General features: G+C 46.4%; 2 protein-coding genes across 2 annotated transcripts; both read right to left on the reverse strand.

The window, feature by feature from the left end:
- Positions 1-2,838: 2,838 nt before the first annotated feature.
- LOC144163973 (uncharacterized) lies at positions 2,839-38,432 on the reverse strand. Its single transcript, XM_077694608.1, has 7 exons — positions 38,421-38,432; positions 37,998-38,149; positions 37,166-37,230; positions 35,820-35,906; positions 7,821-7,946; positions 4,677-4,817; positions 2,839-3,147 (listed from the first exon to the last, which is right to left on the reverse strand). The coding sequence occupies exons 1-7, from the start codon at positions 38,430-38,432 to the stop codon at positions 3,029-3,031; spliced, it is 702 nt and encodes a 233-aa protein (XP_077550734.1). The 3' UTR covers positions 2,839-3,028.
- A 10,649-nt stretch (positions 38,433-49,081) lies between these two features.
- On the reverse strand, positions 49,082-58,600 carry LOC144164164 (uncharacterized). The gene is made up of 5 exons (XM_077694682.1): positions 58,244-58,600; positions 55,368-55,519; positions 54,682-54,746; positions 51,616-51,702; positions 49,082-49,220 (listed from the first exon to the last, which is right to left on the reverse strand). Exons 1-5 carry the CDS (start codon positions 58,511-58,513, stop codon positions 49,093-49,095), a joined length of 702 nt encoding a protein of 233 aa, XP_077550808.1. The 5' UTR covers positions 58,514-58,600; the 3' UTR covers positions 49,082-49,092.
- Positions 58,601-144,179: the final 85,579 nt, after the last annotated feature.

Genomic DNA, 144,179 nt, shown 5'->3' on the forward strand with positions numbered 1-144,179 from the left:
CCTGAAAAGTTTACTAATTTATATTAATTGCTGAACAAATCCATTAAGGAGGATGGGCACTCCTTGAAGAGGTACCAGGACCTTTTTCAACAGGGTGCCGCTAAATTTGTGATTTTTCTGATGTCTACAAGCGTGGGGTAAAGAAGGGGTTGGTTCGTTCATCAGCTATGTCGGATCGACACGGACACATGTTATAATACACGTGTGCATATTCTTTTGAAATAAGGAAATTCTGTGACGTGCAGGCTGGTTCATGTCAAACAGAAGGCGTGAGCCTGTGGTTTATACCTTCCGAACAATGCGTTGGAGCACAGGAAGTATGAGGCCGTGCCTCAAAGATTTGCTTCGGCAGGACTGGACGCTCCCAGTGTGCTCCTTCACATTCACTCCAGTGTCGAGCACAAGCCCTCGTGTTTTAAAGCAAAGCCTTACAAATCTCCTCGAGCGGTTTCGCCGTCGCGGAGAATTTGACCTTCATTTGACCGCAGTTGGTACCCTTAGTCACGCATCACGTTATTCGCTGGGCCTTGTTCCACTGCGACAGCCTCATTCCCTGTGCCTTAGGCGCCGCCCCCACTGCAGGCTTCGCACATGCGCTTTCTGCAGCTGGGTCGCCGCCTGGTCACGTGACTCGCCGCGTGCATGCGAGCTTGGCCATGGGTGAGAGCGGTGCCAGGCCGTAAGGAGCTTTAGGCTTTGAGCCGCCTTCAGCAAGCGGCGCCTGACTACCCCTCCGATATCGCCAGGCGAGCTGCTTCACTGGAGGAATGCTAAGCGTGCAAAGCTAGCCCAGCAGACTGACAAAGAGCGAGCCGTTCTGCTCGCAAAACACCGGAAGCAGCACCACAACCGTAAACAAAAGAAGTCCTTGGACAAACAGTACAGTAATTACAATTTAACCAAAGGTTAACCAAGCTAAACCAAGACTTTTCCAAGCCAAACCAAGATTTCGGTTTGCACGTATATGCCGCGGCCACTTTTCAGAACTCAGAGCTTCTTTCAAAAATAAGGTCTGGGGCGCATTCATTTTTGACTTGCGCAACACAAGAAATGCGATTCTTGAAAACGGGAAAGCGAGAAAAACCGGACCGAGAAGTAAGCCGCTGATTTCACGTCTGCGAACTTTATGAGTCCCACTGCACACGGAGACCGTTTTAAGTGGACGATAGGACTCATGCGTTCGCCCAAGAAGATTGCTCTTCTTTTGTTATTATTCTTACGCATAAGTTCTTTTTCTTTTAGCAGAGAAAACGACTTTGAGCCATTGGAACTGGAGCTTCCCGTTCGCGTTTCTCAGCCAATTCAAGCCGCCCGTTTCTAACACAGCGCAAGGAGACCGGTATATCTCAGGCGTATTACTGCAGTTTAGAGTCACCTTCCTCCATGTTCGTCCAAGTGATGTGGCTACATCTTAAATCAACGGTCTCACGAAAGCAGGCGTCGGGCACAGGAAGGAAATTTTGAGTCAAGCTATGACCAGTGCATTACGCAGGCCTTATCTTGTCACCATATATGATACACGGTAATTATTCCGTAAATATTGATCTCATATACAAAGTCCTTACAGGAGTGGATTACTCGAACTCTGTAGTGCGGATATACGCTCCGTAGCGTCGACAGAGGGTGCTTCAGAGCCGCTTCTTATATTTCTTTTTCCAGGCCGCGTAGAGATTCAAAGCAGAGGTATACGTCTGGTAGACGTGAACTAATCTTTAATGTACACGGTGATTAAGGCCGTTCTTAAAGTGAACTGCGCCATTCCTGCAAGCATCCGAATAAGCATCACATCCGAAGCATGTCGCAAGTCAAAATGTGCAATCAATTAGGGCATTCAAAGCGTCCCCACAACAAAAAACCGGTACATCCACCCGGGTCATCCGCATCCACTGTAAGTGTACATCCATTGTTCATAAGTGTTCATAAGTGAACATCCACTATAAGTGTACACGCAGAAGTACTGATATGACTGCTTGGAAAATCCCATCATCATGGACTCACTATCAACAGCAGCTACAAAGTGTGCACTTCCCAACACGCTCAATTATTTTCAAAATAGGAAATTGACATTCTGGTAGTTAATGATGACCGCATTCTAGATATGCTTATTCAGGCGCGTACATTTGTCATTTTTGTTGTACTGAAATTATGTATAGTCTTTTTTCTCAATATACGTCTTAAGCTTCCAGCCTGTCACTGCTGCGTCGGCGGACGGTGCTGTCAAGCTGCATGGTTGTAGCTTTTTCCCCGTCTGTTTTTTCACCTCTGTAGCAACATTGGTGGAAATGAAACCTCATTGATTGATTGATTGATTGATTGATTGGTTGGTTGATTGATTGATTGATTGATTGATTGGTTGATTGATTGATTGATTGGGTCACTACATACAACACGTCAATACATGAACCAGAACGTCTATGAATGGCTCTCTAGGCTCATCGAATGTCGAAACGCTTGATCAGGGTGGTTGATTTGAAGGATTAAGGAACACAAGGGCGATCCTGTGTACTCTGTTGTGTCCACGTCTTCCAGTTGTTTTAATTCCATAAATAATGACCCAACAGGCTCAGTTGTCAAATTTACAGGTGAAGGAGTTTAATCTGCGCAACGATCCTGAACACCCCACGTGGGTTGGCCCTTGGCGCTAGCAATTGTTTTATGGGTGAATATCTACGCGGCGATACCAACTTTAGCCGATTGTCACTGTTGTACCTCGCGCAGACCAGCACAATTCCTGCATCGAAGAGACCAACATACATTTACTGTTTTATTTTCTTTTGTGCCGTATATGCGCCACTTACACACAAAAGAAAAACACCAAAGAAACACAAAGACCGCTGCGTACGAGATTTTTGCCATATTACTTTTGTTTCTTGATGCTTTATTATTATTGGCAAATTAAAAAAAAATGGTACGAAATCGTTGCAAAAGCACCAGTTGAAGTCCTTGAGCATCAACTTCTAGAGGACGCAGACCAAATACACAGGAAGCAGGCGTCGTTTTTTTTTAAGGAATGGGCGCAGCCGTTGAGTCAGGGCAACGCCACGTACTCCATGCAGAGGCAGGTGCGCTTGTTGCAGAACAGCCCTGGCCCGCACTCCCGGAGTTCGTGCAGGTCGGACGGCCTGTTGGAGCAGTCGCTGCCCTTTCCTGAAATGAATGAATGAATGAAAGAATTTAATTTAACAGGATAGCGTTCTGGCCTTTGGGGAAATAGGGGAGTAAGTTAGGGGTTAGGGGTCGACAAAGTTGGTGTTCGGTCGATGAGGTGAGCCTCTCAGTTCACGAGGGACCAGAGCTCAAGCAGCACGTCGTTGGCATCATGATTTGTGTATGGTCAGTATTGCAGAGATATGCGACCCCACGGGGCTTGTGTCTTTTTCGGATCCCTTCGAGGGCCGTACATAACGGCAGCAAGTGGCTGACTGTCGGTCGATATTGGTGGCACAGGTAGCACAGGAGCCGGTCTGGTGAAGATTGTGTGTTCTTGTGTTGTCGGTAGTGTTCCCAGCGTTCCCAGCGAGCTAAGATGTCTTCTGTGAGAGCAAGAAACGGCTGCTAGAAAAAATCAAGAAGCAACTCACATCAATAATTCCCGAACTACTGCACCCTATACCTCGCAACATCCCTTTCATGAAAACAAAATCGTGTTCATTGTATCCCGTTGTCGGAGCTCTGAAATGCCTCTTAACATTCGGCTAGTGGGAAAGAACTTGCGGGATAAAGAAGTCCGTATTTATCTTCCTGCTTACTAACTCTGAGAGGTTGTAACGCGAGTTTACTACTTTTTTTGTTTGCAAACCAGGAGCAGGTCTATATATGGAACAAGCAACCATTCTCCACCTCAACCCTGCGTGCATCGAGTCTCTGTTAGAGCGCAGATTGCCTCTACTCAGCAGCCAGTGGAATGGTGGGTATATGAAGCTTCTAGAGGAAGCAGTTGTAGGGACTCAAAGTCATGGGTAATAAGGCTGAGAAGGAAAGTTTGACATCCACCTGAATTTAGCCATACGGCTACAATGGAAAACTATAAAGCTTCCTCAGAAACTCCGCAGTTGAAAAATTTGTCCTGGTCCAGGATTCGAACCCGGGACCACCGCTTAACCGGAACAGTCACTCTACCAACTGAGCTAACCAGGAGGCTAGTCGTTTGTAGCGAAAGAACGAATTGATCAACAACTTGAAATAAAGGACAAGTGTTAATCGACCAGATCAACTTTGGGGATTTCCCCTAAATCTGGTCGAGTAATAATGATCTGTGAAGATGGCACAGTGAGTCTACTACACCACTCTCCACTGTGATGGCCTGGCCATACAGGCCGTGCTCTCCTCAGTTTCGCTTTCAAAATCTCCGACTTTTTATGGTCGTTTGCGTCCCGGATACGCGTATTTCAGCTGTCATATTTTGTATCTTGCAGTCTTCTGAGGTAGACAATACGGCAATAACGTTTTCACGAGGTTGAAATTTTGAGAGCAGTTGGCCTTTAAGTAATTGTTTAGCAAAGTTCAGATTTTGCCCGCGAAGCGCAGCGCCAACTCTTGCCCTAAGCAGCTACAGTAAACCAGGGGTGCTCGAACGGACCTGATTCTGAAGCGACGTTTCGCAAGTAATGTATATTGAAAAATTCAAAGAAAGGCTATAGCCTACAACGGAAACGTAACTGCACCGCGTGCCTCACCCAGGTGCGGGACGCAGGCCTCGCAACAGCGGCACCTGTCGGCGTACGGGCGCACCGTCCCTCGGCACGTGTCGTTGTCCACCGGGGCAGAGTCGCACTGGGCCTGTTCGCAGGGCTTTCCCGAGCACACGTCCACGCGCTCTGCACGCCAGAATAGAGACAGTTTGTTGACAGTGAAAGCGCAGTACGTTGGGGACGACAAATGATCCGGGCGATGTGGCCTGCTGTGCTAAAGTGTACAACAGCCAGCACAACTTGTAGGCCTACGGGCTATGCTAAGATCAGTAGAACGAGCGCCAGTGCACTTCTGCGGTAAAAAGCATGCAGAAAAAATGCTTGATCAGAACAAAAAAACCACGAAAAATCTGAGTAGTAATGCAAGCAAGGCGACGGCGGTAACGTGGTTCATGGGAATGTACTCGAACTTCCTCGATATATTGCAGGGATCAGTTGCATTCAATTATTCTGGAGACCAGTGTGTTATCCTAAAGTGTTTCGTTTCGAATTACTTTGAGCCTGTTTTCACTGTTGGAAACCCTAAGCAGTCTTTACAAGCCCTTGCACGCTGATGCGCCGGTACGCTGAATGTACAGCGGGAACGCTTGAGCAAGCATGGCCGTAAAAGAATAATCCTTTCTGTTTATGGCTGTCGCCGCATTCCCCGTGGTACAGTATGAAAAATGCTATTGTTATGACATGAAACTGTGCACTAGTAGTAGTAGTAGTAGTAGTAGTAGTAGTAGTAGTAGTAGTAGTAGTAGTAAAAGTAGTAGTAGTACTAGTAGTAGTAGTAGAAGTAGTAGTAGCAGCAGTAGTATTAGTAGAAGTGCTAGTAGTAAAAGTAGTAGTAGTAGTAGTAGTAGTAGTAGTAGTAGTAGTAGTAGTAGTAGTAGTAGTTGTTGTTGTAGTAGCAAAGAAATGGGTATGGCTCCTCAGTGCTCGAGCCCAAGGGACGTTTGGCGACCTACACCCTGGAGACCAGTAGTTGTTGGTTTGTAAATACTAACGGCCGTGGCTGACAGATGAGAGCCGGTAAAGGAATTGCCCCGGTTTTTTAAAGAGAAGCTGTTTGTGTCTAACGGATGGCGTCGGCGTGCGAGTAAAACGCACCGCAGAAAAGCCCGTTTTACACAGTGGGTCTCACAAACCGATGACGATGATGATAAGTGAAGGCACATCAAGCGCACCAACAATAAGAACGCTTCCCGTGGTCCCAGTAGAACCTGTGTACCTCGCGTTATGAATTAGCCGGTGTCTATCCGATTGCGCCATTCTGGCATGGTGGGAGCAGTTTGGGTCTTGGACTTCAACTGAGTCGTGTTGCACGGAAGAAAGCTCCGCGTTTTAATTATCTTTTTAGATGGAAGGCATCTCATTCACTCGCCTTGTCCCTGCATCCGGCGGCGTCGTCGGCGTCCACCCCTCCCCCTTTCTCCTCGCCGCGCCAGCTGCGCTCTCCGCCGCTCACCCCCTCTCCTCTCCGATAGCGAACACTCTCTCGCGAGGGGCATTGGATTGGATTCTATTGAATTGGCTTGGCTTGGATTGGATTGGACTAAAGTGGATTGTGTTGGATTGTGTTGCGTCCTAGCCGCGGCAGACGCACTGGCGCCGGCGCGTCCCCTCACCGTTATGCGCGCTATAAAACGCGGTGCCTGCGCCGCTCCGCTCCATCGTTCCAGCGCCGTTCCTACGCTGTCCAACGCTGCAACGTGAACCCCCTATGCGTCGCATCTACACAGGGGTTCCCGTGAGGGGAGGTGGGAGTTTTTTCGTAAGAAAGGGGCTTTGGTTTGGTTTTCTCGTTTCCATATCGCACTCCTTCCTTGTATCGGGCCCTCCTGTCTTTCCCCCGGTGGCTGAAAACATAGCGAGAGCCAAGGTCTAGCGGATCGGGAGTTACGCGAGATTCCGTTCCCCCGTGAGTACAGACCAGACACTTTCTGTATGACGTGGCGCCATCTACTGGTTCGCTTTAGACGCTCCCGCTCTCCTCTTGAGAAACTCGTAAAGGGTACCCTGCGTTCGGCCTCTGCGGTCTGGGGTAGAGTTCTGGCACCTGCCCAGGACGGCCTAGGTTCGAGCCCCGTTGGTTGTAACTTTTTTCCATTTTTTATCATGAATGCGTCTTCTAAGATACTGATGGGCGCCCACCGCCGTATTGTCCTTATTGCCAACAAAAAGTATCGTGTGACGTTCACCAGCTCGCGTGCTGAAGGTCAGTGTGCAGTCCTTTCGCGCTCCAACGACAGGACTTGTTCCATCATGTCCCTCTAGACAGCAGTGGCGGTCCCAGAGGTAGAGAAAGGGGGGCGGGGGAAGGTGAAGGGGGCGACCCCCCCCCACACACACACAAAGAGGTCCTCAGCTTCTTATTTTTTGTTTTTTAAGCATCCCACTCGTGCGAGGTCGCAAACGTGTTGCGACCGTCAGAAATGCGGGCTCCAGCCAGCCGTTGCACCGCCTAAGGGGCGCCAAAAACCAATTGATTTGTGCGCAAGCGGGTTACACCGCATACGTGCACACGCCGCCATGGTTATCACCTCCTCCGCAGAAGGAGGGGAGCGGTTCTTTATTCGCTAGCGCCCCCCTCCCAACCCCCGCCCCCCAAAATTTGCCCCCCCCCCCCACCCAAAAAAAACCAATTTCTGGGACCGCTACGGCCAGACAGAGACGCTCTACGTCCTCCTAATCACGCCAACGATTTCCTTGAAGTACTAGGCAATTTTAGTACACAGCCTGGCCTTGCGAAATTGTAGTTCGGATGTGACTACCCATCCCGAGGAAAGCCCTCACAGCCTGGATAAAAAATGAGTGCTCAAAAATACATTCAATTGTTTGACGAAGATCTTTGCTACTTCCTCACCCCTTCGCTTCTTATTCCCCGTACACGACCTCCGGGCCCGCCCTTTCCTCCATTAAAGGCTTGAATCAATCAATCAATCAAAGATCGACTTTACGCGCTCTTTTCGTTAATAAGGATTATTTAAGAACCCTTACGTCGACTTATTTCGGGGCGCAGCCTTATGACTGCATAGCGGCGGAAGTGGCGGGCTTCGATCTACGCATGGTAATGGAATCTCGCGCAACACATCGGGAGAGAGGAACGGCCTTTCGCGCGCGGCTCGCACGTGGTGCACTCACTGGCCGGGTCGACGTGGGCCCTCCAGTCGGGCATCTCTCCGCAGTCGAGGACGCTGTCTTCTGTCATGACGACGAGCACGGCCACGATGCTGGCCACCAGCACGCACACCAGACTGGCCCCGAGAACTAGGAGCCGGGTGCTCTGGGAACGCGCGCGATCAATCACGCGCCCGCGACGGTCAACCGCTACCATTTCGCTCCGTTAAGAAACAGTGTGAATCAGAAGATAATAGATCAGGGGTGCCCAAGGGCGTCCTTCGAATCGAATGAGCATTGGAATGTTGCAAACTTAAGCTGCTACTGGATGCATATTTTTGGGATGCGACAACGTTAACAAACGGATGCAAGACAGTGGCCACATTGTTGGCGTGTGCTTGATATTGAAATCGACTACTGAACCACCGTATTTCTTTTTAAATGAAGTGACGGAAATACCAAAAACAGTAATGACTACTTTTATCCGTTTTTAAAGCAAAGCTTTTTACCTCTACCCCCAAGGATTCTTTCGCGACCGTTGGTGTGAACAGAAAACTCCCGTGAACGAATTCACCGGCACCGCCAAGAATCGAACCTGGAACTAATAGAGTAACAAAGCGGTAGCTCGTTGTCTTACCGATTTAGCTACGAGCCCACGCGGAGACGGCGAAGACAGGTGGTGCACTCACCAAGCACATCTTTGGGTTTACCTCCTGCATTCTCGCTGAATGCCACGTGATAGCGTCACGCGACCTCTCGCGCCGCTGTGCACTCCGCCCACGGTATGTCTAGCGGCCATGCGCGTGCCTTGCGCGTGTGGTAAAAGCTACAAAAATTGAAGGAAGCTCCCACCAACGCATGGGAATCTCACTTCTAGTACGCCAATGTGCTACAGCCTGTGGCCTCCAATATTCACGTAACAAATCACAGCTCCTTGCCTTCCGCCCTCACGCCAAATGGCACATCAAGAAACGCATTCAAATACTGCTTGATGGCCAGAATATCAATCTAAGCCCAAGCATCAAGATCCTGGGCCTACATTTCCAGGCCAACGCCATGAGTGACGTATCCTTGCAGCGCCTCAAACACAGCATCAATGAAATCATACACATGAACAGGCGAGTTGACACCAAGAAGTGAGGCCTCAAAAAATCCGATACCATTCAATTAATTCAAGCTTTTGTCCTCTCGAGAATCACTTACGTAAACCCCCCGTCTTCTTGTCGGCAAGGAGGACCTAAAGATGCTTTATATAGTGATTAGAAAGGCGGTTGAGCAGGCCACTGGTCTTCCCATGAGTGCGTCCATAGAGAGGCTGCTTAGCACGGGGCTCCACAACACGGCGGAAGAGTTTATAGAGGGTCATCTTTCCAACCAGAACCTCCGAAGGAGCAGAAGTGCGGCGGGTCGCCGCATTCTTTACCATATTGGTTGTGCAGCATACAATGTCACTCCGCTTGATGTACTCCCGGACCCTTTGCGACAAGAACTAAAGATGCTCCCTTTGCTTAGAATTATGAACCCCTGACTCGACAAGGGTCGCCGGCAAGCACGGGCTCAAGCGCTCAACACCACCCTCGGTGGGCATCACGCAGTTGTCTATACAGACGCCTCCCAACATCGAGGGCGGCAGTACGCCATCATCGTGGCTACCTCCAGAACCAACCTCAATGTGTATGCCTCACTCAAGACCCAAGACATGACGGCAGCAGAAGAGGCAGCCATCGCCTTGGCTCTCACTCAACCAGGTATTCGGAAGTAGTCGTAGTCACCGATTCCGAACAAGCCTACCAGAATTACCAGTCGGGTTGGCTGTCCTGACCAGCGTGTGCTAAAAAACCACTACCCCAACTGGACACCCGCTCACGCTTCCATGGAGGGCAACGAATACGCCCACCAACAAGCCGGCGCTTTTACCCCCATGCTATGGAGCTGCACGAGGACAGTCTCCCGCTTGTCCCGTTCAGGGACATAACCCAGCATTATCGCTTTCATAGACAGACCCTAACTCGCCTTACCCTGACCTTTCCAGAGAACGACAAACTACCCTACGGCTCATACAATCCGGCTCCTTCCCACACCCGACGCGTCTTCACTTAATGCACCCGAATCTCTACGACGCTGAATGTAAATTTTGCTCAGAAGTAGGAATACTCCGCCACATAATGGGGGTGTGCAACTTCATCCCTGAGCACCCTCCTCTCTTTCCGTCAGCTACCCAACAAGAGCAATGGGAGATGCTGCTCTTCAGCCCCTCTCTTCCTATCCAGCTTCAGCTGCTGAACAGAGCACAGGCGGCGCGGACTGCATATGGGCTCCAGGGAAGAAGGAACCACTCCCCTGGGCCGCACTCTGGGCCGTTCAGAAATTTGACTACAAGTATTTCCTCGGAGTTGGCTTCCCGAGTCCGGTGCCTACAGTTGCGGCTTGTTTTATAAGCGTGCGACGCTGCACGGGCACTGCGTTGCGCAACGGGCCGCACGCGTGCCGTGCATGTCCGGTTGATAAGCTTATCGCCGAGATTATGGTCGGTACAATGCCTGGAGATGGAATTGTGCTCTAACGATATTTAACATTTGCCATAAGAAGCGAAGGTATACGTATACACACTGGCCGCCTTAGTCAGGAACTTGCTCTTTCAAAGACGCTTACCTTGGCAGCTCCAAGGCCGTCTTCGATGATGCTCCTGAAAATGGCGCATTGGTTGAAGGTAGGTCAATAATGTCCCATTCTTTCAGTCAGCACCGCGTCAAACGTCAATACAATTTTAAAAGAAAAAAAGATTCTGCAGAAATTCAGAGAATTATCCACTAATGCGTAGCATTCTTATGCCGCCTGTCTTGAGTGTGTTTTTTTTCCAGCCAAATTTTTGGTTTTTCAAAATCCTGTCCACCCAATTATCTCCGATTACGCTATTAAAACGATTACCGGTGAAACTTTCGCGGAATCTACTTTATTTGGAAATGCCATGCGTTATACGTACGTTTTGCCATTTTCCGTTATTTTGTAGTTTTTTTGTTATTTTTTAGTTTTACAAAATTGCGCTCGACAGTATCTTCATTTGCGTTATTGTAACGATTAGATTTGGAACTTTCACGAAATCTGCAATATTATGGAAATGCTGGGCGTTACAGGGTTCGCCATTTTCCGTAATTATTTTATATATTTCTTATTTTTTGGGTTTTCAAAATTTCGTTCAACCAATGAAGTCCATTTACACAATTATAACGATTACCGGTGAAACTTTCGCGAAATCTTAATTATTGTGGAATTGCCATGAGGTATACGTTGTGTCATTTTCCGTATTTTCTTATATTTTTGTTATTTTAAGTTTTTCTAAATTTCGTTGCCCTAATTATCTCCATTTACGTTATTCTAACGATACATTTGGAGCTTTCGCGAAATCTGCATTTTTGTGGAAATTCAGGGCGTTACACGCTCCTGGCTGGGGGGGGGGGGGTGTACTTGGCAAAGAATGCTACGCATTAAAAAATTCACGCATCTCCACGAAGTGAATCATGACGAGTGGGCGAAGCACTGGGGATCGTTCTTACCGTAAATCACCCGTGGCATTGCCCACTCGGGCATGTAAATGAGTGTCAACGCGTGTGTACAGTGTATACAATTCCAATACAATCCAATACAATCTAGTCCAATCCAATCCAATCCAACGCTCCTCGCGCTTGCGCAACACTGTGTACCCGGACGCCAAGGGACAAGCTACGGACAAAGCGATGTCCTAGGATTCTTCGCCCCTAAAAAATAGCAGGAACTAATGGCCGTGTTCCGAGCACGACCAACTATACTTGGTCGTGATTCCGAGTCTGTACTCCACACTATGTGCTCCCTCGACTCGGCTTAGTTGAGGATGCCGCAATGCATTTACTTGCGAAAATCACTTTCAACGATCTCCTTGACTGGAGTCTCCAGTGCAGGAGGGATTCAGGATACGGGTGTAAGGCTAGGTAAGCGCCAGAAAAATCCGCGAAGGGTATAATGTGAATACGCGCTGCTGCATTCACGAAACTGCGTTGCTGGTTTTGCCATTTCTTTCGTGTGCAGGATCCACGAGTTTGTACGCCATGTTGCTTTGCCGGACTGCGCCTCGTCGCCGTCTCGGTTGATGCGTCACCGGTTGTCGCTTTGTCACCGTGTTATTGCATACCGACTGTAAGCAAATTTAGCTCGCAACTCCTGCTCGATGCTAATCCTGGGTAATTATAGGGAAGCCTTGGTCCTGCCTTCATACCGTAGCATTCATAAAAAAAGTACTTCCACCTCCCCTCGCGGGAACCCCTGTGTAGATGCGACGCATAGGGGGTTCCGTTGTTGTTTCCGTTAAGTGGATTCTCCCATCGCGTGAAACGTGCCGTGAACCCCCTGCCGCGGCTATGACGCAACACAATCAACTTTAATCCAATCCAATCCAATCCAATCCAAGCCAAGCCAAGCCAATCGAATCCAATCCAATGCCCCTCGCGAGAGAGTGTTCGCTATTGGAGAGGAGAGGGGGTGAGCGGCGGAGATCGCAGCTCTCGCGGCGAGGAGAATGGGGGAGGGGTGTGGACGGACGACAACGCCGTATGGAGGGACAAGGCGAGTGGATGAGATGCCGTCGCATCTAATACATGGGAAAGTCGAGTGTCGGAACGCGTCCCGGGCAGTGCAGGGATTGTCCACGACTGATACTTGCGGATACCTATTTCATAGAATACGCCATTTCCGGCATGCCGTCATTGCTGCCATCTAAGAAGGTTGTCACTGAACTCCCCCTCCCAAAAGAAAACGACTTCCTGCGGAGCCAGGACTCTTGGCTGGCCTATGCGGTCACGTTACAGACAGCTCCACGTATTTACGGATGCACAGAAAGGGCCATGCTGGTTACATCGTCGCCGATATCTAGGTTGCATGAACTCTTGCGCTATGGATATGTAATTAGTTCACGATGCGAAGTTAACTGGCTTCTGACCTAGTTGTAGTCCATGTTTGCTCTGTTTCCAATTTGCGAGCACCACTTGGGAATCGTGTTCCACAGCAGTGTCCTCGGCAGAGGGCCTTGCGGTTACTTGGAACTTGTGCACGTGTAGTCTAGTGCCACAGAGTGTCATTGGCACGTGATGCATAAAGGCAAGGTCTTTTATAAAGTTTTATGGCGGAAGCCATTACGTGTGTAAACGCGGCTTTCGATACTGTTGTTGCTGAATTTTTCCCACAGAGGAGGTTTCCACGTGCACGCCGAATGTGCCGCGCGCTGCGCAGCTAATTAATATATCAGGAAAGCCGTAATCATGCTTCGTAACCCGAGATTTGCCCCTCACATGTCTGCGGCCCATACTGCCGCACCATACAGAGAAGTGTGGCGGAGGATTTTACGTCCTGAACTCAACCTTCGCACCTTCACTGATGCCTCTTCCTATGATCTCTTCCTTGGCAGCACTCGGCCTAGCACGTGACCTGTTGGATATTTCTGTTGGAGTTTTGGGTATGCACTTCTGTTTCAGTGCGAAAGCCACGGATCGGATCGGATCGGATGTGTTGGCAGACTTTGATTTCACATTTATTGACTGGGCTACAAGCTGGTCACCGGAGTGAGCACGATGTCAAGCGGCAGCGGCCGAACGCGGCGAAGGGAGCCAGATCAACCAGAGGCGTGGAGTAGCCCACCACAACGAAAACCCACAGTAGAGCAACGGGGATGGCGGAGAGGGGGTGCGACAGCGAACATGCTGAAGCTACTGCGACCGACTACGACGCGTCCGCCTCAGCAGCAGCTGTGAAACAACTGCGACCGCACGCAGCTGCCAAAGCAGGTGACGGGCAAGCAGTCATATGTCGAGGTGAATGAAGCGCGCCAGGACGCAGCCCACGCTACCGGCATAACGAATCAACCAGGGGCGTATAGTCACAGGGAGTGTTTCGGTTCTTAAAGCCGGAAATGGCTACAATAATGTTACAGATATCTTTGTGTTCGTTTTTACCAGTGGCCTAAAATACCCCCGAGAAATATTTCTGGCCACGCCATTGCATTCTGCAATACAAAACTAATGCTTGCTCATTCATTGCATCATAAGGAGTGCTTAGGTTGACTCAAATATGCTTACTTTTTGCAAAATATACCAGAGACGATGGCTGACATTTTTATTCATAGAACTACAGAAAAGAAATGTCACCTGACAACATGCGCACTTGTCCACTACATGCTTTTAACAACGGAGGTGTTGTACACGCCATAAGTTCGCCGTTGCAAGAAAAAATACCAAGAACTTGTCGGGAGCTCATAAGAAGGTTCCTCGTGGCGACCGCCGAGTCCCCGGCTCGCGAAGTGCTTTAGCGAAAAAAAAAAAAAACTGCAGCGCTGTTGTCGAGCGATACTGCGCGTGTAAAAAAAAATCCAGTGCAAATGCTGAAAGACACCGTGCTTGGTAGAGTTCACCGCGGCGGCCTCATTCTCTAGAAGCCATTATGTATAATGGGAGACATGGCTACCAGTGTACCATGTTTTTCCGAGACGAGTTGCAGAACCAGCCACCGGTGCCTCGAGTCGATGACGAACAGCTGGCGGTAGTCTATAATGCTGTAGATGACTTTGTATCCGCCTTGAAAACAGGTTAAAAGCGCGTCGTCCTGTGTATTTCCTTTCTTGGTCAACGTCTTTTCCGCGCCTGTTTTCAAGATGAATGAACACCAACTCGCCCGACTTTCCATCCCGTTAAATTTGTATCCACCATTCGCCGCGAAGACGACGACCTCTTCAATGCATATGACGGCGATTACTAGCACCGCGACTATGAAAATAAACAATGATCAAACTTAAAGACACCATGCAGACAAAACACAAGTTGGGTTCATTCGAAAGACTGACTCGTTAGAATCATACTGGCACCACTTTTAACGTACACTTCGCTCAAATAAGCTATATAGTTACGAAAAAAAATTATACCATCTTCCTGAGGGGAACCGTGAGGTGCTGCGAAGCATCGCAGAGTTCCAATCCAATCCAATCCAATCCAGTCCAATCCAATCCAAGCCAAGCCAAGCCAAGCCAATCGAATCCAATCCAATGCCCCTCGCGAGAGAGTATTCGCTATCGGAGAGGAGAGGGGGTGAGCGGCGGAGAGCGCAGCTGGCGCGGCGAGGAGAATGGGGGAGGGGTGGACGCCGACAACGCCGACAACAACGCCGGATGGATGCAGGGACAAGGCGAGTGAATGAGATGCGTCGCATCTAAAAAGGAATGGCCATGCGACCCACAAGCTCATCTCCCGCAAAAGAACCTATGATGCCATATGTGCCCAGCTGTGCGATTGGCTCAAGCGGGCAATAGGAAACTCAAATTAGGTATGTCTTATTAGCTGCCGAACAAACTATTTGCGCTTAAATCTAATGCATATCCATTTGACAGCAGCAAGAGTGATGCGGTAAGCAATGAAAGTGGCGAAAACACACGTAAGCATAGAAGTACCGATGCGCACTGCTGTTGGTACTGGCGCATTATGCTCGTTTTAGTTGCACAGCACTCCGCCTGTTTGAAGTTGTCTTACACGACACTTGCCGATTGGCGTAAGCGACGTTGTCTTGCGTACCGCTGTTTGTCGAGCATACCCCATGTTTCACGAAACCGTTACTTTCTGCAGTAACAATAACAAGCCAGGGGCAAATACGGTCAAAAACAAAGCAACGGCTGTCAACGGTCCGTGGATGAGTATAGTAGCGCCATCTGGGAGGACTGACCGCAAGCAAGGCTGCGGTGCCGAATGGCGCAGTGGAAGTTCATTTGAATACGCGCAATTATAACTTCATTGCTGACGTTCCGAAAACACACCATTTGGCGGGAGAATCAAAATTCATTTATTTCTTAATTGATTAATTTCTAAAGGAATACGGCATCATTTCCTGCCGGACGAGCGCTGGAGGCACTATGAAACGCGAAACCTTTCAAATAAGACAAACTTGTATTTTGTCTGGATGGCCCCTTTAAGTATGTGTCCGGCAATGCTCACCTACAACAGCTTCCCCATTCAAAGTCTTGTGCTTGAGTGCAAGCTTTCCTGAAATATATTAAAGGCAGTACTTTGTGTGCTTTTGAACTGGCAAAATTTTACTCTTTCTAATTGTATGCCCGTCTGAGAAGCAAATTTATCATCACGCAATTCCCGTACTAATATGTAATACACAGAGAAAAATTAACCCCGAAGCGCTGATTCGTCTGTTATCAGAACACAAAGGCTAGCAGTAACAGACTCACGCAAACAATTTACGGTTGGTTACAAACAAAAAATTGTCTGTTGACTCAATCGCCCCGAAAAAAATTAAAAAGCAATTGAGGAAAACGTTTAAGCGAGCAAGCAACTATAAATTGAGTAAATGATTCATTAAGAGGACAATATTAACCTTATTTGGCGACAAACGTCAATACATAACTATCAACAACAATCTAATTAGTGTCGCATCATGGCGGTGATAGGAGCAGTCATAGTTGATTTAACCGAAGCGGCCGAACCGCAGCCGCTTACTGACCAGCCAGAGTCACTGTTAATTATTATTAATGACTCTGGCTAGTCAGTGAGGGGATTAGGTTTCGCCGGTTGGGCAAAATTTCGACAGAATGATCAGTTTGCAGTTGCGAAACGGCACTAGCGAGGATTGCTGTATTACATAAGAGCAGTCTGTCTTGATTTTTACCCAACATTGACTCTGGCTAGTCAGTGAGCGGAAGCGGTTCGGCCGGTTGGGTAAAATCAGCTATGACTGCTACCATCGCCGCCATGACGCAACACTAATTAGATAATTGCTCATCTGATATTTGCGATGTTCCCTTGATTGAAAGTAGGTAAACGCTCAGTTTTCGCGAGAGCAAATGAAGGAATTCGCGCTGAAAAACAATGTTCTAACGCGAAAATACAGACAAAGCTGGCACCCGATGCTCGTGCTCGTGGCTCTGCCGCTAAGCTCCCACAGTCCCAACCAGTGGTGCGCCCGCAGAGCGAACGCTGCCATACTGAACTCTGCTAACCCCCAATGGGCGTACTAGTGTCACTAGATAAGGTCTGGTGACACTAGGGTGTACTGAGACCCAAGGGGAACAGTGCAGGTGGGCGGATGTGACGGGATAGGTAGTCACGTGGCAGTGAGGCAGAAGACTATTGTCTTTCGATGACATTTGCAACGACGCGAGTAGATGTGCGGCAAAATGTTTACTCACTAGTGTGGTGCATATTTTTAATGACGAAACCCCTTTTACAGATCTGAACGGAGCCCTGTGCTGTATAATGTGCATCTAGTTGTCGCGGAACGACAGCTGCCTCGAGGAAAGGATCAGGCACGAAACGAGGTGGCCGCGTGTGCTTGTGTTTTTTTTTGTGGCGCTAGGATAGCTAATTTACCAAAGAGTGCCATTTTACGGATGGTACAAAACTGAAATGTGGCTTGAATGTCGAGCAACCCAAGGAGGTCCTGGTGGAATGAGGACTGCAGGCGGGCGTGAGAGGCCCAGAACAAAGCGTGGGGTGTCCTTCGCGGGTACCCCACGTCGGATAATCTCATTTCTTTTAAACGGCAAAGGCTTTTGGGAAGCGTGTGAATCGTGAGGCGAAAAGCGGGAGTTGGCGCGCTTTCCTCACTTCCATCAATTCATACACAGACACACACAAAGTCTGGACACGAATACGAAAACTAAAAGGACAACGGACACACATCCTGCCCCTTGTAAGTGCTACAGGGGACAACACTGGAAGACCAGGCTAACATACTAGCACAACAGTTCCAACAGGTGTCTGGTTCAGCACACTACACAAACACTTTCATGCAACACAAAACATATGCAGAAAAGAAGCCGTACGTGACGAGAACAAGTCGAATTCTGCCTACATCTCTGAATTCACACTTCATGAGCTGAAGGTTGCTTTTGCCACTTGTAAGCCTTCAGCTCCAGGGGCAGACAGCATTACATACACTATGACACAACACCTACACGCAGATACTCTTGAGATACTCCTACACCTATACAACCAGATATGGCTTTCGGGGCAGCTTTTTGGAGGGAGGCCATAGTTGTGGCCTTTCTGAAGGAGGGGAAAGATCTTTCCTCTCGCGCCAGCTAGTACCCATTGCCCTGACAATCTGCCTGTGTGAGCTCCTCGAGAAGATCATAAACCATAGGTTCGTGTACTTTTTGGAGTACAACATTCTTCTCGAGGGCTGCCAGGCGGGCTTCAGGGCGGGGCGATCCACCAACGACCAGCTGGTTGGTTTAGAATCATACATAAAAGATGCCTTTATACACAAGCAGTACCGCATGACCGTATTTTTTGAAATAGAGAAAGCTTGTGATACGGCATGGCGTTACGGCGTTCTTGCAGATATAAAATCCTATGGTGTAACAGGTAACATGTAAAACTATCTGGATAGTTACTTGTCCGAACGAACATTTCGTGTCAGAGTCGGGTCGGTACTTTTGAAAGTTCACATTCAAGAAAATGGCGTACCTCATGGTGGAGTTTTGAGCTGCACGATGTTTATTATCAAGACTAATTCTCTTCCGAAGGCATTGCCTCCATATCTCCTGTTTAGTCTATGTGGATGATGTAGAAATATCTTTTAAATCTGTTAACATGTCCATATGTGAACGTCAGGTACAGCTTGGGTTATACAAACTTTCTCGCTGGGCAGACGAAATGGTTTCAAACTTATCCTGCGAAAAGTACCTGTGTCGAATTCTCAAGGCAGTGATGTGATGGCTGCGCTGATTGCGCCTAACAGCGCCGACAGGCAAATCCTGCTACATCCTGCTACAAGGACTCTGATTTCAAGCAATCTGCGCCAATCTTGCGCCGAAGCTTCGTTTCGCCGGGCTTCCTGGATGTGGCGAACTCTTTATGCCACGAGCGTTGAAGAAGAGGGAATCTTGGAGTGTTTTCTGCTCGCGAAAACGCGCCGCGCACGCCACAGGCTCGCTGACGCTGCCGCGGAACACCCGCACGCTGCGCGCGGCGCGGCCGGCGGCGGCAACATGGCGGCGGCTTCGGCCGCGAAGTGGTGTGGGGATCTCGAGCGACTGCGTCTAACAGCGCTCTAAAATGCTGCTCAAGGCACACACGAAGTTGCTTGTGCGGTAAAAGAGCTTATAATGGGGGCCAAAATGGTACTATAAACCATCATCCACGCCGCTAGTGAAAGCGCCCATGCAATATCTGCCGGTGTAGTAAGCCTAAACATCTCTGCCTTAGGCAGCTGGCTGTTTCGAGCGCTTCGAAACTTTCGCCATGAGTCGCACGCCTCCCCATTGGGGCAAGTCGGCAAGCTTTACCCGGTGTCGCGCGCGTCGCGAGTTAGTTTCTGACCGAGGTTGAAGGTGCCGCGGACGCGATATCGTCGACGCGGGCGTGAAAATATCGGGCTCGCAACGCTGACGCGCACGAATCGCGTGTAAAAAAGCGCCATGTGGTTCACGCTTTACTATCTGCTTTGCAATAAAGCTCGGCGAGTTAGCACAGGACCGCAATAATTGAAGATTAATAGGAGAGGCCTTTGCCCTGCAGTGGGCGCAGATAGGCTGATGATGATGATGATGATGATGATGATGAAAGCTTGGCAGGAGTTCACGTGACTAACTTCGAGGGGTCGAGATGGAGAGGGCATTGCAAGGGTAGCTAACGGGAAAGGGGAAAGAGATGAAAGTTCAAGATGTCTTAATTTGGGACCGGCCGGTTCATTGAACAGTTTAGAGCTTCGAAGAAAGTGATCTTGCCTGACTCAACATGTCGTTTAGGAGGAACGAATCGTGAAGAATGTGGTCGACGTTTTCACTCATTTTTTTTGTCTTCGTTTCAAATAACTTAGCCATCATAGGTGACCCTATTTCACAAGCCGGGTGGGCGCTTCATGAAGACAGTCTTATCGCTCAAAAAGCAGAGAGTTTTTGTTGTTGCAAACCTAGTCCCCTGAAAATGGGAAAGCGAGTGTAGAAGTCGGAGAGAACATGTAGCATCATTCTGAGAACCCGCAGAGAAACAGGCATTTAGGCTGCGCGCTAGAAGCTTTTACATAAAATGCACTCAGTACATTTTGTCGCATGTCACTGTGTTCTGTTCATTATGGTTTTACGAAACGTTCTGTAGCCTACCGATTGGAATGGTACCACGATAGTCATTTTTAAAATGAAACTTCAAGTTTTTTCATGATCTGTTGGCTCATGCAGTGAATGCATGTACACACTCGCACGAACTTTTTCGGTGCCTGTCTTGAGGCATTTCATAGTCACTGCTAAAAGACATCTGTGCAGCAGAAACTCGTCTGCACCGAAGGCATTTTACTTGTTTAAACATTTGTGTGTGTCCTGGATGCTGCTTTTGGGGCTCCTCCCGGTTGTTTTACTGCCCTTCAAGCAATATTATTCAAATCTTAAGGCTCGTTCTGGCTGCTCCAAAAGCCGATTTTGCTGTTCCAAAACCTACTTTTGGCTGCTTCAAAAGCTGCTCCAAAATGGCTCGCCCTAATTACATCACTGTCAGGGAGACGCGGCGTAAAGACCGATCCTGTAATGAATCTCGATGGTGACCCAATTCCTGTTGAAAAGGAACACAAGTTTTTGGGTGTGGTGATGGACGAAAAACTCACATTCATCTCTCACATCAAACAACTCAAACAAAAATGTCCAAAAACAATGAATATGCTGAAAGTCCTATCTCACCAATCATACGGTGCAGATAAACAACTCCTACTGCGCCTTTATACAGCTTTGGTAGGGTCTCGCTTGGATTACGGAAGTGTTATCTACGGGCCGGCCACAAAAACAACGCTAAAAATGCTCGACCCAGTGCTGCACTTGCGGATTAGCTTTTCGTGTGGTGCTCTCCGTACAAGCCTTGTCCAAAGTATGTATGTGGAACGCGACAAATGGGACCTGGAGTACAAGCGAACTTAGGTTGATATTTTATATGCTTGCTAAATCTCATCAATCGATAACCATCCTTTTAACTTGTTTTTATGGATGGATCCACATCAAAGCTCTTTTTAAATCGCCCATCTCTTTCTGTGCCTTTCTCACTTAGGGGGAGAGGGAAAGCTTTTGAACTGTCAATTACCTTCTTGGACACGTTCAAAACATCTACTATTGATTTTATAGCCCCCTGGCAATATCGCCCTGTGTCGTGTTATCTGTCGTTTACACAATTACAGGAAAATATGGTACCACAAATAGCGATTTTGCAGCATTTTCAGTATCTGCAGCAAAAATACCAGGCTGCAGAATTTTTTAGCGATGCATCGAAAACTGCCATCGTGATGTCTTGTGCTGCGCACGGACCAAACTTTAAGGCCTCTACATCAATGCATGTAAATACGAACATCTTCACGGCGAAAGCATATGGCATTTTTCTTGTTGCTGGTCCTGTTGTTCAACTTTAGATTCAAAAGTCAGTCATCTACCCAGATGCACTCAGCGTTGTATGTGAATTAGCATCCCAAAAGCCTTCCAAAAATCACGTCATACATCTAGTTTTTAAGACTTTAATGTCAGCGTATGCCAAAAATCTCGAAGTGATTATATGTTGGGTACCGGGTCACTATGGGATTGCAGGAAATGAGACCGCGGACCAAATGGCCGCTGCTGCGGCACACACACAGTGGACATAACAAAAATACCCTACACCGACCTCAAGCCACACATAAGACAACACCTTCGCAGAACGTGGCAAGCCAACTGGAATACACAGACAGACAAGTTACACCTAATGAAACCACACATAGGACCATACACTACTGACTCACAACAGATTCATCGAAGTTTCCCTAGCTAGATTACGGATGGGCCACACACACGCGACACACTCCCATCTGCTCACTGGATCTCCAAGACCCATGTGTAGCAGGTGTGGGGAGGGCCTGTCCGTAAGTCACATTCTAATTACACGCCAAGCACTCCACACAACAAGACGCAAATACTTCCCTTCACTATACAGACAACCCGTTCCACTACACCCAGCATTATTTTTAGCGGATGACCCCATGGTTCCTCTACAACGCACTTTTACGTTTCTTAGTGAAATAAAACTTTTACACCTCATTTCCTATCACGCATAGTCTTTTAGACCTAATTTTATACCACGCACTATCACCAGCTGGCCTTATACACCAGCCATCATCACTATCTCTTACTGATTTCACTTCCGTTTTTTGTTGGATGATTTTAGTTTGTCTTCACCCCTCATACATAACCACTGTTTGGCGCTTTTTGCCCTAGTTGGCCTTGCGCCATAAACATCCAACCATCATCATCATCATGAAATGTGGCTGAAAAAAGAGTGCGGTGGGTAGGATGCGATGAAAAATGTGCGGTGGGTAGGATGCGATGAAAAGTGATTTGCGGACCTTGGCCCGTAATTGCACCTAAAGGTGCCGATAACAAATGCTGATGATGATGCTAAAAACTGCACAGAAGTTTTGGCTGACACGAAACGAAAACGTAAATTATAATAAATGTGCTATCATGTCTGTCTCTAACAAAAAACACCCTCTTCTTTTTAACTACACCGCCGATGGTAAAACATTAACACGGGTCAAAGATTTCAAATACCTCGGTCTTATCATATCCGATGACCTCCATTGGGACAAACATATTGATACCATATCCAGCAAAGCAATGTCGGCACTTGATTATTTAAAACGATCATTACATAATGCTTGAAGTGACACTAAGCTCCTCGCATATTCTCCCTTATTCTTCCAATTATGGACTATGCAAATATCATCTGGGATCCTTACACTGCTGTTAATCTTCGCAAAGTAGAAAGGGTACAAAATAAGGCAGTGAGGTTCATCTTCAACAGCTATGGAATAACATCGGTTTCTCAGTTAGTTGCCAGAGCAAGCTTAAAACCAATTTCAGCGCGAAATCGTGTTTGTCGATTGCTTTTCATGTTTAAACTGGTGAAAAGGAGGCTCCACAGCAGAACATCGGACTATGTTGAGTTGTCCTCAGGGTACGCAACAAGGCAACGACATGCGTTCAGTTTAGTACCATTTAAGAACCGAAAAAATGTATTTAAGTACTCTTTTATTCCTCGGACCATAATAGACTGGAATGACCTAAATGCACACGTAGTTACAGAAAATGACATTGACAGATTCCAGATTCATCTTGAAAGTTGAAATTGCTGCTGTCAAAGTGTATCACTGCTTCAATTTTGTCCTATTGGTTAGTAGATGACTGTTCGTACATACATTCCTGAAAAAAAAAACATATCTTGCTTCTGATCCATGTTCCTCGCGTTGTGTGATAAATGCACTTTAGTTCAATCTCGAGGCCGAGCTCGAGAAATCGCTGTATTGTTTGCACGGAAGTACTGTGATGTTGTTTTGATGTTTTCTCATCCAAACGTGTACAAATGTATCTATGTATTAACCACTCTGCTACAACCCCTTTCATTGGGGTTAGCAGTAGGGCTGTGCGAATATTCGAAACTTCGAATATTCGATTCGAATTTTTTGGTATTCGATTCGATTCCAACGACACTTTTACGGTTCGAAATATTCGAACCACCCAAAACAAAAAAAAAATAATAAATTCAGAGCGTGTCTCAGCAGCAAAATCACGAATCATATACACGGCGAACGGTACGTGCTTTCGCAGACTGTATCAGTTTTTATTCGTAGTTACAGTGGACTCTCGATGATACGATTCTGGGGGTGCGAATTTCGGGATGATACGAATTTCTGAAAAGTCCCGGCGAAATTACATTTTTTGCAATGGGAAAAATTTCGGCTGTTAAGCGGGATTCACACGACGGAGAAAACCTCTCACGGAGGCGGACGGATATGTGACGTCAACACCACGTGACCGGATTTTCCGTCTTGGTGGCGCATCCACACGTGCGGAGCTGCCCGGAGTGACTAGCAGACGACAGCGCGGAGGAAGCGAGGGCGAGGCTCGCTTCCTCCGCACGAGCCACGCCCTGTGTGCCAAAAACTGGTTCCATTCCCTACGGAGGGCCGCCGCCGCCGAGCGAAAACATGCGGTGGCATTTTCTTTCCCGGAGCATCCGCGGGCGATCCCCACCGAGGGGCGGAGCCTAAAACCGGTCACGTGAGCGGCTCCCGCGGGCCAAACAGAGAGGGGTTCTCCGCCGTGTGCATCCCGCTTTAAGCGGGATTCACACGACGGAGAAACCCTCTCACGGAGGCGGGCGGATATGTGACGTCAACAGCACGTGACCGGATTATCCGGCCTGGCGGCGCATCCACACGTGCGGAGCTATGCGGAGTGACTAGCAGACGACAGTGCCGAGGAACAGGTTCCATTCCCCGCCGAGGGCCACCGCCGTCAAGCGAAAACATGTGGAGGCATTTTCTTTCGCGGAGCCACCGCGGGCTATCCCCACCGAGGGGCGGAGCCTAAAACCGGTCACGTGAGCGGGTCCCGCGGGCCAAAAAGAGAGGGTTTCTCCGTCGTGTGAATCCCGCTTAAATACGAACGGATTTGGGCCGCCCGGTGGAAGATATGAACGAGCCGGCGAGGCACCCGACTGCCGAACGAGCAAGTGACGGCTTTCGCTCCCCTGTTTGTCACTCCTTCTCCAGAAACGGCCGGGCTGTTGTTTTCTGCTCGCGAAAACGCTCTGCGCACGCCCAACGCGCGCTGACACCGCCGGGAAACCACCCCCCGCTGTGCGCGGCGCGGCCGGCGGCGTCAACATGGCGTCGGCTCCAGCCGTGAAGTGGCGCGGGCACTCGTGCGACCATTTCTAAACGCTCTTTAAAATGCGGCTCAAGGGAGACACGAAGCTGCTAATGCGGTAAAGGAGCTGATAATGCACGCGAAAATGGTACTATAAAACATCATCCGCGCCGCTAGAAAGCGCCCGTAAATTATTTGCCGGGGTGCTAAGCCTAACCATCTCCGGCGGAGCAAAGCCGGGTGTCGATCTCATCGCAAGTAGTCAGGCTCCTTCGTTCTGCCGCGCGCGTCGTGGCGCTACTGCGGGCGCGAAATTGTCGATGCGGCCGTGAAAATACAGTGCTCGCAGAGCCGAGGCGAGCGAATCGCGTGCAAAAACGCACCATGCGGTTCACGCTTGGCTGTTGCGGCGTGTAGCGAGCTTGGGCACAGCGAGTGAGGAGACGAGCGCGAAGCTTTACGTGCTCCAGAAAGGACTGCTTTGCGACATGGGGGTTAAAAAAAGCAGAAAAAATCACGAATTTCTTCACGCGAAAGTAAGAGAAGAAATAAACGAAAACTTTTTTCAGCGCTCAATGTTTTGGTCTGTGTTGGTTCATACGAATTTCGGATGATACGAATATTTTTCGCGGTCCCGCGAGATTAGTATAATCGAGATTTTACAGTATCAGCGCGCGGCAATGTGCACGGGCTCGGGCATGCCAGCCACTAGTGTCTCAAGTGAGCGGCTGCTTTTGGTATCTGGTGGAGTCGTGACGAGGAGGTGGTCACTGCTCCCCGAACATGTCGAGCAGTTAACCTTTCTCCATGTTAACATTTAAGTGAATGCAGACCTTAACCTGTTGAGTGCAATGGTATTGTGTAATTCCTAATTTTACTTTGTATAATTTGTTGTGCAATAAAGCTGCACTTTTTGTGTCTCTAGATGGTGAAAACATTAATTTTACAAAAAACAATAAGTATTTGTTTTCGAAAAATATTCGAAATATATTCGATTCGATTCGCACTTTGTTTTATTATTCGAATTCGCTTCGAAATTAAAAAATTGATATTCGCACACCCCTAGTTAGCAGTATTACTAAATAAATAAAATAAATAAATAAAAAGGCAATACCAGGCAAAGGGTCGAATATGTGTTCGTATGCGAAGTTCGTCGTAAAGAAAATGTGCTCGACTAGTGTGTCTAAAGCCCTGTGAAATGTTAGCTCCTGGCAGCGCCGCGTTCTCAGCACTCGACCAGGACAAGCGGTACAAATGCTCTGCAGAGCGGGCCAGAAGGCGCTGCGGGTTGGTATGGAGAGGGGAGGAACGCCCCCATTGCAGCTTCCGGAGACGATAGCATGTGACTTAGCTTTGCCCACGTGATCCGGCGGAAGTTGAAAGGCGGTGTGGGCAGGCTGGGATGCCGAAACACCCGCCCAACACACGATTCGCTTGGAAGGTGTTCGTGTAACCAAACTTCGTAATTTTGAAAACGGCAGAGGAGCAGCGCCGCTAAGTGCAGCGAATGGGGGTAAAAGAGAGCAAGGACACTATTACACTCGATTTTAAGTTTGGAGCAATGACGCTATGGGAGACAGTGTCGAATGGAAAGGGGCACAGCCTGTCGGCTTTGTTCATTGCGTATTTATGAGGTGGTAAAATTAGCAGCCCTGATGTTTTCGTGTTGTGCTGTCGTAAGAAAATTACAGTTACGTCTAGCAAACGGCTCTTCTTAAAAGGTGTGTGTTTTTGCTGGACCATTTATAAATGTTTCTTTTCTCTAAAGGGCATCACAAACCCTTCAGATACTTCGTTGAGTAAAGTAAAAATTTTAATGGCAAAGCCACCGAATGTTTTTGCTTCGTCTTTGTCATGCTTAGAGTCAGTACGTCCGTGTCTTCGTGTAACCATTTCGGAGTTTTCAAATTGTGGTGCCCTGCACAGTAAAAAACGGCAAGAACGAACTAAAAAACAATATGTCGGTGAATATACACAAAATGTTTGGATGCTCTGTAGCTGCCTTTCGCTTCCACATAAACGTGGAAGCAGTGAGTCGGGAGGTAGTTTTTGTAAAGACAATATAATGACTCGCCGAAAATCTTTCCTCCAGACAGCGCCGTGGGATCCTAGGCTTCATGTCACTAGTCTATATTCATAAATGGAGCAGTAAACCTGCTTTTACCGCTTACCATAGGCGCCGAATTGCTAAGTTTCGGATCCGAATTTATTGCACCGAAGCCACTATATTATAAAGGGCGCAGTGGAGGGCTAGGGAATAGTAAGGACAAATGATGATGATCCTTGGAAGTTCAGTCTCTTGATAATGCGAGTCTTTTGCATCCGTGAGAGAAAGATTTACAGCAGCTAGGGATGAAACCGCAGACGTCACAGGAGAGTACGACGCCTTATGATTGTACAGCGCGGAGCGACGTTGTTGAATTAAGTTTGAGTCGACGCGCCATTCGTACCGGAGGCTGGAAATCTGGTTGATTGTCCTCGTCGTCATTGAGCTTGTAGAAAGGTGCGCGCGGATAAAGTGACAACTGCTGAAAATAAGAAAAACCGGAAAAAAGTGGTTAGCCCTGCCGATGGCATAAAAATCACACAAAATTGCAGTTCACAAGAAAAATCCTTCGCAGTAACAATAACGTTCAGCAAGCACGCAACAAAGAGCTACAAAGGCTGCTACAACCGTTAATCGAGGAGACGATCCGGTGTGCGGCTATTAAAATAACCAGCCAACTGAGCGTGTGTTCAAAACGGCGTCGTCATCGCATGAGGAGCCAGCCTTCAGCAGAAGTCCCAATACGAAATTTATTGTGTGCTGCTACGGAAACGTGATGCTCCAACATGGAAGTGTCTCTGCAGCTTGGGCATGCCACTCCGCTCTTATTTCTAATCCCAATACCAAGAAAACAAATAAGCGCGTTGTGTTTCGCAGTTACCGACGCGCAAGTGGGGTGTGCACCTCCATCGTTTTAAGCGCTGCCTGGTAGCGAGCGCCGACGTTTGATAGAATGTTAACAAGGCAGCACTACATTGCGGTATTGTAAGCAACGTTACACTTCGTGTTGAACAGCGCCAGCTGATGTTACACACTGCTTTGCGCTGCCCTCAATTTGCGGTCGCGCGCTGAATCCAGGGAAAAATCCAGCGGCCGAACAGGACACGCATTTTCAATACCGACAGCCAGCGCGGCATACGGGGCGCGTCCTTTAATGACGTGATAGCTTTACGACCAATCAACTAAGGGGTGCAGGCGGTGCGGGTCTGCTTGGGCGAATGGCGCGAACCTTACAAAAAACATAATTTCCATTCAACCGGGATAAATCAGCATTAAATTCGCAATCGGCGGTCAGGAAGTGTGAGAGGTGCCTTCTGACCGAACTTTCTTCAAATGGGATAATCTTTCTGTTTGTTTCGGTGCGTGTAATATTACAGCTGACTGCAATAATTGGCTTGCGCTGCCTTTCCACCATTCAACAGCTCTACCCCCAATTGCGAAACATTGGATCTAAAAAAAAGAATTAGGGGTGTTAAGGAAAGCCTAAATTGTTTATAGCGACCCAGAATTATTCACTTCTTCAAAGAATTTAAAACCAATATTCCGCGTGAGAGGCACCAGTAATTCAAAATATAGGTTTTCTTTATTGAAGTGTTCCTTTTCTCCCCAATAACAATGACTACAATGTTAAAGCTAACTTTAAAGGGACGGACAACCGATTTTTGTCGCGTATATGTTCTCTAGCTCATATGAAAGCCAGCGTTTTATGTAGCCCGGTAACCACAAACCATTTCTAAACGAGTGGTGGAAATAATTTTAATTTGGCCGCAAACTTCCTGAAATCGGAAGGGTGGCGGTTCGTAGTGTCGAAACTTGACACGACAATATGTGTCCCTGTCACGTGACCTGCACACCTAGCAGCTACTGTAACTGCTAAAACGTTTATTTACGCATTGAAAACATTTCAACACGAGTATTTGTACAAAATGAAATTGTATATGTATTTCTAAACATTATTTTGAAAATTTTAAAGACACGCCGCCCGCCGTCGCTGGGGTGCTCTCAACTGAGCCTCCATGCCCAGAATCAACGGCAGCGTTCAGTAAATAGACCCAGTGAAGGAGCTTTGGCGATTCTGCCTGACTCAGGGGCGTTTGTTCTGCCAGAATATTTGATTTCAGTTTCCAAATACGGCAACGGCAGCTTAAAAAAAAAAAAGTTGCCCCCGGGGACAATCGAACTTCCCACCTCCACAACGTGAAGCCAGATTCTACGTATTGTCTATCCCAACAGATGGCGCGTTCGTGCAAAATAGACCGTTTCATTAAAAAAAAAACACGTAAAGGAACAGGAAAGCCTTGCGATTGAAACTTTTTTAGCTGGGGACAAGTTTTTAAATATCGCTTTTCATTTCGCACACAGACAAAAGTATGTTGCCGAGCTACTCTGTCATGGTTGCCAGCATTATTTTTGGGAGGGACACATACGGCTCGTAGATCTAAAAAATCCGATTTAAAAGGTTCTTGGGCGTTATCAGCAACACCGTTTCTCGTCAAGGTGCTTTGAGTAATGCTCTTTCATTTGGGATAGAGAATATAGACTCGACAAAAATCGTTTGTTTGTCCCTTTAAACAATTTTTCTAAATACTGAGGGAAACAGATGAAGCAAGGATGACTATCCAGCCACATTGTCGCTCAGCCTTTATTGTAATTTCCAGCCGCCAACCAGCGTGACCACGAAGAACTGTATGTACGATTGCATCGGTGCTTTTAATCACGTTTGTTTGTGCTCCTCGAATGTCAAAATAAAGTAAAAACATATCAGTTTTTAGAACTTTTATATTACGCTACCGCTGGCTTTGTGCAGCATACAAGGTTTTCAATATTATGTTTATTTTACGAAAACAATGTTCTTCGAGGTCAAAGAACAGTTGATTGATTAATAATTAGGGTAGTACTTTAGAATAAAACACGGTAAAACTGAGTCTTCCTTGGCTCTCTGTGAGCAGGAGTGGCGGTGTTTTGTGTGCGGGGATTTCATAGCGTACAATGCGTTCCACTGTGTTGAGGGAACGGGTAAGTTCATTTCTTACGGTCGCACAATGCACCTTAAAGCTAACGTAAATGCGCATTGGTTGCCTCCCGCGGTGCCGAGGACCAAAGTTTTGCGGCACACCCGTCTTCACACCTGCGTGACAGAGTTGGCAGACTTTCTGAAACACGCGGTCTTTTCCCCATTAACAGTGGACCGTACTGTACAAAGGGATTGACTTAAGCTGGTTGTTAGAAAGACTGAGTTGTACGAAGTTTAAAGTTATAAATAAGATCAAGGGGGCAGTGCCACTATATGATTATCGTATGACTGCTTATCTTGATTATCTTATGTAGGAATATTTTATTATGAATAACACTCCCCAGTCTAAAATTACAACAGGAATACCACAGAAATGTAACAAGAATTCCTGTCGTATGACAGAAAACTATGTTGAGACAACCAAGCGATCTGTTGAGACAACCAAGTGATACGACACACATTTATGTCGTAACGACAAAGTCAATTTTCTCAACGACAAACATTCCTGTAGTCACAACAGAACTGCCTGTCGCTACGACCGCCATCATGCTGTCGTGACATAGCTGCAGCTTCCAGAATCACGACACAGGAATACGGCACGACACTCAAAAACACGACAAACTACAGGAGTTTTTCTTGTCATTGTCGACTGGGTGGTAGCGCTGAAATTTTATTTTTTTGTGAGCCTCCGACTAACCGCCAGAAAAGCCGACGGTGGCGTCCATGCAAACGTTTTCTTATGAAAGCAGACGGTTAGGCTTCACGGGCAGCACAGCTTCGATCATTCAAAGTGAGGCCGTAGTGAAAGGCAGACAGCGCTTAAAACCAAATTATTGCGATCAAGACCCTTATGCCTTTCTGCGACTAGCTGTGTAACTTACGTAGACAATACATCATTTTAAACTCACCGGCCAGAGAACGCAGATTTCTAATCTATACACGCCGAGGGATAAGGATGCAACGCAATACTTCGCTTCTTCTTCCGCTTTATCTTTCACATATTTAGGGAAGCAGCGCTTCATTGCTACTGTGGGGGATTGTCCAAGTCTTGAACATGTTTACTTAATTGATTGATTGATTGATCACGATCATTAACGTGCCGGCGCTACACAGGCGATGATGCACGCCGTAGTGGAGGGCTGCGGATTAATTTTTACCACCTGGGGATCTTTAATGTGCGGCGAAATCTCGAACACACGGGCGTTTTCGCCTGTCGTCTTCACCATAAAAGCGGGCGCAGCGGCCTGTAAACAAAACTGCGTCTTTGGGCTCCGCAGAACAAAGCCTTAGTCACCGGGCTACCTCGGCTGGTGGAACATAAGTTTTCTAAGTACTGTACTATGATGATGACAAAATCACACAGCGAAAAAAACTTGTTTTTGAGCTTTATATATTTGACGTTTTGCTGTACTGTGTTAGTTACTATACTCGCGAACTACTTTTTGTGGCCATGCAGGCCAAGCAATGCGGACAAAGCCCCCGTCCATGTGTCACAGCGGCAAAGAGTTGTGGCGTTCGTTCAATTTGGTTTTAAGTGCGAATGCAGTTCTTAAGCGACCCTGAACCTGCGTTCACCGGCGATGTCCGCATAGCATACCCACCTGGGGGATTGGCCAGGAATCTCCTCGTCTTCCTTGGCAACGGGGGGAGATGGGCGCGCGCTGCCTGGCCGCTGACATGGCACATACCCACGTGGGGGATTGGCCAGGAATCGGGCGTGAGAAGGGCTAATGCACCCGCTTAAAGAAGTACTGACACGAAATTTCAAAGCTGAGATCCGCTCTAGCAATCAAGTACAACGACAACACAAATAGGTGTCTGTGAATAAATGCATCTTTCTTTCTTTGTAGTTGTGTGTGTGTGTGTGTGTGTGATCTCTCTTTCGCGAACATTACCGAACCGCGCGAATTCAACTCGTGCATTCGCACTTTCACATTCTTCCCCTCGGGGAAATGCGGGGAATTTTTAGTTTTGCCTGGCTAACTGTTTATAATGCAACGCTCCGGGGCGTTTTGTTTTCCTATACATCGTATTAACCGAGGCGTTGGAATCGTACGTCTTACACACAAAAAAACTGATGCATGAAAGTACGTTTCGCATGATGTATTGATGTCGCGCGCATTCTTCGCAGCGTCAAGGAGGAAGAGGAAATGGACATTTGAAAGGATTTGACAAGTAAACGCGAAAACATTAACTTGTCTCCGAGTTTGGCCGCTCATTTTTACCCGAAGTTTTCAATCCTGGCAGGGCTGGCACATTTAAGCACTCTTGTAGGCCGATTACCCGTCATCTAAATGCCGCACTAATGGAAACTGATGCGCTTAGAGTAGGATTTGATTGACAGAAGCGTATATCCGTCACCAATGCCAGGCTTCGGCAAGGCCTGCAGAACAGCATTGTTGGGGTAACTTTGCTTGCAACGCCTGCGCAGCACCGAAGAACTCGACGGTTCACAGTCATCGCATTCGTCATTGACATCAAATTCACATATGAGAGTGCTCCATGAGGGAATTCGCAGTACGACGAGGTCTGCAGGGCATTGGGATTTCTCTAAAAATTCTGACAAGAGCATCTACGTGTCTATATCAGAATATATAGATACCCGAAAATCGGGCCCAATGGTATACCTCAGGGCGGTGTCCTGAGACTGACTTTAACGTTGCGTGGATGCAGGCGCTCTCCACCGCTGCTGAGAGCGCGTGCATCCACGCACCCTAGACTCTTAAAGACGATAATCTTTCTAGGGCTACTCAAATTCAAAAATTTTGATCTGTCCGTCTTTATGTCTGTCTGGGTGCAGCTGTACTTCGCCATCTTGCCACAAGTTGATCTTACTTGAACGAGCGGTTTATATAAGCAGGACATTTTTATTATAACAAACCTAGAAACATGGTCCCTCTTTGTCAACATTGCTGGGTAGAAAATAATATTAGGCTTATTTGAACAACAGTGTATGCAGTGTTCTTTCAATTAAAAACATGCACCCCTCCGTCTAACGACGACGATGGTTAAACGCGAAGCTTCCTCGGGATGGATTGTTTGGTTGGCCAATCTCACACTGCGAGTATGCGGTACTCTGGAGGTACGCACCACTCTTCCAGAATACCCACCGCAACTCAGGGGTGTGCACTCCGTAGTTTTAACGTTTGGGTTTGGAGTGAACGGCGCGAATCGGTGCTTGCTGCTTGGCGTTATGTAGGCAATTTTTTAAGAGGGTGCCGGTTTGAGGTGCCGAACCCCAAGATGTGACGTTAGGCCTGACGTCCTACACCTCAAAATGAGAAGTTAGGCTTAACGTCTTGTGGCTGACTGCCTTATTGCACACAGAGCCACGCCATTCTCGTTCTACGTCGGCCTGTGGCTAACGGTTGTCGATGATCACATCAGAACATTGCATTAGGCCTATTTACGTCGCGCTGTCGCACGCCTGTGTCACCTCCTCCCTCTGTTGCCCATCAACCATTCGCCTTTCACCAAGCTTCGCGTGGAACCGTTCTAATTTCTCTACACTTCACCCACAATAATCATCATCGTCACAGAAAGTTGGCTTTTCTGCAGGGCGTATTCGCGTTACAGGCACCATCAGTGTGAACACTAAACCTGTAATTTAGAAGATGTGCGCTCTATTTCTGTCACAGCAAAGTAAAATAAAACGCGTTGAAACCATATATTTTAACACTAAAATGCAAACAAGGTTGGCGGCCCAGCATTGCGCTTGTGAAGGCGGAAAGTTTGAATTACACTGCGAAGCGTAAAATTTGAGTTGCACCGCATCAAATCATCAAGAGAGGAGTGAAACAGAGAGTGGAGGGCCGTGAGGAGCCGCAGCAAAGAGCAGAGAACTGCGCCACATCCCCGTTTGGCGAATCACCGCTCTGCACTTCCGAAAGCTTTCGTGCTGAGGTGAACTGCTTTAGTTGTTTTTCAAGCGGTGTCGATTTCATCGACGAGAAAGGATGCCGCAACCTTCACACTCTGAATTACCTGGCTATCGCAGCTGTGCGCCTGGGCTGATGCAAGACAGCAGAACGCACCTCTCCACCTAGTCGACCCCAGATGCAGCTTCAGGATGCCGCGTGGGCTTAATAATCGTTAGGATGTTACATCTGGCGTGGTTGTATGTGGCTTTTCTAAGACATTACCTGTTTCAAATTCAGCAGGCTTCTTCACCACATTGCTGCGACACACAATAAGGCATCAAACATGTCGTCTGTGTATGCTTAAAATACACGTGCCGTAACAGGCCCTGTCTTATGTCTGTGTAGGCCGTATCGCGTCGAACTTCAGGCGAGGGTTATTTCGGTAACTTTGTGCCGTGGAAATCACTCTTCCAGCTACCAACACTTTATTGGCGTTCCTGCGCAGCGCACGCTTGGACACACTTTTGAGATAATTTGATCGTTAGTTATTGCTAGTTCGTACTACAAATCAGTGTAAGTTTTCAAAAACTCTATTTATTCTTCTTCAGTGCAAAGATCTCGGTCGAAAACCGGAACGCGGACGTGGCAGGCTCCTTCGTAATGCTTGAGACAGTCTTGAGGAACTCTGTGCGCCACAGATCGCTTCACCCAAAGCGCGCAGTCTGCAACGAAAAGGGAACGAAATGCTCTTAACCAAACTTTTGCTTTATAAACAAAGTTTTCTGTGAATGTGTCGTTATTCTTTATTTTGCTTTCTACGCAGTATTTTTCTGTACTCATCAAATGCTTTTAGTCTTAACGTAATTGGGGCACATATACGACGTCCAAACCTGCATCTACATTATAGAATGTACAGTAAAAAAGGCCACCCGAAACAATGATAGAGTACAGAAACTTTTAGTTTCCACTGTGTTTAGCGTTTTTTCGTTGTTATTTGCCATTACGTGCGCCAAGTTTCATACCACGTGACGACAAACACAAGGTGATCTGTTGCTTTTGCTTCGCATCATTCAGGTAAGCCCCAAAGTAATTTTTTTGTGATTTTTTTGCCATATTGCAAACTTTAAAATTTTCGACTTACTTTCTATAAAGTTATAAGCAAAATTACATCATTTTGGCTGATTTCATAAGAACATATCCAGTGTATTACTTTGTATATCCAGTGTATTACTTTGTAAAAACACATAGGCAGTGGACCATCCAAACTATATATATCGCCTTCGTTGTTTTCAGTTCAGCGATCAACAGATAACGCTTCTGTACTTTGATTTCTCATTTATAAAAATCTGGGCTTTTAATTAAGTTTACTATCTCAATATACCAGCATGAGGCGTTTGCCTGCGCAAGTTGCGCATCTTTTCTGTAACTTTGAATCTATATGCTCACTCCTGTAATAATCCCCCTTGGGAATTAACAGTATTGTGTAAATAAAATAAAAAAAATAAAAAAATGAGTACTGATCGGTTGATTGCGGTGTTTAATACGCCGTAACTACACTGTGGCTATTAGGCGCAAGGATGACCAGGCTGTACTTTTATGAGTCCTTTGTACGCTGCTCTCATACAATCAAGAAGTATCGTTCTCCCTTAAATAGTATTGGAAGTTGCTGCAACTAAAGGCTGTAAGTCCGACAAGAGCTGGGTTGTAGACAATTGAGTGGACCAGTGCCCGGGGTGAAAGTGATAACTTCATTATAAAAACCTAGTACCACCAAGTTTCTGCAGGGTTGAACCTAGCAAGAAGGTTCAAATGTTCGTTTCTGACATTTCATTGTAGTATAGAATTAGGTGAGCGTAATATACAAAAGTACAGTCTGGTCAGTCTATTCTTTTGATTTTGTAGTAGGGTGATGAGGTTGGTATTTCTTCTCCACTCGCGCTTTAAGAGGTAACTGAAGCAGTGTATTTGCGGAGTTCACTATGCGGAAACACTCCTGCCTGATATAGTACAATTGCAGATAAGCCGTGTGGCGCATTCCATTTGTTTCGGAGACCGACCGAATCCTCCTATGTAAGAACTGATGTTACCCTGTTCCTACACCATTGCAATGTGATGGCAACACACGCCTTGACGCTCCTGTCTGTGCGAACAGCACTCTCGCGTAAAAGCGCACCCTTAGCCGTGTTGACTAAAGGCATCAATGGTTATGTATCCATTTTACGAGGATTTGGATAAAATATCGTTTCTTAGGTTCAACCTAATATCCCCGAAAAAAGCGCCATTCATTATTTTTTTCTGAGCATGAATAACTGATCATCAAAACTACGATGCAACGTTCTCTTTTTACGGGATTGAGTAGAATTTTCTACAGAAAAGTTTAACGCTTAAACAAAATAAAACAAACAGCGAAGTATGCTGCCAATGTACTCACGCTCGTGTTCAGGAGTTGGAATTCTTGCGACAACGCAGTTCTGGTAGTCTGAGTAGATCACTTGCGCATGCAGTGGCTGTGTTCGGTCTGAAAAACAAAACACCTCCATTAATATCGGCCCTCGTTCAAATTCTTGTAAATTGAGAGCACTCAGCAAAAAGGCAAAATTTATTCGCATCATTTCTAAATTTTCCGTGAGATAATAATGCGCCCGCCGTAACGATAATGAAATCGGCAAACATACCAGAGGCATAGACCTGAAAGTCAACCAGTTTGGCGATTCGCTGTTTTCCAAACGTTGCTTCAAGCGCGGCTGATAGCGTCCTGTCCACGCGGTACTCAACTATCTACGCAGGGTTTTGCAGGGTCTCGTGAACCACGAGATGACGTCAGTGGTCTACATGTCATTTACCAATTGAAATTCTGACTACTTGTGAGGCTCGTATATCACGGGAATTGAAGATCTAGTTTCCAACAGTATCATTTTTGCTATTCTGTTTGGCGGTAAACCAACGCTGCATACCTACGCGGAGAGCTCGTCGTTTTTGAAGGCCAAAGTCTCATATGCCAAATGAGTGAACAATCCAGCATTGTTGACCGTACACAGTATATAGTACCAGAAACGTTTGAGATAGCACAGTGCGTACGTTGAGAGACCACGTGGCAGCACGTGTAGACCCTAGACACGGGGAACGCTGATTCAGGAAAAGTAGCGGCGTGAAAAGTATGTGCCTGAGGTCATATAACGCAAAGTTATTGTTCCGTGGTGGCAGGACTGATATGAGACGAACAATGGTAGATGATGAGCGATATAGTCACACTATGTAGATGGAAGTCATCAAAGAGTTCGCGCAGGCTGGGCGCCTCACGGAGCTCTGCCGTCGTCGGAGGCTGAGACCACACAGCTACGCGCCACTGCCCTCTTCATCGTCGTCTCGTGACATTATACAGAACAACATGCAATTCGCTGCCCTGAGGTGTACTTAAGCAGGCGTAACTAACAATTTGAGGGGTAACGCGCCGAAGGTACATCAGGGCGTGCTGTAGTGAATGGTTCCGGTTTACTTTCGACCACATGGGGATCTTTAAGGTGCGCCGAAATATAGACCAACGGGCATTTTCGTTTTTCGCCTCTACGTGAAAAGCAGCCACCTCAGCCTGGGAGAGACCCGCGTCCTTGCGCTCTGCAGCACAAAGTCTTAGTCACCGAGCCATCGTGGTGGGTCACATATTTAACTATCCCGTTTAATACCGGAATGTTTTCTCCATCTGTTTCTACCAACGGCCCCCCTTTAATGCCTTTGTGCGAGTCTTTTTAAAGTCCAACATTACAGAATCCTATTTACCGTTGTCGATGTAGTACGTGGTGGGGTGAGTAGAATTGCCGAATTCTACGTCGATGACGAGCTTCCTGCGGGAACATAGAAAATAAAAGCAATGTAAGCCTCCCTTAACCACGAAGAATTAATTACCAGAGTATTCACGTGGTTGTACTAGTATGACAGTACCTTCTGATTTTTCCGGCTGTTTTTTCATTCCGACATGACACTTGTACTTAAAAAAATCGGTCGCTAACGTGTGCGTACGGCAAATTAAGTCGGTTCTAGAGTTCGTTTGCTCAATTTCTGGTACATCTTTGCGTAGAGACTACATACAGCAGATATATTTTGTGCAGGCAGGGAGTCCTGAAGGCAAGTAAAAGTTCCAGGTGCAATCCAAGTCGGCCCGTTCGGTGTCTGCGCTTGTGCGAATATTAGAAGCTTTTAACGCACATCTTTCGATTTGGGTGCAATATATGAATTGGATACAAAGCCTTGACTAGCCCTTGACGTGGCGAAGGGTTCACGAAGCTTTCTAGTACCACTTTTTGCCTTGGCTCAGACACTTTATGCGTACATTATCTGTATATAAATGTGCATAAGTGGACGTAAAGAATACATTCATTCATTCACTTTCGAACAGTAATACCACGGTATGAATTAATTCAACTTATGCCACCCGAAAACACAACACTTCAATAAAAAGTGATGACAGGCACGACTGTTTTTGATTTCCACAGTATGGAACATTTGGAGGGTTTGTTAATGACGAAACTATACTAAATAAATCACAGAGAGCCAACATATATTGTAATTGTCACCCACCATATGCGTAATTTAAGAAGCGACTACTGCCTACCTGGGTGCTCCACCATGGTGTTTCAGGTGCCATACATAGCTGGATGTTTTTGCCGCAGCATCAAAGGCGGTCCTCCGGGCCCGGAGGCACTTGAAGTTCGTACTGTTGCTCGACGTTGAGATGGCGACCAGGCGCGGGAAAGCTTCAATCACCTGCGCAGGAAAACGAAGCCAAATGCAGCTTGCTGACTCGTGCAATAGAAAGCACTGTCAAAGACTAAGTGCAGCCCATTTGAAACGACGTGCGTAGAATGTTTATTGTTTGTATTTTGGTGGGTTCATTACTTCCTCATTGCGTGTGTTTCCTAGATGATGTAGCTGTTAATTTTTTTTGCAGGGGTGGGTTTGAAATTGTTTCAATATTGTAATTATGAAAACACAGCATCATCTTGAACACCATTATCATGAGAATCACGTATCGTACCACCACTAGCATGATGTCTCTGTCATCTAATCAAAATGTGTTTAGATGCGTGTTGCTGAGAAATGGAAGATCGAACCGTGTGGTTTCGCTCTGACGGCTTTTTATGGGACCGTGCTCCATTAACCTGAGCGAAAAAAACCACGTTTCAGCTTGGTGGACGTTTCGGATGTCCTTGTACCAACACTAAAACTTCGCAGCATGACTAAAGCCGCAGCCATGCCGGATAGCCGCGCCCTCCCTTCCAATTGTGCTATCAAGTCTAGCGATCATATGCACCGGCGGGCTCCGCCAACGTAATACTGTCATTTTCAGCAGCACGGAACACGGCAAAGCTGAGGACTGGTTGTCACTATATGAGCGCGTGAGCACAAACTGCGAAAGGAATAATGACACGAAACCGAAAAAATGGCAGCGTATCTGCTCCTTTCGTTGCAAATGTCGACAAAGACGATAGTGTTTCTCGATATTTGCGATGTAAATGCCTCCCTCTGCTATTCCATTCACCTCTCGTGCTGTTCCTCTTCCGTCACGCTCCTCCCAAGGTAAACACACTAAAGTTTTGCTCAAATAAATTTAACTTTACCGCGTTATACTGCTACCGGCCAGGTTCCTCGATGCCAGCGCTGCAGTACGGCGGAGACGCGCGTTAATCGAGGCACGCTACTACGACATTTATAGAACCACGTTGCCCTACTTCAAAGCCCGTAGGTTTTGGTCTGTCTTTTTTCTAAACAGTTTATCGTTTATCAAGGCATGTTTGTAACCGAAACGGAGTGTTTCTCTAAAAACAACAACTGTTTGCCGCAAACACGGTTAATCCAGCAGACATTTTCGCTTCATCACTCGAACGCCTCGCAATGTTAGCAGGTGCATTAACGGGTGATCCTGTTTAATATGGGCAGTCCAGGGAGTTAGAAACCATCACTCATCTTTGCGAAATACAGTTTTTCCACAGAAACCGCAAATTGAATCAGTAATCAAACCAAATGACATTCGGGCACATTTCGACAGCTGATAGAGTCTTGCATGCAGAGTGCCGGTATTAAATTTTTTAAAAACAACGTTTTCAAGCACACTGACACATACTTGCGTAAGGAGTTATTGAATTGCAGTTGTTGGCATCCGCAACTGACATATTAGAGGGGTTAGCGAGAAACTTGTGCTAGATGTTTTATTAAATGCTAAACTAATTTCCACGCAGACGTAGCTACATGTCACATACTCTCCCGACATAGTGTGAGTACCAGCGCCAGCAGTGGTAACGAAAGTGAGACAAAAAACTATTCAAATTTTGATCACGAAAGTTTTGGAAAAACGGCACCTTATGCTCACCCTGTACCATTCGTCAACTCCGGCAGGAACATCGCTTGGCTTGTTATTTTTTCCCGTAACTATAACCGAAAATGAAAACAGGAACGCACAAAGGTAGAGACTATCCATCCTGGAGCTGTGTACGGATTTAGTGAGAATCGTCGGCAGCTCTGCACGTTCGAAACGGGGATTGGTGGCGCTCGTCTTTTTATACGAGCTGTCCACTTCAGAAGAACGCGAGGAGGAAAAGTTAGAGAAGACAGAGAGTGGAAAGGTCTTTTTTTGCCATAACCACATCCGAAGATTGTCCCTACGTTTAAGTTGACCTTTGTATTTTTGCACTGAGTCTGCAGTTTTCAAACTTCCGCTGCTAGGAAGTTCGATAGGCCGATGCAACACAGCATAGTAATGAAGACTGGGACTCTAAACCATATAGCGCAAGCTCTGAGTCACTGAATGTAAAGGGAAAGTGGTTTTACTTGAAAGAATATTAAATATTTTACGACTCCTGTTTCCTACGGTAAATTAGCAAAAAACAAAATCTCACAAGCGACCCGGCCCGCCGGTCCTTTTGAAGCCTAATCTTTATGTCAAGAAAGCCCCAAATTTAATTTCGAAGTGTGTTTCTTTATCAGCGAAGTGCTCGTCCATTTATCTATACGCTGCTCTTCCAAACAGGGATGACCGGGTGGTGTTCTACTCACCTTATCGGAGGTGGTTGTTTTGCTTGCTGATAGAAATGCTGGGTAACAGGTTTCAGGGTCAACCACACCAGACACAAGGGAGAGTGCGCACTGGGGCTCATGACTACTCCTCGCATACATTTGGCTGAGCGCTGTCGCGCCTGTCTTCTAAATGAAAGGAGAGAGGAGGTGATCAGGGGGCAAACTGCCGCTCTCTTCATTCCGGCTTTGGTGGGGGTTCGTCGCAGTCGCAAACCACAGGAGCGCCATGCTGAGAGAATAGTCGTTGGGGTCAGTGGCCGTGCTCCTATGAGACATGCGCTGCTCGGTTTCTTTCAAACACACGGCACCTCGGACACTGAAGTTTGCTCGGGACTGCATCGCCGCCGTTCGCCGCCGCTTAGAAACTTTGGGTCGGTGGATGTCGCTACCGGCCGTTCAGCGCACGCGCGCTGAGTGCGGTTTGACGCTGTGTGACGGAAGTTCCTTAAGAAACATAGTTATAATGGAAAGTTGCAGTGTCCGAAAGGATCAAAATGCTGCAGGAAAGAATTCGTGGCAGCGCCGCTACTCCTTTGTGAAGGACTGCCACAATCGCGAAGGGCAGCCTGGCATCGTTCTGTACAGGTTTCCCAGACAGCCGCGGGAGAAGGAGCGTCGCAAGAAATAGATTTCTGCAGTGCGAAGAGTCCAGTAAAAAAGAAAGCCATGGCATTTTTTGCCAGTAGAAGGAGTAAAATTGTGAGTACGATTGCCGTTTATGCGCAGCGCGGACGCGAAGGGCCGTAAAACTAAAACGATTCGTTTCAGTTTTCCGCACACATCGCATACTGCGATATTTGTGGATCGCATGCCGTATTATTTGCATAACACAGGGTATTACGGCTTCCACCACTATTGTTTTATCAGCAGTAACCTTTTTTTTTTCAGCGATATTCACGGCACTGAATGGACGCCAAAAGGTAGCACAAGAATATTCGCACAGAACTTCGCGGGTGGTGCGAAAAGCAATGCCAGTACACATTCCGCCTATTGGCCTACTTTGGTCCCTGAAGTGTAGAGAGTACGGCCACGCATTCCAAGCGACAGCGGGGTAAGGTATCAAAGGCAAGGTGCCATTCGCACGTGTTATTTGACTCCTTTAATGCGTTTTGCGCACTCTGAAAGTTGAGGTCATCATTTTTTGAGCAAAGGAGGGGAAGGAGAAGGAAATACTTTAATGTAGAACTCTGAACGGCCGGAACAAATTCTATCCCAATTAGCTGCTAAGACGACTCTAACATTACTGACAAGAGAGAAGCCGAAACTAAGCGGAATCTTCGTAAAGACAACCCGCAGCTCCGCTGTACGTATCAGCAGCTTTCACACTGGGTGGAAGAGGGTCTACTTTGACATCAGCTAATAGCGTTTAGAATGCATTATTAATCAGTGACAACATCAACCGAGCTGAAGAAGGGCCACAGAAAAAGAAACTGTAGCGTGGTTGCGCGAACAGAGAAAACAACAACACAAACACGCCCATGTCGTAGAGCGCCGTTGTATACGCCGGAGTCACTTTATTAGGCCGTGATACACGAAAAAATTGGTACTGCTCTTGACAGAAGCGCTATAGATACGTTTCCCTCGCTGCAAGTGGCACTTCGCAACGATGTTTTTCTCGGCGTACAGCTGCCCGGCAACGTGAAATCTCCGTTCCTTCTCGCGCACGCGAGGCCGAAAGTAGTAGTTTAGTCACGCGTTATTGTCCGGAAACCGCACAGAAGCCATTGAGCCATGGGAAACTATTCGCCAGAACAGTTTTTCAGCAGTAGACGCCTTACAAAAGCGATCGCAGAATCGCAAAGACAACTAACCAAGAAGTGTCGAACATATGAACGCGCGCCCGCCGTCTGGCTCTCACCAACCCAAAATTTACTCAAGATTCAGAGGGGCGGCGCTGGGTGTACGTATTCGGTGCGCCCCTGTGAGCAGTGACCGGTCCCCTTCATCGTGGTGACAGCCGGCGGAAGCTCCTAGCCGTGATGCCAGCATTCGTTGCGCGCTATACGCTATACAGCCGCTCTTTCTCGGTATTAGCTTCCATAGTCGAGCATCACGCTGTGGGGTCGCACCCAGAGAGAGGGTCGCACCCATAGAGTTTGTTTCAATGTGCACGAGAAATCTTGCTCTAGAGTCTTTGTCGCCCTGGGCCTTTATTTTGCCTCACGCTCGCCTTACATGCGTCAGTGGCTGGGATTCAAACGTTTTAGTGGCCATCTAGTTGAACAAAGTGCCACAAAAACGCAAAGAATGGTTTGTATAAATGAAAAATAAAACAGACTGTTTTAAAGCTAAAGAAAAATCGTATTTTTGTCGGAATGGTTGTGCCTACTATTATATAGATCAACAATGTTAATACTCGGGGGAAAGCTTATTAGAGACGCTAATTTTATTTATTTTAATATTATTTCAAATTTAAATTGTTCCAAGAACTCGGAAATGTTTTTGAGCGCGCCTATGAAAACGTCGCCTTCGTAGGAACCGGTAGACCGACCGTCAGCTACAGTCTAAGAAAACTTGTCGCTGAGCGAGTTGTTTCAGACTTGAAGGAAATAAAAATTAAAGCCGTGCCACTAAATGTGAAAGCTGTCGGAAGTGCAGACCAGTGATTCGCCATAATGGGCTGTACCGCCGTTATCCGCTTACTGCTTCGAATTCAAATTTCCCGCCTTCGCAGTGCTCGCGCGCCCACTGCCTGAAACTGCACCAGCGGGAGTTCTCTTCTCTTTGTGCTTTTCTCCCCGTACGTGACGGCGTTGCACTGCCGCATTTTGCGTTTACTATCGTTAAAAACAACCCAACGGCTGTCCTTAACTAAAGGAACGCGGGCGCTGCCGGATAATTACGTATATTTTTTCTCAAATGTACCTATAGTTTTCATTGCGCTAAACAACAGGAAGATATATGACAAGCGCCAACGTTTCACGAGTTTCGAACGCTTATGAATACCGCTTGGCTTTCGAAGCCTCTGAAGTACGCCGCGAACAACAGCGTTACTTGAATTGAATTGGATTGGATTTGATTGGATTGGATTGGCTATACACTGGCCAAGGTTGGCCAGTTTCGCGTAGCCCCTGGAGGGCGGTGCTGCGCAAGCGCGAGGATTGGATTGGATTGGATTAAATTCGCTTGGATTGGGTTGGTTCTGCATTTGATTGGATTGGATTTGGATTGGATGATAAGCAGCAGTAAGCATGATAATCAGCTAATCCTAGACAACCAGGAAAGCTAAGAATAACCAGCTGAACCTTGGCTCACGCTACGTATATCCTGGCATAGCCGCTTGGCTTTCAAAGCCTCTGGGTTACGCCACGAACAACAGCGTTACCCCGGGACGCCGCCTTGGTGCTCTATATACTTCGGTCGAGCGAGCGAGCTAGGACGACAAGGTGGGCACCTAAAGTGCTCTGCACTTAAAAGAAAGCATCCGTAAGCACTAGTGGACGAAGACAGGATAGGGCGGATGCAGTCACTCGTATCTATCGTACCTTACGTTCGTCGAAATATGTTTGGTTTCCTTTTATTTCGTCAGCTAGAACTTCCGCGATGGCATATTACCCGCTCAGCCATACGTTACTTCTACTCCAGCATGACCAACGGTACGTACGTTTACGCGCTGCCGGCTGTTCCACCTAACACAGCTACCAGAGAACAGGGAGGATTTTATCTACCTCGTAGCTCGTATAAGTGTTAATGAATGTTAAAGAAAGCGCTAGCATGTCCAAAAAAAAAAAAAGGGCTGCGTATCTGCTCCTTTCGTTGCAAATGCCGACAAAAGACGATAGTGTTTGTCGATATTTGCCAAGTAACTGCCTCCCTTTGCTTTTCCGCTCACTTCTCACGCGGTTCCTCTTCCGTCGCGATTCTCCCAAGGTAAACACACTAAAGGTTTGCTCAAGTTAATTTAAATTTACCGCGTTCTACTGCTACAGGCTGGGTTCCTCGATGCCAGCGCTGCAGTACGGCGGAGACGCGCGTGAATCGAGGCGTCCTACTTCAACGTGTATAGAACCCCGTTGCCCTACTCCGCGTACGTTCCAAGCAGAACGTGGAACCTATCTACTGGAACCTTTCGTTGCTGTTGCCGAGTGATTTCTCAAACGCCGCCAGGAGCGTGGGCAACAGCAGGCGACGGTTTTCTGTCGTAGATGTAGAATAACATTTGCTATCGCAAAAACCAAGCATCCATGAATTTTAATAACGGAACACTGCAAGTATCACTATGTATGTATTGATGTTCTGCCTTAAGTTTGCGTAATGTCTTGCTCTTGTTCCTCAATTTTGACAAGCGTTAACATTGACACCGGAGTTAGACGTTTAGATTAGGCTGTGAGCATATAAGACTATTGCGCAGATTTTGTTTCACTTTGGCCGAGTGGCTGAATCGAGTCGCAGGCAGACAGACAGACTCACAGATAGACCAAAATTTCTGGGTTTAAGTAGCCGTAAAAAAGTAAGTAGCAATTAAAAACCGCCGAAGAACCCAATTGTCATTCCATGCCAAAGCCGGCAGCTGTTGTCTTGCCGTAATTCCCCACGACTACATAGATTCACAGGTGCAGTTTTCTCTCTAGCATACCTACTAAGAAACTCTATGGTCGCGCCGGTCATTTTGTCGCCGGGAAGCAGAACGTTATAAACCGTCGCAGGTAATTACGCGGTTATAGGAAAATCGAATCCATGGTTTATGCCTCCAAATTATCGCACACCTGCCGCGGTGGCTGAGTGGCTATGGCGTTGTGGGGCTGAGGCCAAAGACGGGTGTTCGATGCCGGACACATCGGCCATTGGTTTTTTGGTTGAAGCGAAAAATAAAAAAAAATATTGGCGCAGCTTGCAGTACGGGTGCAAGCTTGAAGAAACCTGGAGAAACCTCAGAGCTTGCGTCCCCTCCTTCATCGTCGTAGTCACGGCTGTTGCATCATCGTCAATTCGAATAAGAGGTTTAACGCGCCGACGCTACACAGGCGATGAAGCGGACCGTGGTGGAGGGCTCCGGATTAATTTTGACTGCCGGGGGATCTTTAACGTGCGCCGAAATCCCGAACACACGGGCGGGTGTTTTCGCTTTTCGCCTCCATCAGAAAATCGATAGCCGCGGCCGAGAATCGAACCCGCGTCCTTGAGCGCAGCAGCACAACGGCAGCTGGACGGGTGGCATCACCACTCGCCGCTCCCCTCGTTAGTGGAATGAGCCGGTGCATTGGACTAAGGCGCCTTCCGTTGTTTTTGCCGTGTTTGCTTCGGTGCTTCCAATGTTTTGGTGGGGTTGTGAGCTGATATGTGCGGTGAAGCGTCTAGACAGATGTGTTGGGTTCTTAGGTACAATAACAGCTACGTAAACTTATCGGACGCTTCCAAAGTTGGGTATGGGTTACAATGACATGAGCTCTTTTGCAGCGATCTACGCTTGGCGATTGCTTGACGATCTAGAGATCTGAGTACGAATAAAACTAGTATTATGACTATTCATTTCTCCTTAAATGCTCCAACGGGTACGTAAACTTATTGGATGCTTCTAAAGTTGGTAATGGGCTACATTGACATAAGCGATTTTTGCAGCGCTCTGCGCGTGGCTGCGCTCGATGTGAGCAGGAATAAAAATATTAATATTAGTATTCATTTATACCCCTTTAAATTATCCTCACTGGTCTAAATGGCCACTGTTTCCACGCCAGCCTTAACGGTGGGTACGTCGATACGTGTGCTTTGGAGAGAAAGGCACTTACGTACGATATATAATGCCGCGATTATTGTTTGGCCGTGGAAACGTCGCGGCAGTTTACACTTTCTTTCTGTAATCGTGAGCTTTGTGCCCTCGGTGTTCGTGCGTGACAGCAGGGACATCGCCAAAGTGGGACTGGGTGGGGGGGGGGAGGGGGGGTTACGGTGTGAACGCCCTCCGAAATTTTTTCTAGGCAGCGCGTACGCGAGACTTACTATTCCTTTTGGCAAAAGTCAGCCATTTATATAACTCAAAGCCCCTCCGAAAAAAAAAAATGCCGCCTACGGCCCTGAGTGACAGCATGGGAGCCTGAGAGCCCAAGCGGAACACCAACTTTTGTAGTGGTCATTTCATCAAGAGCCAAGATTCTTCAACCACCCAACAGCCCAAGCTCCAAACCATCGACCCTCTCCTTACCATTTTACCGCCTGCGTGGAATAAAGGCTGGCACCGATAGTTAAAAAAAATGTGGCAATGGTAAGGTCAGCCTGCGTTTTTTAATGCTTAAGTATTCTTTGCCATGTACCTAAAAAAACGTGCAATGTCTTCTGAAGAAACCAAAAACGCGCGACTACTTGCATAAAATAGGGGTGCATCAGCCCGGCTCCTCCAGCGCAGACGCATTTCCGACACGCTTGAACCAGTTGGGATTTTGAGAGGTGTCATGGAAGTGCAATATTAAAGAGCAAAATCATCTAGCCCTCCGTCCAAACGACGACTATGGTTGAACGTGAAGCACTGTTCGTGCGAAATAGGATTGGAAATGGTCAAAGTCAAAGACGCTGCGATCAAAAGACTAAACTGCGTGCTGGTCAGATTCAAAGCTCAACTATTCAAAGTTCAGATCCAGAAGGCAACCAATGAAACCTACACGCGAAAGCTTTGCAATAAAGCGTGATCGTCGTTAGAGGGAGAGGTGCATAATTTTTTAAGCGTACGTGGCAGCTTGTAAACCTCGACTGCAGCATTCAGTTGCGAAACTGAGGGCAGGTTTTTGGCACCCTCCTGTCTCTCGTCCTTCGCCCACGCAGGAATTGGTTTTTGAAAAACCATTAGCCAACTAGCCAGCAACCATTCTTATAAAGTATTGTTTTTCCACGACAAGCAATAGCGTTTACTATCATGCTGTATTTATTCTGTAAATGATTTCCGATGATTCGCAATCAGGAAAAAACTGAGCCACAAAACATCATCCACCGCTACTGAGCTAGCGACTGTAAGGGCTGCCCTTCATTTCATTGGTGCACATCATGCCCGGCGATGGGTGATCTTTTTAGATTCACGGGGTGCTTTGCAAGCACTAAGAAGGCTTTCCAACCACTACAACTGACGTGTTTGGGAAATCAGCGAAATCCACACAGCGGTGCGCGCGGGCCATCACATCGTGCTTCAATGGCCGCCTGGTCATTCGGGAATAGAAGGAAATACGACATCTGACACAGCCGCCAGCGCTGGCCACTCTCTGCGTTACACGACACAGCTTCTTTCTCTGGAGAGGATGGTTGTGCCCTTATCAACCGAACTGGATGGAGTGAGCAAATGTTGAAGTGGCAGCACCCTCGCAGCGGATATCCACCTCTGCGTGGAATTGACCCTTTCTGTAAACTCCGTGTTTCCACCCGACCTAACCAAAGCGTCTGAAGGTGTACTGAATCGTTTGCGTCTCAACGTGGCTTGCATCCGAAGCTTCAAGTTCAAAATAGGGTGGGTGGATTCACCACTGTGCCCCACGTGCGGTGTGCGCGAGACTACCGAGCACTTGTTGTGCCTATGCGCGAGTAACAGCAACGAGCTGCCTGTCTCGTGCCGACGTGGAGCAAGCCTTCAGTTGTGTCACTTTCTGGGACCCTGGGCCAACAACAATGACTGATCTTTAGGGAGAAAATTTCTTCTGCGTTTATTGCGGGATTCTGGACTAGACAAAACTTTGCAATTCTTCCATTGTGCGCATGGCTACAACTTCACGCGTTTGCGCCGTCATGTATACGCTTTGACTCCTTTTTGTTGTTAGGCGCTCTGAGCTTCCTGCGCTCCATTCGCTCTATATTTTTTTACTTAACTTTGGTTAGAGTTTTTTCCTCGCATTTCATTCCGTGCCATGTTCATTCAACTTCTGTTTTCTCTCTAATTGTTGCCTTCCCGATCTCTCACATTCACTTCACTGCATTGTAATCACCCCCATCTGGCGTAGCAAGCACTGCAGAGCTGACCTTTCCAGCCCACATTAGAGACCTCTATCTCTCTCTCTTCCGATGATTCTAGAAAGCTGATTTCTGTGAAATTAAACACGTTTCTACAGTAGTTAATGAAATTACGGAGCGTCGTCCATCACAATTTCGGTTTTGGGGTAAATCTTAGAAGACAACCCCCAACTTTGTTTTTCACTTGTGCACGGCGCCGTTTCGTCATCAGCTGCCAAAGGCCCGCACCGCAGCATTCCTGGATCGGCTGCACACACCGGCTTTGTAGAAGCATTTAGTTGCAATATATTCCTCGATGTGCCAAACCGCATGCAGCCATGAACGATTTGCACGAATGAACGGACTTGCACTTCCAGCTTGACTTTGAGCTTGAAGCATTGAGCGTCGTCTACTATTTGTAACTACTGAGTATGGGCGTAAATCACACACATGGCACGCCTCGTAAGGTCGCCTCTACTTTCAAGATTTATCGATCTGAAAAAACGTCCTCGTGGTTATCTGCTCTTTGAAAGCGGCGCCGCAGCAGAACGACAGAAAGCCATGCGCAACTGCGCTGCGCTGACTGCCACTGACATTCCACTGACGAGCGGTTCGCCACGGGCGGCGCTGTTTCTCTGAAGCGACGGTTCTGCCATACAACGGCCGCCCGGTCCCTACAGCCACTGAGCCACTGCGTCGGGTACATCATCATAAGCAGCAGCAGTCCACTTTCTTTATTCTTCTTCAGTGCAAAGATCTCGGTCGAAAACGGGAACGCGGACGTGGCAGGCTTCTTCGTAATGCTTGAGGCAGTCTTGAGGAACTCTGTGCGCCAAAGATCGCGTCACCCAAAGCGCGCAGTCTGCAACAAAAAAAGAACGAAATGCGCTTAAACCACCTAAGTTTTGTTTCAATAGTCTAAGTTTTCGGCGAATTAGTCTTTATTCTTTATTGTATTTTTCTACAATGCAATAAAGTTTTTTTTCTGTACTCGTTAAGTGTTTTTAGTCTTTACGTAACTGGGGCACATATACGACGTCCCGTCCTGCAGCTGTGTTACCGAATGTATTGTAAAAAAGGCTAACGAAACAGTGATTGATTACAAGAAATTTTAGTTTTCAGTGTTTTCCGTTTTTTCGTTTGGAAAAATCCTCCGGGGACTCAATGAAACTGAGTGATTTACCAATGGATAGTTGTTTTAAGCTGAACAAAGTTTGATTCTACCTTCAAGGGTCTCGCACTTTGGTTTCATGCCGTAGCTGTTTGCCAAAATACGTTTCATGAACTATTCGCAGAAGAAACCGCAAGTACGTTGGTCTCTAAGGCGATGTTGTGTTTGCTGCAATGTGAGTTTATTGCTGGTTTTCATGCTGCCATAATACTATTTCATTTCTCCACGTCAAGGCCAGTAAGTATTGCGTATAACCTTTTGAACATAACCGGCGTAGGTGTAGATCGCGGCATTGATGCGTACCATTCATTTTCGTAAGTACGTTTGGTTGCTGCACCATTTTTGTAAATCTGTGTCTCATAATATTTACTATCGTAAAATAATTCGTAGCCCTGTCAAGGTGCTTTTCTGTCTGCGTCCATGATCACCATCACGCCTAACACCTTTAATGTCTTTCCCCATTGGTTGAGTATTAGCTTGTAGCATGGGCCGCTCAAAATATGTTACTCGGTTTTTAATGCCAATAAACAATAATGGCATTATTTAGGTTTGTAATGTACGGGTGGTAGTCAGTTCAATCGTAACGCAGCCCTTGCCTATCGAATGGTGCCTACAATTTTTTGCCTTAGGGAGCGTTTGGACGACGGCCACGACGCCTTTGGAAAACAGGAACGGTGACGACAGGACGGTGGGTGCGAGCTAACGCAAACATTTATGCATTGCAACGCCCTTTACCAGTTGTCACAATTCTTCGACGGTGTTCTTTGCCATTTCATGTTACAAACACCACACCATATCACGAAAATACAAGATCACTTGCTTCGCATCATTTAGGCTAGACCCCAGAGTAAAATTTTTGTGATTTTTTACCGTATTGCAAACTTTACACGGTTCAGCTTACTTTCCAAAGGGTTATAGACAAAATTACATCATTTGGACTGAAACCATAGGAACAGATTCTGCTTATTACTTTGAACAAGCACAAAGGCAGCGATCCATCCAAATTATATAAATCATCTTAAGTGTTTTCATAAAAGCTCAGTGATAAGCGGATGGCGGATCAGTATCAAGATACGCCCACTTTTAAAATACGGGCTTTGACTTCAGTTTAATGTCTCCATACGTGCATGAACAACTCTTAAAATGAGTTCTGATCGTTTGATTGCAGAGCTGAACGCGCAGAAGCTATCTATACCTGGGATATGAGGCACGATCGCTGACAAGACAGTACTTTTCATGAGTCCTATGCAAGCTTCTGTCATGAAATCAAAAAGTATCCTTCCCCCATAAATATTATTTGAAGCGCCAGCAGCTGAAGGCTGCAAGTACGACGAGAGCTGGGTTATAGACAACTGAGTGGAGAAGTGCTCGGGATGAAAGTGATAACGTCATTATCAAAACCGAGTACCACTAGTACTCTACGGGATCGAACCCTGCAAAGGGGGTAAATATTTTTTTTCTGACAAATGATTGTAACATGAAATTATGTGAGCATAATATACAAAAGTACAGGCTGGTCAGTCTATTCTATGGGTTTTGCAAAAGGGTGCTGAGCGGGTGTTATTTCTTGAGTACTCTTGGTTTCAGAAATAACTCGAGCAGTGTACTTGCGGAGTTCACTATAGTGGAGCACTCCTGTCTGATATGGTACTATCGCAGATAAGCCATGTAGAGCATCGCACTGGTTTGGGAGACCGACTGAGTTATCCTATGTAAGCAATGATGGTACCCTTTTATACACCATTGGAATGTGATGGCAACACACGTTTTGATGCTTCTGTTCGTGTGAACAACACTCTCCCGTAGAAACGCATCCTTAGCAGTGTCGACTAAAGGCAGCAATAGTTCTTTTTTTATTTTAAGCGGATTTGGCCGAAATTTCGCTTTGCTAGTGCTGATCCTAATGTCTATGAATAAGGTATGGTTCATTCTTCTTTTATTGGGGATGAAAAAGTGATAATCAAAGCTGAAATGCCACTTCCCCCATTGACGGGATTGAATATAATGCTGGTAAAATTTAATATATAAAAGTTTAACGGTGATCGAAAATAGAAGAAACGGCGATGTATGCTGCCAATATACTCACGCTCGTGTTCCGGAGTTGGAATTTTAGCGACAAGACAGTTCTGGTAGTCTGAGTAGATCATTTGCGCATGGAGTGGGCGTGTTCGGTCTGAAAAACAAAATGTCGCCTTTAATACGTGCCCTACAAACCGCACCACAAACATCGGAAACGTGAAGGAGTTTGGTTCAAAATCCTCCAAAGTAAGAGCATGGAGCAAAAAGGCAAAATTAAATCGCATCATCTCTAATTTTTTCGTGCGGTAATACTGCACTTGACGTAAAGATTATAAAACCGACAAAGATACCACCGGCATAGACCTGCAAGTCGTTAGGTTTTGCAATTCCCCTTTCACCAAATATTGACTCATGGGCTGCTGTTAGCGTCCTGTCCCCTTGTTCTTAACAATTTCTGCAGACCTTTACAGGGTGTGGCGACTACGAAACGACGACGATGGTCTACATGTTATTTACCCATTGATATTCTAACCAGTTGTGACGTTCGTAAACCACGCGCAGTGAAGATCTAGTTCCCAACACCAGCACTTTTAATATCTTCCCAGCAGAATTTTTCGCGATTCTGTTCTGCGGTAAACCAACACTGAACACCAACGCGCAGATCTAGTCATTTTTAAACGCGAAAGTCTGATATGCCAAATGAGTGAAAAATCCGGGATTGTTGACCGTCCACAGTAGATGGTACCAAAAGTGTTAGAGATAGCAGAGTGCGCACGTGAAGAGACCACGTGGCAGCACGTGTAGACCCCAGACACGGGGAAAGCTGATTAAAGGGGTCCTGAAATACCTTCCGCCGATGCATGGATGTACATGTACCCAAATAAAGCAATGTATTTGCAATCTCCTCCCGCAAGAATTTTGTTAAAGCGATGAGTATTAGCTGAGAAATCGTAAATCAAAAACCGCGCATTATCGTCGCTCCGCGTTTCCTCCTCCTTTCGACTTACTCTCCGCTGTTGACGGCGCGCGAGCTTTGCCTCCCATGATGCTGCGCTCCGCAGCGGTGACGTACTTCCGCTATTGCGCTGCTACGTCGTCTGCTACGGGCAAGCTTTGTTGACACCATGAATCCCGCACTTCGCTCAAGGCTGGAAAACCGAACAAAAAATCTGGCCGCATGTGTGCGGCGGCCTGGCCTTGCCCTTTCGCGGTGTTCGTTGGTGCAGTTGCTATCGGTGGCACGTGACTTTTTATCGGCGGCGAACTCGCAGCCGTACGGGGAAGATCGTGCGCTCGTTCCCTTTGATGCACCGACACTGTTTATCCAAAAAGTGCCGTATCAGATGTGGCCCCGCTGGTGCCGGGTCTTATTTTGCGGCGGTCGTAATTCCTGCCGGCGGCATGTGAAAAAGACATTTTAAATCGATACAGAACCCGTGCACAAAACCCTTCAATCATGTGACCAGTTCAGCTTGGGGCGACGCGTGGTGGAGAGCGGCAACGTTGGCAAAGCATGCTCCACCGCGGCTCTGAGCTTTCTAGCGCTGGAGCGAGCGCCACTTCTTTGAGAATCTCAAACATCGGTTGCCTTGACAACAAGGCACAAACCACTGTAGAACTCAGTTACAGTTGCGTGTTCCCGGTTCAGCTGGGGGCCCCACCTCGCGACATGTGGGCACTGCAGGCGTACCACCCACTCCCATTGGGAAGTGCGAGATGCGTTTGACATTACAGGAGGCGATGGTGTGTGTGTGTGTGTTGTGGACGTCTTTGTTTCGCGATGCAATGCGACGTTGTGCTTCTGCGGGTGGATAGTGCTTCCCATGGTATGGGTTATCTTTCTCGAGCGACGTACGACTCAACTTCGCATGGGGTATGTGCAGTGTGCGTGGCTAAAAGCCATCTCGGCTTGTGCGCCGGAGTTAAGTGACTTGCTGTTCGTCCCCGCAAACCGCGCGCGAGGTGAATGCCGAAGTTACGACGGGCAGGAGGAGGCAACCCATCGTCTTTCAATCGCGGTTCAGACTTGCAACGCATGTTGTGACGTTGTGTTCGTTCGAAACCCATCTCTGGATTGTTTTGAAGTAGAATAAAATGTATGCGTCAAACCCGGGCATTCGGCTCAGGGCGTTCTCTGCGATTGCACGAAAGAAGTGCCACGGGGCTTCAACGCTTTCTTTACGGAACGTACTCAGGTAAGGGAATATCCATGTCGAGTTATGGCCGTGCTGCATTTAATACAAACGGTTAAACGTTTGTTTACACTTGTTTCGTTTGTCGTAAAATGTCCAAGCACTCCGGCACTCCGCCGGCATATCAGCCGGCGAGCCGACCTGAGCAGACGACTCATCTCTTTGCCGGAAGTGCGTGAAAAAGCCGCCCAATAGCAGGATGTCTAGCTCATGACGAACATCTGGGAATCGATGATGTAGACATGTGAAGATGGCGGTGTCCAAAAACACGAAGGAAAGGGTGACAAAAAAGCGACAAACTTTGCAACAAAAGTGTGAGCTTTCCGCTGCGCGTAAAAGAGTAATACTTGGCACAGATGACGTTGACGACCCAATCTAACGATTGCGCTAGTTCATTTAGTGTGCTCAAAACGCCTTTCAGGGCCCCTTTAAAAGAAATTAGCGGCGTGGAGGGAAAGTAACTGACGTCCTATAGCGCAAAATTATACAAAAGTAACAAAGACTATTGCAGCACTCAGATGCCTTCCCGAAGCCAAAAGCCACATTTGAAGTAGTTCACATTTGAAGCACGTCAGCAGACCTAACTAACATTTTTGTGGATTTAGCCCGCTGAAGCTAGACCAGGGCACGTAGTAGTGGAGGGCTCCGGATTAGCTTTGACCACCTGGGAATCTTTAGGGTGCAGAGAAATATCGACACACGGGCGTTTTCGCTTTTCACTCCCAACTGAAAAGCAGCCACCGCTGTCAGGGTCGAACCCGCGTCCTTGGGCTCAGCAGCACAACACCTTTGCCCCCAGGCCACCTTTGGTAGATCGCAAATTTCGCTATCCCGTTTTATGGCTGAATGTCTTCTCCATCTCCCCCGACCAACAGCCCCTGAATATTGACGCCTTAGTCGGGGTCTTTTTTTAAAGTCCCACATTACAGAATTCTATTTACCGTTGTCAACGTAATACGTGGTCGGGTGAGTGGCATTGCCGAATTCTGCGTCGATGACGAGCTTCCTGCAGCAAAATTAGAAAAGAAAGACAGTGTAACACTCCACCAACCACAAAAAAATGTGATGCAAGAATATTCGCGTGCTTGTACGACAGTACCGCCTGATTTTTCCGGCAATTTTTTTTTCATTTCAAGATGATAACTATACTTCCAAAAATATGCCTTGGACTTGCGCGTGCGGCTAAACCAGTATGTTCAAGAATTTGTTAGCTTATAGCCACTTATACATGTTTGCAGTTACGTTAGGTAGTCTGGATGTATTTCATACTGGCAGAGAGTCCTGGACAGAAGTAACAGTTACACGTGCAATCCAAGCCGCCCTCCTGGGTGTTTGCACTTGTGGGTACATTACGGGCTTCCTACGCAAATTTTGGATTTGGACTGAATTTATAACTTCCGAAAAGCAAAACCACAGTATGAAGCTAATTTGCGTAAATACCGCAAGAAAAGAAAACAATGGTACAATAAGGAAGTGATGACAGGCAAGACTATTTTCAACCTCCACAGTATGTAACATTTCGAGGATTTGTTAGTTACGCACTTAGGCTGAATTAATTACAAAGAGCAAATAAACACGAGGTTTTTATGCCACCAGATGGGCAATTTAGAAAGCGGCTACTGCTTACTTGGGTCCGCTGCCATGATGTTTCATGTGCCAGACATAGCTGGTTGTTTTTGCTGCAGCATCAAAGCTGGTCCTCTGGGCCCTGAGACACTTGAAGTTCGTACTATTGCTCGACGTTGAGATGGCGACCACGCTCGGGAGAGCTTCAGTCGCCTGCACGGGAAAACGAAGCCAAATACAACTTGATCCGGGCTACAAAAAGCACTCTGAGGGTCTAAGTCTGAAACGGTTGAAAGGACGTTGTGCGTGATGTAGAATGTTTTCTTAATTTTGTTGGATGCATTACTTCCTCAATGCGTGTGCTTACTAGATGATGTATTAGTAGATTTTATTTGCAAATGTAGCTCGGATATTATTTCAATATTGTAATTTTTAAAAAGGACATTCTTCCGAACACGAGCATCGTAACAATCACGTATCGTACTATCACCGCAATGATGTCTCTGGCATCAAATCAAAAAATTTTTAGAAGTGTCTTACTGAGAAAGGGAAGATCGAACCATGCGGCTTCGCTCTTACGACTTCTCATGTGACCGCGCTCCCTTGACCCGAACGATGCAACCTCGCTTCAGCATGGTAGAGGTTTGGACGCCCTTGTACCAGCCCTGAAACTTCACAGCAAGATGCAATCCACAGCTGTGCCGCATAGCCGCGTTTTACCCTGCCGTTGTGTCATCACGTCTACGTCTGGTGGGCTCCGTCAACGTTGTACTCCCCATTTTCAGCGGCACCGACTGCTACGAGGTTAAAACTGGTTCTCGTCATGCGAACGCGTGAGCACAAACTGCGAAAGAAATAAAACCTGGCCTTTTATTTGACCGGAGTCGCGAAGCTGTGGTTTCACAGCTATTAACCCGGCATCAGCACTTAGTCGGCCTGTAAGACGAGCTTTGTTGAAGCTGCTGCTGTGCTGCTGTGCGAAAATGTGTGCACTGACAGCGCTTACACGTCCAGCAGAGTACACTTGTGGAACATTCACCAGCTGCATCGATCACGTTTGTAACCCTTGCTAGCTTGCGAAATGACTGCGGATGGCAAATTAAGCGTGTCACGAAAGACCTGTACGATGATGCGTTTCAGATGCTCCTGGAGAGAGGCTCAAGTCCATTTATTCACATATAGTGAACTCCTGCCACAGCTACCACCAGCTACCACCAGCAAATCTTCACGCGACGCACCTCATTCTATGACGCTGTAATAGAGAATTTATCCACGGCACTGAAAATTGGCTTATGCTGTTTCGGATCAATGGATTAGTGCGCTATGAGGCCCCCGTATGCTTCCCATGTGGTCAGGTCACACAGAGCTCACTTCCGCATTTGCGGGGGTGCTCAGGAGCATAATTGGTAAGTAGCTCAACCCCTCCCGCCCACTGTTGTTAAGAATCGACGTCGTGTGGGACCACTCCGATGACAAATGTCGAAGCGACCCAACAGCCCTAGGCACCAATAATGACGGGTGGTGAAGCCATGAGTCCGCTCCGACTGATCAGCGCCACGCACCAATGAGACAACCTCCCCCGGGTCGGCCTCTACCTGAATCCACCAACGATTGTTTTCAACACCACTACCTCTTCTTTTATCGCTTTATTGTGCCACTGTACCTTACCACACTAGCAGCGGCGGAACAAGGGTTAGGCAAGCACTTGCCGCACTGACGTCATATCGCCCCACAAGTGAATGCTAAAGCACGTCTATAGAACAGGCGGACGACAGTCACGGAGTGCTCCGACTCTGAAAAAAATTGGGCCCATCTCCCCGTGAGGGGGACTCGAGTAAATGCGTCGCATAGGGGGTGGGTGTATTGCGTTAACGTTTAGTGTTTGGGGAGTTGGTGGTAGTGAATGCGTTGTATCAGCAGCTTCTTGACGTAGTTTGAATGAGTCAAGGATATAAGGCGCGTTCGTAGCCTCCCATTCTGTGTCAGCTTTGTGGCGCAGTGGGTAGAGCACCATGTACATTGCTTTCCGCCCGCAGGGTCGAGGGATCGAAACCAGGCGCCGGATAGTATTTTTTTTCATATAGTGTAGGGGGAGGGGTGCGGACTACGACTACGGACGTCAACGCGGGTGACATCGTGAGTTAAACAGTAGCGTGAACTGTCGCGAGTATGCTTGTCGAATAATTCGCACCAAAAGACGAAACAACAAAAACGAATGAAGTGAAGAAAGCACGTTGTAGCAACAAAAACGTCCTTGATAGGAATATTACGGGAAAGCCACAATGCTTCAAAGCACGAATGTTTAGGTCGGTCTTTTGTCTAAACCGACGCTCGTTTGTCTAACCATGTATTGTAGCCGAAACGTGGTGTTTCCCTGATAACAACAATTGTTTGCCACATACACGGTTGGGCTAGGAGATGTTTTCGGTTTATCGCTCAAACGCCTCGCAATGATAACAGGTGCGTTTAGGGTGATCCTGTCTAATATAGGCATTCCAGGAAGTCAGACATTGTCAGTGAACTTGGCGAAACATTGCTGGTCTGCTCAAGCAGTAAACTGATTCAGTAACGCAAACCGAATAACATTCGTGTGCATCTCGACGGTTCGTACTCTTTCATACAGAGTTGCACATATTGGATTTTGTGAAAAGAAACGTTTTCAAGCTCACTGACACATTGTTGCGTGGCGTGCTATTGCATTGCAGTTGCTGACCTTCGCAACTGACGTTTTATAGCGGCAAGCAAGACATTTGTGGCAGATGTTGCAATAGATGCTAAAGTAGTTGTCGCGCAGACGTAATTGTCATACATGTCACTCCCTCCCTCTACGACATAATAGGAGCAGTGGTAACAAAAGTGGTAACAAAAGTGAAACAAAAAAAACTACTCAATTCTGTTCACAAAACCTTCCAAAAGATCAGAAAACGTTACGCTCACCCTGTACCACTCGTCAACTCCTGCAGGAACGTCGCTTGGCTTGTTATCTTTTGCCGTAACTATAACCACAAACGACAAGAGGAACGCACAAAGGTAGAGACTACCCATCTTGGAGCTGCGAAGGGGCTTAGTGAGAATCGGCGGCAACTCTGGGCGTACGAAGCGGGGATCGGTGGCGTTCGTCTTCTTATACGAGCGGTCCACTTCAGAAGAACGCGAGGAGGAAAGCTTCGAAAAGATGGAGACTGGAAACGTCTTTTTTGTTGCCATGATCGCATTCGAAGGTTTTCCTTCGGTTTTAGTTGAGTTTTGTATCTTTGCGCTGACTCTGCGGTTCTCAAGCTTCCGCAGGTAGGAATTTCGATAAGCCGATGCAACACAGCATTGTAATGAAGACTGGGACTATAAACCTTATAGCGCAAGCTTTGAGTCATGGAATATAAACAGAAAACGTTTATATTTGAACGGATGATAAATAATTCACGACTCCTGCTGCATACGGTAAGTTAGCAAAAAACAAAAACTGACAAGGGACCCGGCCTGCCGGTCATTTCAACGTCTAATCTTTGTCGAGAATGCGGGAAGTTCAATATCCTAGTGCGGTTGTTTATCAGCGAAGTGCTCGTCCGTCTCTACGCTTCTACGCCAACCAGGCATGACCCGGTGGTGTTTTGTTCACCTTATCGGAGAGTGTTGTTTTGTTTGCTGTTAAAAATGCTGGGTAACAGGTTTCAGGGTCAACCACACCGGGCACAAGGGAGAGTACGCAAGCGGGGCGCGCGCGTACTAGTCGCATACATTTCGCTAAGTGCCGTCGCGCCTGTGTACTAAATGAAATGGGCGAGGAGGTGATCAGGGGGCAAACTGCCGATCTTTTCATTTCGGCTTTGGTGGGGGCGCCGCAGTCGCCAACCACAGGAACGCCATGCCAGAGTTCTTCAATGCTTTACTGGTCACGAAACTTCGGCGCTAGTTTCATATAGGGACCGCGCGCGCCACTACAGGCGCCACCGCCGCACGAAGGGCATCCAGCCGCCGCGCGTGCGGCGTATTGGCCAGCTCTTGGCGTGCAAACGCTCGCTGTTTTTGGTGTTTGCGCGCTGATTAAGTGTTTTTTTTTCGTAGTAGTTAGCGATGAATAGTCCAGTCATTGTGTATATGACCTGCCTTCAATGGGGTTTTATTTTTCGAAGTAAATTACCTTAGACTTCGTCCGCGAACGGCAACGGCTTCTGTGTGCTCTGGCACAAGCGCTGCGCCGTCGTGCTTACGGATTTTAAAATCTCTATTGCTTGTTTTCTTAAAGCAAAGTTGTAAATACCACACATACAGAAACTGTGTACTCACGGACTGCTCCGGGCCTATCGATAATACAATAAAAGAACTGAAAGAAACCAAGTACGCGTCGTTCAGACTACGCTTAATGAATTCGTTGATTGCTCTGGAATGCACAGAACGCTAAAAGAGATAGCCCAATAGTATTGTCGTTTCGATGAGTGGGTACATACTTGAGAACATCTAAAAACGCTGCAGAAACGCGAAGGATCAAAACACGAAGAGATGTTGCACCATGTGTCTTTCTGCTTCCACGCTTTGCAATCCTTGCACAAACAGGAAGCGAAAAAGAACAATAAAACTGATTTTATCACACGCTACAAAAAATTTCAGTGTTACGAAGGGAGAAAAAAGAGCGTGGTCCAGCATACAAAAAAGCCGCCCGCATCTTCCCACGGGGGGAACTCGAGTAAATGCGTCGCATCTACTCGAGTCAAGCAAAGCGTCACGTCAAGCGAAAGCCAAGCAAAGACGCCCTTGACTGAATTCCGAACGCGCGCTCCACCGCTTATATACGTTGAGGGGACTGCGTAAGCCGGTCCCAGTCGACGACGTTGGCGTACTTGTAAAGCGGCGTGGACTCTAGGTGTTTGAGGCAAGCGCGGATGTTGCTCCGCCGGAGAACGGCACACCGGTTATATGCGCAGCGCGCTCGAAGGAGAGGAAACCGGGGAAGAGAGAGTACTGCACATGTGCCGGCCCCAGCGCGTCTGCCGCGGCTATGACGCAACACAATCCAACACAATCCACTTTAATCCAATCCAATCCAATCCAAATCCAATCCAATCCAATCCAATCCAATCCAATCCAAGCCAAGCCAAGCCAAGCCAAGCCAATCCAATCCAGGCCAATCCAATCGAATCCAATCCAATGCCCCTCGCGAGAGAGTGTTCGCTATCGCCTCGACTCGACGCGCATGCGCAGTGAGCGTGCGGACTACGGACGCCAACGCGGGTGACATCGTGAGTTACTGAAATGCTCTGCATTTAAAATTTATTTTTTCGCGCTGCGATGTGCAGCACACGGAGGAAACAGAATATTGCCACGTAGCCGCGAACGACGCAAAGCTTTTCTGAACGCAGCGAGCTAGCGAGCTCCTGCATTACAAAAGACTAGAATGAAACGCAAACGTCGAAGCAGCAGTCCGCAGTGTGACGTGCACAGATGAACGTCGATAAAGTGAATTGCGCGGCGTTTGTTCAGCATGCATTACTCTCGGAACGTTATTAATTTCAGATCCATGGAAATACGATTGAGAACATTGTCGAAGAAACAAAAAATCAAGTTAGCGACAAGGTGGCACCCCTTCCATATCAAACAATATTGCCCGACGGGAAGTACGACAAAAAGAGCAAACGGGCGCTTTGGTTGAAACGCCAGATAAGAAGCCGGAATCGGCCGCGCGCGGTTACAAAACAAACAAAATGAACCCTAAGGGATAATTCGCGGAAATATGAAAAGTAAAAGCACAGGGACGTCCCAAAACTTTTTTACACGCGAGCCTGAGCGCAAGGTAATACAAGTTTGCAAACAGGTAATGAAGCACTTCTACAACCTGACTGATATGACAAAAATCCGGCTTTAAGTTAGCCTTGTACAATTTTAGGTCCACGATGCTCTCAAAAGGATACATTGCTTTTCCCATTCTCACACACAGTGCATTTCCACACACTGTCACACACTTATAATCGAAGCTGAAATCTCCCGTTGCTTGCCTTGGAATGGCGCGCCTCCGTTTCTCACGCAGCTGCCCGTCGCTCGGTCAACAGAACAAGGAAACATTTTCTGTGGTATCGTTGTACAAGGAACGACATCCCGAGACGCAACACATGTTCGGAATCTTCGTTGCACTACTTAAGTCGCATCACAAGATCGCGATATGCACGTTACAATTTTTTTCCCACACAAAACAAACACAACTCGCCGCGGCTCCGCCGTTCGAGCCAGCGCAACGCCACCCGAGGAGTGACCTCAGTGAGAGGGTGGCGCCACCGCGCGGCGGCCAAACGCAGCATATGAAGCTCTCCCATTGATTTACGGAGCAGTTTCGTGACCAGTAAACATTGAAGGACTCTGGCCATGCTGAGAGTGCGTGCGTTGGGGTAAGTCATAGTGGAAGAAAAACGGTAGGAGGGAGCGTGACGTCAGGCGTCCCAGCTTCGGCAAGCCAACCTTCTCTTCTGAAGCCGCTGTCTCCTCTCCTCGTGCTCCTCCCGCGCAATGCGTCATAGAAGATCCACCACTTTCAGGCCCGTGGTGGCATTTAGTGGCTCCGGCTGGCTGCCGGTGGAGGTGGAGGCGAGCGCCGTCGCCGAAGGCGCAGTATCGGCAGTACAAGATTGTTCGCCAGCGTTGCACTCCAAGCCTCGCATCGTGGCCGCTGTCTGCCGCTGTCGCTGTTCAAAGCAAGGCGAGACTTCAAACGCATTCTCACGAAGCGCCCTCACGAGCTGCAAGCCGAATTTCACTTCTGACGTTGGATCGCTCGAACGCCCCGCCATAAACATGCACAAGCACGGCGCGGCCGACGGCTGCGCGGTGTTTGCCAGGAGTGCTTTGACGATTGCGTTTGGCATTCTGCTGGGAGTCATCGCGCCACCTTCCCTTTACATCATAGCCCTGTAACGAGTCTCCTATCAGCTGAGAGGCGGTGCGAAAATCTTTGGTTTCGCTCGTGCGCGCATTTGCATTTGTTCACCTTATCGGTGCTCCGGCATGGTGGCACGCTGTGCATGCCACAATTGTCGGAATGACGTTTGTGGTGCGTTGCTGTCTCCTTCAGTGCATTAGAAGACAAAAGGTGCAGAAGCACTGTTGTTGGTTGCAGGCGCGGGAAGAACGGATCATTTTCCGCCTCACGTCGCAGGCAGTACTTTGGCTGGTTGTCCGAGGACTGCTCAATCCGTGCGATAAATATATGGGAAAAACGAATGAGATTATACCCCTGGGAGTTGAAAAGATAGAATTACCAGAACCAAGAAAGTGCGGGGTGTTTTGTGAAATAAAAGATAAGGCACGGATGTCGTACTCTGTCATCTCCACTTCTGCACGGCGGCGGCACACAACACTTCGACTGCGGCGTGAACTTGGACGGATCCGAAAGCTCAATAAATAAAGATGTTTTCCGTCTCTCCCGTTCGACCACTGTGCCCGTACGATCACCCGCTGCGCGTTTCGGGTTGCAGGCAGCGCTGCGCGCAACGCCCGGAGGGCAACTCGTCGCCGAAACCCGAGTACCCGGACGGCCCGGCAATCAAACTGGCGCACGCAGCGCGGGCGGGCGGCCGCATGAGGCGCAAAGAAGTACCGCGGTACCGCTTGCCTGTCACGTGGTGGTGCAACTCCCATCAGTTTTTCCTGTTTATTTTTTATGACTAGGCTTCACTATAGTCACGTGACGCGCCCTCCTAAACTTTTCTTTCCTCCTTGGGGTAAGTGGCCGCGCTCCGATGAGACATGCGCTGCTCCATTGCTTTCGAATACACGCTATACGGGCAGCCCCTCATGGCTTTGCTCAGGAGTATTAACTCTATGGCTTTGCTGGCTGGCGGCCTTCCTTGATTGCGGTGAAGGCCGCCAGACGGCGGAAGTTCCTAGCCGGGCTGCTCGCATTCTCTGCGCGATACCTCCGCTCTTGCTCGGGATTCACTTCTGTAGTCGAGCGTCAGGCTGTGTGGTCGCATCGATTGTTTTGTCGGGGGCACGGTAGGGGGAAACGAAACGTCATTATACCAGCGCGGGTAATTAAGCGGTTCTAGGAAATCGACTGCATGGTGTACGCCTCCACCTTGTCGCACATCCGCCGCGGTGGCTTTGTGGCTACGGCGTTGCGGCGGTGAACTCAAAATGCATGTCGATCCCAGCCATAGCGGCTGTTGTTTTGTCGACGGAACCACCAAATGAAAAAGAAAAATGGCGCAATTTGCACTTGTTGTGCAAGGCTAGAGAAACGACAGAGCTGGCGGCCCCTTTCCATTCGTCGGAGATCCGGCTGTTGCATCATCATCATTTGAATATGAGGTTTAATGCGCCGACGCTACACAGGCCAACTTTTACACAGGTGACAAATAGCCACGCGATAAATAGCCAAACAGGCAATAGCCGGCGATAAATAGCCAAAATAGACTACCGCCATTAGGTAAATCTTTAGTCGGTCTGTCAGTGTAACAAAGCACTTGTCGCCGCCTACATAAGGCGCGCTACGTAAACTTGGGCTAGCTGACCTTATCTAGCCTATATATTTCGGGCAATTTTGTTGCATTTTTGCAGTTTACCAATTTTTCCTCTCGACTAGGTGAAGACAAACATAGTTGTTTAATATACATATACCTTTAAGTTTCTTAGTTTTCGAAGAACATAGAAACCAACCTTTGGAGGCTCAAACTCCGCCTTTTAACCATGGCCTTGAAATATAACAGTTGAATAACTGCAGTGTTATGTTCTACATAACGACACCTTAATCATTCAAAACACGGCGTACTCAACAACTTGCTAATTTTTCTTATGAATTTTTACTTTTTGTCTGAGCGAGTAATATCACACCAGTAATTTAGGCGTCAGCGTACCCAACACTGTATGTTCCAACCATAATATCCTTCGGAAGAACCGTCACTGCCTCTTAATCTTCGCAACAATGCACTACGGTGATTACCAACAGTATCAAAAGAAAAAAAAAAGACGCGTTTCACGTGAAAAACGTAATTGAAAATTGTAGCTAAAAGTAGACGGGTAAAAACACCTAGTCTGTGCTATTACAACTACGCAAGCATCAAACCACTAGCTCAGCTCAAACTCCTCCGTTGTTTTTTTATCATAGGAGGAGCAAGAGGGGCGCAAGGCCGTTGGGGTGAAAGGAAAAGGAGCCACTCGGCTGCGGTTGCCAAAAAAAAAAAAACATAGTGCCTTTCGACATCTTTTCGAGCAAAGCGACAAGATGCTGGACCAATCTTTCCAATTCATTTTATATCGGAAGAAATCGCCGTTTCGATATACAAAGGAGTGCTAAGTGCGGCTGGGCAAACCTGCACATTTAATACCTTGCTTCGCATGTTTTTATGCTTTGTAATTTCGAATGCGTTCGCCTCGGTCGACCAATTCGGGTTTTGTGGAACCACTACCTTTTGCGTGGCGTCAACCTCAACCGGATAGAGGGCTCCCGGGGTTGCCGCTCCGGTAGTGCCACCGATCTCCGCGGCCACTCACGAGGCGGACGACGTGCTCTGAAAAATAATGCAAGAAACTCGCTCGTTCGGTGCAGCTTGCGACCGAGTGATAAGGCTCGGAGACGTTACTAACGAGAGAGCGACTGGGCTGCCTCGCTGTGGGCGCCCAGCTGTTGCCGTTCAAAGCGGAGAGGTTTTTGAGTGATCGTGGGGATTGATCTCTGCATACAAACGTTAGGGGGGACCTTCGCGCGCTAAGATGACCTGTATAGAGCAGTGAGGCGGTGGTGTCAACATTTAAGAGTCAGCACATTGCCCTTCTGTCGACCACCATTTTCACAATCACGCCGCGCGTTTCTTTGGCAGGAAACGCCCGCCTTATATACTGTCGTTGTCAATGCAGTTCGCAAAAGTACGTCTGCGCTGTTCTTAGATAGGTAATTTCGCATAAAATTGAAAAGAAGTCATCGGGGTATTCAATCGAAAATTGAAAAGAAGTCATCGGGGTATTCAATCGATTGTATTGGGCCCTTAAGTGGTCTGTTGACGGTTGTAAAGTAAGATTCCCTCTCAAGGACAGAGGCTTCACTAAGATTATGTAGAATGTCGAGTGTATTCATCTTTGTGACCTAAGAACTCGCTTATCAATTTCAAGCATTCATTCAAAGGGGATGTGGCGGGAGAAAAAGGCGCTTTTTTAGGGCTTCTCAAACCTGCGGTCTCCCACGCGGTCGTGACAGGTCGACACTCATTAGAAGCTGTTGAAAACGTTTATTAAAAAAAGAGGAAAAGGGAGTTAGGTTAAAAAGTGGGGCACTGGGTGGCCACCCTATTCCGGTAGGCCGCGGGCTGTGGTTGCAGTCATCGCCCGGAGAATCAGGGCTTCCTGTTATTCGAGCTAACTGCAGCGCAGCGCGAGCTCCCAATGCTCGGGAGAGGGGGAGAGAGGGTGAGGAGGGGGGGGGGGGGGCGATACGACGGACATGTCCAAACTAGGTGGCCGGTGGTGTTGGGGTAATCGCAGCGTGGACAGTTGAATGGGTAGACGGTGGGGGAGACATAGTGGAGGCGAGTGTGACTGTTGTACGTCTGTGATTGTAGGTGGCGCCATATGCAAGCGCCGATGGTTGTGAGGTAGGGATGGGGGGGATGGAGCTGTCGGGAGTTCCGGTAGTGGTCTAAGATGTCAGAGTACGTTGGGGTTAAAGGGTGGAGGGTTAGGTCTTCGTGGGCCGGTACGTCGTTGGCCTCTTCTGGGAATGCCCGGTGAGTTCGTGGGCGGTGGCATGTGCCACCTCGATCCCAGGAAGAATTGTGTGGCCAGAGATCCACTCTATACGGGTCGTTGGGAGCGCTGGTCGGCGTGCGAGGATGCTGGAGCTGATACGAGTGATGCGTCCCGTGGCGCTGCGGCGGCAGACGGACTGGGAAACTGTGATGTCCGATGTAGGTGCGTTGGCGATGGCCAAGGCGATCGCAGCCTCCTCTGCGGTATCAATGGATGTTGTCGGTATTGTGCCAGAAGCTGTGATGGCGTTGGTTGAGTGGATTGCTGCTAAAGCATAGGCCGAGTATGTGCGGTATGGGGCTGCATCAGTGTAGTAGGTATCGTGATCGGCGCCGTCTAGTAGGCGTGCCCGATGTTGGGGGCGACCTACGTTGTAGACGGGGGGCATATGTTTGGGTAGTGGAAGGACATGAATGGAACCGCGGTTGGTGTCGAGAGGCTGCAGAAGGTTTCGAGGGTTTGGGCCGTAAGGTGGTCCGGTAATGTAAGCAGGGGTCGTCCAGTAGCAGTGATTTGAAGTCGTTGAAGCTGGCTGGTAGTATGGGCTTCAATCAGTTCCAACAGGGTATTGTGGAGCCCAATCTGGAGGAGGCGATCTGTGGATGTATAGGCCGGTAGGCCAAGCGCTGACTTGTAGGCTTTGCGTATCAGGAGGTCGATCTTTGCTGATCATTGGGGTTTCAATGCCACCTAGGGTGCTCCGTAAGTGATGCCACTTGTGAGCATTTCTTCTAGTGTGCGACCTGTGTCTGCCTCTTTGAGGCCACCGCGGCGAGAGCATACCCGTTGTATTAGGTGTGTGAGTTGAGCCACCGTTTTCTGCAGTCGTGGGAGGAATGCTGCCTCGGATCCATCGTGGTGGTATTGCACTCTGAGGATGCGCAGTGGGGGTTCTGTAGTGACTGGTTCGCCATTGATTGATATTTCGAGGTCTGGTGTTGGTCGTAGCGAGCGGCCCCGCGTTCTACTGCAGAGTATTAGGAAGGCCGGCTTGGCTGGTGTGTAGTGAAGTCCACATGTGCGGAGATATGAGGTGACGGTGTCGCTAGCTTGCTGGAGATTGTATTGTTCGAGGCCCGGGGAGCCTTTGTTGGTCCTGGAATGTTTGAGAGCAGTTGTGGGAGTCTGGCCATAGCAATATTAAATAGCAGGGGGGAGATAACTGACCCTTGTGGTGTTCCTTGGGTGGATGTGCTAAAGCGATCGGACGGATGGGGGCCGATGCTTATTGTGGCCCTACGATTTGGAGCGCGCGGACGTAGGAACGCGTGGACGTACTTGTAGGTGGACTGGCCACAGCCTGTAGTTTGTAGTTTTCAACATAAGGATTGGCAAAGTATTTTTCCTGCATAACAAATGTAGCAGCTGACCCCTCTGTCCCACGAGCTTGCTCGGCACGAGTTATTCGGTTTATCGCTTGTTGGAGTAGAGCTCACGACGCTTGCTGCCTGTCTTGGCCCCACATGTCGTTCTTTTACGTCACATCGTCGAAGCAGCACATACGCGCGGTGAGCAGTACATTTTGTTGCGAAAATGTTTCCATTGGCGAGCACGCTGTTTGGACATGCCAAGTGCAGAGCACGTGATAGAAGCGTTATCTGTGCTTCCTCATTCGTCTCATACAGCTTCATACTAATATATACTAGAGGGAAATCTGGCACTGCAATCCCGGGTCTCTGTGAGCAGCACCAATGCAGCTAGCATCGTTCCTTGCCTACTAGGTTTAGCTAGCCATGTGGCTTCATTTTTGTCTCGAAGCCAAAAACAGCAAAATAAGGTAACATTTTTTTGTTAAAAGCGCATAAACCTTCCTAATGATCTCTGACAAATAAATCTTTTTGTAGCCCCACTATTATTATAACAAAACAAATTTAAATAATGTGCACAGTAATATTGCTGCCTTTTTCCAGTCAGAGCCAACAGTTCCACCTGTTCTTGAACCATGCCGAGGACATATGTAACGTTCCTGCCGGGTACATCACGGAACGCTCGGTGGAGCGCGGCTTCCCTAAATAGTGGTGCCAGATTTTCCTCTAGTGTATATTAGTATGAAACTCTGGAGTCCTTCCCACCGCCGACCCTTCAACGGTACACCGGCTATCATGAGGGTAGGCCGGCGCTATCTGGGGTTATAAGAAACGCAGCGGAGCGCCTGACTAGCATTCAGCAGCAACGTCTGAACAGCCAAAAATAGCGGCAAAAAAACTTCGCTTTAAAAAGCGACACTCGTGCTTGCATGTATTAATAAAAAAGAAACTACAAAAGAATAATGTCGCCTGGTCTCCTGTCTCCGCGTTACCCGTTTGTTTCATGTAGTTGCTGTTCTCACTGTTTCATCTCTCATTTGAACGCAACTGAGCATCTTTGTATTCCCTCTTTATTCCAAGGGTGCTGTCTGACTAACGTATGCACTGGAGTGCATAATTATTCGGCAAGTCTGATACTACCTTTCCGTCAGCACAATAGCAAGGGATGTGCCCTGGATGAATTCGTTGCCAGCGATGTTATATCGTAAATACCGTATGGTATATTAAGTACGGGGACATCTGTTAACCGCTTCAGTACACTGAGTTTGCAGCGCAAGTTCTACGCTAAGTCAACACGTCGAAAGTATACTGCCGTCATGATGCAATAATAGCAAGGATGCCACCTCATTTTGTGTTTGGTAGACACGGCGACAGTGGAAACGCTGTCTGTTGTGGAAACGCTGGAAACGCTGGCTGGCTGGAAACGCTGGAAACACTGGAAACGCTGGAAACGCTGGCTGTTGTGCATCGTATACGGCTGTCAAGGTACATCCTAGCGAATTGTAAGCCGGCGGTGGGCTTGACACGCGGTCGTTTGGCGGCTACTGCATCTTCCCGTAGTTTTTTTCTGTGTGCAGGCAACCAAGTGGGGTTCGGAATAGCCTGTTACCTCTATGTAATTACAACGTTTGAACAAGACGTGAAAACCCTCATGAACGTTTTAATGTAGACTCGACTCGACAGTTCGATAATAAGGACGCCCAGGAATCCGCTAAGCCCAACTGGAAATAACAGTGAGAGAGACGGGTGGAGAGAGTGAGAGAGGGAGAGAGCAAGACAGAAAGAAAGGAAATAAAAGAAAGAAAGGTACTAGAAGAGAACGTGTTGCTGGGCGTGTTGGTTGTGGTCTACAAACATACCGAGAGTTGCTCGAGGCGCATTGTATCAGATCGAAGGAAAGTAACTGCGTCAGTGACACTTCGGTGGTATTGTTCAAAGCCGAGGGGCGGTTTTTAGATAAATTCTTGCGTTGACGCTGTGGGCATCTCTATTGCGCATGTCGGGATGTGTGTATATATGTACGTTGCGGTCGTTGCTATTAAACTGTTGGAAGTGTAGCGCCTGTCCGTGTCTTCTTTCTTTTGTGTTGTGTATTTGCGCCACTCAGCATGTTTGTAAAAGAAAGAAAGGAAGGAAGGAAGGAAGGAAGGAAGGAAGGAAGGAAGGAAGGAAGGAAGGAAGATAACTTCATTGAGAATGAACAAGGGTTCGTACTACCCGATTACAGCTTCTCTCTATTGAATGCTAAACTCTGCTCTAGTTTTTTTTTTGATATACCGCACCGGAGAAAGCTCTTATTCCCGGAATTGCTTTAATGCATGACAAGATGGACGATTTAGAAAACCGTTCCAGGCGTCCCAATCTTCTTTTTTACGGTATTCAAGACACGGGCGAATCAGAAGGGTGGGAAACGTCTGAGCAAATAGTAAAAAAATTCTGCGAAGACCAGCTGGGAGTAACAGCACCATAAATTCTACTTTCTCATCGCCTTTGTCGTTGTTAAAACGAGCGCGCTCGACCCATAATCGCGAAGTTTTTCAGTGAAAAAGAAATTGACACAATACTAAGTAATGGCCACAAGTTCAAAGATACAGAATTTCTGATTTCACGAGATTACTCTGAGGCAGTTCGTGGAAAAAGAAGAAAATTATGGCAGTTCTCAAAGACTATGCAGAAAGAAAAAGACCGCGCCAACCTTGTCTTTAACAAGCTATAAATTAATAAGTATTGTTACGTGGTGGTAGGTGTTACGGAACAGTTGGAAGAAGACGATGAGGGCAGCTACGGCTATGTGCCGTTTGGGTTGAACTTTAGAAGAGGACGAAGGGCTTACAGCTACCAGTCTCTGTACTCTCTCGCTGGCATTGCTCAGCATTGTAATTTTCGTCAATACACTGCATTTGCGTGGTTCTGCCTCGTAACAGTATATTTACATATGGGATACACAACTGAATTGTGCGAAGCTTGTTTCCCTGTGATTTCTCCAAATTGACGCGACTTAAGCCCTTCATCCTCAGCGAAGCTGCCACGAGCAACATAAAATAGCAATATTAGTACCGAGGATAGTTGTCACCTTTTATACACTAACATTATGAGTGTTACTAGTAAAAATGTCGCATTATCTTCATAATTAGACTCAACATCTGCAAGTATTAGAGCTTTAACTGAAACTTGGTCGATGATTCTATTCCTAGCAATAGCATATTCATTTGTGAATCAGATGTCAATATTTTTCGTTGCGATAGGCAAAACGTCCGGGGTGGCGGTGTCCTTCTTGCTGTAAGCAGGCAGTACTTGGTTGTGCCAGTTTTTATCAGCACTTTTCTGGAAGGTGTATTAATCACTGTAAATTCAAATCCACTAATACAATTGTTAGCGTTTTTTATCGCCCTCTAGATTGTACACACGGTTTCACTGTAGAATTTCATCGTATTGTTGCCGAAATTGGTCATCGGTTTTGGCAGTGAAACATAATTTTTGGGGATTTCAACTTCCCTGACATAGCGTGGTCTACTCAGTTAACCTCTAGTACACCATCCGAATCTAATGCGTTTCTACAATGTTTTCTTGATGTCAACCTCACCCAACACGACGTTCAACCCACTGTTCGAATATTCTTTACTTGGTACTTACTAACAACCCAGATATATGCTCTGATATAACACATACTAATGGTTTATCCGATCACGACGTGCTAACCGGTCGCATAGTTCCTCCTTTATCAAACGGCAAACATTTAGCAAGCTGATTCGATGTTATAAGAAAGCTAATTTCAAGCGTATTACCACGAACTATCACTTTTTGCCATTGTCTTTCTAACAGACAACTTGTCGCAGACCGTCGAAGAACACTGGTTACTGCTGAAAAACGCTCTCACTAATCTGATAGATAAGTACATCCCGGTCATCTCTATAAAATCCGATAATACTGCACCTCGGTTTTCACTGAAACGTCGCCGCCTAAACAACAAGAAAAAGATTATTCAGGCAAGCTGACAGAAGTAAATTAACTGTTTCTTGGCAAGGGTATGAGGAATGTGACAGATAATATCAAAAATCGCTCAACACCACGGGCTTGCAAATTTTTTTTTCAACGGAATTTATCATCCATGCTAACAAATGATCCTCGGCGTTTCTGGCGTGTCATCAATCCCAAGCATAATCCTGACATCGTCTTTAATGATGAGAACGGCGTAATAATAACTGGCAGTGACTCTTCGGAACTACTGAACAAAACATTTTCCTTGGTGTTTACAGTTGAATCTTTCCGCCCACAGGCAACCATACGCAGTCGCGCTGTTGCATTTATGCCAGAAATAACAATAACCGTGGCTGGTATATATTCTCTTCTGACTAATCTCAAGATTTCTTCTTCGGCTGACAACACTGGATTAATTAAACTATTCTAAAAATATAGCACAAAGCATCGTCCATTATTATCCGTTCTATTCCAACAGTGTCTATCCACCGGCGTTATATTCCAAGACTGGAAGCTGACGAGGGTTTTTCCGTTTTTCAAATCTGGTGATCGTACTTCACCCCTGAACTATCGCCCCATTTCACTAACCAGTAACATATGGAAACTCATCGAGCATATCATTCACTCCCAGATCATTACCTACCTCGAAAAACATAACCTTATTTTTCGACATCAGCACGGTTTCCGTAAAGGCTATTCATGTGACACCCAACTAGCTGGCTTCATTCACGAATTACATTCATCTGTAGACGCTGCAATTAAAGTCGACGCAATTTGCCTAGACTTTTCAAGAGCATTTGATGGTGTTCCTCACCATCGACTTATTCACAAGGTTACGCTACTGAACATCAAATCTGCTGCTATAACATGGATAAAAGACCTTCTTTCTAACACGATGCAATTTACGTCAGTTAGCAATCACAACTCATCTCTTGTCACCGTAATTTCTGGTGTCCCTCAGGGAAGTATACTCGGGCCCTTGCTTTTTATAGTTTGTAATAATGATCTACCCGACTGCGTTAAATCTAAAAGAAGAATATTTGCGGATGACTGCGTATTATAACGTAAAATGAAATCTTACCATGACCACAACATTCTACAATCTGACCTAAATGCTATAAAGGCATGGTGCTCAACCTTGCTAAAACAAAACTAAAGTCCTTTACTCATCACGCCTCCCAAAATTCAGCATCCTACATAATAAACCACGGCGTCGTGGACAGAACTTCCACCTATAAATACTTGGCGTACATCTAACCATAACTTGCATGGAATAATCACAATAACCATAACCTCGCGTCTGCTGACCGTTCGCTTGGTTTCCTCAAACGTAACCTCAGACATGCTCCCGCGCGTTTAGGAAAGTTGGCATATATTACACTAATCCGCCCTAAACTAGAGTACGCGGCAGCTATTTGGGACCCTCACCAGGCATATCTAATAAACGACTTAGAAGGCTGACAAAACCGTGTTGTCCGCTTCATCTTTTCTGATTGGTCACCCTATACCGGCGTAACCAAATAAAAAATCGCGCTTACCTCGAAACCTTATCGCGTCGTCGCAACATATCTCGCTTGACATTATTTCATAAACTGAACTACCGTGCATCCCTTCGTAACGAGTTTATCTGTGAACCCGCAGCCATTTTTTTCAGCGTGGAGATCATTCATGCAAAATCAAACGCATCATATGTCGTACCGTTGCTTTTGCCATCTCATTTGTTCGTCGTACCGCAATAGACTGGAATAATCTACCATCAAACATCGTTACTGAACGGAATACCAGGAAATTTACTAATGCTTTTAGCAAAAATATCAATGTATAATATTTATCGTTGCACTGCCTCCTTTCACTCAGTTCTTGCGTTGTCAAATGACGTGTGGTAATATTACATGTAGTTATAATCTGTGTAGTTTGTTCTTAGGTCTTGCGTTGTCAAATGACGTGTGGTAATATTACATGTAGTTATAATCTGTGTAGTTTGTTCTTGTTACTGTACAAATAGCTGTTCGTATTGTTGTACTAACTTTTTCCTATTTGTTTCCACTCTAGCAATGCAAATCATTTTTGCAATTTTTTAGTTCTTGTGCTTAATTTATTCTCGTTGCAGTTTTTGTGACACCTATGTAACCCCCCTACCCTATGTAATATCCTCCCCAGAGGGCCTTTAGGGTTTTTTAGAAATACAAAATAAAATAAACCTCCGTCATTTTATGAGTCATTGCTTGCACTTGGCACAAACATTCGTACAGTGAACCTACAAGTGTCTGTACAATAGTGGTGATGAAGTTGACTACCGAAGCATTTATCATGTTGGAAATATACTTTTCACTGAGAGGGTCCTCGCAGTAGGCCACATTAGCATAACCGCACGCCCTTTATTTGACCACTGCTTGAACTTCACCACGTGAGCACCTTCTCTTCTCTATTATTTAAAACACACTTGCTTCCTGGGCGCAAGCTAGACAGTTGGAGTAATAAGCTGAGTAAGATCAATGACAAGGGCAACATCGTGGTTGAGTTGCTTGACACTTGGAGACCGCATGAACGTCTCCCCATTGATCTGCAACTTTCGATACTATAACCTTAGCTCCAGCATTTGTGACCTTGTTAAGGCCAGATCGATGAGATTCCACCCGGAACAGCAAAGGCCAAGCCTTAATCTCAGAAGAGCTGGTGGTTCCCACAGAAATCACGATAACGGATTCTATTGGCATCTTTCTGTTGTTGGCCATTCTGCTGAGCCAGAAGACCGAGACGGAACCCGCGTCCGCGAAACTATTCAGCACTTCGGAGGGCTGAAGTCCTGGCAAACACCCTTCACAATACCTTTTGAGCATGCAAGATGAAGACGAATAAAACGCTCTCGCGCGCACTGAGGAGAAATGAGAACAGGCCAGAAGATCCTTGACGCAGGCCTCTTCAGAGGACTGGCAGAGTATGCCATCCCTCCCAAACAGTCTCACCTCGTAAATCTCTTTGTAATGCTGAGTCACTCCTTTCAGGTCCACTTGTATGCCCGGCAAATTGTTCTGCCTAAGTGCACCCCCGTTTGTTAGAACCAGGGCCACGGGATGTTCCTCACTCCTCCGTGAAAAATGCATCCGCAGACAAGTCCTGCATGGGGACGGAAACAGACGAGGGCGAGGAACCCTGACATATTGAGTTAAAAGACATCGCCCTGACGAATACACTGACTCACAATGAAAACCACCAGTCAAGGCTGAAAACAAAGCCTGTGATGCTCAAACGAACACGAAGCCACTTTAAAACTTGGCCAATCCCCACAGAGGAGCTTCTTTCCTTGACAGGAGAGCTTCGCTGTCTTCTTGCTTTGTCACTGAGTCCTAACGTTCTGTCGTCATCTTCTTCGGCTCCTACCCGGCCCATGTCCGAATGTTGTACATAGGCTACGAACAAGATCTTGCGGTTCCTGCGGTCCGGATGGGTTAGTGCAGCAGTATTATACAGTCAAACCCGGTTATAGCGAACTGCAATATGCGCCATGATTAGTTCGATATATCCAATAGTTCGAAATAGCCGAACCCGCCTATAACGAATTTTTTGTTACGAGTTCGCAATACGCGGGACTTCCGCCCCCCTCCTCCCCCCCACCCTCACGCCCCCTAGTTCTGCCATCCCCGCATGCAGAAACAAACATAAAAAGTATGCCATTGCCTTACATAAAACTACAGTCAAACCCGGCTATAACAAACCCGGGTAGAGCGAATTATGCTATATATCGAACAAAAATATTTCAGTTAAGCAAATACATGGGAAACATATTCCTTATAACGAAGTTCACATCCGATATATCGAACTCTGCGAGCTTAGAATGGCCGCCGAAATGCATGGTCTCGGAGCGGTGATTGAGATGTGGATTGCCCGCGGCCACGGAGCAAGAGCCGCGACTGAGACATTGTGCCTTGCATTGAGCGACGTGACGCCCAAAACTTTCCGTAACTGTTTCCGACGCGCGGGACTCACGACGAAACCCGCCCACTCAGCGAGTCCGGACCAAGACACCAGCATCGGTGAACTGTGGGGAAAAAAGGGAAAAAAATTAATGTTCCCCGAAGAGCTCGCCAACGTTCCAGATGATGTCGAGAGTAAAAGTCGTCGGACGCTTATAATGAAGCGCTTTCGGCAGTCGATGTGCTCCGCCAATGCTTCTTCGATTTTGGAGGACGCGGACTCAAATTGGTGCAAACAATGTTTCGAGTAGGGAATGTTATGCTAGTTGAAGCCGCCGAAACGAAAGTGAAAACAAAAATCACCGCTTTTTTGCAAAGTAGACAGTTAAGGCGAATGTAGCTTTATCCCTTAAAACAAATGGATTATTTAGGGTATGGTAATGGCTACTTTACTGTTTACGTTTCTGCTTGCAGGGATGGCGGAGTTGGGGTGGGGGGAAGGTGGGGGCTCCCGCGGATGGCGAAGTCGTAACAATAAGCTCGTTATAGGCGGGTTCGGCTATATCGAACTATTGGATATATAGAACTAATCGTGGTGCATCTTGCAGTTCGCTATAAACGGGTTTGACTGTATCTATTCATTGCAAGCAATAAAGCTACTTTCCGCTGTAACTACCTACTTTCCCAAAAAGCGGTGATTCCTGTTTTCAATGTCATTTTGGCGGCGTAGCGCAGCATTCCCTCCATAAGACATCATTTGCGTCAGTTGCAGTCCGCGTCCTTCAATATCGAAGCAATATTGGTGGAGTACATTGACTGCCGAAAGCGCTTTATTAATCATCGGACGGCTTTCCCCCGAGACATCCTCTGCCTCTTCGGTGCTTCCAGCAGTGCCAGTAGCCATGACATAGGCAACGGTGTCGGCGTCCGAGGGGCTCACAGTGAAGGCAACGTCGTCGTCGATACTCAGGCAATCCTCGAAGGGCACTCCTTTCAGCACAACATCGGCAACTTTGGCGAGCTCTTCTCACAGTTCATCGATGCTTCCATCTTGGTCCGGACTGGCTGACTGGGAGGGTTTAATCATGAGAGGAGCGCGTCGGAAACACGGAAATACCGGGAGTCACATCGCTCCATGGGAGGCTCAACATCTCCATCGCAGCCAGTCAACATCTGAATCGCCGCTCCGAGACCATGCATTTTGGCGGCAATTCTAGGCGCGCTGAGTTCGATATATCAGATGTAAGCTTCGTTATAAGGAATAGGTTTCGCATGTATTTTTGTAACTGAGTTTTGTTTGTTCGATATATAGCATAATTCGCTCTATCCGGGTTTGTTATAATCGGGTTTGACTGTATGTCCCTCGTCGTCTTGGCCTGTGTGTCGCTATCGCTCGGCATCTCCGGCCGGATATGATGGGTCGTGCCTAGCGTGACGCACGGACTCACCCTCGAATGACGCCAGCCCCCTGTTTAGAGCACCTTCAACGTTAATCTTTACCAAGAGGAGAACACGTTGGCAGACGGGGTTACCATTGCTCAAAGACGCATTATCATTCATTCATTGTGCGGTTTCTGTACATGTATCGTGGTTTTCCTGCAACAATACCGAGCTATTTGCAGTGCGCCTGATCAGCCCGAAGCATGAGCTCGGCGCCTTGGGCAAGAACTTCTGGGTCGTGCCTAAGTTTTTGCGCCGTTAAAGGGACACTGAAGTGAATTTGCCAAGCTCCCGTTTTTGCTTGCACTGCGCAGACTGGCTCAAATTAGCACACTTTTCATTGTTTATCCGGTTGAGAAATCAGTAATTATTTTAAAAAGCGCAAAAGAAGAAAAACTATCATGCGCGGTTTGCGGCGGCCGCACCAACTAAGGCTGTGACGTTGGGAGGAGGGGGCACCGTGATTGGACGATACCCTAGGTTAGCAATCAAACAAGTTTCGGTTTTGGTTTCGGTTCTGTAAAACACAACCGATGGCGTTGTGGGATGGGCATTCTCAATATCTCAGTTATCATCGTACCGCGCTTCTGACATGTCGGCTGTAAAATGCATAAGATAAGCCTCCCAGGACGGCTTGGAATCGTAGCCATTCACTAGCCGAGGCCTACGCAGTGCATGAACGCCCTCCGCGTCCCCGCAGACGCTCAAATGCCATGCGCTTTTCCCCCATATTTGGAGCTTGCCTCACTCATGCCTGTATCGTAAAAAGTGTGTTCGCACCAGGCCAAGGGTCTGTTGATTCTGGCCTGTGCCCACTGCCCGCAAGCAGTCGGTGCTTATGGCAACAGCACGCCAACGAGAACTCGCTAGCGCGCAAGTGCCAGCCTGCACGCGTTCTGTGAACTAGTTCATGGAGCAATGAACGTTGCGGCCCAATAAAAGGTGAACTCAGTATATAAAACATCGGCGGAAAACGAAAAAGTTAACTTATAAAAAAAAGCACGTACCCGCGGGGTTTCGAACTTGTGACTTGCAAAACAGTTGGGATGACAAACCCAGCGCTCCAAAGCACTCGGCCACATGCGAGCGCTATCGACCTTGGAAACATAAGCTATATAATGTATAACCAGTTTACACTTTTATTTAGTTTTAGCATTCCAAGCAACTTAGGTGACTATTTGTTGTTTTGCGCTCGTGCAGTAAGCATCCCCCAAGTTTCCACAATATCTCACGACTAGCAATTGCATTTCTTAGACGGGAAAGCGTTCGCAGATGCGTAGTCGTGCTGCAGGCCGCTATGCTTGTTCGCCCAGCGCAAGAAAGTTCTTCCCGCACCCTAGATTTACGCTGTACGGTAAAAATATCAGTTGATTTTATTTATTTAGTACTTATATTGACTTCGCTGACTCTTCTCCCGCTTATATTTTCCTACTGGCGTACCAGTCAGCGAAGCGTCGCATGTGCGCTTGTGCAGCGCTTGTGTGAAGCGACCTTGACTTGGAGCTAGATACAATGTACAAACTAACCAAATAAAGAAAGGCACATTCTTCCATTCACAAACGTGGCCTCGCTTCGTTTCAACTGAGCGAACGAATTGCGACGACCCGTGGGCGGCCGGCGGACGACACGCTGGGCCGACTGACTCTGTCTGAAGGCCGGGAAGCCGTGCAGTAGCGCAGCCAATTGCGAGCTCGGCTCCTCCTGACGTCACACGAAAATGCCATCGAAAATGGGCGAGCGTAAAGAGAGGAGAACAGCATTTTCGAATTAATATTCTACTAAATAAAATCGCGTAAACGCGCCCAGAGTGGTCGACACATGGCCTGGGGACTCCGGACTACAATTTGCGCTAGTAATCCCGCAATGTTTACATATCACTTCAGTGTCCCTTTAAAATGTCCGATCAACAAGAGCTAGCAGCTTCGCTTTAAAAAGATTGGGCAGCGACCTTTATAGGCTTAGACATGCAAGGAGGCCGACATATTATAGTCAGGCGGGTTTTAGGCAGGCAGTTCCCAATGGCTTGCAGCGCCCGGTTTTGGGGTTTTTACACTCTGTCGCTGTTTTTCTTGACTATGATTCATGACGTGAATCACACTTCAGGCCGGCTAAATGCGAGCTGTGCAAGCATTCCTCTGTCAACACAGCTCGGTTACTCTGACTGATACAATGGGGTCCTACTAAATCTGCTGAGGGTTACTTAATTCGCGTGTTAGAGAGGTGCATTGCATTAGAATTTTGAGGAGGCGAATCGCACAAGTACCAATTAGGGGAGTAGCCGTTCTTGTTGCCGCTGTGAATCTCCCCTTTACATGGCGACGCGAATTTGAGCATGTGGTAGCCTGACGTTTGTAGCGCAAGCATTCAACATCCACTGATACCTGTGATTGTATGGCAAGACTCGAAATGACTGCGCCAGAGCAGTTCAAACCCGGAAGTTCGTCTTGGACTGGCCTTTAAATGCAGAGCATTTCAGTAACTCACGATGTCACCCGCGTTGACGTCCGTAGTAGTAGTCCGCACCGTCGTTGTCCGCACCCCTCCCCCTACACTATATAAAAAAAATACTATCCGGTTCCTGGTTTCGATCCCTCCACCCTGCGGGCGGAACGCAATGTACATGGTGCTCTACCCATTGCGCCACAAAGCCGACACAGAATGGGAGGCTACGAACGCGCCTTATATCCTTGATTCATTCAAACTACGTCAAGAAGCTGCTGATACAACGCATTCACTACCACCAACTCCCCAAACACTAAACGTTAACGCAATACACCCACCCCCTATGCGACGCATTTACTCGAGTCCCCCTCGCGGGGAGATGGGCGCAATTTTTTGTTTTGAGGTCTCACTCGGATACCCGCATTTTGACGTACACTCTGTTTGACATAGCTGGGTGCATTGTAGGCGCATCTACGGATTACTGGACCTTACATATGCTCGGACATAGGCCTAACAGTGTCGTCTGTCCTCGGCTTTCAATTCCACTTCCAGTGAGATGATGGCAACAACAAGCAGAGAAAAGGACGTTGGAGAAATTTAGAAGACACGTACGACCACGAAGCACTGCTTTAAAATTAACTAAATCAAAATGAATGGTTTGGTATCCTCACAATGTTTACAGTTACCTTATGGGGCAATGGTCTTATTAGTTTCGCATCGTGGCCGCCTTAGGAGCAGTAATAGTTTTCACCCAATGGGACCGACCGCTTCCGCTGACTCACTAGCCAGAATCACTGTTAATTATTGCTGGTGACGCTTGCTAGTCAGTGAGGGGAAGCGGCTCGTCCGGTTGGTAAAATCAAGAAAGACGGATCACTTGCCGTAGCGAAACGACACCAGCGAGGATTGCTGTACTGGACGGGAGGAGTCTGTCTTGATTTTTACGCAACCTGCCAAACTGCTTCCGCTCACGGACTAGCCAGCGTCACTATCAATAATTAATAGTGACTCTGGTTAGTTAGTGAGCGGAAGCGGTTGCGTGAATTCTACTATCACTGCTCCCATGGCCGGTACGATGCGACACTATTTAGACCTTTGCCGCTTTATGGTCGCTCGGATGCGAGTGATAACACCGTTACGCGCGATCCTTTAATGATTATATTCTACTCTCCACCGACAGCACAGTTGAAACAAATGAACTTTGCACTCTTCCAGTAACAAGAAAGTTTAATACCAAAGGATAAAACCTGTATTTTTACAAACGACTTTGTAGTTATAGGACGCAAGCATCAAAAATACTTGCACGCATTTTTTATTTAAAGTCAAACTGTGGCATACGTGCAAACAAAAAACATGAAAATCAAAAATAGCATTTTTCTCTTAGTTAAACGTTACAAAATAATTTGATATTTTGGGGAAAAATACATTCTGTTATGCAAGCTAAAAATCTCTTATAAAAAGGGTGATATAACCACGCAGAACTAAATTTGTAAACTTGGGAATGGGGGTGTCGGCGCTGATTAAGTGGCCCAAGTTGTCGCCTCCATAAAACGAGGTTGCTTCATGCTGACGCAAGGAGCCACGCTGCGGCTGTCCTGAGGACGCATCTTACCGCATCCCGTTGATGGCTGCGCCATGCAGCCGAACCCTGCGGCAGTGGTTACCATTTAGCAACAAATTGTGTCCTTCCAGGTCTTCGTCAGAGGGAACAATTAGGCGGAATTTGTTGCCATACTCGTTGGTGGAAACCAGTTATTCTTTACTGAATGGCCAATGTGCTGCTAATTAAAAAAAAGCAGCAGACGTGGGATTTTGTTTTCGAAATTAGAATGACTACGAATACCCACAAGCCCTTCCTACAACGTAGAGCCCTCAAAAGGCTTAGCAACCACAAATAAGGAGGTACGAACGCGTTTAGGAAGCGGCCGCTTACGATTGTAGCCAGGCTAGACAGACATTGTTGTGCCTTGCGCTGGAGCCGGCACGTGCCGAAGGTCAGGCGTGTGAGTGCTGATTAGGAGCTGGCATGGGTGCGCCCGCGGCTACACCCATACAAAAATGCCTAATGGGCGTCTATAGAAAAATGTATGGTGAGCTATGGCCGCCTATGGGTCCCTATGGTCACCCATAAAAGTGCAGAAATTAGGCTATAGCCAGCTATTGAAGTTTTTATCCATCCTGCACTAAAGAATGTAAACCATACAATTCTCTTTAGACGACTATAGAACATCCTGGTGTGTTTAGTCTATAGAGTCACAGCTATTCAGGCTACTGTAGCCAGCTAAAGAAAAATCTATGGCTTTAGTTCTATAGGCTAGCCGCGAAAAAGCTCTTTTGGATGGCTATAGACCATTGTTTAGCTTTAAGTCTACAGACTTGAAACCATTCAGCTGTCTTTTACCAGCTATTGAAAAGAGGTCGTGCTAAAGCTAAAGAGAGAAAGCCATAAAAGCTCATTTGGCTGGCTATAGGCCATTGTTTAGCTCTAACTCTACAGACTCAAAACCATTGAGCTGTCTTTTGCCAGCTACTGAAAAGAATTCGTCCTAAAGCTAAAGAGAGAAAGCCATAAAAGCTAATTTGGCTGGCTATAGGCCGTTTTTTAGCTCTAACTCTACAGACTCAAAACCATTGAGCTGTCTTTTGCCAGCTACTGAAAAGAATTCGTCCTAAAGCTAAAGAGAGAAAGCCATAAAAGCTCATTTGGCTGGCTATAGGCCGTTTTTTAGCTCTAACTCTACAGACTCAAAACCATTGAGCTGTCTTTTGCCAGCTATTGAAAAGAATTCGTCCTAAAGCTAAAGAGAGAAAGCCATAAAAGCTCATTTGGCTGGATATAGGCCGTTGTCTAGCTCTAAGTCTACATAATTGGAACCATTCAGCTGTCTTCTGCCAGCTATTAGAGAGAATCTGCCCTAAATCTAACGAGAGGCACCCATAAAAGTTTCTGCGGCTGGCTACAGCGCAATATATAACTGTAAACGTTTAGACGTGTGACAATTAAGCAACATTTAGCCGGAATTAGGAAAGCGTTTGGCGCAGAATTTACTGGTTTGCATCCATTAAAGCTTCCTTAGCAAACTACATAGTGACATAAGCCTCTAAGTCTCCAGCCGCTAATAAAAAAGTGTTAGCTTATAAAAATATAATTCGAGCGCACCATTAAATTCTATTCCGCTGGTTCCAATACGACTTATGACGCGTAATTTATACACTCATGATTTACCTAGCTACATCTACAACACAGACTGAATAACGATGATGAGGTTCATCGGCCAGTTATATGAAACTTTTTGTTCAATAACATTAGGTACCTAATATACTAACAATACGAGAAAAGTACGATTAAAGGCAGCTACAGACAGATTAACGCTCAAATTCAGGTTGCAACTTTGGATACTGTGCGTCCGCAAAGTTGCGAATGAACGTCGACCGAAAGACGTATAAGTTCGGAGAATTCTTTCTCTGCGGCCCTTCGGTGCCGGGGTCAAGTGGAATAGCGGGCTTCTCTGAAAACGGCCTTCTCAGCGTCGAAGCAAATTGGAAAGAACTTTTGCGGCCCCCGTTCCTGCGGGCGCAGTCAGAAATATGGTGGCATCTGCGAACAATCGCATTCCTTCTCCCGCGGAGCTCACTTTGAAATTAGTCATTGAGAAAGGGGGAGAGCTACCCAAGCTGGACCGAAGGAGGCAGGGACAGGAAGTTCTGGGAAGCGTTGAAAAGGTAGAGGGGACCACGACCGGCCAGGGAGGTGCGGCGTGAGTGCCGCGCGCGTCGACGCTGTAGCCCGGTCGTGCGAAGGGAAGTTTTCGTGGAAAAGAGGGTCAGGCGTTCTGTGCTGTGTTAGTATTCGTGCGCACAGCAATAATAGTGGCAGAAAATTTTCTCTGAGTACTGATAACAGATATAGTTTTTCGGATAAAGAAAACAAAACGTTAAGCGATGTTGTATTTGCCACATAAAATCATTACCAGAAAACAAGTTTGAAAAAGGTCGAAAGATGGGCAAGTATCTCCGCACTATTTGCTAGCGCGATGGACCTGCTTATACCAGGATGTACTCAGTCAGCCACATCTCGTCTCCTTGCTCATGTGCGCGGGCATGGCACGTGTTGTCTGATGCTGGGAATTTACGACTCGACTGCAATGTGCTCGTGTTGATGGTGTGACGCCAAGCAAATGTGCCGCTTTTCACTGTCGGAAATTTCGGTGTTTACGGTGACAGTGTTACAATTAATTCAACATCAACTCGAAGTCATGCGAAAATGAATACCTGCGATACCATGACAGGAATTTCATCGTACGCAAAACACCAGGGTGAGTGATCTTACGAACTGAAGAGGCTGTATTGTGCGAGAAATGCAGGACTTTTTTTGGTGTTCAAGAATACGTTTCCAAGCTACCCTGCACCTCATGGGCATTGCAGTGTACTCAGAAGTGAAGATTTTGCCGCGGTGATGAGACAAATATAATTATTTTTTCGCGAACTGAGGAAACGTACAAGGAACTAATTGAACGGACTTGGAAAACGTTTTTTATTATTGCATTATGTGCGACCATCTTCATTGTTTAATTAAGAGTGCATTTCCATTTTAGCCACCATATTTGCAACTTCGTGCATTGAGTACTGAGTGAAATGAACGACTTCTGAGTGTTCTATTTTCTGTGGACTACCGAGCACCTGTAGGTATATGTGTCTCGGTGGGCGTTCGTGCAAAATGTGCCGCGTAGTGTGGCTGTCGAGCGAATGACGTAAGCGTGAGCCAGAGTGTTGGAATGCGTGTGCTGTGTGTTTCGATCGACGTACGTGAACAAGTTTACTGGCGGCGAAGTAGCGTAGATAGTAGCTCTTTATGTAATGAATGGGATGAATAAACCCCTTGGTTTTGCTTTTCTTGTTTGCCTTTGATTAAACCTTTTGTGAATAAAAATTGGCGACGTGTTTGCAGTCGCAACCTTGCACTCCCCCTATATCGCTGAAGTGTTCATGGAGCATATATTACAGAATGCAGATAGCCACACAACCTAAGTGCCACAGGAGAAGTTCTAGAGATCCGCAAGGCTATACGCCGGCATGGCAGCGTGTTAATAATTTCCCAGAGGCTGCTGCTGTCGCTGTGTTTCAAGTAGTGGCGATTCTCTTCTGGCTGCAGCCCATGCAAAAATATCGTATGGTCGGCTATTGAAAATCCTTCTTATGGTTGTCTTTAGCTATTTGGCCCAATTATCTTTAGACATTTCTATGGCTGTTTTTAGCCATTTCTATGGATATTCCTATGGGTGTCTTTAGCTTCTATAGCCATAGCGATATCGAAAGAAGACCTAAAGAAAGCCATAGAACCGGCTATAGAAGAAGCTAAAGATACCCATAGAAATGTTGATACAAATAGCTAAAGACAGCCATAGAACCGGCTATAGAAGAAGCTAAAAACACCCATAGGAATGTCGATACGAATATCTAAAGACAACCACAGAACTGGCTATAGAAGAAGCTAAAGACACCCATAGGAATGGCGATACGATTCGCTAAAGACACCCATAGAAATGTCTAAAGAATATTGGGCCAAATAGCTAAAGCCGACCATAAAAAGAAATTTCTATAGCCGACCATACAATATTTTTGTATGGGCAGTAAGCTGCAGTTAGCTAAGTAGGCTAGCACCCGATTCTTTGCGGTTGTTTGCACTTTTGACGAGTGTACATAAGGCGAAAGCCTTGTCCTGTTTCTCAATTTTGTTGCTGTGTATTCGTTTGTTTCATAGCTTGGAGGCTTAGTGGATACGAAGCGAGCTCGATATTTATGCAGGAAGCTAGTTTAGCATCCCGGATATAAGAGCCATGACCATAGAGCGAAGGATGTTAATGAGTGCCTAGACGTAAATTTCAATGTGCCACCACCAGGAATTTTTTCGAATGTCTTTGGATTCAAAGCAGGTGCTAATAGATGGTGAAGGTTTGCCGGATTCGTTGCATGCGAGAAGGTTGGGCATTTCACATGTCATTGATCATAGTCATTTTGTTTGTGCATTTTTTCCTTTTCTCTTTCACTATGACTTGGCATATACCCGCGTCCGCACTGCCAAGAAAAGAGGACACCTGGAGTAAGTTTCCTTTGACAGACTTACAAATATTTCTTCTGTGATTTGCATCACCAAAATATTTATTTACACATCGTTGCTTGCCCATGTAACATGTTTTTGAAACGATGGCTGTAAGGCATTCAGTAGATCCATCTTTAGTGAACCCTAATCGTGATCTTCGGTGATGTCGGGGATGTGGGTTTATCTGGCATTCCGGGATAACATTATTTTTATTCCCTCCAGCCAGAAGTTTACCCAGCCATATTTTGACTTGATTAGCTCGTCTTTCTCTAAAGATCTTCTCTCTGAATTTAAACGCTTATTTGAGCAGTCTTTGACTGATAACTCGTCAACCATTTTCTGCGATGTCTTTGCGCTAGAGATGCTGGTTTATCGACCTGACGAATGATGCAAAGCTTTCGCACTAATATTGTTGTGCTGGGTCGGGCAAACTGCTTGCAGAAATATACTGGTATGCGTTCGCACATATACCAAACGTTGCATCGTGGTAACGAATCCGCGTACTGGCAAGGATATAGAATACGCGCATACGTGGCTAAAACAAGAATTTTAAATGCCATTAAGGATAGTGTCGCTGGCCCAGACGAGTTCACAGCGAGGGTATGAAATGCACATTGACTGACGGGTAACCGAAGTCAAGGGCGCTTAGTGTTCTTCGATCAATTGCGGCTATCGCGCACTACCGAAAAGTTCTGTGAGAATGCCCTCCCCCGAAACCACGGAGAAAGAAGTATTTGAGGAGGGTAATCTCCCGGCTGGGACAGCGCGGGCGGGCTGTGCCTTAATGTCACTGTCTGGCGAGGAGAAAATTCAGCTTGCGGAGGCGCTCAACAGGTGGCGCGTCAAGCGCATTGCCATAGTTTACATGTTCTTCTACGGGCCCGACCCACAAAAATCGTAATATCATCGAAGATATTGTGAAAATTGCCAGATTTCTTTCTTTAAAATTAGTAAATAGAAGTGCTGGACATTTTTGCAGCAGTTATTAAATAATACTGCCATAGTTAAAGCTGTGCCGCGCTTGGAAAGAAGCACTAGAAGGAATCCCGGAGCAGATGACGTCTGCCGACGCCTCCTTCCCGCCACGAGTGGTTCACTCTCGCATCTCGCGTGCGGCTTCTCAGATTTGGGCGCGCTTTTCATTTTGCAAAGGCAGGATGGCGAAGCTAGGACAATCTAATTATGAACTAATGGCATAGTGAATAACAACCATCATTCAGAGTAACTAATCCTACCTAGATTTTCAACCACATGTTTTTTTATTGTGCGTTCGTGTTCAAAAATAATCAAGGCCCCTTCGTTTTACGAAAAAAATGTTTGAAACGCGATGATTTCTTCCGCCGCAAACCGAGTTCACTGAAAATCCAGTCGCGCGGGGGATTCGTTGGCGTCGTCTGACCACGGCGGCAGCCGGCTATGCACTTACTGACCTTGAACCGGCGAGCCGTTTCCCTTTGGCGCCTCGCGACAGACGGCGCGTCGGTGCCGTGCCCGGTGCCGTGACTTTATGGCGCCGCTGGAGCAAGCCCTGTCACGCCTCCTCAATAATTCTAGCTCTGCGCCCGAAACATCGCCGTCCTCCCTTTATTCGTGGAATATTAATTTTAGTGAAAGACCCCAAAGACCGCCCACCCCCTAAAATTGCGCCAGCTTCGACTTCTCGAAAGCGTGGGGTTCTCCCTCTGCGCAGACGTACCACGACTGCGAACACCAGCGAAGTCTCGATTATGAGGATAATAGAGAGACAACCTGTCCGGCTTCACCGGCAAGAGGAGGAGGATGGGGTAGTAAATGGGAAGAATAGAAGAGCGTGGAGACGTCGCCTTTGCATCCTTTAAGCGGTGCCGCCTCTCGACTAGCTTTGGCGGTTGTGAAGACGGCGAGTTCGACTAGCGCTTGGCCTCTGCGAGCGCGGAAACGAGAAGAACCGAAGCTCGGAACAACATGGTGGACGACGCTCTGCAGCTCGTGATCTACTCTGACAGCGACGCATCGTTCGATGCCTTTAGCGATGATGAGTCTACAAAGTAAACGCGAATCATTCAATCATGTCCCGGTGCGGTCATTTATTTGTCATTTCCGCGCGTGGTGCCAAAGATGGCCCATCTAGTATTTTCTACTTGATATAACCGCAGTTTTAATGGCGGAGTGGCGGATTGTTTGTACTTTTTCGCACCGGACCTGAAAGTTAACCCGCACCAATTTTTTCCCTTGATATCTCTGTAGTTGGGGTGGGCTTTCTATAGGAACCTTGTTGCACAATTCTTTTGTGAAAGAAAGCAACACTAGCCTATCGAGATAGTGGGATGCTTTCCTGGGCGAAAATAAAACTAGAAATAATTTCTTGTGCGAAGCGAGTAAGAACGCTGCCATAACGCCATGACTTTCTCACTGCGGCCATGTATTGCCCGACTTTTTGGCTGCATCGCTTCCACCATATCCGGTGTTACAAGTCGCTTGCAGCGGCTGCATCCTGTCCGAATTCGTCGGTGATTGCTAAGAAATTTGCGATCATCTCCGGGCTCTCCAATTGCAAAAATCTGCTCATCCATTAGCGTTGGTTATCCATTCCCACCCTTGTTTGTTAAACACTGCATATTAAAATCCCACCAAGTGTATTATCTGTTGCTGCTTCGATACATTCACCGGAATACCTGGTATTCTGGTCCTCATAGCAACGTAAGTTATAATCTTAGCGTGGTAAAACTAAGAATTCCGCGAAGTAAGACGAATTATGGTAAACAAAACCCAATTTTCTGAACAAATTCCTCTTTGCTGATGAGTTCTTTGTATCTGAAAACATCTTCGACAAAGCACCAAACATTACATTGAACGTGGAAAATTTATGCATAAAGGTAATGTACAGTCTTCGAGATATATGCGTATGTGTATGTATGTGTGTACATAGATATAAGTGTATATACATATTTCTATTTGTTTCACACAAGCACTTCAGTCGAATGGTTACTTTATTTCACCAGTATGCATAAAACCGTGCTTGAACAAGTAGCAAATTGAATTTTGCCTAATATTTTCCACCTGCTGCGTATTCTTATGTGTTGCTGCTTGTATATAAGTGTTGTACTAATGATTGCTGCACCATCTATGTATTAAGTAGTTTTTTGCGCTTATATCTGCACTTCCTACTATCTCAACCTAGCGAGGCCTCGTCAAGCTTAACTGCCTTTTGCCTCAGTCCCCTTCTTACTATGAAAAAAGATAATCTTCATTTCACTCATTATTCGTTCGGCTAAGTTTATGCGTGGTTACTCTTTTTGTCCTGGAAACTTTTCTGCGTGGTTATGTTTCAAGACTCGGTGAAATTTTACGCGTGGTTTCATCGTTGCCCTTCCAAAGAGTGGTGAGCACTCGTTCATTAAGGTATGTATGTATACCGTGTACGCGTACCCGCTAGCTTTGCAGTGATGCTCCAATAGCAGCGGAGGGCTCTGTGGGACGATCGTTTACTCAAAACTTTAGGACGCGTTCGGTGTCTACCTTTCAGCTGGTCTGGACTAGCCTGCATGAAGCTATTTAACAAGTTAATAACGTTATCACTTCACGGCTTTGGGCTTCTTTCACATTGGAAATAGTTTTCTTTGCACAAGCAAAAGTGCTCCTCTTATCGTAGAAAGCGATAGAGTGAGCCACCACGTGGCGGGTTTCCCGAGCCATGCTTCTACGAGTTGGTTCGCGCCTCCGACACGCGGCGACACGAGTGGTGGCCACCACGGCGAGGCAAAGCTACGGTAATGTTGTACCGACGGGCGCGAGGAAGTCATTGCCATCATTGCCCGGGGAAGGGATAAAGTTTTCGCTTGAAAGGCAGGTGAAAAGACGTAAGTACGCTATGGATTTATTCTTTCAATCTGTGGCCACATTCTGTAGAGCAGGTTGCTCTTTCCCATAACGAGACAATTTAGGTTTTCAGAATAAAATCAACATACCCACCACTGTGGCTCAGTGGCGAAGGCGTTGTGCTGCTAAACCGCAGGTCGCACGTTTGATTTTTGTTGGATTCCCGTCAATAAAATGAACGGAGAATGCCTCCACAGCACAGAAATGTGCCATAAGGATTGAGCATGAGGGTGAATAAACAGCGCTTCCAAAATCAGCATACGGCCATACTTGCCCTCGCAAATTTGATAGGCTCGTAATCTTTCCGATTCAATGTTACTACTCAATCGCGGCGGCACTCAAGGGACGCAAGAAATTTGTGCAGCGAATAGACTCCGCACATGCAGACACTTCTTTTGTCGTGGTGCACTTCGCACGTTTCTTGTGTGAGCACTTTGCGCTTACGATGATTGTTGTTGCAGCCAACAACGGCGTAGTGACGCCCGGGCGAGTATATTCTTTACATCGAAAGTAAAGGCAATGACGGCTACCTGCCCAGAATTAAGGAAACAAACATCAATTGGTGATAAAAAGTCGGGCGTCCTGCTGGCGCGGCGAAACGTAGCCTTACAGGCAACCCCCGTGAGGACAAAGCGTGCATAGGGTGGCACGCCGCCTTAGCGCGTTTAGAAAGAAATTTGTGGGCAAACCTGACGGCCCTGGGACGCTTTGAACGTTCTCCATAAAGCACTGTTAAACTTCGCGCGGCTGACATACCGAATAAGTGACACTCACCGATTTTTGATGCCGCTGAGACGTCTGATATGCACGCACGGCCTGGAACAACAGAGTGTGACTGCGGCGTCGTCTGCTCGCGACGCAGTCCCCAAGAAATGCCCGCCAGATGGCGCACCAGCCGTTAAAAAATGGCGCGCCCACTGCACAGTGGAAAGTCTTGTCTATAGCGTATTTGTTTTACTGCACCCTATACTGCTGTTTTAGCAGAGCGGAATTTCACGCTCCGTTACCCTTCATTGCTCCTCCTGGTTTCTTATGTAGTTTTAATTTGTGAATCCATTCTCCAAAGCTCTCGTTTCTCTATACTCTGGGCATGTCCCCATGCTACATTGAAACCACGTCGTACCTTATTTCCGTTAAATGCATTACCTTGACTTTTTAGCCGAAGATAACCGTGACGTTTGTTTATTTCTGGGCACAATAGTATGAGCAGAAGCGTTTTTGTAAGGCTATCGGGTAAAATAACAATGTCGTTTAAGCGAGGGTTCCCATAATACGCTGTTCGGCCACTTTGCCATGACACTTGTACGATAAGTTGACCCTTACCTGGTGTTATTCATTTTCTCTTCTAACTTTGAGCATCGTTGATATGTGTTATCTTTAACCGAGAATTCCTGCTTCACTCATATCAGGGGCATCAATTGCCTTTAATAACCGTATTTAGGAAATGCGCGCTCTTAATTGGTACAGTAGGCTCCTAGGTTAGCGTGAAAACAGAGCACAGACTACATGCCATTCAGTGTTAACTTTATGAACCTAATTTACTTGCCTGACAAGTAAACTTTGTGTCTTTTTTATAACAAAACCAGCCTTTGCGCAAGTATGCCATCGCGAATGGGGCTTTTGCCGCGAAGACATCTGTCAGACATTCCTGAATTATCTATCTCATAGCAGCTTTCACACATGGCTTTTGCTTTTAAAGTTGCGGAATTTCTCAAGCCTAATTAAATCTCCTTACCTCACATCCGATGCCTTCCATTCTGAGCTTGTCAGCTTTAAGCCAGCTGGATTTTGATTGCAGTCATTGTTCTGAAGTATGTAGGTAATAAAAATAACAAAAACAACAACAGCAACAACAAAAAAAAAAAAACCAACACAAACGCTTTGAAACAGTTGGTTTAAGAGCTGATTTTACGATGATGATAATCTCGAATAGATGTAGATACCTCAATCTGAGCAAGGAACTTCGCAATTTCTTGCAATAATTTTTTTGCCCGTTTTCTAACTGCGCAATGAACACCGCATTGGTAGCAGATTGCGGGAATATTATATTTTGTACCCTCGTGGCTTAAATTCTACAACCCATTGTAGCCATAAAACGACTGAATAACATTTATACAGACAAGTGAATAAAAAGGCTTAGGGCGGTGGGTGGAAACATGATTGGGAAAGGTGTCGCTAACCACTTGAAATAAACGTAACAATGTTCATGCCGTCATCATCCTCAACCAACTCCTGATGTTTTCATTATCGTCGTCATCTTCCTCATCCTCAGCGTCCTCATCAAACTAGCCATAAAAAATAAAATAAAATAAAGCCATATAATGTTCCCATTTAAGGTCTTCGTCAAAGTAGCGTTCAAAACAACAAAAAAAACGTGAAACGATAAAAGCATTCACGCTCAAGTTTCCTCCTCCTCCTATTCAAAAAAAAAAAAAATACGCACGATAACTAAGAACCTGTTGCGCTTGTTGTTTCATGTCAAGAAGTTACAGCGCAGACACACGAAGGATACAGTACGAACGGCAAACTATAAGCGCAGACTTTCAGCAACATTTATTCGAGGGAAACAAATGGAGATTACACACGGAAAGTCCATAGCAAACAACACGTGCGTATGCCTGAATGACCCATGGCAATTTGCGAAGATTATCATACACGCGTGCAAGATTCCTGCAGAAACTTCCATTCTTTCCCCATAGGTCCAATAAAAGGACACTTGTTCAGTGATCTTGCAGCCTGGCGATCTCGACTGCCTCTGCTATGTCAGGTACCGCTATATTTTGATGTCGGGTAAGGACGTTGCTGCATGCGAACTCTGGGGTGCAACCGCTGTTGTGGCAATGAATACAAAAGTGCCCACTCACTGCATTATGAACGTTGTTATGGTGTTCCCAAAGCCCATCTTTACAGGATCTGCCTGTTTGGCCTACGTATTCATTATCGTCACCAGTTAGGCAGAAAACACCTTCGATGGAATCGGTGAAGCCCTTTTTGTGGTCTTTAGAACAAGCCTGTTCTTTGTTAGGCCTTCATTGACCCGCTTGTCTGTGTTTTGGGCTCTCAACAAAGTTTGGACCATAAAATAGTGTGAAAGAGTACACTTCCGCGATGTTTAAAATAAGGGCCTCATCGTGATGTTCGATGTTGACTGTACAATGTGGTTCCGTAAGAGCTCTTTAATTTGAACTTGGTTAATTCGAACTTACAGGTGATTTAAACATTTTAAACTGACGCCCTGAACCTCGTCCTAGCACAGTATATTTCAGTGGGGAGAACACCCGATAATTCGAACGCCTCGGTATCGAGAACAGCTAATTCAAACTCTGATCCCCTGGTTTCCATCGCTCCTCGCAGAAGAAGTCGGCCCAAAGTGATTACAATGTGCTGCCAATCCAAAAGAAACCAAAATTTGCAAATTTTGTTTTTTTGTATGCAAAGCAACAACAACAGACAAAAAAAAAACAACAGGCTAGCGAGAGCGCAATGCTGTTGCGGCGGCCAATTTAACCTACGCAGCAGGCGCCGCATCACCAACTCCAGTGCACCGGCGCATTCTCTTGCACATTTTCTTGTTGCGCACACCACGATCACGTGGTGTGCGCAACAATTGTGCTCTGCCATGGCTGTGTGACGCGATGTCCATTCATTCTAGCGTCCACCCGCTAATTCGAAATGCGTTTAATTAGTACAATTTTATGGCTCCCTTCGAGTTCACATTAACATGTTATTAGTGTATATATCTTCTCAAGGCGGAATATATATAAAATCGGCATAAAAGAATTTATTAAAACTGACTCATGTTTTAAGCAAGAATTATACCATACTCTACGACCATGAAATGGCCATAAAAACTGCCACGCCTGATCGAACGCTGTGGTAACGTTAGGAGAGGACTAATAAAGAGTACTCGCACAAACGTAAGATCCTTGTGCGCAGAAGTGGAGGTGACCAAAACGTACTTCTTTGTCGCTATTCCGGAATGTGGCTCACATTGGGCAGATTAACATTTCAAGAAACATTCATTCACATTAGGTGTACTGTCTAAGCTCCTGTGAAGACATTATAAGGTGATGTTTAAAAGTGTAGCAAGCAATTTACTTCAACATGAGTCCGAAAGAACTTTGCTTGTAATTTTGGGTTCCTAAAGAGCTGGCTTAGTAGCTTAGCTATGATATGCTTGCCGAAAGAAAGAATTTTTTGTGTTGAAAGGTATTCGCATCCCAATTAAGAAGTGTTAGAAGACCATTATATAAATCGAATACAAACAGGTATAAAATTGTAATTTTAAAGTTCTAGAAGTGCTACACGTGTACTAAAGGTCTGACAATAAAGCGCCTTGAAAAACGCATCCAAATGGCTTGATGTTAGATATTTGCAACAGCATTTTGTTTATTTACTCACCAACGGTTTTCCCAGTTCCTGTTTAGAAGACCTCAATAGAAATATATTCTGGTTTGTTTATTGCTATATATTACCCAAAGTTGAAATGCTATGAAGAGTCACACGCCCCATCGGAGGGGAGAACATAAGGTCACGCGACAAGGCAGAAATCTGTTCACAGAGGGGCATCATATAGAGCATTCATATATTTCCGGCGTGCCAGCCGGATGTCATTTATTCGACGCGGCTGTATATACCCGAGTATAGGACATTGGTAAGGTACAAATATTGCTTTCAAGGGTTTTATGATACGGCAAGTAATACAAAAACGTCTTCTGGAACCCTAATTTTACAGCAGAACTGTTAGTGATAGGTTTGTCGGAAGTTTGTGTCGTTTCCCGGTAGTTTGTGCTTTGCGGGAAAGCCAACTTTTATAGGTATTTCCGTAGCGGGAAACTGCGCTACACATATCGTAAACATCACATGGAAGTTGACCACTAAAGCTGCTTTATTAGTGTGTTTAATTGTTTGACTCGTTATAATTTTTTTTGCAGCGGAGTTAGTTCTAAATGTTTCGCAATTCTCGCCTACTGCCAATAAATTTGTTTTTATTTGAAGTGCGGGCCTGTGAGACAGCTAAAACTCTTAGTTTCACAGAAGTATCCATGAACAAAAATATATGATGTGTGACTGGGGAGGTGACGACATAGCTGTTGGAAGGTTTTATGAGATTTCATAAATAATTGAACTTCCCAGTTTTAATGCAAGCAACATGAATATGTCGCTGCTAAAGCAGTCCAACATCACAACAAACTCAACCCTGAAACCAACAGCCCCTTCTTTGTCCGCTACCATAAGATTGCGGGCTTTCGAAGTCCGAGAAAACAAATTAAGCCAGTAGAATATTAAATGAGCACTTGAAGGAAACATTATTCTGTTTCTGGCGATGGTTTGCACAGTGCGTCGGTCACAGCGGTTGTGAATAATGTACTGCTAAATTGCTATAGAAAGGCACCCGTAGTTTTGTTTGCATTTTAACACTTTCGCTATCAAGGCATCTCCCTTTAAATCGGAAGCAATACTTCTTTTTTAGGTGTCTTTGCTGTTTTATTGCTTGGTTTTACCATAGTCATTCAATGCTTTCGTCGTCCTGAAAATCCGCCGTTACGCTACAGTGCAGTTACACTATTTCAGAATTTCATGCGTTTCCAAGATGGCCTCGCCGCGGCGCTGGCGTTTATCGTAGGTCAGCCGGAAAGTGGGTGCAGGCGAGTGTGGCTCGGGGTAAACGCTCCCGCAGGCATTAGTTGGGCTCGTTCGCTTTACCTGTCTTGTACCGCTGAAATGGGCGGGTTACTTCATGGGTGCTTAGTAGTGTTTTGTGAACGGTCATGTCGTTAACTTGCTTCGTTTCTAGTTGCCGTTCTGACTACAGGGAACGATGAGAAAGCGTGCCTATTTCGCTTTAAAATGGTGTGCCGACCGGCACATGACGTAGACACGAGCCGTTCCCCAGAAGAAGTTTGCAGATTTAGTACTTTTGACTCACCGCGGGCAACTGAGTCGCTTCTTTAAACTTACTTTCATTCCGGCTGGTCTCACGCATCGTTCAAAGGGTCCATACAGCAGCCACCGGAACGTTGTCCTGCTTCCATGGTTTCTCTGGAATGGCCGAGATGCGCGTCCAGCCGATAGAAATAATCCTTGCCAGGGCAAGGTCGTCAATATCGTTTTGAGTCAGGCCGCACCCTGGTTGTCTTAGGTCCGAGCGCCACCGAGGGTACCTTGGGAGACCAGCGGAATGCCTCTTTAGTATTGGGCTGTAATAACCCCAACAGAGCTTGCAAATCGCGGGTGTGTTCTGAGGTTAAGCTCGCTGCGAGGTCATTAGAAGGGCCAGATATAAACAGAGATAGGCGCGCCCCTGAATCTGAAGAAGTTGTACAGTCCAAGGTACGCAGTGAGCTTCAAATGTTTTATGGGTCTAGAGTTATGGGTCTAAAACCTCGATCATGTCCGGGTTAAGCGGTGGCGAAGGCGGCAGTTGCCGCGTGACCGAGCTAGCGAACGGGACACCCCAAGGGAAAGAAAACGAAGCAGCAGCAGCATCAGCGGAGGTGGAGGCGGGCACGTGCTTCTAAGGCGTCATCTCCCAGCGCGTAGCCAGCAACCTTTGTACAATTTAAAACGGTCGGTACGGACGGCTTAGTAGTGTAACTTTCGCGTACAACACCTCCCGCCATGACACGTCCGGTTTCTCCCCTTTTTATCTACAGTTTGGCCGTGAACCGGCTTTGCCTTTGGACTCGCTCCTTCCTGCCTGCTCTTCTGAATACGCTCGCGATGCTATCACTCGCGCCCATCAAGCTCGTCAACTGGCTCGCTACCAGCTTCTTGCTTCGCAAGTCTCACAAAAGACACGGTACGACGAACGTCACCGCGCGGTCCACTTTCCTCCGGGATCCCTCGTCCTGCTCTGGTCCCCTGCACGTCGTGTTGGCCTGTCCGAAAAACTGCTCCAACCCTATTCTGGTCCATACAAAGTGTTGCGTCGCGTCACAGATGTGACGTACGAGGATGCCCCTACCGTCTCTACTTGGGCCTCGTCCTCTACTGTCCCGCCTACCAGTGTTGTCCATGTCGCTCGCCTCAAGCCGTATCAGCCCCCGCCGACCGATTCTCCTTAGACAGCACCGAGACGGTGCCTCTTCCGCCGGGGGTCATGTGACGGGGCAATACCTGTTCGCGCCAAACATGCGGTGGGCGCTGCGCCGCTGATAGAAGGCGACGAGAACGACAACGCTCGTCCCCGGACTCACGCTGCTGCCTAATCCAGTGCTTCCCAGCTTATTCTGGCTTATAAATAGCTTCACCTTACGCGTCTTTGCCACTTAACAGTATGACTCACTACCTCCGCATCACACTTGCGCCGTGGGCTCTTCCTCCACTTGGGCTCATCCGAGCCACATGATATTCGGCGGAAGGTTCAAATGCGATTTTCAACGGCCTGCTCGGCGGCAGCAAAGCGCTGCGAGATGAAGGCACAGTAGCGAGTGCCGCGGCGGATTTGTGGTTCACGCGGTAACTTCTGAGACGCAGCAGATATGCGACGCGTCCAGAAAGGCTGCAGTTCGAGCTACGCACAAACTTCGCAGTAGGGTGTACAGTGATTGTCATGTGATTGTTTTTGCGCGGGTTTTTTGTCAGCAGGAAAAGATTTAGAAAGCAGCGTCCTAACTATGCTGATAAATGTATCGTAGCACTCGTCAACACCTGTAGTGGCATAGAAACGTAGGTGACGAGACGCGCAAGAATGCGAAATTGTATCTTGCAGACCGTAGGTTTCTAGATAGCAGAATAAGTAGTAGCTTTTTGGCATGCCTAAAGACAAACATTACCTTCTTTGTAGATCTGCTGTCTGTCTGTCTGTCTGTCTGTCGCTCGAGTCAACACTTGTCACCCTGGCGCAGCCGAGAACGGGGCACTTCATGAGCATCAAGAATGTGCACTCAAGTTATCTTCAGCAAACTATTTTTTGTAACTTCGCCAACGTTCGTCTCGCCTATATAAAACCAACACTAACATCCCCCTTACAACTACATGAAGGCACCAATATTCTTCTTTTTTTAGTGTAAAACGCAAATATTTGGAGACAAACCTTGAGGCATTGCTTGATTTAACGGCACCTTAATCATCTAAAGTTAACCATGGTATAGAAGGAGTGTCTGTAGAATTTGTTCCTTTTAATTTTATTTTTATTTTTTAAGTAGTTTAAGGCGCCGACGCTAAGCAGCCGATGCCGCAGCCCGTAGGAGAGGCCTCAGGATTAACTGTGACCACCTGGGGATTTTTACCGTCACCGAAATCAAACTTTTAGCGGTCGTAACTTTTACAACTTCACAATTCCAACATCTCAGCAATGCTCAAGCGCTTCAGCACCCTTACCGCTAACCAAACTAACCCATGAAAGAAGAAATACTGCCCCTATAAACTTTACAACCACTCGCTACTAATCCCACCAACAGCGCTACCAAAAGACGTCTTGTGGTTACCGGAAAAATGCAATTCATATCTGTAACAAGGACAGAGACATGGTCCTGCGGAGTAACTCTGTACACTAAATCCCTAGGGCACAGTGCAGATGAATACATTGAATTCTTAGAAGAGGAGTGAGAGCGGCGGTGGACATTACGAAGGGTGGAATTGAAAGTTAGTAAAGGGGTTATGCGACAGGGATCTCAAAGCACTTCGAACAGTGGACGCCGGTTGCAATAAGCCGATCAGATACGCGCGCAATTTTTCATCTCTGTGTGAGATCAATGCTGCTATACACGACTGCACCTGCAATAGTTTTATGGGCTTCGCTTGAATATGTATAATTGTGAACATCATTCCGTTCACAAAGTACAGTAATGTGAGTAATAAAGCCTGATTCTTGGCCCTTAAAAGTGAATAACGCGCACTTGTTATGTCATAAGAGCAGGAAACAAGGAAAGGATTTTTCTTGCTCACAAGATTTGTACATTGAAGCGTGTTTGTTTACAAACGCGCTCAAGATGCAAAGGACAATTCCAGCACGATACCGGTTTAAGCGCATCCCCAGCCCACTAGAAACACATTTCCATCAGCCCGCACATGGGTCGCTTCGAAGTTTCACTTTCCTTTTCCGTAACAAACAGTAGTTCAATATAGGTCGATGCGATGCGCTTATTAAGTTAGTTGGCCTCCGGTTTAACGAAAAAGTTCTTTACAGTAGCGGTGGAAAAGTATTTTCTCCTGCATAACAAATGTTGTTGCTGATCCCTCTGCTCCAGGAGCTTAACCGCCAGGAGTTCTTCAGTTTGTCGCTTGCTGGAGTAGTGCTCACGGCTGTTGCTGCCTTTCTCGGTCCACATGTCGTTGCGTTACCTCTCATCGTCCAGGCAGCACCCGTGCGCGGTGAGCAGTAATTTTCGCTGAGCAAAGAAGACGTGCCCGTTCTCTAGCCCGCTGCTTAGACCCTCCAAGAGCAAAGCACTTGCTAGACGCATTCTCTGTGGTTTCCCCGTCTGTCCCACGGCCCTACGCTTTCCCGGTTTAGCGGCTGTCATGTGGGGTTATAAAAAACCCACCGTAGATTATAAGAAGCCCAGTGGAGCGCCTGGCCAGCATTAAGCAGCAGCGTTCGAAAAACTGAGAGTAGAGGCAAACAAGCTTTGCTTTGAAAGTGACACATACTTAAAGGCAGTCATAAAAAGAACCAACAAAATAATAATTTCCGCCGTGTCCTCTGTGTCCCTCCCTACCCGTTTGTTTTCTGTGGTTGGTATTCTCCCTTTTCGTCTCTCATTCGAACGCACCGGAGCGTCTTTGTAGAACCTTCTTATCCCGATTGGGCTGTCTAACCCACATATGCACTGGTATGCATAATTATTCTGCAATGCCGATGTCACCTTTTCTTCAGCACTACAGCGAATGATCTGTCCTTGCAGAAACTCCGGACTATTGAAGTTATATCCTGAATACCGTGTGTTATATGAACTATTGACCGCTTCAGTACACTGACTATGTAGAACCAGGGCCACGTTAAGTAAACACGTCGGAACTATGGTGCCGTCATGATTCAACAACAGCAAGATTGCCCGCTCATTTTATGTTTGGTAAGCAAGCCGGAAGTGATGGTTAATAAATTGGAAACGTTGGCGGTTGTGCATCGTGTACGGCTGCCAAGGTACATCCGAACGTATCGTGAACCGGTGGTGGGCTTGATTCGCAGATGTGTGGGGGCAACTGCACCTTACCGTAGTTTTTTTTCTGTGTACAGGCAGCCAAACAGCTTTCGGTATTGCGTATTAATTCTTTGTAATTACAGCGTTTCAAAAAGACGTGGAAACCATTACAACATTTTAATCTGGGCTCGACTCGTCTGTTCGAATGTAAGGACGCCCAGGAATCAGCTAAGCCAAACTGGAAGGAAAACGGTTAGCGCGACAGATGCACAGAGAGAGAAAGAAAACTTTATTGAGAAGGAACAGTGGTTCACACTATCCAATTACAGCTCCTCTCTATTGGATTCTACATTCTGCTCTTGGGCTTTTTAAATATACCGAACTAAAAAGTTGTTCCTCAAAATAAGAGGTGAAAGTCAGTCAGGTTGGGTCAACGGGATATGACAGCTGCGTTGATGTCCATATGTCAGGGTTGCCTGGTGGATAGTAGAGACATTCCATTGGACATGTCGGTGACTGAGATATTTACCACAATATTGCTATCGGTTGGTAGAAAGTTTGCGGCCAAAATTGCTGAGCGTGGTTCGATGTAGTCCTGAATTTTCAGCTATGTGTACCAAGGGAACCTGTGTTCATTGGAAGAATTATTGACAGACCCCGAAAGTGTGTGCCCTTGCAAGCAAGAGCACCCTTTGCCAGTCCCTGCCATAGGATACGGAAAACCGGGCGAAGCTTTACCGTATGTTTACCTGTGCACGATAGTTCGTTGGTGATGTCGGCGAAAACCGAAAATGCTATTCTGACGAGATTTCGGCGCACGTTAAAGATGCACAGGTGGTCCAAATTTATCTGAAGCCCTCCAGAAGAGCGTACCATATAGCTCAGGTGTGGATTCGCCACGTAATGCCCCACAGTCGGTCATTTAACGATGGTTTGTTTGTAGGAAAATCCGTCCCCGGCCTGATGGCATTGCACTGTCTAATGTGCAAATAGGCTGAACAACCGAGGGATTTACCAGAACCTTGCAAAATTTGCAAAATCAGCCGGGAGGGGACGTGCATCAGCCACCCATCACTCAACCTAAAGCGTGCTTAGAGCGCACTGTTGTGAAACCACGCGGTCATTTATCTGTGTATTTATTTGTACACAGTGGTGCGTGCAAAAGATAACGCAGCAGTGGATCTGATGTAAGCGAACCGAAAAAAAACCAAGGGTTCTTCTTAAAGAGAGTTACACAAGGAAGATAATGCATTCGTAAATTCATAAAATGGGAGAGAGCATGTTCAGCTGCGGAGTGCAAACCATTTGTATTATTGTATTAGGAAACAAACTGTACTGAAAAATATTTTGTACGGGCGCAATATGAGGTAACGTATACTTTATAGCTCTTTTTATTACACCTTTATACTTTTTTATTTTTGTGTGTGTCAATCAGATGGTGTTATCCTGATGAGCTGACATGTTAGGGTTTCCTGAATAAAGTTCTAAGTAGCTATCAGCGCGTCGTCCTAGAAGTTTTTTCTTTGTGTCGCCTTTTTTCTGTTTTATTTTTTATAAGGCAAGTTGAACAATAGAATGGCGCAATGTGAGTTGTGCAAGCATCCGTCTATATCAGGAGAGCTCGGTTACCGTAGTTGAAAGTTAGCCGGATGTTATAAATTGTCTAGGGTTTTCGATTTGGTGAAACATGTTACTGGGGCATTGCATGACGAGTTATAAAAGGCGAATTGCAGAAGTTCCAATTAAGCGAGTAATGTTTCACATTCCCCGTGTAATCTCCACTTTATAAGGTGGGGTGATTCGGCTATGTGGTAGCCTGATGGTTCGAAGGGCCGTATTGCGACATCCACTGAAACCTGTATTTGAATTCCGATCCCCAAACGATGGCGCCCGAGCTGTGCAAACGTGGCGGTATATGTTGGCCTACCGATAGGACGCGTTTCGCTTTCAGCTCCAACATAATTAACCGGGCTTCGCCACTTCAACTCACGCTAAATTTGAAGTAGGTGGGCGCTTTTAGACTTACAGTAACGGCTACGTAATGCTATCTGAGGACCTAAGCCTAACATTGCTAACTGTCCGTACCTCCCAATCCCATTTCAGAGAAAAGAATGAAACAACAAAACAAAGTGAAAAGGACAATGGTGACTATGAAAGGGCTCGTCCGGGCACTCAGCCCTGATTTACTATTCCCGGAATCACAAGGAATATATTTCGTGCACTCCTAATTTTTACTGTGGGCTCGTGATCGCCAGGATGGAAGGAACATGTTAAATATTTGAAATTTCACTGCAAATATTTTATTTCGCATGGGCCCATGCGCACCACATCATAACACTGGCACTTTTGCTGCGCAGGTTCATTCGTAACAATAAGACAGAAACCATTAATACCGTTATGCATATATAGGACGGTGGGTAACATGTTAAGAACGTAATTTTCTTTAAAAACCAGTTTTTGTTTTTCAATCCCACAGCATCAAACGTAGATAAACGTGTTTTTTTACAAAAAAAAAATTTTCACATATTTAAAAAAAATGAGTTAAAGAATTACAGATGGCATTTTTCTCTAATTTTAAAATTGACATTAAATAAACCTCTTTAGAAAAAGTATTTTTGCGTGCTAGTTAACAGAAATTATTTACAATTACTGAAATTCTCAGACAGAAGTAAGAATTTGTTACGAGCGACTGGAAACGTCGGCGCTGCTATAGTACTCAACTTGCTCTCTTCATAAAACCACGCTGCCTAATGCTGCCACGAGCAGCCGCGCAGCAGCTGTCCTGCGAACGCTGCTTACCGCAACTCTATGACGACTATGCGATGCAGCTGAACACTGCCCGCAGTGGTTACCATTTAGCAACACATTTTCTCCTTCCCCGTTTTCATCAGCGTGATAAATTTAGCGCAAAGTTTAAGGCGCAGCCCTTTGGCGACCGTTCGTGAGCTGAGCTTCGTCGCCGTCGTGGCTGCAACCGAGGAAACGATGGGAAGACCGAAGTGTGAAAGAAAGCAAAGGAGGGGACTGTCGCGAAAGTGGCAGGGTTAGTTGCCCAACAGCCTGGGCATTGAGCCCTGGCGCAAGATTTTCGCTTTCTAAGTTTAGCCAGAACCGTTGATATGAGAAGCGAAATTTTTTTTGCAAAAAGTTTACAGAAATTATATATATTCCACGTTGTTCTGAAAGGGACTTTTTTTCGCTACTTTGCTGATATGTCAATGGTTTGCACTTAAATATGCGTGCTCTCATGGCATGCTGAAATTCTAGCGTGGCTAAAAATATTCTGAAATGGGTTTTTAGGCCCCACATTGAAGAGGAAGGTACTAGAAAAAATAGCAGTTCGAATTATGGCCCTGCCAAAACCAACCCATGAGGCTATGAAAGCTGCGTGTAATGGAAACTGAGCGCGGAATGGCCGCCAAGGATGCAGCGATCTACCATCCAACACAGGAAGCATTCGTTTAAAATAGCTTCTGATTGCTGTAGCCCTCTTATAAAAACGTACGCAGTACCCGTTGTCTTATACATTTATTGAAATCAGTGCAACTAGACTGCTATGTGCAGCTCAGAGATTCTTGACACACCAGTGATCACCAGTGATATGTTTATTAGGCGGCAGAACAGTGGTCTTTTTCTGTGCCATAATGACCAACATCATTATTCGTACGGATCAGGGAAATTACCATTGCCCAGGCGGGAGGAGGGTTGCAGCACCAACTTCTTCCAGCTTGCGTCACAAGTTAGCCACCACACCCAAAAGCAAGCGTTGCAAGTCGTAGCACCAAATGAGTGAGCTCCTTTCTAAACCCTAAGTCTTTAGCAGCTTCAAGCGTACTTTTACATAATGCTGCCAAAGCTTCAGTTTGCAGTGCCAAGAAGAGAAACAAATTTATGCAATGACACCATTGTGATATGACCAACAATCACAACTGTTGACATTCTAAAGTAGACGATTTAAAATTCAAAAGAAAACGTCCACGCCCTGGAAATTGGCCATGTCCAAATGTGTGGGTATTGACAGGGGCACATCACCGTTCAGCTGTTCTAGTAAGTTATTCATTACCATTCTTTTGTTGTCTGTGTGGATATCTCACGTGTGTGTCAGCATGGGCTTTAGGCAGCAAGAGTGTTTATTTCGGCATTGCTGTGTCCATTCCTAGGGAAATGTATCAGAGATAATGAATGTGTATTCAGCCACATTTGCCGGCTAACAGGCGAATCATAACATTAAAAATGCGCTGCTTTATGAGGTTATTAGCAAACGCTTTTGGGTGGGAGGTCACGGTTGTGCTGAGAAGCAAAGGGATCTGTATTCGAAACCCAGAATTTTCGTACTGCCAAAAGCAATTTGTTTATTAATCTGCTCGGCAAAGTTCGGCCGATGATATACTACTGGCAAGTAACATATTGTGATGCCTACAGATAAGAGGAGAACGAAAGGCCCCGTGTAATGAGCTATCAACAGTTGTTGCTAAAACGACCGGACAGGCAATAATGCACAGTTTTGTTTCACCAGCCGCTTTATCATAATGCTTTGTATGTGTACCAAGATTATCGTTTGCACAAAATAAGTTTGCCAGTAAGCTCCCTCCTGTCCTGTCATTTTAAGTGCAGACAACATTAGTGGCCCGGCTTGTCTTCGTAACTCGATTATGGTCAGGACATCGCTAACAGAAACGGAGGCTTTAAAAACAAAACCGCTTTGCCTGGCCGGGATCGAGAATTGGATTCCTCGACTTACGATGCTGATGTCTATTCCATTGCGCTACAAAAAGATTTGAAATTGAAATGGGCAAATTGCACCTGCTGTTTTTTAAAAGGGCACTGAAGATCAGACGAGCGGAAATATTACTACTTTATCATCCACCTAATAAAGCTAATCGCGGCCCCATTGCGCCGCTACAGATTAAAGGCCATGCACAGTTTCATTATGCATGACCAGTTGTTTCAATCTTCCAGTTTGCCGCCTACGGTGCCTGGAGTCATTGTGCTGACTGCGAATATTTGTTTGCTCCCTCAGATAGTCACCTAGCGCTTACCACAACATATTATGGTGAAGTACGCATATCATTTGAAATCCACTGCACAAAGCAACTACTCCTTCGTGATGGCCGCTTTGTTCATATCGACCAAAACTGAGACAAAATGTGAGACTCCTTAAGGTTCGATGAAACAAAGTTGTAAGTCATCTTCATGGTCGCAGTAAAGCGTAAAACGTCTTCGGGCTAGTTACTTCGAGAAAACACATTATTTCTCAGCTGCCACCGCAACTTCGTTTCAATTTTGTTTCTTTTCATTCATTTTTTGCAGGATGTGTACATGAGCCCAATATCAATACCGGGCAGAAAGGCACGGCTACTGCCCTTGCAGATCTCTCTTCTCAAGATCTTGTGAAAATTGAATAGGCTGTCAAGGCAAATCAGGGGCACTTGCAAACGAATTTGTTTACACCCTAGATGGTTCGGGTTTACAGGATTACCCTCTCTGTAGGTGCTAGAGTGTGTCGTTACAGCCAATTTAAGAACACAGCCAGTTGCCTATGAACAGTCTTCGTTGGTGCAGTGCATCCCCGAAAAGAAACAGAACACAGATTATTACATAACAAGTTGTACTCAGGTGTGCGTTACTTATACAGAAATTAGGTATTCTTGAATGGCTCCTCTCGGCTCGTGTGCACTCAACCCTTGCCCACTTGCTGGACTGCAAGCGCTGATTGAATGAGCCATGTTAAATCAAATTTCTGTTATTTTCTGAAAAACGTTCACTTGCTTTTCGTCATTGAAGCACGCATAACTCCCTCAGGGAACGCAGCAATTTTTAAACGCTGCAACAGCTTTCCACAAGATTCAAACTCAACGAAAAAGTTGTGTAACAGCTTACTGCCATATGCCCCAAGCAAAGCGGTTGCTCAACTTACTTAGTCAAGTCTCACAACATGGTTACTTTTAGCACTAGTGTGCAACGTGCATAGGTCAGAACATGCCATGCCTTCCAGGAAGTGGTAAGATTACCCGATAGGGTGGGGTTAACATACAGACTGTTTTTTTTTCTATAGCAATGTGGGGGAGCGAGCCGCGATTCTTATGCGGGGCGGAACTCTGCAACACGAAGTAATAGAAGTTCACTATACTTAGATTTAACACGCTCATAAAACTGACTGATGCTTTTCCGTATTAGAAAAACACAATTATAACTTGACAACATATTCATTCAACGTGACCAGAAGGTAGCATAAATTACACTGGTGATATCGAACAAACCAAGGCAGGTATCACAACACTGAACAAACAAAAAAACAATCGGGCAGCATTGCGGACCTAACTTCCCAGAGTGGCACCCCATGTACCAAAGTAACTCAAGTCATTACTCATGCAATGTGACATGGCAGGCTGTTTAAATTCTATTCCGATGGTCGTGCATTTCGCCGCTGGGGGTGAGGCACCGATACTCCTTCCTGTCGATACTACAAAAAGTGGCGAGCTGAACGCCCATACCTGGAATATACAGTGTTTCCGTTTTTCCCCACCATCCGAAATACAGCCTCCGCGAGGGCGACGGAGGCTGCTACATACCTCCTGTAGTTCGACATCACCCAACAAAGCACACAATCTTAAAAATGTGACCAGATTTAAGAAAACAGGCGTCGCGCATATAGCCAGATCCAAGTGCTCTCCTTCCAAGCGCGTCTAGTGCCATGAATACGACCTAAAAGGCCACAAACAATAAACCGAAAGTATTGTTATTGCCCGCTACCTCCCGATTTACATTTTTTCAGAAGTTTGCGCTATCGCCAGATCATTATTTATTACCGTGCGACGAAGTTTTTTCAGAGCCAGAACAGTGGTAGTTAAAACTGTACAACTTACCGGTAGCATTAAGAAGTAGTTAAAACTAAACTGTACAAGTTAAAACTGCACAACAGTGGTAGTTAAAAGTGTACAACTTACCTGCGGCACCATGAGCGCCGCAGCAAGGATCTTGCGCTCCTATGACAGCCCTGGCACCCACGAACACTGCCCTCCACGATTGTGGACTCACCAGAGAAGCAGCTCATCTTGAGCGAAATGCGATGCGGTTTCTCGGTCACCCCGACGTTTCCACACACATCACGACGATATCGGCATTTTCATTTCTCTGAAACTTTTACCCCGATAAAGATATTGCCGTCGACCTAAATAATGCGCTCTTCCTCGCCAAAACATCGCGCATCGACGCTGCAGTCTAAAAATCTTAGTACGGCGGCCAAGCGAAACAGCGATGGTGGACCTGTTTTGCGACGTGATATTGATCCTTTTAACAAGTGGTGCCAGACGGCGTCGCGGAACTTAGAGTTGCGAATACACCAAATGTTCCGTCGGGACAAGATACCCCCGTAATTGCTGGTGGTACGTGCATGTTGGCTCAAGCGAAGCAATAAAGTAAGGCTTGATACTTTCACCGTTTCAACGCCGTTCACGACAGTGTCAGTAAGCGCAGTGGAAGTGACAGCAAGAACATCAAATGTAAATTGTCTGATGTGCAACAAGAATCGAGAAGACTGACGGCAGGAATGGAGAAGAAAGCCGTCTGTGAATTTACTGCATGTCCTCTTGAGGAAGACCAAGGCTGCTATACTTGGAATAGCACTGAAAATGGTGCTCCCATAAATGAAATGATCCAATATGGTTAAATATCAGCCCATATCTCCAGTGTAGCTCATTTACATCTACCACCCTTTTAGATTTCACTTGCTATTTTCAAATAATTAGCGATTTCGAAAACAGGTTCGCTAGTAGTATATGGCGTGGTGTGTCACGTATCGCAGTCGCGGTCATGGATAGTTGAAGCCCCGTCTTCGAAATATAATAGGACCACTCCACCATCATTTGTTGGTGGCTGAACAATTCGACAAGACTGAAAAGACAATTGTCGCATCATGCCCAGCAGTCAAACAGCCCTGGCCGTGGTCTCATTGAGTATTAGTGGCCCAAAACCTGCACAAACCACACTTATGGTCTAATTGAGTGTCTCCATAGATGGAACAAAAAGGTATACTGAAGGGCTTGTTGGTACATTTTTGCATCAAACAGCGGAGATCAGACTAAGAAAGAAACATACAACAAAGGGGCTGACGAACAAGTCTGCACATTATTCCAGAAGGAAAATATACATTAATGCGAAGAGGACAAAACGAAAGCACGAAGCAAAGCACGTAGCATTGGCAGCTGCGACGACGCCTGGAGCGCAGCTGTAACTCTTGGCTCGTCCTATTGCGCAGGTCGTTGTACAGCTCGTCCGCAGTATCCACGTGTGCCCCGCAGCATCGGTACGCTTGACCCAGAAAGGCAACAGTCATCACTGGCGAACTTGCAATCTGCGTCACCTGCCTGGGACCACGAGGGACTGTGACGTCACGGCCAGCCTATATAAAGTCCCGCCGCTCCCGGACCAAGCCATTGGCAGCTGCGACGACGCCTAGAGCGCAGCTGTAACTCTTGGCTCGTCCCATTGCGCAGGTTGGTTTGAAAGCCAAGTGTCTTGTTGTTTGAAAAAAAGCGTCGTTGCTGCTGCCAAGGTTGTTGTATAGATTTTTGTATTGTTTGTAAAAACTGTGCGATGACGAAAACTCCTAGTACCAGCGATAATCGCGATGTACGGGCCGAAATGCGCGAAATGGCCAAAAGCATGACTCACATAAACAAAGTTTTTGAAGACTTTAGAAAAGAGTTGGCTACTGTTGTCAAAGAAAACAAGGAGCTAAAAAAGGAAAACGAGCGACTGCGGCAGCAATGCCACGAAAATGAAAAACGCCTCAAAGGGCTAGAAAAAAACATGTTGCATAACGAGCAGTATTCTCGCCGTTGCAATCTGGAACTGAAAGGGGTCATCGAGACTGATTCTGAGAATGTCACGGAGTTGGTTGTGAAGGTTGGCACCGCCATCGAGGAGACAGTGTTGCCTGAGGACATTGAAGCATGCCACCGCGTGCCTACGCGTAATGCGGAACATCGTCACATCATCGTCCAGGTTAAGAGCCGCCAGAAGCGAGACCAGGTTCTGGAAAAGGCTAAAAAGAAGCGCATCACTAACGGCTCCTTGGGGCTATGTGGGCACCCAGGCGTGAATGCGGATGGCTCTTCCCCCTTAGACAACAGTGCTCCTGTCTTCCTTAATGAACACCTATGCCAAAGCCAGAAACGCCTACTATCCTTGGCCATTGCAAAGAAGCGAGAAACCAACTGCCGGTACGTATTTACCCGAAATGGCAAAATATTGGCACGGAAATCTGATGGCCAAGATTGCATTCACATCGACTCAGTAAATGACCTATCTAAAATTTCGTAGGCCATAGTACGTATCACTCACATGCATAGCTTGTCTCGTCGGCGTGATGTCAGCGTCTCATGACATCCTCTATCAGGAATTCGTGCAACCACGATGTATTAAGTTGTGTGCTCGTGCGAAAAAGACCACCTCTCTTATTCATCTCAACACCCGTTCATTAGTAAAAAAAATACGACCAACTTGTTTTCTTCCTTGAGCAGTTTTCGTTTAGATTTAACGTCATTATGCTCACGGAGACTTGGTTTAATTCTTTTAACAGAGCACCTACATTACCAGGTTACAACTGTTTCTCTGCCAACCGCACCAATTCGCGCGGTGGTGGCATCGCCATCTATATTTCTTGCGACACAGGCTTTTTTGAAGAAGTGCCCCATTTCTCTTCGATAACCGAAGATTATGAAGCTCTTTGTGTGCAGCAACATGACGTGCTTTTTTGTGTGTTGTATCGGCCTCCTTCAGGTAACACTGAACAGTTTAAAAGCTTTGTAGATGGCCTACTTGAGTATGCGTCCTACAAAAAGCTCCGGTTGTTCCTTGGCGGAGATTTTAACATCAATCTTCTTGGCGACAGCTCATGTTCAAACGACATGAATCACCGCATTGTTGCTTCTGGGTTTAAAAACGTTATCCAAACACCAACTCGTGTAACCGTTACAAGTTCTACTATTTTCGACCTTCTTATTACTAATTATGACACGCCTGTTACGGCAGCGGGCACGATTAACTCTGATTTAAGCGACCATTGCCCGGTGTTCCTGGCCTACTCGGAATGCGCATCACGACGTAAACCGATAGCTCCTAAGATTAGCTATTAAAGCATCACTGATTGCGGCCTGGAAAAGTTTCGAAATGGCATACTCTTCAGTAACTGGACACCAGTTATGAACACCACCAATGTAGACGATGCGTACAATTCCTTCATGACCATATTCACAAAGCACTACAATACTTGCTTTCCAATGAAAACTTTAAAGCCCCCAAGGCGTGTAAGAAAACCCTGGATCAGTGTTGAACGGATAAAAATGATTGAAGAAAAAAACAAACTGTATGGCTCATTCTTAAAAACACGGAACATTTCTACCCTCGTTTCCTTTAAGAAAATTCACAACCGGGTGACCGCTGAGCTGCGCAAGGCGAAAACCATTTATTACCAGAAGCTATTTTATGAGGCCCAAACTTCGCGTCCAGACCATGTCTGGAAATTATCAACGATCCCCTGAATGCCCGTACAGTGCCAAATGATAAATTTGAAATGATTGTTAACGGCCAAGCGCTGAATAACACTGCTCTCTCCGAACACTTCAATGCTCATTACATCAACGCCATTCCTAGTACCGTACCTCCCAGTGTTTCATCGTACCGTGTTCAGCGCAACATTCCTGATACCGCGTTCTTGCAGCCAACAGACTTTTCGGAAGTGCAACGTACTTTTGAGTCCCTCAAAAATAGCAAAAGTGTCGATGTTGACAATGTACAAATACGCCCCGTCAAACATGTCCTCGACGTCATCTGCTATTACCTAGTTCATATTTATAACCTTGCCCTGCAAACCGGATGCTTCCCAGCTAAAATGAAACGAGCGAAAGTGTCGGGGATATTCAAAGGAGGGGACAAGAATAATCAGTCCTTCCAATTTTTTCAAAGGCTCTAGAAAAAATTATTCTGTCCCGCCTGAATGCTTTCTTTCAAAAACACCAAATTTTGTCTGAATGCCAGCATGGCTTCCAAGAAAGGCTGTTCGACCGAGTCCGCCCTCTTAGTACAAAAGGAATTAGTAATAAAAATCATTGAAGCTAGTAGACTAACTCTAGGAATATTTGTTGACTACAGCAAAGCTTTTGATGCACTAAATCATAATATATTACTTCAGAAATTAAATCAGTATGGAATTCGTGGGGTGCCGCATTCACTTATGCAATCTTATATCAACGGACGTGAACAATGCGTGGCGATAAATGGGTATCAGTCGTCATTTCAACCAATACGGTGCGGTGTACATAAAAGAAGTGTTTTAGGCCCCTTTGTATTTAACGTACACGTGAATGATCTCATTTGTATCGATAACCGCTCACAGTTTGTCTTATATGCTGACGACACGAGCCTGTTTCTGTCCTCAGATACCGTTACCGAATTGTTCTCTGCTGCAAATGGTGTTCTTGATAAACTGCGCAAGTGGTCCGAAGCAAACTGCTTAAAAATCAACACAAAAAAGTCAAAAGCAATCTTGTTCACACCAAAGAATAAACGTGTATCCGCTACGGAAGACCTTTATCTAGGTAATTCTAAAATCGATCTAGTAGAGCAACACAAAGTTTTGGGTGTGGTGCTTTCACGTCACATGAGCTGGGATGCACACATTGAAATATTGACCAAACAACTATCTTCTGCTGTGGGTGTACTTTATAGGTGCCGGGACTTTTTCCCACTCAGTATCAAACTTCAAATTTACCACTGTATTTTTAGATCACGTGTAAACTATTGCACATTGGTTTGGGGCACTACAACAAAAAATATTACCACCCTAATGTTGTTAGAGAAGAAGGCGGTTCGCTGCATTAACAACGTACACTACCTTCATCCCACTCGAGCACTTTTTGCACAGCATAAATTAATAAAGATCGATAATCTATACGATTACCGCCTGCTTTTCCAATTCCACTTTTCTGATGTTCTCAATCAGCAGTTCCTGAAACGATTATCTTGCCTAACAATCCGGACCCAGAATTACTCTACTCGCAAACCTGATATGTGGCTAGTACCATTTCCCAGAACTAATTACTTTTTCCAAGCATTGGCACATAACATTCAGTCCATATTAAACAGAAACAGCATCGAATTTTCAGGGCAGAGGTTTACGCGACATGCCCTTCGTGATGCTTATGTCAATAGGTAAATGTTGTGTACAGAGTTTTATTCGCATATTTTGTCGGTCTGTTTGTTGAATGCTTTTAGTAAGTGTAAAGTACGGGAAACGTTTTGCCTGCGATTGCCTGTTTCCCTTCTGTTGCAAATTCAATGCTGCTTTTACACAGATGTTTTTTTAGACTTTGTATATAGCATGATTGTACAAATTTTGTTGTTTTTAATTATCACTGTACGAATGCATGTCATTCAAGTGTATATTGGGCCCCCTGGCCCCGTCAAGCTGCGTCTAGCAGCTTTTATGCCAGGGTGACCTTCAACATTGTATTGTTGAAAATAAAATTTGGTTTCATTTGATTTGAAATACAATTTTTCAGGTAACAAGTGATATAAAAAAACATTTATTAATATGGACGCAACAGTTTTATCGGCAGCGTGACGATTTGCAGACTACGAGTCCAGATAATCATGGCATCTCGTTATGTGTCAGTGACACTGACTCATCACTAATGCAGTTGCTGTATTTGTTGTAGATTTAGAAGGTTTTAAAGTCTCCCTGTTCCGTCCGCTACGGCTGGCAGTGCACTGCGCATGCTGAAGCTGCACCCCGGCTTCAGGGATGTGCCACCCTTAAAACTTAGCGTGGTAAAAATGTTTGTGAGGGTAAAATACGAGGTCATGTTCTTTTATAGTGCCTTACAAAGATACCTGTATTCTTTGTTGTCGTTGCGTTCGACAATCATACTATGTTTTAATGTAAAGCTAAATACATGTTACGGTTTTCGGAACGAAGTTTCTAGGAGCTTGCAGTGCGTAGTCCTGAAATTTTTCACTCTGTGTCGCCGTTTTTCAGCACAATGTTTCATGACCCGAAATGAACTGTAGGCCGGCTGAATGTGAGTTGATTACGCATCCCCCGGACAGCACAGCTCAGTTAGTCATACACAATAGGAAACTACTAAATGCCCTAACATTTTCGAGTTCCAGAAGCATGTCAGAAAGCTACATTGCATGAGCAGTTGAACAGGTGAATTGCAGAAGTGCCAACTAGGTAAGAAGCAGTTCGGGTTCCCGCTGTGAATCTCCCTTTTACAAAGCGATGTGAATTCTATTGTGTGGTGGTGATGATGATGATTAGTGGCTCTGCCTTTGAATCAGGACGTCGGTTGTCAGCAACCGACTTGCCTGTTTTATTACACTTACTTGCTCTACTCCTAGCTAACGTAATACTACTACTCCAAGCTAACCGAACCTACCGGAGCTAATAATAACCTGATAGGCAGCCTGACGTTAGTAGCGCCATCATGTGACAGTTACTGGAACGTGTGATTGTATGGCAAGACCCCAAATTATGGAGGCAAGAATCATGGAGGCTGGTAAAGCTCGCCCTAAAGGCTATTGAAACATGGGTGCCGCCGTGATGCCACGCTGTTGTTGCGAGATCAGTAGTTGAATGCACGGCAATAATTTTTCCTATAATTAGGCACAAATGCGGGGCTTCGAACTGAAAATAGGTAATTTAATGGTAATAACTGAGTAGTTACCACGTAATTTATGCGTTTGATAAGTGTTCTCGAAGCATTCGTGTTTGACGGACAAATGTTTTAGAAAAAAAGCAAGAAAGAGGTAAGGGATGCGCAATAGTCAGTTTCCGTTTTCGGTGTGAAGCGTCAGTTATGTTGGAGTAATGAACGAAGTTTTGCTCTGCCATATGTTGCTCTCGTCCACTGTGTCACTTGGTCGCGTGACGAAACTAGCTTTTGTAGCTTCGTGATGATTATGATGGTTGGTGGTTAATGGCAGACCTCAGCTCATGTAGTGGAAACAGTTCCTTCTTGTTTCTTGTAGTTTCTTCATCGGTCAGAATAAATGATCCCGCAATTAGTTTGTCACTAAAAATACTGCATTTAGATGTCTGTCGCTCGTTCCTACAAGTGCTTCATTGACCCTTCGTTGATTAGGAGAGTACTTCTCAAGTTGTATAATTAATTAAAATTGTCTATTAATATACTATTATAAAACCTACTGGCAGCTACTCCAGTATTCTGGAAACTGCATGCACTAGGGTTTCTTAAAATAGCACCATTGCTGTCTTTAAAAACCTTGGTGCATGATAGCTGGGTCATTCTGTATAATAAATTTTTACTTGTTTTCTAGTTTCGTAATATCATTGGTATAGAATAGAAAAAGAGTGGGTTCAACAATGCTGCCGTGTGACATGCCATTTTCGACTGGCTTTATTGTGGACCTAATGTTATTTTTTGACGTATTGAGCAAGTTGTTTTAATTCAAAAATGTTAAAAGCGAGTCCCCGGAAACCATGATTTTTCAATTTTGCTAGTGTTAATGTATGGTTCACGGTATGGGAGCCTTACTGAAGTCTCTATATAGATCTAGAGTCAGCTGATTTGTTTCGAAGTTTCTGACTATTGCTTCATTTTAAATCGATGAGGCACTTTCGGTTGAGCGTTTCTTTCTGAAACCGTATTGGCATTCAAGTAAGGGGTCATGTTTCCAGATGGAGTTGTCTATGAGGGCTTTGATAACTTTTTCTAAGCCTTTAAAAAAACCCGTATGAATGGAAATCAGTCCATAGTTGCACATTTCGTTTTTGTCGCCTCGTTTATGTACGATTGTAATCCGTGCAACCAGCATGCTCTTTAAAAATGTACCAGTCGACAGGGTCAAATTAAAGGTGTGTGTTAATGCAGGATTCAGGGGATTCATAACATATTTAGTTGCTGAGATTTTCAAGGTATGTGCATCCCAGTTACGGCTGTTTTTTTAGGTTTAGGATGCCGCTAGGAACTTCGGAGCCACGTGCTGGCGTCACGAATAAAGTTTCCGTTATGGGCGAGATATTTGGTGTGATTCGGTCATCACAAGCTTCGTTTTCGATTTCTGAATAAAATTAGATTGGTCGGTCCATCCTTCCATCCGTCCGTCCACCTGTCTATCTGTCTGTCTAGCTGTCTGTCTGCTCGCCCGTCCGTCGCTCGAATCAACCACTTGCCGCCAAGGCTGTGCGGAGGAAGGGCGCACTTCGTAACCATCAACAATGCGCTCTCACATTCCCTTCTGCAAAATATTTTTTACACTGTAACTTTGCCCACTTTGCGGCATCTCTATCAAGCCAGAACTTACGTGACCCTTATAATCATGCGAAGGAGCCAATACTCTTTTTTATCTAAAACCGGCGTTTAGTTTTTAAGTTAGTTCAACGCTTAGAAAGCAACCTTCGGAGGAAATCCGACCTTCAGTTCCATCATTTAAAGAACATATTGGCAGATAAACCTTGAGTAAACGCCTAATTCAGCGGCACCATATTCATTTAAATTACCGCATAAGTAGTGTCTCTACAATTGTTTCTTTAAACTTTTGAGGTTTAATGCGTCGACCCTATGCACACGCGATGAGGTTGGCCGTAGTGGAGTTCTCCGGAATAATTTTCATTACCTGGGGATCTTCTTTAACGTGCCCCGAAATAAGAAGTTGAATGTTTGTAGCGTTTTCAACATCACAATGGCCACACATCCGCTATGCTGAAACTTTTCAGCACTTTTACCCCTAACTGAAGTAACCCATGGAAAAACGAATGCCTCGCTGATACTACTCACAACTACTCGCTCCTAATCACCGCAACAGCGCTACCAAAACACGCACTGTCTTTACCTCGTAAACGGAATTCATATCTGTAGCACGGATAGGCCAGTGGTCCTGCGGAGTAACTCTGCACATTAAATCACTAAGGCTCAATGTAGATGAATTCCTTGAATTTCCTTATTCGGAGGGAGACGGTATGATGGACATTACGAAAGGTGGGGTTGAAAGCTACGAAAGGGAGTTATAGAACAGGGGTCGCAGAATCCCTTCGAACATTGGACGTAATTTGCAGTGTGCTAGTGGGTACGCGGGCAGTGTTTGCTTCTTGGCATTAGATGCGTGCTTCTGTTCGCGAGTGCACCACGAATAGTTTTATGCGCTTACATTGATTATGTATAATCGTGTACATCCTCCGTTTCGCAAAATAGAGTGACGTAAATATTAAAACCTGTATCTTTGCTTTTACAAAGCGAGGAATGTACACTCACTATGCCATTACAGCAGGAAGCGGGAAAAGGGGATTTGTTTGCTCACCAGATTTGTATATTCAAGCATATTTGCCTACGAACGCGCTACAGCTGTAAACATGAACAATTCCTACGGGTGCCGGGTTTAAGCGCATTCACAGCCCACCAGAAGCTCATTCCGGGCAGTGCAGACATGGGTCGCATCCGATGAACTTTTATCATTCTTGTTGCTTAAACAGTGGTTCAGGAAGTAGGTCGATCCGATGCGTTTATTTAATTAGCCGGCATTAGGTTTACAAAAACCTTCTGCACCTCATACACATCATAATTGACAAAGTATCCTGCATAACAAATGTAGTAGCTGAGTCCTCTTTTCCACAAACCCGCCGAGGGTGGCTCAGTGGCTAAGGCGTTGTGCTACTGAGCACGAGGTCGCGGATTCGATTCCCGGCCGCGGCGGCCACTCTTCTGATGGAGGCGAAAAGCGAAAACGCCCGCCTGTACGAGATTTTGGCGCACGTTAACCCGGAGCCCTCCACTACGGCGCGTCTCAGCGCCTGTGTTGCATCGGCGCGACCTCACAATCAATCAAATTTTTTCGAGAGCGGGATCGTCACGAGTTGTTCAATTTATCGCTTGTTGGAGTAATGCTCACGACGCTTTCTGCCTGTCTTCGCCCACTTATCGTTGCGTTACATCACATCGTCTAGGCAGCACAATTGCGCGCTAAGCACTGTATTTTGCTGCGCAGCGAAAATGTTTCTGTTAGCTAGCATGCTGTTTAGATGTTCCAAGGGTAGCGCACTTGATAGAGGCATTATCTGTGATTCTTCGTCCGTTTCATACAGTTTCAAACTAAATAGAAATCTTGCGCTCAATCGCGGGCCGCCGTTTGCAGCACCAATACATCTCGCGACGTTACGCGCATACTTATATAGCTAGCCATTCGGCTTCTTGTTAATCTCTAAGCCAAAAATAGCAAAAAAGGATGACATTTTTTTTCGACGCGCATGAAGCTTCTTAATAATTACTGACAGATAAATCCTTTTGTAGCCTCGATTTGAAAATAAGAAAACAAATTTTTATAATCTTTTGCAGTAATGTTGTTGCTTTTTTGCAGCCAGAGCCAACGTTTAAGCCAGTTCTTGAATCATGCAAGGACAAATGGAACTGCCTACCCCGTACATGACGGAACGCTAGCTGAACAACGGCTTCCCGAAACAGTGTTGACAGATTTACCTCTCGTGTATATTACTTTGAAACTCTACGGTCCGGCTTCCTCGGTCTACCGGCTGTCATGTGGGGAGGCCGGCGCAACCCGGGGTTATAAGAAATCCAGCGGATCACCTGGCCAGCATTCAGCAGCCGCGTTCAAAAAGCGGAAAATAGAGATAAAGCATCGCTTTAAAGAGCGAAAGCCCTACCTGAATGTAGTCAGAAAAAGAGCCAAGGAAAGAATAATATCGCCTTGACCTCTGTCTTCCACCATACCTGTTTGCTTTATGTAGTTGCTATTCTCACTATTTCGGCTTTCATGCGAACAGCGCTAAGAATCGTTGTATTCACTCTTTTTTCCACGTGTGCTGTGTAACCCCCATGTGCGCTGCTAGGAACAATGTTTCTGCAAAACTAATACCGTAACCTTTAAGCCAGCACTTTAGCAAGGGATGTGCCCTTCCACAAATTCGGGACTACCAAAGTTATATCCTAAATACGGTAGGTTTTTTAAGCTACAGGGATATCTGTTTAAGAGACACTGAAGTGATTTGTAAACATTGCGGGATTTCTAGCGCAAATTGTTGTCCGGAGTCCATAGGCCATGTGTCGGCCACTCTGGGCGCGTTTACGCGAATGTATTTAGTAGAAAAATCAATTAGAAAATGCTGTCCTCCTCTCTGCGCCCTCGCCCATTTTCTGTGGCTTTTTCGTGGGACGTCAGGCGGAGATGAGCTGGCAATTGGCTGCGGTACTGCACGGCTCGCCGACCTTCCTACCGAGTCAGTCGGCCCAGCGTTTAGTCCACCGGCCACCGACGGGTCGTCGCAATTCGCTCGCTGAGTTGAAACTAAGCCACAAAACGTTTGTGAATGAAAGAATGTGCCTTTCTTTACTTTGTTAGTTTGTAGACTGTATCAAGCTCCGAGTCCGCGTCGCTCCACGCAAGCGCTGCACAAGTGCGTATGCGACGCTTCGCTGACTTTACGCTAGTAGGAAAATCTAATGCCACTTGAAGGCGGGAGAAGAGTCAGCGAAGTCAATATATGTACTAAGGAAATTAAATCAACTGCAACTTTTACCGTACAACGAAAAACTAGACAGCCGGAAGCAATTTTCTGCGCTGGTGAACAAGTACAGCGGTCAGCAGCACGACCACACATCTGCGAACGCTTTTCCATCTAAAAAATGCAATTGCTAGACGTGAGATATTGTGGAACTTTGGAGGACGTTTACGGCACGAGCGCTATACAACAAATAGTCACCCAAAGTACTTTAAATGCTAAAACTAAATAAAATTGTAGACTGGTTATACATTATATCCCTTACATATCCCACTTCGGCCCGGCTGGCTCATGGCCGAGTGGTCTGAAGCGCTTCGATTTTTGTTTTGCAAGTCGCAAGTTCGAATCCTCGAGGATGCATGCATTTTTGGTAAGTTAATTTTTTCGTTTGCGGCCGCTGTTTTTTAACCTGAGTTCGCCATTTTTGTGCCGTAACGTTTCTGGTACACGAAGGGGTTCGCATACGCGCGCAGACTGACACTGACGCACTAGCTAGTTCTCGTTGGCGTGCTGTTGCCACAAGCACCGACTGCTTGCGTGCAGTGGGCACACGCCAGACTCAGCACACCCGTGGCCTGGTACGAACACGCTTTTTACGATACAGGCATGAGTGAGGCAAGCTCCGAATATGCGGGAAAAGCGCATGGCATGTGAGCGTCTGTGGTGACGCGGAGGGCGTTCATTCTCTTCGTAGGCATCGGCTAGGGATTAGGCATATAACAGCCGACAACATGCCAGAAGCACGGAACGACGAATACTGAGATATCGAGAATGCCCATCCAACGATGCCGTCGGATGTCAAGCATGTTGTTTTACAGAACCGAAACCGAAACTTCTTTGAATGCTAACCTTGGATATCGTCCAACCATGGTGCCACCTCCTCCAGACGTCACAGCCTTTAGTTGGTGCGGCCGCCACATACCGCGAATGCTAGTTTTTCTCCTTTTCCGCTTTATAACATAATTACCGACTTATGAACCGTATAAACGATGCAAAGTAATTTGAGCCAGTCTACGCAGTGCAAGGAAAATCGGGAGCTGACAAATTCACTTCATTGTCCCTTTAAGGAAGGTCACCCCCTCCAAAATCATAATTTTCGAAAAAAAATGTTTTTTTTTAATCTAGCGTTTTGATCATTCCTGTCTATTGAAGAATTTTTAGCAACAATATTATGCTGTTATCTTACCGCTTCAGCACACTGACTCTGTAGCGCAAGTGCTAAGGTAAGTCAACACGTCGGATGTATGCTGCCGTCTTGATTAATCAGTAGTATGGTTGCCTGGTCATTTTTTGTTGGGTAAACACAGCGAAAGTGATGGTTAATAAATTGGAAATCTGAGTGCATCGTATACGGCTATCAAGTTACATTCGAGCATATTGTAAGCCGGCGATGGGCTTGTCACGACGACTTCCGGTGCCATGAATCTTCTCGTTGTTTTTTTTTGTATGCACATAACCATTTAGCTTTCGGTACAGCGTGTTACCTCTATGTAATTACAGAATTTCAACAAGACGTGGAAACCCTTACCAACATTTTAATTTGTGCTCGATAGGACAGCTCGAATGCCCAGTTAGCACAAAAAGGTTATGAAACGTATAGGATGCGCTTATCCAAACACAAAAAACATGGCTACAAATCGATTTGGGAAAGACGCCCGCCGTGGCGAGCACGTCTTATCCTTGGCTAATGCCCGGCTGGCTCAGCCTTTTCTGCCCAATATACATCCAGTTAAGCAGACTTCAAGAAAAATCCGGTTTAGAATACGGATGATGCAGGAACTGTAATAGTCGTTTTGGGTGTATTACTGAATCGGCATTTTAGATGTCTTGGAAACCAATAAAAACTTCCGGTTTAAAACTGGTCGTTGGGACACCATAAAAAGCTCTCGATTGGCTTATTATAGCTGCATTTAGTAAGCTTATGAGCGACCATCACGGGCTTTTTGTTATCGCTGTACATGACACTCTCGAATAAAATAACGGAAACAGTGCATAGCACGGCAAAATGGAACAAACCGCATGCCATCCACGAGTTACACAATCTGCATAATATAAGTGCAATCAGTCGAAACATTTTATTGAATCCTGCGCACGCTCTTGAATAATCTGAAATACGTGATTTACAGTGTGAATATGACTCAGAATGATAAGTGCGACAATACGTGGGAATGTTAATCTCCCGGTCTGTCCAGATCGGTCTGTCGCCTGCTTCGCAATGGCGACAATTTCATTAGGGTGTTCCCTTGGGAAGCAGTAAAGAAAAAAAAACAGATTCAGCACACCGCAGCGCGACAAGACTTTAATTTCCACAGGCATAGTAACACTTTTGAAACGTTCGAAAACGTACTGGAACCTCACCCAGAAAAGAACAATGACGCTTGGAAATCCAACTGACAAATGTTGCCCACGACACAGAAGTTTTAAAACCGGAGTCGAATCGAAATATACAAAACAACGACATGGGTGTGAAGAACACGGGATTTCCCACAAGCTGGATCCGGGCGCCCATGCGCTGTATGTGCTCCCCCCTTCGCCGCAGGTAGACACGTCGATGTTTAAAAGTGGCTGGTCGCCCACGCGTCTGCGATGCACGGCTGCTCGCGCCCTCCTACCGCTACTAGTCGGGACAGGCAATCGGACGCGCGGCGCTCTGTATGATGTGTGCGGTGCTCGCCATGGCAGCTCAGGCAAACAGGAAACGTCGCAGCTGATAAAAAGTTGGCGTACGTTCTTCACCTCTGCAGGCGTTTGAACCAAAGTAAATGTTCGTAGGTTATATAACACGGTCCTATGCAAAAAAATGTAGTGAAATCCTTCAAAAATCGTACACTGCTAGAGGATCGGATCGATAGGTTGACATCAAGGGTGCCACTTATACATTTTTATGCTCAACCATGACTCTTGAACGAGTGCCAACTTTCATATTTTTAAGGGGATATCAAGAACCCAACGCATACGTCCACGTTGGAACAAAACTACAAATATACCACCCAATTTTCTGCAAGGCATAATCCGAAGACACCAACCAAACATTTCTCAAACGAGTAGCCGCACAAAGCCAGACAATTGCTTATTGTAAAGGAGAGAACAGTTTGAAAGATACAATAATTCAATGAAAAAAATTCCGCCTCGCACCACAACAGCCGTGAACAATGCCAGGATTAGTATTGATAACGCTAATACCTAACCAAATACGAAAAGCAAGCAGGTCAAAGCAAGCAGGTCAAAGACTTCAAAAAATGTCTGATACTATCATCTCTGTGACGCAACACATACTGGGCACACTTTTCCCGCCTTTTTTTGTCCGAAGCGACCCTTATATTTGTGACCAGGCGCATGAAAACTCTTAACTATTTCTGTTAAATATGCGCACGAATGAACGCGCATATAAATATAGGAGTTGATGCGGCAAGAGTTTTAAGCACCGCCCATTTTTGGCGTCCTTCCTGAAAAGCGTGGTTTGGTGTGGCATGCTGTACACGCGTTCATCTTAACAAAACACGACTGTACCAATCATATAAACGCAAGAGCAATGTATACTCGTTAGGCACCAAATAAAAACCCCCAAAAGGGCAGGCACCAAATGGGTTTGTAATCACCTCATCAAGAAGAGCCAATGTCGTACACCGTCATCTGGGGTCTTCGCGGCCGGCGTCTTGTCTCGAGGCCAAACTGCGCCTTGATGCACCGCTTGCGCAGCGCTTGCTCAAAATGCGCTGTCAGTTACAGGACTGCTCTTCCTTTGGCCACCGAAACAAACTGAGCCTGCGATGTGGCCCACCCCTCGCCCACGACATCCGGGTGGCCACTGGTTTTTCCCAGAGTGGAAACACGCTGTATCAAAGAGGGCCTTTTGGCGAATCATCGGTACCGAAAAAATCCATACCGTTTACTACGTAGAAAACGCTACAACAGCGCTGAGATAAAACATGAATCAAAACTTCGCCTTTCCGACGATTGTTGCGTCCAAAATAAATCGGTCTCTTCGTAATCCTAGTAAGTGCATCTAACTTGGTCGAAAATAGGTTTGGGCCGATATATCTCTCAAATCGACGTTTGAAAGACATTTTGTGCTAGCGGGGTATAGGGACGCCCAGGAATCAGCCGAGCACAAGTGCAAGAAATGGTCAGAAATTTGGAGAGAGATAGAAAGAAACAGAAAAACTTAGCTGAGAGGGAATAGCGATTTGTACTATCCAAATCCTCTCTGTTGAATGCTTAACTCTGCTCTAGCGCATTTTTTAATATACCGCACTAGAGAAAGCTCTTCCTCAAAATAGGACGTGAAGGTCAGGCAGGTTTGGTCGGATATGACAGCTGCGTTGGTTTGCGTATGCCAGAGGCAATAGGAATATTGCAAGAAAATTCCATGTGACACGTAGGTGGTTGCGATATCTATCACAATATGTGCACGCTAAAAGACGGTCTGTTCTTCCTTTTGGAGGAGATGTTTTCTCGCCTCGCGGTTGTGCACCAAATTACATCGGGAATTCCGTTGGGTGACGTTTTTGTGGAAGATCACACTTTCTGAGACGAAGTAATTGAATGCCCAATCGCATATTTGGAAAAAAAGGAAGCTTCCTGGCCATCACCCTCGAGCTCGGTCAAAAGTCGCAAGTTCTAAGGGATGAAACAGGTCTGCCCATTAGCGTGAAAAGGGTAAAAGTTCAACGTGACATCTACGTATGGGTCTCATTATGTAAGACGCGGTTGCTTTACTTCGACTGCCACGGAGCGTTTTCGAACACAGTTGCGGAATTTACGGCCCATGCTTCACCAGTACTAAAGGACAGCAAAGAGAGGAACACTATCACGGGGGAGGGAGGTATTAAATCGCCGTGGCACAGGAGAGACAAAGTGCCTGTGCGTTTCTGTGGCTTAAAGTTAAGGCGTAAAAGGTTGCTGGTGCGGATTGATGGCTACTCAGTTTGAGCGAGAAGGTGTCAGCGTTAGTGTTTCAAAGTGTTTATTCTCTGATGCTTAAGACGGACGGAGCATTTTTGCGCTTGCAAAGAGAGGTGCAGAGAGAAAGACTCTGTGTATGATTATCTTTCTTAAGGAAGAAATAGTCAAGCTTTAAAATAGAGGGGTTCCAGGGTGGAACCTGAAGTGTAGAGGGCAAGATGGAGCAGATCCTTCCCTTGCCCTTCCATCAGCTCGCGCGTATATTGAGGTAACTTGCTGGTCAAAGCTACCTTCCACGTATTGACTTAAGTAGAATATGTAACGTTTGAGTTGTTCTCCTCTGAGGATACCCTTGGGCCTAGCTAGTTCTGTGGAAGACAATGGACGTTTCTCTGATTGTAGCAAAGAGTGCTGTCAGTTCATCTGTCCCAGCAAACCATTAACATCCCTGCGACGTCCCAAAAAGATCCGAACGTCTATGTCCCAGCAGTATCTCTATTAGACATCTGTACAAGGTGCACCATTTTAATGAAAATTTTTGGATGTTGAGATAACGTTGCTGGTACCTTAATGTCGGACGTTCTTTCATGTTTGCTAAAGACGTACTCTCGATGTTGCTGCTGCTTCATTTGGGGACCGTATTTAGACATATTTTGCTGACGTTGTTCAGATGTTGCTGGTATGTCCGTTTTTTACTTCGAACATGTCTATCGCAGTTACATTTATTTTAGCTATATCCACTATGCTTCATTTTCAACCTCTCCGCAGGCGTACTGTACTGAAGTTACCGAGAAGTTTTGAATGTGTTTTGTGAAGGTTTTGTACCGAGGCGTTTTGTACAAGTATTGTAATCCACCACTATTGCTTTGAACCTTTGACCTTAAAAACAGTAGCCCAATGCCGAACCTCACGGAGAGAGGCAGGGACTTAGTGCAGAATTCGTTTACAAGCGACGTTGCCAACGAGCCTTGTAAGGTTTTTTTTCGGGGGGGGGGGGGGGGGGGACGGGAGGGGAGGGGGCGGGGGTCATTGCCGTCAAATCTGAACAAAATCAGATAGGATGATGAACGAAGACGCAATTTGCGCAACTTTACTTGCTACTTGATTTAACCTTGATGTTGCGTACCGACTGCAGCTTCATAAATTCAAAGTGTGAGCAAACCAAATTTCGGGGCTGCCTTGATACTGAAGTAACCGTCAAACGTCACTTGTAGGGTAAACGGCAAGGTACTCTGCCTTTTTTTGCCTTGAAAAAAAGTCTATGACGCCCCCATTTCAAAAAAAAAAAAAACTAAAAAAATCCGTGAGGTTTTGCCAAGATTCGAACCATAGAGTCTCAAAACACAACACCAGCACCTAAGCTCCAATTCACTCGACCACGCCGGAAAACAATGCCTGTACCTAAGGATTTGGTACCCTAACAGAGGCTAATTCAATTATGCTAATACTGCAAGTGATGTAACCAAAGCTTTCTTATTTAGGCCAAGAAGAGCTATCGCGCTTCATCGTTCCCCTATGCAAGCTACGGTAGACGCGAATGAAATTGAATGCACCGCTGATTTCTGGCGTTGATAAACTTTGTTCGTTACGCACCGATCTTGCAGACAAGCCCTTCATGCTAACACTACAAGCGATGTAGCCAGAGCTCCCGTATATAACTCGCAAAAAGCTCTCCCAATCCCCCGATCTCCCCGATGAAAGCCAAGCTAGCCACGGAGGATTGCGCACTTTCGAACAGAAATAGCTTGTAATTTGCCCCAAGGCACCAAATTACCGCACGTTAAAAAATTATTGTTTTCTGCGAACGTAATGACCCCAAACCAGGAGATGGACATGGAATCCGGACGATGTCGCCTGCTTACGGATGCTTTCTGGCGCTGTGGCGACTCTGATATCTGGCGAGCAGCAAAGACATCGGCGTAGCTACACAGGAGCAGTGGAAGAGTGAACTTGCCAGCTCGGACCTAAGTGAGCAGCTTTGGCTCGCTGAAAGGGCGAAGACGGCAGGCCGCACCAGCGGAGTCCTGGACTGAGGAACCCGCCCACTTCTAAGCTCGATCTACCTGTTCAATAAAGTTTTCTTCTCCTCCTCCTCCTCCCGCGTTAGCTCACGTCGCCGTGCATTTTGTCGACGCCGTCAACGCGGGGCGATGTCGACGCGCGAAAGCGCCCAAAATACGCTGCAAGTGGTTGCGGCCTCAGAACAAACCGTAAAATTACGGCGCCCACAACCCCACGGCAGCTGCATTTCCACCGCAGACCCTGAAATTGCCTTAAATGCCGTAATCTAGATTGTCGGTACAATTCCTGTTTTCTTTAAGAGATACCCACGCTGAAGCTTTTCTTGTATATAATTGGCAACTAATACCTGTATTTACCAATAACTTGGGAATATATTTCGCAACGCGTTTTTTTAAGGTGGGTGTCTTTCAGGAACTAGTTTTTTCCTCGGACGAAGGCGAGACAGGACGTCGCTGCGCGGCGAGTCCGAGCGTCCGACAGTGTATTAACTGCACTCCGTATCGATACGCGTGCTACAGGCCGGTGACGGCACGGGTGTGCACGCCTTAAACTTTCGTTATTTCGGTGATTTGACTACCATGGATTTATCTACCGGACGAAGAAATACTGCCAAGTAGTAGAGGTAAGTGAGTACTCGTGAGCCTGGTTTTCTTGTCATGTGTATTTAACGTAGCAGAGTTGCTCTCGAACTTCGGTACGCGTAAGCGGTTAGCCCTACGATTTGAGGGACTCGCTTTGTGCGTTGTGGAGATTTGTCGGTAGACCCTTGTACTTGGCTGCTTCGTTTGTAAACGGAATCAATTCTCACGCAATTTCTAGCCCTGTGTTTGGTGAAGTGTTTGTGTTTTGTCCGGGTTTGCTAGGCGAATGTTTTGATATGAAAAGAAATAAGGGAAGCTGGAGAGTGCGAATATATCGGCGTGTGCGAATATACGCGTGTATAGGTTACACGCACATCGTGTACTTTTAGCGTGAGATTGGTTTTTGTTTCGTTTCTGCAGATGCCGTTTTTTTTTTTCGTCATAATAGTTTTCGGTTAAAAAACGTGCACAATAAACGGAATGATTGCCGTGCGTGTAGCATTAAAATAAAATAATAAATCGAGTGAATTCTGAAAGTACAGCATTAGATTAAAATGCCATCTGGATGCTTTTTTCGCGTTTCGATTGAGTGTTCAATCCTTTCGAACGTTCAGTTTGGTCGTGAAATGTTGGAATGAACAACGTGTATGCAACCCGAATTTATTTGTAACGGCAGAACTACACGCATGTCGTAACTTTTACAGTATATGAGCAGCGCTGGTTGTGCTTCGTACTCGTACTCTTAGTGCAGCATCGCAAACGTAAATTAACATTTCAGAACCTAGTAAAAATATTCAAAAATGGCTGTTAAATTTCTGTCACCTATGAAATTTTCAGCTTAATGAATTTAGTGTGGAACACACCTTGGTGATCCGAGTAACACAGCATTAGGGATTTCGCAGGTTTAAGGCATAGTATGATGCTGGTGTGTGGCCTGTCGTTTGCTAATAACTTACATGTTGCAGGCTGCTGACTGGTGCAACAGACTATGTGGGATTGTGATTATGCTGTAAAAATGTCTTGCACTACTTTGATGCTTCCCGCTGTACAAAGTATACTTCAACTAAAAATGTAGGCCTAGCAGGACAAGCGAACAGGACAACTTGACGGGTGTTTCAGTGATGTGCTTTTTGGAGGTTTAGTTATGCATATATACCAGCTAGCCCACCTCCCCATTCTGCTGCACGAAGTATACGTCCATGGCAGTGACGCTGTCCGGGTTTGTGCATGTTTCCTTTTGCCACATTTTGTGGACATGGCTTCATACATGCATTTGTCACTTAAATCCACCAAGCGGTTAGGATAGACACAGAAAAATATTTCGCAAGTTCAGATCGGACCTGTAGCTGGCTAAAATATATTTCTTATATTTAGTGGTACCTCACATTAGCTGTCACAGTTAGTGTTACGGTTGCCTCAGTGGTGCCAATGCTGACATTAAAGTATATCCACTCCGCTCTCTTCCTGTCCCTTAATGTTACACCCATCTTCTAGCCCTCTATTGCCTGCTAAGTCGCCCTTAATTTAAGTTAGACCCTTTTAGTTAGCCTGGAAGTTTCTGCCTCGTAGGCGACTACCGGTAGGATGCAGCTCTCATACACTGTCTTTTTCAGGGACAACGTAAGCGGCCATTCTGTATTATACCAGTCTTAAAAATCTGTATTAACAACACAGATTTTCCTGTACCCATGCCTAGATTGATGAAGGGGCTTGCAAGGGAGGTGCTACTGCAACAGTCTGCACAAGGCGCCTGCTCAAGCTACTGTTGACGGTCAACTTGGCGCAGGACTTCTCCGTGTTTGGAAAACAGGGACCACGCTTTTTTCCACCTGCGAGTGGCATCCTGCATTGTGTGTAACTAGATATCTTCGAGTTGTTACAGACATCAAATTCTTTCACCAGACAATGTATAGGGCCCAGATTTTTATTGTCAGTCACATCCTGCGCAAATATCAGCTTTGTCGACAACCTGCGGCTTCTAAGTTTTTATTGCTAGAAGCGGTATTAAATTTCTTTAAATTAAATTGCTCAACCGTTAAAAAGAATGCTGACAAGCCTGCTTGTGATAGCGCTAGAGAAACAGGCGTGCTACTGTTCTTATTGCTAGAAGAGGTATTAAATTTCTTTCAGCCTTTGCACCATGAAATTTTTACTCGCTTTCCAACCAATCTGGTCTGCAACTATTTCGGTAGTTTCTAAAACCACAACGAAGAACGCAAACTGTTCAAGAATCCCTACCATAACTGATGAGGGAGGCATGCACCATTGAACCACTATTGAATCATTTCCGTGCTTCATTGCGTTTTTATTTTCTGTGGTTGCTCTTTGAGCGTATCACTTGGTGTGAATCACGTAGTCAAGTAAATCTGTCTTCTTGTAACTACTATTCAATAATTTCCGTGTTCCCCGTTTTTTCCTTTGTTCCGAAATCGTATCACTTTGTGTGAAATATTGAAATAGTGTAACTTTTTGTTTTCCTAACCAGAATTCAATAGGTTGTTTCTAAAGCTTTTTGTGGTTTTATTGTTGACCTGCCATTTCACTAAGTGTGAATCATTTCATCACGTAAATTTCTACTGCTCTTGTAACTGCCGTAGTCATTTTTTTATACACACCTTTCCTATAGATCATAGCCATTTCCGTAGATGTTGGTCTGTTTAAAGTAGCTTAAATTTGTATGGCACTCACAACCACCACTCAACACCACTTCTCTGTTTCCTAGGGGCTTTCGTTTTATTGTTCCACAAACTTTTCACTACATGTGAACTATTTAGTTCCGTAAATTTGCTGTGTTTTTATAACTACCATTCAATCATTTCTTTGTTTTCACACATTTCTTGCGTTGTTTTTCACCAAATTATTTTAATGTGTGATATTTCAAGTTGGATAACTATCTTGTGCTTGTACCCTGGGTTTACGTGTTTGCTTTTCTTCCTATTTTAGTCGACCTTTCGGCTGTGTGTGACTTATTTATAGTGATGAATATCTGTAGTATTCTTGTAATTGTACAATGTGTACCCTGTGGGCCAGGGCGGATAGGAATGAAAATTAAAGTGATTGTGTTACAAAAGCATATTACATAATATGGAAGTCAATATAAACTGTTTTACCTGAACTATTTTGTGTTTTATGTGTACTTTTAAAGCGTTCTTACTACCCAGCTGCAGGTACTTACAGATAGGATGGCAGACTGTCATTTTAAGTAGTTTAATTTTTGAATTGTTTCTGTGATAGTTTATTTGCAGAAGGCCTGTACAGCCGTGCTGTATGGTACAATTCGATGACGCTACTGTGGTTGCCTTAGTGTCCAGAGAGCTTGTGCTGATCAGGACCATGGTTTGCTGTTACTTACTGCCTCTTGTTTTCGATGCGACATTTCTTGTTTAGAGCTGTGCTTCGTGTGCTTCTGTGAGAGTGTGTGGTCAGCTTGGCACTTCACATATGAGACTTCATGCAGTATGCAGCATTAAAAAGTGGAAACACACTAATCTAGAAACCAGGTGACAAGTAACAGCTAACAGTGCTAAATAGCTAGTAAAACATGTATTTGAGGTATAAATGCCTACAACACGTAGGCAACCTTGGAAAGGGGGCTGGCCAAACTTCCAAATGTATCAAGAATGTAAATTTCAGGCATACAGGTTCATCTCAACAATATCATACTTACACAAGTCATGAATATAAAAAACTAATGCTTGTGCCAAATACAGAAAACTAATGTAGAACAGACATCTATATACGTCTTGCATGCGTACCACGACAATATCCCTAAGACGTACCACTAAGGTAACGTCCCGTAAACAGCGTATAAAAGTACTATGAGACGTCTACTGTACGTTATCCTTCGTGTGATTTAGACGGGTTTTTTGCAGTTGTAGCAACGTTGAATATATGTAACTTTGATCCCAACGGTACGTCTCCTGGACATCTGCAATGTCGATTGCTGACGTCTCCGGTATATCTGCACGACGTAACGTGGTTTGCTGGGGTGATACTGCCGCCAAACATCTTCGCCCTCATAGGTTTAAATATACTTGTTTTGGTTTATCCTCCACAGAGATTGCGATTTTTCGACTTTGAGACCGCCTTGTATCGAAAGTAAAAAATGTGTTCCTAGTCGTGGGGTAAGGAGACATTCTTGATGTTTTTAGTTGGAGGTAATGCGGTATTCGTGGTCGCAAGGAACCCGTTCTGTGAGTTCCTCTACCCTTTGGTTGGTGCCTCGTTCTCTTTCATACCTTGTGTCGTGGCGTCAAGGTGACATTATTGAATTTCTGAATTATAGAAACGAGTGTCTGACAGAAACGATTAGGCATCCAGCCTGCAGAAAGCAGTATAATGGTCTTTAAAAGCATGTTTACAATTTTTTTATATTCTTCGGCTAGTCTAATTCCGAAGAGGACGTCTCCAACTTCCGTTTCGTTGTTCCTGTACGTAGAAGGGCCATGTAATCATGGAGATTGCCCAAATAGTCAACGGCGACTACTGCTGCTTCGTACTTCGTACCTGCTGTAGTCGGTGTTCTGTGGTTTCATGGGCCTCACACTTCCCACAAATGAACTTAATCCTGCCATATGCCTGTTCTTGTGTGCGTTTGAACCAACGTTTTTGGTAGCGGATAGTTTTTATGGGTATTCGCTGAATCGGCGATTGATCTATCAAGGCGGGCAGGCTTTTATTTTATGTGTTCTATACGATAACCGGTCCTGATTTTGTTTTCCCAAACACTCACTTGATGCTAGGAGAGTGGTTTCTCTGATTTCTTAAACAGCGGTATGAAGACAAAATTAGAGGCCGCATTCCTCGTCATCATCATCGACATCCTATTTAGGTCGACAGCAGTACGAAGGCTTCTCTCATTGACGTTCACCCCTTTTGTCCTGTGTTGCCCAAGTCCATTATTTGCCTCCTAATGTTGCTAGTTCTTCTCTCCACCGAGCTAATGGCCTTTCACTTCTTCTGGACCCATCTCTGGCTGTCCCTTCAATTACCCTGGTGGACCACCGGATGTCAGTTCGCCTCACGGTCAAAATTTCGAGGTTGACGACTTCCCTACATGCTGTCCTTATGACGGTGTTTTTATTTGCTTCGTTGCGGGGAAATGTGTGGTACGGTGAGCTCTCCAATATCCTGGTCACGATCAGTGGCTGAATGAGTGCTACAGCTTCTTCGGTCTTTCCTGACTTTTCTTGGTTAGGCCCTTATAGTTTGGGTAATCGGATAAAGATTTTCTCTTTTTGGCGATTGTGAGTTTGGCTCTGCTACTTTACTCTAGAGCCACGCCGAGCCTCCTTACGTGACTGTTTTTTGTGTGGACACCCGTACGTATTCTATGGTGATTTTAAACTTGGCCGCTTATCGCCGTCCATTGTTGCCACATGGAGCTTCTACCAGATACAGAACCACGGGAATGTTTAAAGTAGTTTGAAAATTCACGCGGTTGGACCCTTCGGTTCTAATCCAGTTCGTTTCTACTCATGATCGATGCGTTCCGTGAGTTCTGAGACTCTGGCGCTTATCTACTGCCCCTGTTTTATTTAGACGACGCAATGCTGATGGCGGCATCAGTATCGGTAAGAACTCGCCGGTGTAGTCGAGTGGGTAAGGCGTCGGGCTACTGAATCCAAGGACGTAAGTTCGATTCCTGGCCCCAGCGGCCCTCAGCGATGGAAGCAGAAAAGTGAAACACCCGTGTGTGGATGCTTGGGCTCACGTTAAAGAACGCCAGGTGGCCGAAATTATTCGGGGACCTTCCGCTATGCCGCGCTTCGTAATCCGGTTGTAACTTCGGCTAAAGAATAACCGGAATATTGCATGTATCTTCCGGTGGAAAGGCGCTTTGAGGTGGTGGCGTGAGCTGCGTGCATGGTGGCCGACCGCGTCTGTGGAGTATGCTTCCACCGACTTAGCGTTGAACGGATTTCACTGTGCAGGCGCGGCACTTGCTGAAATTCCGTGTCCTGTCTTTCGTATCTGCCATACTATCATTGTCTTCGTTTTCAAACTTCAGTTGCCCGATTCAGGCAGGCCTTGAATGTTGCTGGTTCTGTTGTAGCTTCCGTGACGACGTATTTCCGTGGACACTTCAAGAGCATGGCGGATATCGGACAGCTAGCAGCAACGGGGAAATCGAAGTATGAGCCAAATAATGCAATCGCGTTAAAGCAGCCCTGGATGCCTGTTCCGTCGATTAAGATCAGCAAAGTGTCAAGATCAGCAAAGCGCTGGTTTTCTCCTAGGTGGTACTCCGAATGGATGAAACAAGAGTTCGTAGTGCGCACCTCGTATTGGGGAAGTGTCGTAAGGAAGCCTTCTGCGTGAGCGCTGAGCACTGAACCATCCCACAGGACGTGGCTCGCACTCTACAATACTCCGGTACTCTGTTTATTAGAGTGCTAGCCTTAGCCTTACTGTCACAGACCACCTGAGTCAGGATAGTGGATGAGGTGCAATGATTTAATGTATTACGACCCCTGTTTAGAACAACGACCCTCTGTTCGGTTTTTGCCGAAGCGGCACTGTTTTCTGCTTTGGTGTCGACCGCCCCGTCTGAGTCAGCGGAATTGGGCCCTGTATTGCTCAGGGTTGTACAAAAAGTTTCTACGTGGCATGTCGGCGGGCCTTTGTTGTCTGAATCTCTTGCTTCGCATAGGGTAAACATCAGGGAGACAAGGCAAGATTGACGAAACAGGCGCTGTCTTTGCGAAACAGGTCCTCCTTTCCTGTGTTCCCGTCGAGTTAGCGCTGTTTTGAGAATGCAACCGTACCAGCTAGCTTTACTTTGTTGACTGTTGAATCTCGGAATGAATGGGACCTACTATATTTGGTCATGGGGTTCACTCTGTGACTATTTGGCTATGACTTGCTTGAGTCTGCGAATAGCTTGGCTACCAGAATTGTATGGTGGTATTACAGGAATTCCGAACACTCAGTTGGTGTAAAATATTGTGGCCAAAAGGGCCGAGCGTGCTTGAATATAGACCTGCATTCTCAGATATGTCGACTAAAGGAAGCTGTGTGCGTGGGAATAATTGATCAGACCACGAAAGCGTGGGCCCTGGCAACCAAGCAGCCGGTCTACCCGCAATATTATGAACTCAAAAACCAGGCGGAGCATTACCATACGTTTACCTGTGCACATTAATTCGTGGTGAAGTAGGAGAAAAGCGAAAAGCAAAAATGCGAGTGTGTGGAGGTTTCGGCGCACGTTCAAAATCCAGAGGGGTCAAAATTTATCCGGAACTCCTCAGAACAGAGCCCCTCTTTACTGAGGTGTACATTCACAGCAAAAAACACCACAACGAATAAGTCAACGACAGTTCGTTGATAGGCAGAGCCTACCAGCACACATGGCCTTGACAGTATAACGTGCTAATAGCTGAACAACCTGGAGCCGCAGCACGCTGGCAAGACGCAGAGGGATATCGTAGAATCTCGGACGTAGCATTTAGATGAGAAGTATTTTAAATTTCCCACTTAATCTCCCCTTCACGTGGCGGGGCGAATCCGGGTATGGTAGGGAGATGTTAGTCGTGACATCATGCGACGCTGACGGAAACCTGTTACTGTATCGCAAATCACTAAATGACGGCGCCCGAGCTCTGCAAACGGGGCGGTATCTGCCGGCCTTGCGTTTACACAATCGTTTCGAATTCAGTTCCATCGCCGTTAACCGGGCCCCGCAATTAGAACATACACACTGTTTGACCTAGATGGGCGCAATCTGAGGCCCAGAGGAATGGCTACGCAGCCCTAGTCAGACACATAGGCCTAACAATACGGATTGTCCACGGTTTTCTATTCAACGAACGGAGGGAAGAGGGAAACAGCATAGAAAAAAAAAACGACAATTGTGAGATTGGAAGGACAAGTTCAGAAATTAAGCACTGCTTCCTAATTCACGGCTTCAAAACGAATGAGTTGGCGTTCTTGTAAGTTTTACTGTTGGTCATGCTCGCTGGGTTCGCAGTAAAATCATAAATATTTCAAATTCTGCTGCGAATATTTTATGGCAAACGGGCTCATACTCGACTTTAGACAATATAACTTGCACTTCGTTATCTAATTCAGGGGACACAATTGCACTAGAAATTCCAGCAGAGGCATTAGGTGATGTAATGCTACGAAAATTAGAAAAACATGCTTTTAAACACCGGATTTGCGAACTCTAAACCCCACAGCATCGTGCGTACATAGAATTTTGTTTTTTTACTTAACCAACGTTTGCACATTTTGGTAAAAATTTTTAACAAAATTTACAGGCGACACATTTCTGCTATCTAAAAATTGCAGAATGTAAGTGTCTTTTGAAAACACAAACTTTTTCTGGCCTCCCTGTGAATATTGTTTTGAGATGGTGTGCGCTGCTGTAGTATCCGAAGTGGTCCCATTTAATAAACGCGGCTGTTTCATACTGGCACGAGGAAGAGCGCAGCGGCGGTCCTGAGAACGTGGAATACCGCACCTCTATCTTGACTTCGCCATGCAGCTGACCACTGCCCGCATTGGTTACTATTTAGCGACATATTCTCTCCTTCTTGGTTGTAATCACCATGATCAATTTGGCGGCATTTCCTTGTAATACCTGTAGCTTGGAAACCAGGTATTCATCGTTGCGAGGGGGGATGTACAGCTAATATAAAAAAACAGCAGAGTGAGATTTTGTTTTCCAGTTATTATAACAATTACGAGGACACCCAATACCTTTCTACAAGGTAGCGCCCTCAAAAGTGTCAATAACACTTTATCACAAGGTTCCACCCTATGCACGAAGCGGCAGCGTATCATAGTACCCTGGCTAAACAATTAACCGGGTTTCGCGCATGCGCTGTAGCAGCCACGTGGAGAAGGTTAGCCCCGTGAGCTCCGATTAGCAGCCGACGGAAATGCGCCCCCGGCTATATAGTAAGCTGCTCTTCTGAGATAGGCTTGCACCCGCCTTTTTGGTGTTGTTAGACCTTATGACGAGTGTACCTTCCCGGCGTGCGGAGCAATGAACTCCCAATGCGGCGGAGGCGGCGGCTGGTGGTGAGGGCATAGCGTTCCTGACTAGCTCACCTAGAGTGCAAACTGGCGCTAGCGTCCACGTGAATTTGCAAGAGCGCTCTACGCCTCTATGGGTGCCGCCATACCGTGCAGTTAGGCCGGAAGTCCGGAATGGCATGGCCGGCAACGACTTTGTGGTTACGCAAATTGAGTTTTTCGTAAACAAATTGCTGCCAAATGGCCGCTGTTAACAAATTTGATTTTATATAAGTCACTGTTAGCGGGCTTATGCTGCAAAACAAATTTAGGGGTTACAAAGAAAAGAAACAAAAGCAGAAGTCCTGCCTTTGGCTGACGCTGCCAGATACAGCGGACCGTCCAGAATATATTTTGAAATTATTACGTATTCCAAACTGGGTGATGTTTTCTTTTATTTTTGTCATATTTAGATTAAAAAATTGTGTTAGATTGCGTTAAACTGTGTTCTTGGTTTCTCTCAATACAGTGTCATTATCGTAAGCTACACGCCTTGCCAGGTGATTGAGATGCAACATACAGATGCAAGAATAATGTAATCACTATGTATTTATTTGTTTTGTCCGGGCAGACATAAATAAACCTAGAGGGGAAGCCTAAATGACATATGGCAACGCTCTAAATGGCAAATAAATACCTAAATGGCAACGCTCTAAATGGCAAATAAATACTGGCTTGTCGAGTTGCAATGTATGGTGGCCCATTGCGCCGGTCCGTGGCAGCGCATGCTTCATACACGCAACGACGGCAATGAGGGACACGAAAATTGTAACTGGATGGGTACAGAAAACGGATAGTGTGGGCTAGCAAATTTTTTTTAGTGGCTATAGGGTGGGCGACAGCAGCCAGCGGTTTAACTTATACACAGAAATACGGCCCTCCCTCGCTTTTTTTACCGGCCAGAAACAGCCCACAAGCGAGCGGCAGTAACGATACAGTGAACTGTAACGACGAGCGACGACGACAGAGGACATAGGCGGCAGTGTATGAATTCTTTTCATTTTTCGCTTTCGGCCAGTACACTCTGTTGTTGCACCTTTTGGTTACGTTTTTCGCGTCGCTTGTTGCCGTCGCTGCATGTGGTCACCCTATCATCTTAAAAAACTCCCGCCTACGCGACCATATTCGGTAAGTGCTAATCACGCTGTTATTTAGACTTGTCTGTGATAGTCATTGAATTCCAGACAAGCCCACCCCGAAAACAGAACTAATAAGCGCTTCACAGCCGAGAAGCTAATCCATAGCCCTTTGCACTAGCCACTTGCTACCAATCCGATTCCCACCGTACCCACAATTTCCTATGGCGGCGAGCGATCGCAGCGACACTTCCCACTGGGGGGGGGGGTGGGTGGAGAGGGCGGGAGGGGGAGGGGCGGGGGGTTCGGCCGGCGGGAGGTTTCACTTGCCGAGAATACTGTATACGCCGCGACAAATTTACCCAGCGTTTCTTGCGAGGAGGCACTGCTGGCCAACAGCGCATCGGCGGGACGGCTTTGTAGTCGGCTTTAACAACGGCTGTTTTGGGCATGGCGCAGCTTCGCCTTTGTTAGGAGCAGCTTGGCTTCCACTGTACGCTTCCTTCGCACGGATTCATTAACTGGTTCAACAGCAACTCCTCGGTAACCCGGGCCCGACGGAATTAAGTGGTCGTACGGCAAAGATACGTTACGGATTGCTTTGCAGGACGGGAAAACAATATAGAGACCCCGTACAGACAATCCGGCTGCTAGAGAAGCGCTACCTTTTGCGCACTGCTTGCAAAGAATGCGACTCCGTTTTGTAAATTAGTGAAACCCAATTCGGTTGTGTTTTAAGGGGTATTAAAAGGCGAAAGGCGGAACATTTTCGGATAAATGGCGATTATGAAAGTTCCCTCAGTTTTCTCTTATTCCTTATACTTACTTAACTAGCTAGTTTCAATCGGTATAAATGGGAATCACTAAGCTCGCATGTCGAATTGTTTCGGTGTATGCGCTTGAGTTGCGCAGTGGTGTAGCCCCTGGCTAGCACATCAGGGTGGCTAGGTTCCCCTGTCTCACGCTTCGAAAGACGCTCCTCTCCACTTTCCGCTGACGCACGTCCGCGCTACAGTAGCTGCGTCCGGGACGCCGGCCCCTTTAATTTCAGGTAAGCGCTGGCAGAATCTCTGGATTCACTGTTTTGTAGAGCCACGTGTGTGAATTTAAATGAGGTCGCATGAGCAATTGTTGTGGGTGTGGTTTAAAGCTTTGCTTTCCAATCACCTTTACATCGTGAATAGAGCCATTTTTTTCAATAAGGTTCTGTTTAGTTTATTTCACAGCCTAAAGGCCCAGTAGACGCTGAACGAGTTCAAGATATATCCAGGTAGCTAGTTTAGGATCCCGAATATGGTCAAACAAGGAATGTTAGGCAGAGGGCCTTGTTGCAAATTTAGTCCTGCCAAGATCACAGGTTTTCTTCCAATGTCCTTGGTTCCAGGGCGTGTCCTAATAGTTGCTGTACGTCGGCCGCATTCGTCGCATGGACGAAGAAATAATGCGATAGTGGAGAGACCCGAGCATACTTGTCCCATACTTGTGGCTGGGGACTTTTGTGCTCCTATTTGAACTGGGGGCACCCCAACTGAAATGAATGCGGGCGTGTGTTACTGGTCCACTTTAGTGATGCTAACTTGACGCTACTTAAGCACACTTAGTGCCGTACGCGTCGATGTATTTATTTTCGTATACGACCGTACTCACCTGATTAACATGGTGACTTGGGGGTGATACGCTATCATGGCAGCGAGAATCACACTGCTGCAGCAATGACTATCATTACGTTAGGCTTGGCATTACCGCGAGCTCCACGCGTCGCCTTCGACGTAGATGCATGGTGATGAATTGCGATGACTTTCGGGGTAAAACCAACACAACCCCCTCGGCGCTCAGCCGAGGTTCCATCGCTGTTATTAGGCATGCTCTGAATGACGCGTCTGAGAAAAATTGGGAAGAGGAGTCCCAGCCAAAACCTGACCTCCGACTGTTGCATCTATGGGCTGCCTCACGAGATCCCTTGTGTGTGGAGGCTCGAATGCGCTTAGGCTGCGAGGCGTTATCAGAAGTGTCTGCCAAGGCATCGATGACTAAGCTGGTGTGAATCGCTAAGCTTATTGGTGAGTTCATCATAAATCTGGCGCACCTTTCGTGCGATGTAAAGTAGAGGCCGCGACTCGGATGCAGCAGCCAGTGCATGTCTGGCATCGCGCACGACTCCCGACCAATTGGCCACCGATGTTGCCTGCGACTTGTACCCTGCCTATAGCACCCTTCCAACCGGTACCCCGTGCCCATTTTGTTTTTACACTAGGTTGGTTCACTGCCCTCTGACCACGCGGCACATGGAATTCAATCAGCTTTCACCATGGCTGAGTTCCTAGCTGCGATTGTCAACGAGAAACTTCGGATGACTCCGCGGCCGCCCGGCGTTACATATGAGGTGTACAATAACATCGATCAACCAGCGCTTAGCCACCTCCTCGAATACATCAACGAGGTATGGCTCTCTGCTCAAATGCCAGAGTCATCGCTTCGAGCCGATATTCTGCCCTATACCAAAGCCTGGGAAGCCACCCGACCATCTTCCCGATTTGTGCTCAACCGCCTTGACGTCCACTATGTGCAATAGTTTGGAGAGCATGCTCGCAGCCCTTCTTCAATGGTGGTTGGGCACCTTCCTATGGTACCACCCGGCCCAGGTTGGGTGTAAACCTCGTCTGGATACAAAAGATGGGCTTGGAAATTGTCGTCTGTGGTGCTGCTGAGAGGTGGTTCACAGATAGTGCAGGCACTTTTTGCCATGTACATCTACAAGGCCTACGATAGCGTCAGCCACGGGGCTATAATGGAAGAAGCGTTTGTCTCCCAGACAAGCTGTGCACTTTCATTCAGACCTTTCTTAAATAAATATCTTTTTCTATACAAATCGGTGGGGAAGCTATTGGCGGTGAGCGCGACCATGGAGGGCGCTGCGAGGCGTGCCTCCGTGATGTCGCCTCGGTGATGTCGCCTTAGGGATTCTCGCAATTGTCATCTGCTTCACTGGGGCTCACTCTTCGTGCGGTTTCTTTGCGCGCGGTTGACCTTTGATGTTTGCCCGCACCAGATTTTGTGTATGTGCCACTTTTTAGTATAATAAAAGACCTAAAAGTGCATACACACGCTCAAGGCGTGAAATAACACATGGTTTTTGATACCGCTCCGGAAGAAACAACATTGCTGGCGTCGCCCCATTCCTGCGAATCCGCTCCCGTGCGGAGCGCGAAGAGTCCGAGCTTGGCGCCAACGTCTGTGTTATGAAATCTTTCGAACAAAGGAAACTAAAAACCAGCCCCTACACTATTGGAGGTGAGCACAGCCACGGGCGGCACTGTGAAGTACGTCTCCATGACGTCGGCATAGGGGTTCTCGCATTTGTCTTGCGCTTCACTTGAGATCGTTCTCAGTGCTGTTTCTTTGCGCTAAGTTGACTTTTTGTGTGTGTATGCGACAGATTTTGTATATGCGTAACTTTTTATTATAATGAAAGACTTAACATCGCACACTAGCTGAAGGTGTGATTCAAAGTACGATTCTTGATACCGCTCCGGAAAAAAAAACATGGCCAGCGTCACCCCATTCCTGTGCGGAGCGGGTCCTGTGCGGAGCGCAAAAAGTAAGAGCTAAGATTCTGTATCCAGCATTCTCTCTAACAGATGTAACAGCCAGCTGCTAGTGACCCACAGTGGCGAAAATGAAAGACCGAAACAAATTCCAGCCCTTCGGGGCTGTTGGCATTGGCAGAAGGTATTACGATTCCCTGTAATCGTATGTAACGTAAAACCGTTTTTGCGAACTTGCCGAACGCTCGAAAGTATTTATCACATCGCTTTACGTTGTAATGGCATCATATTATGCCGACATGCAGTATGGGCAGCAACATATGTAGGTTGAGTTCCAAATAACCTATATGTGAATACGCGTGTGCTGGTTTTTTACCAAGCTTCTAACCAGTATGAAGGCTTATTGAACAAAACGAGAAACAGATACTGTAAACATACAGTAACGCTATGTTTGTTCAGACCTGGAGTGACATTTCAGTGCATTTCCCGCGGACAGAGCTTCCCAATATTCAGATATGTGTTATAGCACAATTGCACTCAAGAGAAGGAGGGGCAGGCGAAGAAACCTTTAACTCTAAAATCGAGCTGGTTAGTGCTCAGGATCCTCATTTTAGAACAAGAGAGTAAGAATAATTTTCTTCAATTCATAAAACACCATTTCGAGTAAGCCAGGATTTGTACTTTACGCCTACAAGGTTTGAAAAGCAAAAAAGAGCTGCTTGGACATATTCATTCGTACCGATTCTTGTTATACTGTAAACCAGAACGTATACTATTTATTACGTTTGTTAGCGAGTATATCAAATCTCCAACACCGTAATCATGTCTTAAGTGTTCGGATTGAGAATCAATTTTTTTTAATAACGATAGTTAGATAGAATTTCTGGCCACAAAAGCCGCCTCCGAGTACAATGGACAACGTCTGCACTTTTTCGCGGTGGCGTAGCAGAAACCTTCTCATTGCATTTGCATGTGAATAAACAACGCACGCTCCGCATAGACACCTTCGTGTACGGCGCCATAGCGAAAGCCAATTTGTGAAGAAGTTACTGTATGCCTTGCAGACTGAAGAAAATATCCACATAAAATTTGTGAGCATCCCGAACATCCCCATACGTCCTAATAAGACATTTCTGATTGATTGTAGGGTTTGATGCGCCGACGCAACGCAGGCGATGAGGCGCGCCGTAGTGGAGGGCTCTGGATTAATTTTGACCACCTGGGGATCTTTATCGTGCGCCGAAATCTCGTACACACGGGCGTTTTTGCTTTTCGCCTCCATCAGAAAAGCGGCCACCGCGGCCGGGAATCGAACCCGCGACCTCGTGCTCAGCAGCGCAACGCCTTAGCCCCTGAGCCACCGCGGCGGGCAATGAGACATTTCTGATGGTGCAGAAAAATGAATGCATTAAATGAATGCAGAAGAATGAACGAATGCAGAAAGAAAAAAGCATTCATCTGATACAACTTAACGAAAGAAATAGAAGACAGCTGCTGTATTTGCTGCTGCACGATGCGCGTGCAGGGACACGCGGCTTGTTGCTAGCTATGCATTGTTGAGTCATCATAAGAGCATCTCAAAAATAGTTTATAAAAGCTTCCGCAGTTGAAATACTTATCGAGGAGCTATAAGTCCTGAACCTCGCAAATAACCTAGAAAAAGCGAGTTATACTCTATCTCTCTATCTCCTCGTGTGTTGCAAACTTGTGCGCGATACAGCTTGCAATTATTCAGATGTGTCAGAAGCTGGCAAACTAATTGAATTAGTGTAAATACGCTTTTTAGTGCACTAGAGCATCAAAACGGGAGATTTTTAGCACTGGCACTGCTGCCCATAACAATCACAAGCGGACCCCAGATGCGCGAGTGGTAGCAGACGACAGCGGCGCGAGTCCCTAAGCTGACATCAGAGCCAGGAGACGCCACTCAAACATCTCACCGCCAATGGCCACTTTACACAAGTTCGGGGAGTACGTCAGGAGTCAGTTTGTTTGCCCCTACTTTTTAATAATATGATGTTGCCCCTTGCCTGGTGTCTGGGCTCCATACGGGACCTGAATTTTCTCATCTACGCGGACGGCATAACGACGTGGACCATGCACCGAGACTTGTATCGCCAAAGCGTGTACCTTCAACGAGCCTTAACAGACAGGAAGACATGGCGTCAATACGCTGTACTGCCAGTTTCAGCGGATAACACAGCCGTTCTGCCGGTGGCCAGTGCTTGGTGCCGTCACAAACTGGCGATTCCTCCCCCCATACTCCAACTGTCCCGCCAACGCATATGCGCTGCCACATCTCTTCGCGTGCAAGGATTGGAAATTACTCCGTCTGGGAATGAAGCAGTGAGGCTTCGATCTTCCCGGCAGAATGCAGATATGATGCTTCACCTGATTCAACGCATCTCTCAGAAGTCTGGTCGCTCCAGCTCCAAGATGACTCGTCTCCTGGTGAGGTCAGTACTGTAGCCTCGACTGGTCTACCCGGCTCAGTTCCCGTCCATGAATCAGATGGAGTGGACTTTACATGAGACTATTAACAGAGCCGCAAAGCGCACCATCACCTGCCTCCATAGAATGACCCCGATACTATCATTCCAAGCTAGGCTCAGCTGAAGACGCTTGAGGAACAGGCCGAACAACTTCGCTCAGCCCCAATGCACAATTCACTTTTGTTGCGGAAGTAGCGGCCTTAGATAGTTATATGAAGTGTTCCCTATACGCTTCGCCAAATCACCCTGTAACCAGGCCGCCATGGCTGTGTGACCAGGTTCCCGGCAATCCACCACTGACTCGACTTCCCACTCGATCTACCGAAAATCATGTTCCAGAGGATAAGTACTGAGGCTGAGACCCAGTACGACGCGGTAGAGGCCTTCGTGGACTCTAAGGCCCAGGGTGACGTTTTATATACTGTAAGGCACTAACACCGGCCTTACAGCGGGCCCCAGTGGGTTCCATCCTGCATCTTTATACGGGCTCCACGGTGGTGATACGGGATTTACGCCGAGTATTGAACGATTTCACTATTTCAAGGGACATCCACACACTACTAGACATGTACCCCTGCCCTCTCCGGTTGTGGGTTCGGCGGAATACGCTCAGCGCTCACATTGCAGCGGATGGGGCTTGTCACCCTACGCCTGTTCCTCGGCCGCTGCAAATGCAAACAGCCGGTTTAATAGAAAACTTTCTCCAACGGAAGGATGATCTGCGTCGCGCCTCACGTGCCCTCACCCCACTGTGTAGAACAGACCTCCCGGGTAGACTTCCTCTCCGGTAAGAGGCTTTGCTGCGCAGGCTTCAAGTTGGAGTGGCACTTTCACCTGTTGTGACCAGTGCATGGCCACCACGCTACCATGCCCCTTCTTCACAGCTCTTGGCTAACAAGCTAATCTGGACCATCTAATATGGGCATGTCCTTCCCTAAACTCAGCCAGAAAGCGACAGCTGAGAGGCGCAGGCTTCCTTCCTAGAAGACCCCCTGACCTCCAGCAGTGGCGCTGGAGACCCTACCACCGCTCCCTTCTTGCCTTCCTTCGAGAGACGGGTGCAGATCACGGCCTGTAAATAGGTTATTTTATGCCAACGGGCATTCTACCGCAAAAAAAAGATTTGTCGCATGGGAGAACGTCGGGGCATTTCATAAATAAGTAATGATCGTCATTTTCTTTGTGCGTCTTTTCTTTCTCCATTACTATGAATGGCGCGTACCCGCATTAGCATCGCCAAGAAAAGTTTCCCAAGCAGATGAGGCCGATTGCCAATGATTGGAAAAACCTTGGGTCCCCATTTGCTTCCTGCTATCGGCCACTTATCGGTAACGCGGCTGAAAGGTTGATAAGCGCCAAGAAAACAGCGACCGGAAGGAACGTCACACGGAAAGCTCATCGGTGGCCGAGCTTCAGCAGATGGATAAAAGCGAATTTTGGCCTTGCGCTGGCCGAGTCCCTAGCGGCGACGGTTGGAGTGGTGAACAGGCCACAACGCAGCAAAAAGTAGTTACCTAAAGAGCCACAGCTCCATGCCACGAAACAAAGGGTACTCAAAATAAAGTACAGCGTATTGAAAATAGCGTCCGAGATAGTGTTACACGTTCTCTAGGACTGTGTCAATTGTGTGTCCTAGCGCAACGTTGTCCGTCGGAGTACTTGAGCGTTGTGCCTTTGCGCGTTCTTTTTCTCCGCGCTTAGGCTGGCGTGGGGCCGGGCGGTCGCGTCGCTCCGACATCTGCGGCTCTTTTGTGGCATTGAAACCGCCGTAGTACTTCTGTACATCTCTGAGATGTGCGTTTTGGTGTCCATGGCGGTGTTTGAAGTATACCTCACTGGTGGAATAACATCGTTTGCCTGCTGTGGCCGGCCCCTATAAACACGAGTCACCATTTCATTTTTCCTTGCGCAGTACCGGATTGCTCGCGGTCGTCTCCACCAAAACTTCAGCTGTCGTTTATAACAACTGGCGCGTGTGAGTGATGCTTAGTGTTGGTTCTTGCGAACAATTAGGTGGTCCCCTGCATGTGCTTACATTTGTGGGACACCAGTTCTAGCTATCCTCTTTTCGCCTTTGTCTTTTCGGAACAAGCGGCCGTGCACCCACTGTAGGTACACGACGTTCAGCATTTGAATCAAGACTCGTGTGCAGTATAAAGCGCTAACCGCATGGAGCGATTTTTCCAGCGACGTGACGAGCGACGCGACTAGGATCCGTAGTCGCTGATCCAGAGTCACTCGCCGAGGCAACCAAATGACAGCGACGGCTCGAGCGACTGAGAACGACGATTTCAATGTTGCCGCACTGCGCATGGTAACGCGGCTTGTTAGGCTGGTTGTTTACAAACACTTTTTGTTCATTTGTCATAAAAGCATGACTAAAATTATTAAGCCTTTCTACCTTGCTTTTTAGGGGCGAAGCTCCTCTTGTTTGGGCCCTGTCCAGTTCCTCGTTGCTGCTGTATCCGGCACATTAATGAATATTGTGGCAGGATCCCCCTAGGGATTGGCATACCAAAGATCGGCCAAAGAGGTCAAAACGTTCACCGCGTTCCTTGCTACCCAACAAGAATGAGAGGAAGAAGAAGAGGTTGCGTTCGTCGCCTGCGAGCTCAAGACACGTACCGGGGGTACGCGACACAAGACGCTCTGCACAAGGCGACGGGCAAGGTGGTTAAAATGTCACACACCGAATTCGCCAACTCACCCATGGATATTCTCGTCGTCCCAAACAAGCCCTACATAATCACCACAAACATCGACGTCGTCGATGGGCTAGTCGACGGAGCGGTGGTAAGCTCGACGTGTGGAGTCTTTATATGATGTGCGGGCTAATGTTTCACGGTT

The sequence above is a fragment of the Haemaphysalis longicornis genome, unplaced genomic scaffold (genome assembly GCF_048455015.1).
Source record: "Haemaphysalis longicornis isolate Haplotype H1 unplaced genomic scaffold, Haemaphysalis longicornis Haplotype H1 scaffold_13, whole genome shotgun sequence".
Lineage (NCBI taxonomy): Eukaryota > Metazoa > Arthropoda > Arachnida > Ixodida > Ixodidae > Haemaphysalis > Haemaphysalis longicornis.

Excerpts from the sequence above, each read along its gene's own strand:
- LOC144163973 (XM_077694608.1), bottom strand. Across the intron at positions 37,231-37,997 it reads CACCATGGTGGAGCACCCAG|GAAGCTCGTCATCGACGTAG; the intron begins GTAGGCAGTAGT and ends ATGTTCCCGCAG. Across the intron at positions 4,818-7,820 it reads GGCCCACGTCGACCCGGCCA|AGCGCGTGGACGTGTGCTCG; the intron begins GTGAGTGCACCA and ends TCTGGCGTGCAG.
- LOC144164164 (XM_077694682.1), bottom strand. The coding sequence starts at position 58,513 with ATGGCAACAAAAAAGACGTTTCCAGTCTCCATCTTTTCGAAGCTTTCC. Across the intron at positions 54,747-55,367 it reads CATCATGGCAGCGGACCCAA|GAAGCTCGTCATCGACGCAG; the intron begins GTAAGCAGTAGC and ends ATTTTGCTGCAG. Across the intron at positions 51,703-54,681 it reads CACGTATTACGTTGACAACG|ACCGAACACGCCCACTCCAT; the intron begins GTAAATAGAATT and ends TTTGTTTTTCAG.